General features: G+C 40.5%; 8 protein-coding genes and 1 long non-coding RNA gene across 10 annotated transcripts; 5 read left to right on the forward strand and 4 right to left on the reverse strand.

Moving 5' to 3' along the window:
* Positions 1–958: 958 nt before the first annotated feature.
* Positions 959–1487, forward strand: LOC133984565 (uncharacterized). Its single transcript, XR_009925420.1, has 4 exons — positions 959–992; positions 1187–1220; positions 1324–1349; positions 1433–1487. It is a non-coding gene; the product is annotated as an uncharacterized LOC133984565 (long non-coding RNA).
* A 2938-nt stretch (positions 1488–4425) lies between these two features.
* Positions 4426–13175, reverse strand: ppat (phosphoribosyl pyrophosphate amidotransferase). Its single transcript, XM_062424458.1, has 11 exons — positions 12573–13175; positions 7886–7952; positions 7417–7623; positions 7197–7309; positions 6966–7111; positions 6713–6785; positions 6478–6629; positions 6251–6378; positions 5930–6151; positions 5467–5587; positions 4426–5302 (listed from the first exon to the last, which is right to left on the reverse strand). Exons 1-11 carry the CDS (start codon positions 12698–12700, stop codon positions 5133–5135), a joined length of 1527 nt encoding a protein of 508 aa, XP_062280442.1. The 5' UTR covers positions 12701–13175; the 3' UTR covers positions 4426–5132.
* paics (phosphoribosylaminoimidazole carboxylase, phosphoribosylaminoimidazole succinocarboxamide synthetase) lies at positions 10255–17008 on the forward strand. Of its 2 annotated transcripts, XM_062424456.1 has the most exons (12): positions 10255–10400; positions 11424–11504; positions 11812–11972; positions 13412–13451; positions 13538–13735; positions 15029–15207; positions 15323–15502; positions 15618–15731; positions 15826–15909; positions 16150–16330; positions 16421–16579; positions 16677–17008. In XM_062424456.1, the coding sequence occupies exons 1-12, from the start codon at positions 10262–10264 to the stop codon at positions 16841–16843; spliced, it is 1683 nt and encodes a 560-aa protein (XP_062280440.1). In that variant the 5' UTR covers positions 10255–10261; the 3' UTR covers positions 16844–17008. The 2 variants fall into 2 exon arrangements, with proteins under 2 accessions (XP_062280440.1, XP_062280441.1); XM_062424457.1 differs by lacking the exons at positions 10255–10400; positions 11424–11504; positions 11812–11972 and adding an exon at positions 13253–13305 and having other exon boundaries at positions 16677–17007.
* Positions 17009–19003: 1995 nt separating this feature from the next.
* LOC133985125 (GTP-binding protein REM 2-like) lies at positions 19004–24092 on the reverse strand. The gene is made up of 5 exons (XM_062424693.1): positions 24036–24092; positions 22269–22578; positions 22058–22131; positions 20281–20458; positions 19004–19296 (listed from the first exon to the last, which is right to left on the reverse strand). The coding sequence occupies exons 1-5, from the start codon at positions 24090–24092 to the stop codon at positions 19004–19006; spliced, it is 912 nt and encodes a 303-aa protein (XP_062280677.1).
* A 651-nt stretch (positions 24093–24743) lies between these two features.
* Positions 24744–29882, reverse strand: nrl (neural retina leucine zipper). The gene is made up of 6 exons (XM_062424220.1): positions 29265–29882; positions 28848–29129; positions 27558–27773; positions 27164–27284; positions 25936–26046; positions 24744–24799 (listed from the first exon to the last, which is right to left on the reverse strand). Exons 1-6 carry the CDS (start codon positions 29880–29882, stop codon positions 24744–24746), a joined length of 1404 nt encoding a protein of 467 aa, XP_062280204.1.
* Positions 29883–44885: 15003 nt separating this feature from the next.
* Positions 44886–70026, reverse strand: LOC133984853 (capping protein, Arp2/3 and myosin-I linker protein 3-like). The gene is made up of 40 exons (XM_062424338.1): positions 69969–70026; positions 65995–66089; positions 63180–63230; positions 63022–63081; positions 62689–62810; positions 62468–62562; positions 62074–62144; positions 61878–61951; positions 61729–61804; positions 61551–61639; positions 61334–61428; positions 60521–60607; positions 59989–60098; positions 59801–59878; positions 59623–59699; positions 59035–59139; positions 58806–58875; positions 57685–57766; positions 57442–57538; positions 57096–57150; positions 56510–56682; positions 56234–56302; positions 55672–55765; positions 54430–54528; positions 54223–54342; positions 54021–54134; positions 53769–53944; positions 53534–53621; positions 53308–53427; positions 51263–51329; positions 50720–50907; positions 50345–50424; positions 48435–48608; positions 47662–47839; positions 46828–47572; positions 46591–46697; positions 46312–46438; positions 45557–45628; positions 45278–45385; positions 44886–45008 (listed from the first exon to the last, which is right to left on the reverse strand). The coding sequence occupies exons 1-40, from the start codon at positions 70024–70026 to the stop codon at positions 44968–44970; spliced, it is 4587 nt and encodes a 1528-aa protein (XP_062280322.1). The 3' UTR covers positions 44886–44967.
* An 85-nt stretch (positions 70027–70111) lies between these two features.
* LOC133984755 (GTPase IMAP family member 8-like) lies at positions 70112–84266 on the forward strand. The gene is made up of 11 exons (XM_062424221.1): positions 70112–70249; positions 72716–72754; positions 72893–73157; positions 74105–74383; positions 74569–74832; positions 74927–74968; positions 80003–80719; positions 81807–82502; positions 82945–83724; positions 83824–83970; positions 84091–84266. The coding sequence occupies exons 1-11, from the start codon at positions 70112–70114 to the stop codon at positions 84264–84266; spliced, it is 3543 nt and encodes a 1180-aa protein (XP_062280205.1).
* A 1834-nt stretch (positions 84267–86100) lies between these two features.
* On the forward strand, positions 86101–92849 carry rabggta (Rab geranylgeranyltransferase subunit alpha). The gene is made up of 17 exons (XM_062423977.1): positions 86101–86201; positions 86551–86590; positions 86758–86868; positions 87517–87641; positions 87751–87938; positions 88080–88337; positions 88813–88896; positions 89028–89110; positions 89219–89314; positions 90006–90111; positions 90203–90254; positions 90336–90424; positions 90582–90670; positions 90771–90887; positions 90991–91104; positions 91267–91354; positions 92120–92849. The coding sequence occupies exons 2-17, from the start codon at positions 86588–86590 to the stop codon at positions 92266–92268; spliced, it is 1752 nt and encodes a 583-aa protein (XP_062279961.1). The 5' UTR covers positions 86101–86201; positions 86551–86587; the 3' UTR covers positions 92269–92849.
* Positions 92850–99900: 7051 nt separating this feature from the next.
* LOC133984758 (protein-glutamine gamma-glutamyltransferase K-like) lies at positions 99901–108096 on the forward strand. Its single transcript, XM_062424224.1, has 13 exons — positions 99901–100189; positions 100298–100489; positions 104092–104343; positions 104903–105021; positions 105117–105224; positions 105556–105733; positions 105853–105991; positions 106090–106282; positions 106732–106885; positions 106973–107257; positions 107424–107584; positions 107688–107824; positions 107937–108096. Exons 1-13 carry the CDS (start codon positions 99901–99903, stop codon positions 108094–108096), a joined length of 2367 nt encoding a protein of 788 aa, XP_062280208.1.
* The last annotated feature ends 13061 nt before the right edge of the window (positions 108097–121157 follow it).

Genomic DNA, 121157 nt, shown 5'->3' on the forward strand with positions numbered 1-121157 from the left:
CAGACGGTCCCAACCGAATGTCAAGCCAATATCCAATAACGATCTAACTTTACCGCAGTAGCAGGAAAGTTAGCTGATTTGAATTTACTTCAAAGACTCGTAACAAATGGAGTTTGCTAAACTTGTGCAATTCCTTTCAACAGTATACAAAACTGTGCAATGAAAATGGGGCGGGATGGGATGTGGCCCTCGACGAGACTGACACGCAATGTAAGTTAACTACAAAGCTAATATAAATGTTTTAGTGTAAGACACTGCTGTTGTAACAAGGCAAGGCAAGGCAGCTTTGTTTATATAGCGCATTTCCTACCCAGGGGTAACTCAATGTGTTTTACATAAAAACAAACATTTAACAGTAAGAATTGGAAACACAAAACATGCAATTAAAAACAAAACCCCCCACTAATAATAAAATAAATAAAAACAAAGTACAGACAAATAGAAAGAGAGAAAAATAAAATAAAAATTAGACTAGAATAGAGCATTAAATATAAGTTTGCAGCATAACATAATGATTTGCTTTACAATATTAAATGGACATACAGTGAAAATGAAAGATTCAAATTTAAAGTGCTTTAAAAGAGCTCAATCATAAGCACAGGAGAAGAGAAGTGTTTTTAACCTGGATTTAAAAATGTTCACAGTTGGGGCTGATTTCAGTTTCGCTGGTAGATTGTTCCAGTTGTGTGCAGCATAACAACTAAAAGCTGCTTCACCATGTATGGTTTGAACTCTGGGCTCTACTATCTGACCTGAGTCAGTATATCTCAGAGAATCAAAATAAAACAATTCTATAAAAAGTCTATTTTTGTATACTCACTAAATTCACTTTACCTAAACAGTCCATGGTTTGCTTTCATATTTGCAGTGTTGTTGATGTCATGTAACCTGCTCTCATTGTGTATCTTTTCTGTCTCGACTCCTTACACGATGAAGCAATGGAGGACTACATGAATCAGTCAGAAATGAACATGAGCAACCTGGAATCAAAGGTTTGGGTCTCTTTGAATATAGCACACAGCTACATGTGACACAAAATACTATGACAGCTTTACCATCGGATTGTGTTCTACATACAAAATACTCCACCATGGTAGATATGTATCACCGCTGATGTTCTCGGTGTCTTTTAGACAAGTGAACGCATTAGTACAGTGATTATAATCATGCACTCATCTCTCTTCAGAGCATGACATGTCGGAGAGATGAATCATTAAGTGGTAGGTATCCATCATTTACAGCAAGATTAGCAATTTACAGAAATGAATGCATTAATTGTGATGCATATTTCATCGAATGACTTTGATATTTCTTCCACCACAGCACACAACGTGACAAAAGACTCTGAGGTGAGAGAATACTTTTAGTTTCAACCATGAGGTCATGAATATGTGGTATTTTTATTATATTCATGATGATTTATCTTCAACAGTTGGACTTCACGTATCAAGATTGTGAACCTAATGAGACTCGTCTTTCCACCGGACAAGTTTGTGTGGAGGATGATGGTAAGAACCATTTTTTACACGACTTGGAAAGATATTGAAATGTATAAAGTTTTATTTGTTGTCTGATTTTAAGAAACATTTATTTCCCCTGTTTGCGTCCCACAGAGATGTCGAGAAGTGACAGTACCAGGCTGACTCAGAGAACCGTGTCTGAGCTGGACTTCCAGCCCGAGGATCAAGATGAGGAACTGGAAATGTCCCTGAGCAGTCAAGGCAGCTCTCTGGTGGAGCTCTACCCCAGCATGATCGCTCAAATAGAGAGGGCCTGGCAACGGCAGCATGTCTCCCAGGCTGGCGGCTCGGTGCTCAGAAGGTACCGCAAGTGGCGACGGATGCCGAACAGAAGCAACTTAAACAACACCTTCGACATCACACTGAGGGGTGCCAAAAGCAAGCCCAAAAAAAAGAGCGGTGAGACCATTCTCGAGGAAACTTTCCACAGCCCTTCGAAAAGGCGATTCCCAGGAACGTCCCACAGAGCTGCTGAAACATCTCCTCCGTCTCCGCTGCATAAAGTAATCAGCCCGCAGGAGTGGCACACACAGCTGCAGTCTCCTGGGAGGGACAGAGGAACCCCGAGAAGAAAGCCGCCCAAGCCTGTCCTCGTTATGGACTTCTCTTACGCCTCTGAGACTTCGGAATCAAAAAAGAGCTCGCTGAAAAAGACCTCCAATGTTGCTCCGCTGTCCCCTCCTTCTTTCTCACAGTCCTCGTTTTACGCCGTCAGTCCACGACCTCACTGCGCCTCTGCGTCCTCAGAATCATCGCTTAGGTTTAAACGGCTTCCTCTCTCTGCACACTCAGTGCAGACTGCTGGCTGCTCCATATATGGAACCACCGGTGTTAAAGAGAGGTCTGACATCTATGGCTCCCCAGTCAGGCAGAGCCCCTTAAAAGCAAGGATGATGATGACCAGCGAAGGCCTCAGTAGATCACCTACAACTCATGCATTTTCCAGAAGCCCCAAATCAGATTCTGTAAGCTATTCCAGAGAGCCTATGAGGTCCAGATTAATCGCAAAGTTTCTGTCCTCCCCTTCAAAAAAGCCTGATATGCAACAAAGGATGATTCACCCTCAAGAGTCCAATCATTCCTTCCAGTCACAGCAGCACTCGCCTCCAGCTAATGCCTTTTCCAGAAGCCCCAAATCAGATTCTGTTAGCTATTCCAGAGAGCCTATGAGGTCCAGATCAATCGAAAAGTTTCTGTCCTCCCCTTCAAAAAAGCCTGATATGCAACAAAGGATGATTCACCCTCAAGAATCCCATCATTGTTTCCAGTCACAGCAGCACTCGCCTCGGACTCATGCCTTTTCCAGAAGCCCCAAATCAGATTCTGTTAGCTATTCCAGAGAGCCTATGAGGTCCAGATCAATCGAAAAGTTTCTGTCCTCCCCTTCAAAAAAGCCTGATATGCAACAAAGGATGATTCACCCTCAAGAATCCCATCATTGTTTCCAGTCACAGCAGCACTCGCCTCGGACTCATGCCTTTTCCAGAAGCCCCAAATCAGATTCTGTAAGCTACTCCAGAGAGCCTGTGAGGTCCAGATCAATGGCAATGTTTCTGTCCTCCCCTTCAAAAAAGCCTGATATGCAACAAAGGATGATTCACCCTCAAGAATCCCATCATTGTTTCCAGTCACAGCAGCACTCGCCTCGGACTCATGCCTTTTCCAGAAGCCCCAAATCAGATTCTGTAAGCTACTCCAGAGAGCCTGTGAGGTCCAGATCAATGGCAATGTTTCTCTCCTCCCCTTCAAAAAAGCCTGATCTGCAACAAAGGATGATTCACCCTCAAGAGTCCCATCATTCCTTCCAGTCACAGCAGCACTCGCCTATTTCAGTCACAGCAGCAGGTCGTCACAAGTTCCGCCGGCACTTGTCCTTTGGCTCCTCCCTGCCACAGAGCCCCAGCTCTTACTCCAAAAAAGAGCTCGACGACGACTTCGCTAAAGTCTACCACAAGTTTGTCTGCCAGAACAAATCTTCCCCCTTTCGCGGTGCCTCCTGTCGATTGTGCGCAAGAAGCTCTGAGGCCAGCAGAGGACACTCTTCCTCGGCTCTGGCAGCACTCGCTCTGTCACCCCACCGCTTCATTTTAAGGAAACGCCACAGGCAGTTACACTGTGACAGCCATCCCCAGTCCAAACGCTTCAGGGAGATGCACTGCACATACTCCCCAGGGTCCAAACGCCATGGCAAAGAGATGCTGACCCAGTTCACCCAGCAGCCCTCTGCGCTTGCAGCTGAATTTTCTGGCCTGGGTAAATATCCTTTTATAACAGACTATTATGCTGTAAAACACCTTCTTAATAACCTGGCCACTGTTCGTATAAGTTGTTGAATCCTATAATCGCTGATTCCCTTTTCTTCATTTAACAGGAGGTTCACTTGAGAGCAAATGGCAGCTGGCTACTTCCGCAGGTAATTATAATGTATATGTATTACTATTCACAGGATTCTGATTCTATCATTCCAGCAATCTTCTAATCACCCTTCTTTCCTCAATATGTGCAGAAAATGGTGGTGAACACAACAGGAAATACATCGATTATGGAAAAACCTTCTCCAAAAGGCCCCCCAATAACTACTACTGTGGAAAATAATTGTCATGTAACCAATATCAGGATTTCAGTCTGATTAATGGTGAAAAGTGGATAGTAAAGTCCACACAATAACCAAACGTGACACTGAAAGCATGAATTTATTACTCAGCTGGTAGAGTTTGATCTCAGGAAAGTAAATTACTCAACTATGAAGTTACTTACTCATTTAGTTGACTTCTAACGTACTAATACTATTGTTTTTTTAAGTGCTGTTGAAACATCTATTTGTTTCATGAATGCTAATATTTTATTCTCTTGTATGTTGACTAATTGTGGTTCATAATCATTACTGAAGTTAATACAGCTTCATGTCTGTTTTCTAATATCTGATAATTATTAAAGTACAGTTTTATGTGAAAATCCTGTTTCTGAAAAAAAGTCCACTTAGAGTACTTGTTCTTAGTGTATTCAACCTGTTTATTGTGTTTTTATTCTTTTCCATTATACACATTTCATGTTAAGGCAACAAAAAATCCAACAGTCAAAACCACTACAATAGAGCAAAGTGGTTAATTTTAGGAAAAAGCCAAAAAACTTAAATTGATTATAAAATAAAGACAATTTCTCTTTTGGTCTCGAGGCTTGTGCGCATGTTTTTTTCGTGGTGGACCATCTAATGCTTGTGTTTTGTCAAGTCTGGGAATGTGGAAACGTGCGGAACTGAAGATTTCAGAAAATGAATTTACATGATAACATTCACAATAAACAAAACAATTGTGTGGTCAGATGTGCTCTGTTGCACCTGGAGTCACACCAGGACACATTACATCACTACAACCACTGGAGGTCAGTAAACGCAACATTTTAAACTGGTTTAAGGATCTGAGCAGGACTGTGACCCTCTAGAGAGGCATAGCTGTAGTTGTGTATTTAATACATCTTTTAGTGTCCCAGATAGTATTGAGATGCCTGGCCACTTTTCCAGTCTACAGACAATTTTAGACTAACATGTATCAGCTGTGGGAGTTTGCAGTAAATCCAGTGCTGTTGCTGCTCTGTCATGACGTAGGCCAGCAGTTACCACTCCAGCTCCACTGGATATTTCCCAGTCAGACAGGCGGTGCAGTGACCCACTCTCCTGCTGGACTTGTTGGAGCCGATCGTGTCTTTCTCCTGGAGGGAGGCGATTCCCTCCTGGACAGCCGACACAAGCCCCTCCACAGTCAGATACTGAACACTGTCAGCACCTACAGTACATACAACAGTTGAGGTGTTAATTTATGTGCAGTGAATAGACGACAAAGTATAAATAAGATGCACTCCTTAATTTAATTTTGTCTTCATGTGTGGGTTTTGTCAAAGTAACAAAGTGACTGACATACTGTCAGTACGATGTACTATAAACTCTTACCGATGTATCCAGCAATGTCCTTAAACTCTGGCTTGTTGGCAATGAGCTCCTCTTTTGTAGGAATGTTGATGCCCATGTAGCAAGGAAACCTGATGGGTGGAGAGGCAACTCTTATATGGACCTGTGAAGAAAGAAATAATGTTACATTCAGTTTGGCACAAGCAACAAGTGCAGTGGCAAATTAAATCAAACTTCACTGGTCAATACAATATTTGTGACTATAAATACAGCAGACATTACATTAAATTCTTAATATTTTCTGGATTAAATGCGTTATTAGAAAACCTCACAGCTCTTCACTTTTGTTTTGAAAATAATAATATAAGCATGTTTTGCAGCACAAAAAAAAAAGACATTTTTTTCCTAGTTGTGTAATAAAAGATTTGTTGTAATCAGGCCACAGTATGAAAATACCAGTATGTCACAACCTAGATAATAACTGTTCAAGCTCTAGTCAACAAACCTCTGTTGCACCAGCTTCCTTCAGCAGTTTTATAATGGGGGAGATGGTGTTGCCTCGGACGATGGAGTCGTCAATTAGCACCACTCGTTTCCCTGCAAAGTTGTCTGTCAATGCCCCAAACTTCTTGGCAACTCCAAGCTGCCTTAAGCGGGTATTTGGTTGAATGAATGTTCTGCCGACGTAGCGGTTCTTACACAAAACCTCTATATACGGCAGCCCAGACTGTGAGAGGACGACATAAGGAGGAAAGCTTGTGAGGACAGAGGACATCAGGAGGTGGGTGTATTACAGCATTTCTTGTCAGAGTGAGTGCAGACGGACCTGCTGAGCGTAGCCCAGGGCAGCAGGGGTTGCAGACTCTGGCACAGTGCTGACCACGTCTGCATCTGTTGGAGCCTCGATGGCTAACTGCCGACCACAGCGCTGCCTGACGGTATAGACCATCTGCCCTGAAGTACAAAAAAAAAAGAGGAAATCACCAATTCGTCAAGACTTTCATTGTTAGTTATTAGTTAAATTAGTGTTTTATCAATAATTGATATTAATACCTTCAAAAATAGAGTCTGGTCTGGCAAAGTAAACATATTCAAATATGCAGAAGGCAGGAAGGTCTCCCTCAGGGCGAGGGACAACACTCAGAGACTTGACCCCATGTTTTGATATCTGGACTATCTCTCCTGGTAGGACCTCCCTGTAATACCTGAGAAACAAGCACGTGAAAAAAGTGTCGTAACCCATAGCACTTCCAGTAAATAACATGTTGCATCCGTGTTAAGAACTTACTTAGCACCAATGGACTGAAAGCTGCAGGACTCTGATGACACAACCCACCCCTCAGTGTCCTCCTCTCCAGCACCTGAACAAGGGGACAAAGAATGAAGTTAATCATCTGCAGTTTACACGTCTGACCTCTGAAGAAATCAATCATCCGGCCTGTGAGGCTGCTGTAAGGCCTCTTCTTTATCAGTAGCAGCAGGGTCTTTTAAGGACACACAAGTCTGATGTAAAGGTCACGTTAAGAACATGCTTCCAATACCTGGACTGTGCAGTTTAGAGATGGGAACAACACGGCCGATGCACAGGGGTCGATTTCCGTAAGGGTCGCGCACAGCGTAGACGACATCTTTGTACATCACCAACAGAGAGTACGATGTGGGGGTCTCAGTCATCAGATTTTTAATCCTACGGTTAAAAAAAAACAATAAATATTTAAATATTGTGTAAAAAATTATTAATATTATACAGAGAGTTACATCATTACACTGACCTGGCCACCCAGTCTGGTGCATCCATCTCCTCCATAGGTGGAGTAAACGCCAGCAGCTGAGTGATGAGCTCGCTGTCAGAGCTGGTGGACAGGCCTACACCATGCCGCATCACCTGCACAGCATATTTAGAATCATTATCTCAGAGAACAAGTTACTACACACATGAGCATGAATACTGACTTAATGAATAGACTTATCTGAGCAGAAGGTCACGCTCACCTTTTTGCGCAGAGCGAGAGCATTAACTAACTCTCCGTTATGTGCTACAGCAATCTTGCCATGAAGTGTATCCACCACAAAGGGCTGGCAGTTCTGCAGCTCTGAGATCCCAGTAGTTGAATAGCGTGTGTGACAAATACCAAGGTTACCATAGCGCAGCTTCAGAAGACCCTCGGGTGAGAAAGCAGTGCTCACTAATCCCATCCCCTAAAAAAGAAAAACGGTTAGATGTTTTCAGTTGCATAATCAGCACAAAAAGTGTAAACCAGGTCATAATCTGAGTGTTTATAACAAACCAGCAGAAAAACAACAACCATCATCATGTTAACTGTAATTGTGTCAATCTGTGTGTAATAGTGAGAAGCTTTTATTTATGGTGCATGTTGATGAAAAGCAGCTGTAGTTGAGTAGTTTGTTTTTGATATATTTCTATTCTTACAAAGGGCTTCTGCTCCTGATTTATTGTTACCTTGTGGGCTGCATATGTTGGTGGACTGGCTCCATTGCTTGTGACAATCCCGGCACTTTCCTGACCCCTGAATAGACACAATCACATGTTAACAGTCTATCAGTGTAAATGTATCAGTGGGATGTGATTTTTATAATATCTGATCTCTCTGTCTTCTTTTTTGCAAGACTAAACATGAATAAACTTTTTCAACTGTAAATGCTTGAGGCGAACTGAACTGGTTTGATAAGGACTAAATCAGGCAGGATTGGGGAGCTGAAGAAGAAGGAAAAAAAAAAAAGCCCACAAAGCGCCTGCTTCTTGGCTGTGGAGCTGCCATACACGGAGAGTCGTCTTGCTGCAGTTTCAGCCTATTTACCAAGCTGCTTCTCGGATTACAGTTGATCCCGCCCCCTCACCACACAGCTTAAGCCAGTGGTGGAGCTGCTTTTCTGCATGGAGGCGTTGCTTTCAGGCTTAACCGCCTGGTTGCCTAGGGAACCGGGCAGCAGAGACAGACGGGTTGGGGAAAAGAAAGCGTTTCCAGGTCAGCTCAAACATGGAGAGAGGAGCAGAGAGACAAAGAGGAGGTGATAGGGAGGTGGTGGAGGAAAAAGGCTCGGTGGAGAGGCAATGGGGGGAAGCAGAGGTGCTGGCTCTCATGTCTGTGTGGGACGAGGTGGGAGCTCAGCACGTAGCTGAGAGCAGAACCACATTTGAGTTGATCTCAGAGCGTCTGAGGAGGCTTAGTGTTGTGCGCAGCTGGTGGGAGTGTCAGGCCAAGTGCAGGAGCCTGGGACTTAAGAGCAGGAAGCCTGAAGCAGCAGGCACATCAGCAAACTACAGCCCGGGAGTGGATGGAAGGCCGGTGGAGGGCTGGGAGGAAGAGGTGGAAGATGTGGGTAATCAAAGAGGGATCTACCCTTCCTCAGTCACTATCTCAATTCAGGAAGGTAAATGTAGGTTCAACCCCAACTGTAGCGCTGATGATCACAATATGACAACGCTCAACACATTTTAGTATTTAGACAACTTTAAACAGATTAGAGGATAAACAAGCATGTCAGTTAAACTATTTTTTAGCCTAAAACTTATATAGAAAACCATTCATATTGTAAATGTCTAAAACTCTGATTAAAATTGATTGAATTTCCATCTTGTTTTTAAAAATCAAAAGAAAAACAAGACTGTGTGCTTGTGTGTACAGGAGTCAAGAGACAAATCCACCTGGCTCTTCCTTACACCTCGGGTGTGGCTGAGGAGGGGGGCCGCCACTGGACAGACGATGAGGTACGAGCGCTGTTGTGCGTCTGGGCTGACCGGCACGTTCGTGAGCGCTTGAAGTGCACGCTACGCAACAAGTCCATCTTTCAAGAGATGGCCCGTCAGATGCAGAGAACCTTTGGGGTGATACGCAATTGGAAACAATGTCGAACGAAATACAAGAATTTAAAATACGACTATAAGACCGCTAAGAGCGCTCACGCTGCGGGGGGCAGTGTGGCAGGAGGCCCCGGGAAGTACATGAAGTTCTTTGATGAAGTGGAAGCCATTCTGCTGGACCGCGGACTGGAAAACGGGACCGTGGAGATGCAGAGGAGGTTGTATGATGGAGAAATGGGACCAGGGAGGCTGCAAACGCCAGCGGGCCACACGGCACAGACATCTTCAGAAAGTGAGGTCGTCATAGAGATTGATGATGGTATGTATGCAGTCTGTGCGGCTCTTGTAGTTTTGCATTAAAAAGGTTACAGGATTAAACTGTTTTTCTACTATTTATTTTATTTTCAGATGACACCAGCGATGATTACGACATGGATGGCGACATGGAAGCAAAATGGAGAGGAACAGGTACGCAGAAACAAACATGAACAGTTTTCAAGTCTGTCATCTTCTCTTTTCTTACTCTGCTTTTTCTTCACTCCAGGTGCCCATCTAACACCCACAGATCCATCCTGCTCTGACCAGTTCCACGTGGTCACCGTGTCAGACACGGGTCGAAACTGGAGCGACCAGGAGGTGCGGGCGCTAATTCAAGTCTGGTCCGACGAGCGCGTGTGCAGGCAGCTGGAGAGCTCGACCAGAAAGAGAGACATCTTCGTCCAGATCTCCAACAGGTTAATGCAGCAAGGCATTGAACGTGACTGGAAACAGTGCCATACCAAGTACAAAAACCTCAAGTACCTTTACCGCTCCCTCCAAAGGGGAAAGGCCGATGAGGCCGACCCAAGACGCCTCATGAGGTTCTACGATGAGGTGGATGCCATTATGAAACACTCAACTAACGGCTCACCCGCAGCCCACCAAGCAGATTCAAGCAGACTTACGATGCTGGAGGACTGCGAGGAGAACGATCACGCAGATGTGTATCTGGCAAAAGCAAACACGGGGAAGGCGATGGCGGGTGCGATGGAGGAAAGAACGTGTAGCTCTGATTCTGTCTCGTCCATAAGCATCGATGTTACACCAGACAGCGAAGAATCGGCACTGAACACGGGCAATGGACACCGCCTGGATCAAGAGCACAGATTACTGAGTGAGCATCATAACATTTTGTTTATATCTAGTGTTTGATGAAAATAATTCACACGTAGACTTCTACTATTCATTTTAAAAAGTCCATTAATGAAGCCTACAGGGTCTTTCGTCTCATCTCAACTCACATGTACAAAATTAAAATGTCACATAACTTAAATTCAAATTACGATTTCCTAAATTTCAACTGAGTAAAACTTTTAAAGGGTTGGTTCACCCAAATTACAAAAAAAAATAAAAAATCTCACAGCTATTTTTGCAGAAAGTGGTTTAAATGTGGATCATCCTGAGCAATAACATTACAATTTTTTCTGAAAAGAAAATATATTTTTTAAATTCACCTTCACTGTAGTGGGGTGGAGGCAGACAAACCTATATTTCTAAATCTCAGCTTTAAAAAATGTGGTTGCCTAAGAGCCTCAAAGATTTACCAATTAAAATTGACAGAAAATTAATGTGCAACTATTTTGATAATCCATAATTTAAGTACTTTTTAAAGCCAACATGCCACATTCACTAATGCCAGCTTCTCCATTGTGAAGACGTGTGGTGTTTACCTTCCACAATATTAACTAAATATATTTGTGTTTTGCACGGTTAGTCAAACAAACAACTTTTTGCAATGTAAAACTGGAGTTTTGGAAATCTGTGATGGGCCTTTTTTTAAAAGTTAGGGTTTAGGGTATATATATTATTTATTATTAACCATTTTCTGACATTTTATGGACCAATCAATCGATCAAGGACGTAATCTGAAAAGTAATAAAGATAATTAGTTGTAGCCCTTATCTGCATGGCTGGATACTCATTGAGAAAACATATTTTTAAGATGATTTTTGTAATCTGAATGAATTGACTCTTTGTAGTTTTGAGGAATTTCAAGTTAGTGTTGTAATACTGTGTTTGAAGATTTTACAGGTCTGTCTGTCCCCGCTTCATTTAAATAGCATCTGAATTTTTTGAACATTTGAATGCTTTCTTTGTCTTTTCCTTTTAACCATTCAATGCTGTATGTTGTTTGCAGGCTCATCTAACACTACGGCAACAGAAAATGCAGATACTTCATCAGCAAACAGAGGAACCAAGAGGAAAGCCGTTGATCAAGGTCCGAAATGTCCGTCCTTCTGTAATTACTTTGTCTGTCACATGATGTCCACAATTGACTGAAGCCTTTGTCATTTATAATTCAGTGCACTCAAGTCTCATGATTTGCCATGACGCCTGGTAATGAAATTATAGATAAGGGTACGCTTATAACTGCTAACAAGAGGAAAAACTCATGATAAAACTACATTACGAGAAAGATCAGTAACTTTGCATGTCCTTTAAGATCCAAAATGTTTTAGGATTAATTTCACAAATCAGTATCCAAAGCGGTACAGGACTAAACCTGACTTTGCTCTTATTTTCAGACACCAGACACCAGACCCCAGCGAAAAAAAAAGTGGACACTGGCCATGACTTTACTGATAACATGAAATCCCAATGTAAAGAAGAGCAGGAACACATCCCGATAATAAAGATCAGTTCAGTCTGTTCAATGGCCTCGCCTAATCCATCTCCTGACAGACAGGTAATCTTAATCACATGTGACAAAATGTACAAAATGTTACACAACTGAGGAAAAACTTTAAGTTAGTCATATCTCAGAGAGGGGGGTGTGCAGTCAATGTAAAACTACATTTTACAGCCTAATTCTGCCTTACATAGGAGTATGTGTTTGAATATTTGAGTGTGAGTCCATTGCATGCTGACATCTATCATGGCTGACTTTTGGGTAAAACACAGCAGCATCTTTAGTGTATGGCAATTTATTTTCTCATGCTCATGTGACGCCTTTGTGGCTGGAATTCAACATGTGGACCTGAAGAAAAAAACAAAACACTGGTGCCTTGAGTCTCGCGTTGAACAACAAACCAATTTTGCCAAATTTAAACAGTCACGCAAACTATGTGAGACGTGCGTTTCTGTTTTCTCCCCCCCCCCCCCCCCCCCCAAAAAGAAAAACCCTTTTTCTTTTTCAGTATTTGTCAGGTGTCACTATCATGTAAATGTTACCACTAAACTTTTCTCCACAGCTCTTGAGACAAGCATGTGATAGTAACTTTTCCCCCAGCAATTACAACTCTCTTTAGGTAGGTTTAAAACGCACACACAACTTTGTGTTACCTACCTGTGCTGTAAAGCCACGAGTCCCAGAGTCAACACCTGAGCCACCTCCAGCTGAGTGGGCCACTCTCCTGCAGCCACGCAGCCGAAAACCCCGCACTCTTCCCCGATACCGGACTCCTCGAACTCCATCTCTTGGCTGTGTCTCTCTCCGGTTCTCCTGGACGGTGTCCTCGAGCGGTGAGCGCGTGCGTGTGCGCGTGACTGCTCGCGCTCCGATAGTGTTGACCGAGCACGTGCCACAAACTCCGACACAACGTGGCTGGTTAAAAAACTACATAAACTCAGCTGACATCGTTCAAGTCAGCGTGTAATTATGAGTTTTAATTTAAAAAAAGAAACTTAGTGACCGAGAAAAAAAGGGGCTTTAACCTAAAAGGCCACCATAGCTGTTATTACACAAATAAATCAAAAACAGATGGCATCAAACTTCCTGAATTTAGCAGAACAAGCGTGGTATTTTGGAGATGAGACAGAGATATAATCACTTTATCAGATGAATCGATTCGGTCTATCAGCCAATCATTTTTCTCTCGATGCAGCGTTTTTGTTAAGTCAATCTCCTCGTCAAAGAGAAAATGGGGGGGAAGTTAAGTTGATAAAACTTCAAAATGCTCCTCGCCATGCAAAATATTTAGTTGGAGCATCCTCTCACCCCTATCCCCACGTGGTCAGCAGTGCGCTGCCGTGATTGGTTATCTGAATCAGTGGAAGGATGCGATTGGTTATCAGAGCACGTAAGACACCGCCGACTTCCCTCTTCTTCTGCCTGCACGCCTCCTTCTGCCTCTTCACCCAACAACTTTCCGAAGTTGAGTGGTCTCGCTTTGTGTTGTCTTTCAGATCTGTAGGCTGTCAAAGAAAAACATGGCCTCCGCACCAGGTACAGTACAGCACATTCATGCACGTTTCAAAGCGTGTACGTCTCATGCGCATTGTTTTAAATCTGTTTCTTTTTGTATGTTTCAGAGTTAAAAGTCGGCCAGAAGCTGAATGAGGGAAAGACGAAGCAGATTTTCGAGCTTGCGGACCAGCCCGGACTTGTTCTGGTCCAGTCTAAAGACCAGATCACTGCTGGGAATGCCGTGAGGAAAGACCAGATGGAGGGAAAGGCTGCCATCGCCAATAGAACCACGAGCTGCATGTTCAAGCTGCTGCAGGAATCTGGTGAGGACTCAGTGAAGTTGTCACAGATCAAAAGACACGCTGTCAGGTAGTGTGCGTGTGGGCTGCAGCAGGTGTGTCATAACCAGGAGAAAGCTTTCACACATGCATATAAAGTTTGTTATATATTATGAGTGCATGAAAGCCAAAAATGTACAATGATTGTAGAATGAACTTATTTTAGCTTAGTTTTGATAACTCATCTCCACCCCCACCCTCAACACACACACCCCCTTTTTTTTTTTAATGAATGACTCCCTCAGGAATTTTTGTGGTTTCATCATCCGTACTTTTCACCCACGTGTGCAAGATAAAAAGTTCAGAGAGGTGACTGTTTTATTCAGGAGATTCACGATCTTTAGCTTATTTACCTTTTCTATTACAGCCAGTTGAGTGATTGTTGAAACTACAGTCATTTTCATTATCTTTTAATTGTATGTTTCATAAAAAAGTCAGGAAATGGAGAAAAAGAAATCACAATTCAATCCAACACTCAAGTTGATCTACTAAAGATTGCTTACTGTACAAAACCATAAGATGTTTAGTTAAAAATAATAGAAGTCTGAGATAACCAGCAAATATTCAAACATGTGAAACAGGAACCAGTACATTTTGTTCATTTATGCTTACAATTAACACAATTTTTATTTAGTTTTTTAAGAATTGATTTTATGGTAAACGCATGCCCTCACATATTGGTCTTTTTGTTCTGTAACCTTCTTCCTTTTTAAAAAATGTTTTTTTATGTGTTCTTCTGTTACATGCAAATGAAATGGCTTTTTTTTTAATGTATTCATTTGTTTATGTTTTAATATTTCCTGTCCTGGGACCACAGACACAGTCAATCAGATTCTAGTGCACTTTAAGTTTGCATGGCATGATCCTCTCAATTAACGACAAATGCTTTTCAACTAATCTCACGCGTGCACACAACTGACGATGCCCACATGCATAGTTTGACGTTGGGTCCAAAAAAAGCCCAGATTCCATAATAACTTTCCACCTTGCATTAATTTAAAGGTAATTGGGTAACTGTGACCCATATGCTGCTCATGAGCGTGGTGTCAGTCAGCCAGGATGTGGTAACTGCTGTCTTGTGACCTGAATCTTTGCTGCTTTATATTTGACCAGAACATGACCACTTACATCCCTGTCACTCGCCCTTCATATAAAGGTTGAGACAGATGTTTGTTATATTGCTCATATCTGATGACCCAGCTGTAATTTAAATGCATGCTGAGATATGACAAATCTGCTATATGACATGTCTCATTTAATATCTACGTTGTTTTCCAGGCATTAAGACTGCCTTTGTGAAGCAGCACTCGGACACAGCGTTCATTGCAGCCCACTGTGAGATGATTCCTATTGAGTGGGTTTGTCGGAGAGTGGCAACCGGATCCTTCCTCAAGAGGAACCCAGGAGTCAAAGAAGGCTACCGCTTCTCCCCCCTGAAGATGGAGATGTTCTTTAAAGTGAGTCTCAGGCCTATTCCGTAATGTGTTTTCAGTGCGAAGAGCTGTAATTCTGCTCAAAAGTGATCCAATATCAAATCTAAAATGATCTAATTAATCATCCTGTTTTTTTTAGGATGATGCCAACAACGATCCCCAGTGGTCGGAGGAGCAGCTTCTGGAGGCCAAGTTCTGTCTGGCTGGGCTAACTATCGGCAAGTGCGAGGTGGACATCATGAATCGCAGCACTGTGGCCATCTTTGAGATTCTGGAGAGGGCCTGGGCCACTCAGAACTGCACGCTGGTGGACATGAAGGTATGCGGTGCTGCCCCCTGCTGGTTAGGTCAGCACCCTGTTGTGACCACTTTTCTACAGAACGCTCACAGCTGACCGCACAACATGAATAGATTATCTTCCTTTTTTGTCATAGATTGAGTTTGGTGTGAATGTGAAGACTCACGAGATTGTCCTCGCCGACGTTATCGACAACGACTCTTGGAGGCTGTGGCCTGCCGGAGATCGAAGCCAGCAGAAAGATAAGCAGGTCAGGACTTTTTTTATTTTTATTTTGTCACAGTTTCATTTTGATACTTTTCAAAGCTGAAAATAACTCTTCCATTTTTATTTAATTTTACTAGGTGTACCGAGACCTTAAAGAAGTTACCCCTGAGGCGATGCAAATGGTGAAGAGGAACTTTGAGTGGGTCTCTGAGAGGGTCAAGGTACACTGAACCCTTTTCCCCAATCTTCTCTTTATCAGGACAGGCTTTTGTTTGCTTTTAATCACCTGAAACAGTTCAACATAAGCTAGTTATCTGAGGTTTGTTGCATTCCAGTTTTATCTTCTACAAACCTCATTTCTTAAACTCTTCTTTTTACATTCTAAACATACCTTTTTTTTTTTTTGAGGACAATAAACTGTTATTTGCATGGAGCTAATGAGCTTTGTCTTGTGTCTGTAGCTGCTGTTGGTGTCCCAGGCCAGCGGCAGGGTGGTCGTTCTGATGGGCTCCACCTCAGACATGGCTCACTGCGAAAAAATCAAGAAGGCTTGCACCTCCTACGGGATTCCCTGCATCCTGAGGGTCACCTCGGCACACAAAGGTCCAGATGAGACCCTCCGCATTAAAGCAGAATACGAAGGTGAGCTTTCATTTTAACATGAGCCTGGCTCCTCTACTTCTCCCTTTTCTGAGGAAGTGGATTTTATGTCATCTGTCTGCTGTTCCTCAGGTGACGGCGTACCCACTGTGTTTGTGGCTGTGGCTGGCAGAAGTAACGGCCTCGGCCCCGTCATGTCTGGAAACACGGCTTACCCCGTCATCAACTGCCCACCTCTCACTCCAGATTGGGGTGCACAAGATGTTTGGTCATCCCTTCGTATGCCAAGCGGTAACAAATCTTTTTCTTACTGTTTTTTAAATTGTTATTCGCATGCAAGTTTATTTATTGTGCTAAGCGAGCCTTTCTTTGTTTCCCACCCTTGTAGGTCTCGGCTGTTCCACGATCCTCTCCCCCGATGCTGCCGCTCAGTTTGCCGCACAGATCTTCGGGCTGACCGATCACCTGGTGTGGTGCAAGCTGAGGGCCTCCATGCTCAACACCTGGGTGTCTCTGAAGGTGGCTGACAAGAAGCTACAGGCCTGCAGCCTCTAAAAGTGGATCGAGGCCAGTCTGAACCGACCAGGCTCTTTTAGGGCTCCACTGTCTGTCCTGCCATATCTTTGTTTACAATGAAACCCCCACTAACTGACTTTCAACCTACATCCTTTCTAACACGCACAAATCATTCCATTAAAAAAATAAAATTTATTAAAAGCTTCTTAATGAAATGCTTCTGTGGTTGTTTAATCCCATTTTTACACAAGTTTTCAAAGTGATAGTTTCAGTTAAATGTCTTTTCTGCTATTTTGAGGAGTTTGCTGATGTCTTTAAAAGTATGAAAGGAACACTTTCAATAGTTTCCATCCTCTGTTTCTATATATTTGAGATCAAGCTGCTTTGTGTATACACTAATAAAACTAAGTCTTGTTTTATAACCTTCCCTAAAAAGAAACTAGGCTGTCCAGTATCAAAGGTCACATTTTCTGTATTGTATCTATTTCAAGGTTTTTAATTGACTCATTCTAGGACTTCACAATCCATATCTACACATTTTTAAGGCCTATTTTTCGTTAAAAAAAAAAAAAAAAATCAATACATTTCAATAGAATACATTGATTTATACAGTATTTCTCTAGCAGTATCATATTGTCAGTGTGGAGGAGGCGTTTGGTAAGAAGAGACGTTGGACTAAAAACCAAATTTGCAATTCTTTGGCTGTTCAAAAAGTTTGTGGGGGTTGGAGTAGTGCTGGGGGATTTTGGACCTTGTATTTGTAAAACTGATTTGGGCCATAGTCAGTACTCAGCCTTTGATTTTATCATGGTTAGTAGAATTTGAGTTGAGGTACTGCTGACAAGATTGGCTGAATACGACAAATGGTTCACCAAATTTAACATTTATTTTGGCATTTTTTCATGTGCATTCCCAGTGCGTCCCCAACTGCACAGATTTAGTATTACACACCACGATCATAGCTCCTTTTCACTGAAGTCTTTGCAGCAGCTTCTGCTCTATAACGACCACCATGTTCACACATTATTTTCTCAGTTGCGGGACCTCGACTCAGCCAGGAGAGGGAGCCTGCATCCCATGCTGACAATCCAAAATCCTCTAACCCTTTCAATCTGTTCCAGTAGTTTGCAGCCAACAGAATGAGTCAGAATCACATGCCACCATTTTATTTTTTACATCTATTATGGCACAGCTCTCCCTTTGATAACAAATGATGGGTATAACGACCTGTGATGTGCTAAATCTTTGTTCACGTGTGGGTGGAAGTGGGAGGATGGAAGTGCTGAGGGTACAGATGAGTGCAGAGAAGCTGATATCACACAAAAATCCTCTGCATTTAATTTGAAAGGAATTTTTATGCTTAAAAATGCATTTCACCCTGTGAATCTTTAAGTCGACATGCAGCATGAAGAGTAGAGGTATAGCCACAGAGCTGAGATAGTCATAATGTGTACATCTCAGTGATTGCACATCTCCATGACAACCGTAACATGGCAACAATTGCTCTATATACAATAATCTGCCTTTTTTTTTGCTGCATCTTTCTCTTATTACTTTGCTGCACTTTGAAGGTCCACTTTTATCTTTTTCATTCCCTTTTTCGCTGGCCTTTCAGTATTTTCCTGCCCACTGTCCCCATGGATACCAAAATATCTGAGAGTAAATGATCACAACATGATTCATCAGCAAAGTCTAACCCACTAATGAGATATGAATTTGAGTGGTCATGACATTATCCTGTGCTTGTACTGTTGTTGAACATCATTACTGCTTTCCTCTTTGTTAAAATAACCGAATATAACTACAGTACCAGTGTAATAACAGAATCTGAGGCAAACACGCAGTGACTTTCTCAAGACTAAAAAAAAAACAATTTATTTAGCTCTCAAAGCTATGAGGGTGGTAGTCACTACTACAGTTTATTTACATATGTTCTACAATAGTATTTTATATTCTTCTCTTCTTTGCTATTTGGTCTTGTGTACAAAATCTCTGTGTCATCCTATACATAAACATCAATACCTTATTGTTGTTTGCCCTGCTGGATGCACATGATCATCACTCTCAACATAGTCCTGCCATCACTCTGGCGCCTTCACATTCACACCTCCTCCTCCACTATTTGCAGTATAACTCCCTCTCTCTCACTTCCAGCTATCCCTGTTAACAATCTAATCATCCAGCTCCTCGCGGCACCAATCACAGCGCCCCCAGGTCATGGCATGAGCGGGACTTCTGCCTCATGAACTTGCCCACTTCTCGCTCTCGAGGGTACCGGGGCACCAGGTTGGACAGGAATCGTTTGGCACGGGAAGTGATGCTTTCACGTTGGCCTCCTCCGCTCATGTCATCTGCGCTGCTCCCCGGGGGCCACGGAGGTTGGCCCCTGGCTAACCGCACAGCGCACTCAAGGAGCTCTGGGGTGCGGTGATCCAGAGAAGCAGAGATCTCAAGATATAGACAGTTAAAGAGGGCAGCGCTGGACATGGCCTCTGAGGGGAAGAAATAGCAGCATTTAATAAAAGCAGGTTTAAAAAGTCCCCCTCCAATCAAATATAAGTTTTGCTTGTTGTTACTTAACTGTTATGTTTGAATGCAGAATTATGTTTGTACAAAGTTTGACACCAGAAGACTGTTTTCACATTCATCTGCTAAAGGAGGAAAGTTTCTCTGAGCTCATCTTAAAACTGATTTAAAGGCAAACATACATCTGAAGTAACAAGAAGCAAAATGCAATTTTAGAGTGGAGGGTGCCTTTAACTACATATGATTTTAATAAATAAGCAGAAAATGGAGACCTTATTTGTCAAAGTGGACAAAATACCAGCTACACCTTGCAGTACAATAGCCATACTTTAAACTTATAGAAAGTGCCAGACGTATTGATCTTTAAAGTTTGAAGTGCTACAACCGAAAAAAACAAAAGCTGTGCAGGGTTTTGTTTGCTATAGTCGGTGCAGAGGATGCTACATCAGTATGATCTCCAAATACACCACGACAAACTGTCAATATTCCACTTCAGTTTCACTTGAGTGAGCTTGGAGCCAAATATCGTGAACTGTAGACACTTGCAAACTACTCTAAGTTTGGAAGTATGCCATGTACTGTAAGTATAGGTAGTGTAGTAGTATGTTGGGTAGTTGCAGAACATGCATGCTGTAAAACTGCATGAATGTAGATAAGCAGTACACTCACAGTGAATGTGGATAAGCAGTACACTCACAGTGAATGCTTTCCTGCTTTAACTGTAATTGTGACTCCCCTCATACTCCCACAGTGCAATGAAGCCAAAACACTGACATTTATACGATCACACATTTCACCCTGCATTAGTGTTTACTGACAGAGATTAAGAGCAGAAAATGTCAACACCAACCGTGACGATAAAAGCCACACAGAGAGGAGGGAAACAATAAAATGGGCGAGGAAAAAGGGCAATACGTCAATGATGAGAATGGGGTTTTTTTTTATTGTACCTTGAGCGGTGACTTCACGGGAGCGAACTAGGTCACTCTTGTTGCCAACGAGGATGATAGGAGTTTGGGGTTGGGTCTCTCTCAGGAGAAGTCGGAGCTGTGCAGTGCGGTGGAAACTACGCCTGTCAGTCACTGAAAACACCAGAACACATACCTCACACTGCAGAGCCGACAGGTCCTAGGGGACAGACAGAGGCAGAGACACAGAATGTTACAGTACTGTGAGGTGGCGGAGGGAGGGAGGAATAAAATCACACATGGGTACTACAAGGTATCAAAAAGAGTGACAGTCAAGTCAAAACATTTATTTCACATCTACATTGCATGCTATCAAAATCTTCCTCCCAAAAACTGACTCTTAAGACTCAGCACAGACCTGTGTCTCTATTATTCTCATACAGTGAAGTGGTGCCTGGAGACACAGCACACACATGAGTGCTCCTCATAAAATCCCCCATGGTTCAGTGTGGAATTACTACTGTACAAGGCACCGGCTCCAATTCACCATAAATTCCAGGTGACACACAAATACTCATCCTCTTCAAGCAAGAGAGAGAAAAGAATAAATATGTATGAGTGAATTCCTCAAAGACAACCGACTGAACCTCAGCCTGTCTTTGTTAGAGCTGTCATGGTCCATTGACCTTTCATTTCATTTGTATTATATTTAAAACTGAACGCAGACCAAAAGCGACTTCTGCAACCTATTAACAAGGTAGCTTGCAACACTACAATTCTATAAGCAAATTCCCTCTAAGTCTAACATAACAGTGTCTCTCATTATACAAATAGTAACACATACAAACCCTCACATCAATAAAGACAGATTGTGTCACGACTTGGTGTTTCCACACTTCCACCGAAATCAGAAACATTAATGCAGTCATTTTGCACATCTGCTCTGTGGGCAGATCCCTTTCTCCCTCTCACTCTCTCTCTCTTTCTTTCTCTCTCTCACCCACATCCAAACATAGATGCATCTGAGCCGCACTCGAGGGAAAAAGAGGAAAAGACGTGCAAAACAACCTGATAATGAGCTTTCTTCAGTCAACTACATGCAGACACGTCATACTTATTCTTCCCCTTTTTTTTTGCAACAGCATTTCTCTCAGCTTGGCATCAGTTTTTATCATAGTGCCCTCAAATACAATAGACAATGCAACATGCTCCAGATACACAGTATGAATTCATTTACACCTCTACAATATGCTACATAAGCAGTTTACATCTGCTTATGTGCTCTCGTTCCTTTTATTTTCCTTTTTGTTCACTTTTATTGATTTTTTAAAATAACCTTTGAAACATTATTTTCTTTTAATCTGCTGTATAATTTGTGCCTGTATCTGCACTAAAGCATTCCTTGTTTTCAGATTAGTACATTGTCAGGAATACACACAAGTTCCCATAGGTATATGGATGCTGTGAGATTTCTTGACTGTGCACTCAGCTAGAAACCCAGATAATTCCCAGGCTCATCTCCTGATACAGTACACTATTCTCCTGTGCAGCACACAAAGTGTTTCATATGCAGAACACTAAGAAAATTCAGTTAAAAATCCAAACTGAAAACATGTTGAGCTTCTTTAAACAGTCTAAAGATTTGGCAGCCCTGTGGACCTCTGGCATGAATAGACAAGTACATGTTATACATATATTATATACCACACTGAAATCCAAATAAGCAGCTGAACTCATGCAGCCATAGAGAAGGCTCAGTGGTCTAATGAGGGAGCATGGAGCAAGGAGTGTGGGAACGGTGAAGTGTTGTTTGCCTCACCTGTCTCCAGTTGTCATAGATAATGATGGTGCTTTCCTCGTCATCCACAGTGACTGTGCGTACATAACCCTCCCCTAAGGACAGGGAGAGCAGCAGTTAGGTGTCAGATGGGAGATGGGAGCTGTGATTTATTTACCTGCTGCACAGCACCCATTACAGGTCCCCTCCCCACTCAATTACACTGCTCTGCACAAATTCTACAGCTGTGTACCATCAGAATCCACAGACGCAGTCCTGTCCATTTCCCCTGCGAGGGCGATGGCCAGAGAGGACTTCCCCACACCGTTCTGCCCCAGCAGGGCGATTTTCAAGGGCCCGTCAGGTCTGCCCTCATATGCCACCATCAGACTGTCATCCAAGGCTGGGCTGAAGCTGATTGGAGAAGCAGAAGGTCCCGCTGCACCCAATGTCCAATCGCCGTCATCGTGGACGGCTTCTTCACGCTTGAGCTGGTGCTTTATTGGCAGAGGAGTGCTACCTCTGCGAACAGTTGGGGTGCTGGGCAGAATCATACTGTCACACTGGAGGAGAGAGGACCATAGATGGAGCATATGTCTCCTGGTTACTTGACACCTAAAGCCACCCTCTATTCAGATATGGCATTACACAAGAGAAAATTCAAGTTTGATCTGCAATAATGAAGTTATTCATTAGTAGCACTTAAGTCACACCTTGTACTCTTGTCTCCCCTTTGTCTCAGTTCTCACATCCCTCCCTCCCAAACCTTTTCTAACATTCTATGTACTGGTTCCATACTGGTTCCCTCTGTATACCCACCACGAAATCGGTACAGCATCCCACGCCTCCATCCATCCAACTGGCACCCTGATTCTGACCTCATTCCTTCATCCCTTACGCTACACCCCCATCCCCTTCATCCCTTCATCCCCTTTAAACTCATATCTAAGTTGGCGTGGTCTTTGTTAGTGAATGGTGTCTTATGAATTTAAGAGGTACTCCAGTGTTTTATTATGTAGTTCAATGAAATTAGGGGAAAGAGCTAAATTAAAAAAACTTGAAGCAGCAGAGGCAGAGATATCTTCATCATGAGTCAAATTTTAAAATACTACAGTTCCCTTAAAGCAAGTCAGTTAAGTCTTTCATTCATTCTATGCCTGTCTCAAGCCAAAACTGAGATAAAAGCATCAGGTCAAACTGACCATTATGTGTAAAATTGAAGGAGTGCCCCATTAAATCTGTAATAACTAAGCACTTGGGGCAGTGGACACCAACATACATTATTATCACATTTTAGTTGATGCTGGAAACTCCTTAATTGCCTATTTATACTTCCAGTAGGCACAGAGCAACATTTATAATCATTTGGAGTCGAATTTGTGTCCACCTGATGAATGTAAATCCAGCATAATCTCTCTTTAAGCCCTGTTTTTGGTCTACACTAACTCCTGGGGGAAATTAACTCTGTTAAAATGTTAAATAGCAAAGATGCAGCCTTAAAAACAAAATAATTAGTTAAAAGAAGCTTAAAAATATCCTCTGTATAGCTAAAGGGAATTTGGGTGAGGTGGAAATTCTTGATATGAGCAACACATTTCACATTACACATCACAGTCGTCTGATACATAATTCAGCTACAAAAATATTCCTCCAATCAGTGAAATGCTGGTTTATTAATGAAAATGAAAAAACTGATTTATAATCTGCTAGTATTTTGTAATGCAGGACACCCCCTCCATGCACCACCACCTACCTAAAACACACACACACACACACACACACACACACACACACACACACACACACACACACACACACACACACACACACACACACACACACAGACACACACACACTAAGGAAAATAGGCACACACTGTTAACTCAATAATTCCCTCCATCCAACTGACAATTATATCAAACATCATCCCATCCCCACCACTCTGCCCCCTAAACCTGATTGGCTAATTGGACACGGGATACATTGGAACAGTTTTTATCCTGTGCACGCGCATCCTTACCTTGATGGTCGCTTTCTCCTCATTGTTGAGTCTGTCTTCGGGCACATCTGTCGGCATCTGCAAACTGATATATCAAGCGATTTGGTTGAGGATTCCCAAATTATACAGAACACCCCCCCTCCCCCTCCTCCCCCCACAAACACCACCCACCCGCTCACCCCGAGCTTTCCTCACCCACCTCTCCCCAACCAACTCACATCATGAACCCCAGCCCCGCGAGGACCTGTATGATCTCTCACCTGTCACGCGGCTCTCTGCAACGAAAGTAAGCACGTTCTCTCTCTTCCTTTCTCTCTGCCCTCCCTCGCGCACTCTTTACACCCTCTCCCCCTTCAATTTATGTCTCTCTCTCTCTCTCTCTCTCTCTCTCTCTCTCTCTCTCTCTCTCTCTCTCTCTCTCTCTCTCTCTCTCTCTCTCTCTCTCTCTCTCTCTCTACTATCACTATCACACGGGCCCAGGTCCAGTCCTGCAGTCAGCACCGTCATTCATCACCGCTCTCCAAACTATGACTCACTGACTTGACGCGTATAACTGCTGCTCTCCAGATTTGGATATTTCTGCAGAGGAGAGATATCAAACTAGTTCTACCCGAGAGGGACTGGCGCGATGTGTTTGCTGCAGGTGTCTGTGGCTCAGTAATGCAGAGTGGAGCAGCAGAGTGTGTGATGCAGGGAGGGAGGCAGGCAGCAGTGGAAAGTGGCTCAGTGTCACGAAGCGCTCATTGACCCCTGGAAGATGATGGAGGCGATGCTGAGGCCGGCCGCTGGGGGGCAGCACAACACAAGAGTTGCCTTCACTCATTAGTTGTGTGTGTGTGTGTGTGTGTGTGTGTGTGTGTGTGTGTGTGTGTGTGTGTGTGTGTGTGTGTGTGTGTGTGTGTGTGTGTGTGTGTGTGTGTTCTTCAGGGATTTACGTTTAAAAATATGTCATTTTGGTATCCTTTGGTTGAGGCTGGGCAACCTACCTACCTACACCCAGTCTGCCACTCTTTTCTCCTCCCTTGTATCCTGCTGAAAACACACATGACCTTTTCCTTGACTGACTCATTCAGATTTCATTGAATCAAGTCATTTCTAGTCCCTGATCCAAGTATTTGGGCATGTTTTCTGTCAGAATGTAAGGGTGGCCATGAGCGGTGCTGTGCGGTGGTGCGCCCCTCCCACACAAAGCCACAATAGACTCCGGCAGTGAGCAGCCAGGGCGCTATTATAGCCCTAATCCTGCTCCTATTATACAGGCCAGAGAGAGAGCGAGAGACACAGAGAGGGAGGTAGAGCTGAAGATGAGGTCATCCCAAACAGCGCACACCCAGGGTCACTGCCTCACTATAGAGGGACAGAGATAAAGAGAGGGATGGAGCAGGGCATGGGGCTGCAGGGCAAGCTGGAGAGAAAAGGCCTGCGGAAGACTGAAAGTGGGAGATGCTCAGTGGGGTGAATGGAAAGGAGGTGAGGTTAAAACCTGTGTGCAAGGTGTACAAAAACACACCACAGCATGCCAGGGGGTGGTAAAGTACTTTGTTTATTTCATATGCATATGAAACCACACTACAATAGGAGCAGGAAACCTTGATAATGGCCATCATTTTTGTAATAATGTTAATTCTAATTCACAATTGGATAAAATAATAAACTGTAGGAAAGTAAAAATACACGCTAATGAAATAAAACCAGTAAAGTAAAATTAGAATCAGTACATAAATAAACAATGAATAAATACTGAATAAATAAGTGAATAAATAAAAGAACAATTTTATTTAACCTACACCCAAACAAAATAAATAGCTCTAATGCATGAACCCTGGCAATGATTTCATGGTACAGTTAAGAAGATGTCTCCATTTTTTGCATTTTTATCCCTGCACCATTCATTTTCTGTTGCGTCCGTTGCCCACAGTACCCGAGTCCACAGTGACCAGCTCTGTGGTGCTGCATGTTGCATTAATATGGTGATTGTCCCTGTTACAGAGGTGTTCAATTTGTCCAAAAATAGCCTCTCTAGTCTGGAGAACTGGACACAACCACACAAATCATGCCACACTCTTTCTGCCTGCTGCGGTGGGTTTCTTTGTCTCTTTCACCATATGCAGTTGCTTCAGTTAAGCGCACCACCAGCTCCACTTCTTTGCATGTTATAAAAACTCATAGTTGAGAGCAAACAGCAAGTCTTTTCTGCCACTGTCCATGGCTGAAAGTTGCCATTTCCAGCTAGAAAAAGGTAGATTTCTTTGCTAAAACACAAGAGCAATTCCCCACTAATCATTTAGCACAATCACTGGAAGATTCCCATGAAAGGTATCCTTGTACATTCTTTAATCTATGATTATTCATTTTACAAAGAATTACAAGTCTTGGTGAGCTGAAACACTTTGGTAGGCAACTGTGAAATATTAGCTGGCAAATACAACTGCATGCCGTGGATACTTTCCAAGCCCATACCACTCCACATCCAGCACCACTGCACTACTCAGACCTCTGCAGCTTTAGCAGCTTATTATAAAAAAAACAAAACTACATTTGAGCCTCAACCACTCATTTGGAGAGTACATTGCAGCTAGATCAGCTATATAATATTGCATAGACAATATGCTCAGCAGTGTCAGGGACTATTGATAGTGTTATTGCAAAGATAAAGCATTTTTGTCCACTGTTGCACTGATATCACAAGCAAAAAGATCTGGAGGAGCTCTCTCAGCCAGTTTTTGTGCAACTATCATTCACAGTGAAGTAAAACTGAGTCCATGAAGCAGCCTAGAGCTGAGTCTAACTCTATGAATTAACAGTCAATTCCCCTTTAATCACCCAGGGGTGGATTTCACAGTTGTATCGTCCCAAAACTGCCCGCCAACGTCTCTCTTTCACTTTCACTGTGCACACACAAACACACACACACACATGCACACACACATGCACACACACACACACACACACACACACACACACACACACACACACACACACACGCACATACACATCCATGTTTTCTTCCTCAAGTCTTATTACTCATCATTGATTGCTCCATGTTGGCTGGTCTTGTTTCTCATTCTTCTGTTTTTTCCTTTCTCCCCCCCTTCCCGCTGTAGGTTCAACTCAGAGGAAGTAGTCAGGGGGCGGGGAAGGTGGGTTACTGGTGCGGGTCGGTGGGGCTTCGCCTGTGCTGTGGTTAGTGCTTAGGAGCTTCTCGTAGCGAGCCTTGTAGGCGTCTCTCTCCCTCAGCACCCGAGTCAGCTCGCACTGTAGCTGTTCCAACTGAGGAGGGAGAAGAAATTGTTGTTTTTTGTTTGCTGAGCAGTGCAGAGTTCAAGTAAACTACAGAGATTTTAGGTTTTTTGAGGGGGCTCTCAGGATGTCAGACACTGGAAGTTTTTTTTCCTTTAGGAGGTATTAAAGGGTCAGAATTTCTAAATCAAGGCTTGATATAAGGTTAAGGATTAAATCTGATAAAGGATAAGGCTCATATGTGCCTGAGATGACATATCAAGCTTGTCAGTGAGAGTCATGAACGCAGGGATGTGTGTGTACCTGTTGTGTGAGCACATGTTTCTCAGACTCCAGAGCGTGGCGGTGCTGTAAGCGCTTGTAACGGCAGGACTGGGCATAACCACGGTTCTTTAGCGTGCGGCGTTTCTGCTTCAAGCGCACCACCTCATCTTTGCTCACACCACGCAGGTGCCGGTTCAGCTCCCGCACTGACAGGCTCACCAGCTGCTCATCAGAGAAGCGTTCATTTACCCCGCACTGCTGGCAGATGGAGAAAACACACAGAGAATATGCTTTTTCTCAGTGTTAATTGGCATTAACATAACACTTGCTGGCAATGATTGGACTGTATACAGTGAGATGAGTGTGAAGTGAAATTGCAAGGGAGGGTTTGGAGCGGACTGAAAAATAGGACAGTGGTGTACATGTGAGGTGTCATACCATGTGTGTGTGTGTGTGTGTGTGTGTGAGCTTGCATGTCTATCAGGGGGCACATTTCGGCACCACATGTCCATAATCTGTCATGTAATCTGACTAAGTGTGGGTGACAGTTATCAGGATTACGCACAGCAATAATAGCAGATATTATCATAAGCTCACACTGTGCTCCACATACCGCACCCAGAGATCCATACAGACTTCCTGATAGACCAGAACACAAATTTCAAAGTTTGCCTACCATTTAAAATTCAATTCAGAATAGATGCCCTAGAGAGCATTCAATGCTGGGTTTCATTGGTACTTGGTGGAGCACATTTGGTTATTTAAAGCGTTATTGAATTGAATTATCACTGCAATTGATTTAAAGATAAAAGAAGTGGTTTGCACAAATGTTAAGTTTATCTTATCTTAGAATTCTGATTGAAGTATTTTGACATACAGAGGTGTCTAAAATTGAAAAAGACAGTAGCATCTGACAGACTCCTTCAATGAATCATGAATTAGTGAAAATATGAACATATATACGTATATAATAAATGTTTTAATCAAGGGGAATCAAGACTTTGTGCCCTCAAAGACAAAGATTTAACCCCACTTATTGTTTGCAACGTGGCAATCAATGCTTGAGGTGATACTTCAGATAGACAAAGACATTAATAACCATGTTCTAATGTGCTAATCCTAATCCTTCACTGCACGATCCCTCTCTCTCTCTCTCTCTCTCTCTCTCTCTCTCTCTCTCTCTCTCTCTCTCTCTCTCTCTCTCTCTCTCTCCATCCGCTCAACCCTCTAATGCTACACTGTTGCTATCTAATGCTACCTTATTTCCTTCACCTCTTAAAATTACCCACACCAGTCTCTCTCTTATACATAGGTGGTTGCCCTGTGTACCTGATTGACTTGTGGGTGGTGATGGTGATGATGGCTGCCATGCATGGAGTGGTGCAAGTGGTGCTGGTGATGGTGGTGGTGATGAAGGCGGCCCTGGGGGCTGAGTGGTTGCGGGTAGGGAGCTGAGGTGGGGGCGGCGTTGGGTAGCGAGGGAGGGGCGGATGAAAGGAAGACGAGCGGGCGATGGCACATGTCTGTCCCCTTGGTGCAGGAGATGTCACCTCCGCTGTCACTGCTGGAGTCTCCCAGGTTGCTGCTCGAACTCTGAGAAAGACCCGGAAACTGAAGATGATGATGATGATGATGTTGAGGCAGCAAAGAGGAAAAGAGAAAAAGTCAACTCAACATTCTTTAAAAGTCATGTTAGAGATATAAGACTCATAATCTTAATATCAGGTAGAAACACCACATTGTTACCTGTGAGCTGACAGCTGCAGCAGCCGAATTCAGCAAAGCCTCCACAGCATCCTCACAGCCCAGGAAGCCATTCACCGGCCCCCTCTCTCTGTCCCCTCTCTCTGGCACCCCTCCCAAGGCTCCCAGTAAAGTGGCAGGCCCTGTTGCTTCACCTCCAAACTGTTGCTGGAGCGCTGCCAGCCAGATCAGATCCTCCAGAGAGGCCGGGGTGGGACCCTGTGGCCCACCGTGGACCGGGCTGCCCTCCATGTTCCCCTGAGAGCCGGAGCTGATGCCAGAGGTGAAGCTGTTGGAGATGGAGAGGGGGAAGGAGATGGAGGAGGAGGACGAAGACAGGGAGGACGAGCCCGAGGGCGGCGGGTGGGCGTCGCTGAGCGTTGGCGAGGGTGGCAGCGAGTTGTAAGGGCTGGAGCTCAAACTAGAGTCCTGCGGGGGGTGGCTGGTGTACGGGGAGCTGGAGGGGTCCTGGGGGAGGCCAGATTTGGGATATGAACATTGAGCAGGGAGTGGAGGAGTGTCTGATTTCACCTCGAACTTGAGGAGATCAAAGTCGTTTAGGTACTCCATGGCCAGAGGGCTGGGAGGAAGAGAGGGCATGGGTAGGGAAGGAGAGGACATGGTGTCTGCTGCTGCTGCCGCCGGTGGAGCTTCAACAGGGCTTCTCTGTGTGTCAGGATTGTTGGACAGTCCACTCCTCTGCCTCAGTGCAGCTCATAGACAGCAGCAGGGGTGAAGTCAGGAAGTAGACTGGTGAGTTTCCTCTGTGAGAAACTGTACGTCCCTTTGTCCTTGTGTCTGTGTCCCTTGTCCTGAGGGAAAGATGGAATAGAAAAGAGAGGGTGTGAGATACAAAAAGAACAAAACTTTTTTTTCAGGAATACATCTATCAAAAAGTTTAGATGTCTATAAGATACCTTATCTATCAGTTATAAGCCATTAATATCAAGTTGTGTTAGAGAATCCTCCTCCACCATCACATTTATATAAAAACGCATCAGAAATCTCCACTTGTTGGTGTATTAAAGGACCAGTGTGTAAGAATTAGGGGATCCATTGTCAGATATATTGGTAGAAATGGAATATAATATTCATAAGTATTTCATTATTTTAATAAGTGTATAATCACCTGAAAATAACATTTTTGTTACCTTAGAATGGACCTTTATAGCTGCATAGGGAGCAGATCCTCTTACACTGGGCCCGCCATGTGGCACTGCCATGTTTCTACAGTAGCCCAGAATGGACAAACCAAACACTGGCTCTAGAGAGAGTCACTCTCTCAGAGTTTTTTGCGAGTTTCATGGCCACCATACACTTACATGCTTGGAAGGGGAAGGGGAGATGTATTCAGTTTTACTTTAAGATGCTATGAAATCTTGCACACTGGTTCTTTAAGTAGGGCTGCTGCTAACAATTACTTTTGATATTGATTCATCTGTTGATTACTTTCTTGATTAATTAATAAGTCGTTTGGTCTATAAAATGTCAAAAAAGGATGAAAAATGTCGTTTACTGTTTCCCAGAACAGAAAGTGATGTCTGTAAATATGTAGTTTTGTCCACAACTCAAAGCTATTTAGTTTACTATCTTATAAGAGTAAAGACCAAACGATATTCACATATGAGAGCTGGAATCTGAGCATTTGGAAGTCATTTTCTTTAAGAAAAAAAAAAGACTCAAAATGATTAATCAAAATAGCCAAATTAGTTGGCAATTAATTTGATAGTTGCCAAATAATCAATTAATCATGGCATCTCTAGTAATAAGAATTAATGAATTATAGAACCAGCTGAAAAGACAAAGCAAGTTTCATGTTGGATGATAATTTTTCCACAACCTGACAGTTGCTCTCATGAACAGCTTATAAATGATCTATAAAGCATTAGTAAAGAATGTATTACAATAGAATTTATTTACCATTAATAAAGCCATTAATTACAGTTTATGGACCCCATTAGAAAGTAGTACACATTCATTATTATAAATATTTGTTAAACAAGATAATAAGATGGTGTCACTGTATGGCCTATGATAAAAAAACAAAAAACAAAACTCATCATCCTCATCATCATCATCCTCATCCTCATCGTCATCATCCTCATCATCATCAATCAAAAGCAGTTTAAGATTTCCAGTCTGTAGATGCCATGCTTGGCACAATCCTCTTAATATGTCATTGTAAAGATGATCGTGCTATAAATGCCCAGACACAAAGGTCAATCTCACTCTATTGTATTTAGACTGTGAGGCTGTGTGGCAGGCCTGTTTGTGTGTTATAATAAGACATTAATCTGCACCACATCCTGCCTTCTCACCATCTTACACACACACACACACACACACACACACACACACACACACACACACACACACACACACACGCATACACGCGTATAGTACTATAAGCACTCACGTACAGTACACGTGCAGATTTACTTGCACATGTGTTTGTGCATGTATGGATAAATCAGGCCTCCTTGGGTCAACTAAACCTTCACAGCATACTTTATCGTTTGTTATTTTTTGCTGTGTTAACCATGCATGTGAATTTTCTGTCACATCATGGTATACAATTTACAAAATATGATCCTTACATTGTATATCTGAAAGGAGTTCCTAACTTTGAACAATGTAGTTCTTTATGTGGAAAAAAAAGTTTAGTTTATCTATATCATTTAAAAAAAGGATGGCCTCATTTTCAGTGCTGTTTTCATCTCTATGTAAAAATGATTGCAGATTCTTGCCCTAATGCAGTCACCCACAACAGATATAACGTAATATGTCTAGAGGGATCTGTCTACTGAAAACATTACTGACCAAAGCGCAAGGATTCAGAGTGCTTAATCATTTTTGACAGAAAGATCCACAGGTCTCCGAGACCAAATCCAATTATCAACAGGTTCATACTTTAATCCAGAGCCAGGGACTTTCTAAAAGAATCGAAACACACTTTTATACACCCGCAGGAGAGAAAAAAGTTGTTTTTTTAAAGGTATCAAAAAGTTACAAGTTCTTTTTTTTGTGTCTTGTCAAGACAGATCCAAGTTTAAAGCTTATACATACAGTAAAGTTATGATATGAAGTTGGAGTAACTTGTTCTGGTTTCATGAGAACTAACTGGCAATGTGATGAACCAAACAGTCAAAACAAGTCAAAACATTCACACACAGTCAAACAAACTGAAAAGACTGAAGATGTCCTTAGAATATAAAAGAAAAAGTTCAATATATTCAATAAGTTCATGTGGTAACTGCATCAAAGAAAGCTGTAGAGGAACAAAGCTATTTCCTCCAACAGCACTGATTATAGGCCTTCAAATATAATAGTTATTACTGTAAAAATGAACGTCTAATTAAAAGTCCACCTTTGACTGGTGCCTCTGCTGCGCAGCTCATTAGTTTTGCCCCCTGTGGTTCAAAATGGATTGTAAAAGAAAGCAAACATTGACAGGGCTCCATGGAGGCCTCAAACTGGCTCTGGACCAGAGTTACGGCAAAAAGCCAACCGAAAAGAGTGACACACACACACACACACACACACACACACACACACACACACACACACACACTCACACACACACACATGAAAGAAAAAAGTAGAATGAACACAAGCAGTGATAAAGGCCTGAGATGAGAGATGTGACAATCAGAGGGAGAAACAGTCAAAGTGAATGAGATGAACTTACCGTCGGTCATAGAGATGAAGGATGGTTTCGAGCTCTTTTCAACATCCCCCCCCCAACACACACACACAAAAATAATCGACTGACTGGTTGACTGACACGTTTGGAGAGAGACACAGAGGAAACAGAGAGTGTGTGTGTGCGCATGTGAGTGTGTATAGCACTCTGTCACTGAGTGCCACTGCCCCCTTTCTTTCTTTCCCCTCTGCTGCAAATCCCTGTTTGCAACAATCCCCTCCTCCCCCTCCACCCCCCATATCCCTCTCTCATGGTTCACAGGCATGTTGCCACTCTCTGGCAATGTCTCTCTCTCTCTCTCTCTCTCTCTCTCTCTCTCTCTCTCTCTCTCTCTCTCTCTCTCTCTCTCTCTCTCTCTCTCTTTCTCTCTCTGTCTCTCTCTCTCTCCCTCTCCCTCTCTCTCTCTCGCTCTCTCTCTTTCTCTCTTTCTCCCTCTCTCTCTCTCTATCTGTTTTTCTCACTCCACATGTCTGCATGTCTCTCTTTATTTCTGTTTCACTACACTTTTATGTTTGACTTCTTTGCATCTTTGTCTCTCTGTATCTGTCTGTTTCTCTTTCTCTTTCTCTTTCTCTCGACACACACCTATAAATGATCCTCTCTCTCCCTCTGATGCTGCACTTTTTCCTCATATAAAAGATAAAACTATCTCACACTTTTTCCATGCACAAACACACACGCACACAGGCTGTCGCACACATCAGGTGTTTCAGCCTTTGTCGAATGATATAAAACTGCGGGCCACGTTACATCTACACTCAAATACACAACAGCAAGTCATGATGACAACTCAGAGTCAGTCACAAATTAAAGTTTACTCACTCATCGCTGAGCAAAGTCTTGTTGTGTTGGCTCAAGTTGGGCTGTTGACTCAGCACTGCCTCACAGTGGACACTCACAGCAACTGATCAGGATGTGATGCAGAAAAGAGCAGCTCTGATTTAGGGCTTTATCACTCTGCAAAAAAGCAGTCGATTAAACACCACCTTTTAATCTCTTTAATCCCAAAATTGTATTCACATTCAAGTCAATAGTCAAGATATGTCAATAAATATACAAATATACTGGCTGTAATACGAGGAAATGTGTATAAAATGATACAAAACACATATGAATTCTTCCATTTGATGTAATTCCTCCAGAAAGAGTCTTGGATTTGAATATTTCACTGTAGTGAAAGAGCAATAATGATCTGGAACAAGCAGAAAATCAACATCAAATAAATCAAATACATTTTTGTGAGTTTAGGACCATGAAACAATGACAAGAATCTGAGGACTGTGCACCAATCCTTGAATGTAAGAAGTAGTCAGGAAGAAGTAGCTCTCTGCTTTAATACACTTGGTGTTGGGTTTACTGCTTTCAAATCATTTTTGGTAATTTTATTAAACATACATTTATTAAGACAGCCATGTTAGTACAATATCAGTGGAAAATAATAAAGGTCTTAAAACTAGATATGACACCACTCCTTACACGGCTTGAATTTGAAAATAATGCAATGCAGATAATAATTGTAGTTTCATATTCTCAAATAAAGTTGCACATTTAATTAATAAACCATTTAACACACAGTGTAACTATAACCTATGAAAATCTGTTGTTGACATGGCCTACCAGCTGCTCCTCTCCATATAAATTCCATGCTAATTTTCATTTTTTAATTTAAAGTCAATAACACAGAAGTCTGTGGTCTAGGATAAAGTTATAGGATAAAGTCAGTAACATTCAATGTTATTTTTAAATTCAATGTTGAAACAGTAATGTAAAACTGGTCTAAATAACTTGGCTTTTTGTATAAATTTCCAAACTCTAAAACTTTAGAGAGACACTGGATCAAAGATTCCACTAAGTGGTTTGTTTTGCTCTCACATATTAGCACCCCCTGGGTCTCCACACTGCTCTGCCTCTTGCAGTCAGGCTCAAAATCTGTCAATTAATTCTGTTTTTTCTGACCCATTTAAGTCCTCCGAGCGGAGAAATGCACAACAAGCATTTCTCAATGCTCCTTAAAAGCTAAACATGTTAATCCGGAGTCTCTCTGTGTCTTAATAGTGTCTCGTTAAGGAATCAGTGAGTTAATAGTGCCTTCGCAAATCTGATTTGGACAGTAAACCAAACCTTTAAGACAAGCAGACACGCTGACTCATGCAAATAGCAAAAGACTCACAAACAGGATTTTACTCTTTTTTTCTTAATTTGGGAAGAATTTCAACAGCTTATTCAGCAACATATGGAGGATGAGTAAAATCCGACAACTTGTCAAGAGGAAATGCCACTTTTTTAACCCTTAAAAGTTTTTACTCCCTTCTTTCAGTTTCTCTTCCTCTCTTTCTGTATTTTAACCTCTCTATCTCTCCATCATTTTTGTTTCCGGGGGAAGCTTAGCTGCTAAATCAACAGGGCCTCCCGTGAGGGTGAGGGACAAAGAGAGGGGGAGACACAGAGGAACTTACATCATACTTCATGCCAAACACACCACCACCCCTCCTAAGTCTGCAACCACACACATTTATCCTTCAGCATCTCAATGCACATCATATTCAGGTGGAGTGTTTTCCATTTGCAGCCCAAGACTGTTCACTGTTCCTTTGCATCCTAATTTCCTGAGGTGTATTTAAGTAATTAGCTCTTTAAAGGATCCAACACTGTGATTAGCATAATGGGTAGAGGTAGTGGCAGTATTATTAAGTGCTGTAGTAGATGTACATACAATCATTCACCCAAAGTCCCTTTGCAGATGTGTTTGCTAGACATTTTGGGAAATAAGCACATTTGCTCTCTTCCTGGCCAGACAAGCTGTTTCCAGTGTTTATGCTAAGCTGAGCTATTTGTCTCCTTGCCATAACTTTAAATTTAACAGAAAAATATCAGAGTGGTATTGATATTTTCATCCAACTCTCAGCAAGAAAGCAAAAAAATCTATTTTCCTAAGATGTCCAAGAAATAGCATTTAATAATCCACCTTTGCAGTCATTAACATCAAAATGTTTTAATAAATGTATTGTAAAGGTCATTAAGAGAGATTTCGAAGAGCAATGACCAAACCAGTATCTAACGTTTCAGGTATGTTTGCATGCTGTTCAATGTGCTTCAGTTGAGCAGCTAGAGAGCTATCTAACTGACATGAGCTGTGCACTTTTGTTAGTGGCTCATTCAACAAGCTAAGGTGCAGAACAAAATGTGTTCATATATGTAAATTAGATAAGGAGACTTCTGCAGGAAAGCTAATGTTGACTTGTGTTGTCTAGCAGGATGCTATCAGGCTCAGTGGGACCATCTGCTCTGCCTATGATTGAACGTTATTGCATTTAAATTGCTGCATCAAGATAACCAAAATAATTTAAAACTATGGGACACAGTCATGAAATCAAATAAATAAAAAATATAAATTTCTCCCTTGTGGTTTCTGATTTTTTTCTTAAAACATGACAAGAGCTTAACAGAGCACACATTACAGTATTACAGTATGCTGTAGTGAATGCTGTTGGTCTGAGAGATCTGTCAATTATTCAGGTTTTCAAAAGTAATTTTTTGAGCAACACAAACAAAATTCCATCAATAACCATATTGATGTGATGGCAGAAATCTTAGAGAGGGCAAAACCTGGACACATAAAACTGAAATTATCTGCACTGCTGGATACCAGGCAAGGTAAGACATATAACATGTTTTGGTGTTTTGGGTGAACTTATCCTTTAAGCTTGAGTGATCTTTCATCAGTGCCTAAAACCCCATAATTGGGAAGGTGACCCCTCTGTCACCCTTATAACCCAGGTTCATATCCTTTAGCTTTTATCCTCTAAGGGACTCTAAAGGCCAAGTGGGGTCATGACCCAGAAGCTTCTACGGTGGGAGAATCTCATGCTGAACTACACTAAGCTGAGGTGAGAGGTTTTTTTAAGGAAAAAGTAAGAATTATTAGGATGTACATGTAGAAGAAAAAATAAGAATATTGACAGACAGGATAGAGGGAATAAAAGAGTGACAGAGTTGACAACAGGCCTATACTGTTTGGACAGATGGTGTGAGGTGGAGGCCTGTAGGGTCCCACTAACTCGGCCTTATCCCACAGATACATGTCCTAATCCCAGCTAACTCTGCTACAAGCAACAGGCTTACACGTCTCACCTCACAAGGGGCCCCCGCCCTCCCTCGCTCTGAGGATCTGTCTCCTTCACTCTCTACACACACACACACACACACACACACACACACACACACACACACACACACACACACACACACACACACACACACACACACACACGCTATTAACAGCATGGTGAGAAAATATATGTGGTCGCCCCATATAATTAGACCTAAACAAATTTGATTTAACTCGTCAACAAACAAACATAAATGACAGCTAATGCCAGCTATAAAGGCTTGAGTAATAAGGGTTAGAAAAAATAATGCAAGTGTTTCAAGACAGAGGATGTTAAAGGGTCAGTTCCCCCCAAATGACAAAAAAACACATTTCTCCTTTTCCTCATGTGGCATCTACTCATGCAGATAGTTTTGTTTGTCAAGGTTTAAATATAACCACCTCCTGGATGTCTCAATCCCAACATGATAGAGGTGAAATGGCATTTGTGGCGTTCAAAACACTGGAAAATGACTCTTCTTAAGATACATTCAATATGTCTTTCCAGAGTCAATATCTCAGTGCTGCGAATAAACCACAGGGAACACTGTCATCTGATTTTATTGACATTATTAGAAAGAACACACAGAACACAGATTAACCTTTAGCTTTGAGGTAAAATACAATTGCAAGCACAGTGGCAAAGATGAGTCATGCTAGGTTATGTACCACTTAGCATTTGTCAACCTCTGTATGCTGTGTGTAGAATATATACAAATATGCTCTATGCACGGTATATATACTGTATATGTTTAGCATTTATTGTATTTCAAGACTGTTTAACATGATGTGTAACTTTTTCCTGTGGTTTAAACATATGTTTTTTTTAAGCTTTTTTAGTTGTCTCATGTTTCTATAAACACTCACATGTCAAAGTTCTGGTAGAAAACCTCAATCATCACTTTATGGCAATGTTGTAAACTGTCTAATAAAGACAAAAATGCCCAAAGATACCTCTTTCATATGTTATAGTTAAAGGATTAATCTGAGGAACACGCTTATTTGCTTTCTCGCTGAGAGTTAGATGATAAGATTGACACTACTCTCTATGTGCATTAAATACAAAGTTAAGAAAGGTTAGCTTAGCATGAAGCTGGAGCTAGCCAGGCTCTGTCCAGGAAAAAAAGGTCAAATGTAAAAAATGTGTTGTGAGCTTTAAAAGTGCTCATAAACTGATTTTTTTTCTATACTGCTGGACAAATTTAGGCCACTTGTTTTTGTCAGTTTAGCTAGCGGTTTCTTGGCAAGCATCATGATTTAAGGACAAGACAGCATAGACATATTCACCACAATGTTGAACTATTCCTTTAAAACCATTTGCATATGTATTCACATTGTTCTAGTCAACATTCAAGTCAAATTCTTCAATGTGTTTTCCCTCCTCTGATTTAAAACATTACAGTAATATCAGCAGGACGCCTCTCGCGGCTGTGTTTTTTTCCCCTTTGATTGAATTCTAGTTATTCAGCCATAATTTAGACAGAAAACAAACGGAGCAAGCTGTGAAATGTTCATTAGGATCAAACATATTCAGACACCTACTGTTTTATACTTTTCATTTCCGGTAAAAACCAGTTTAGACAAATATCTTAGATTCACTCTGCCTGGAGGAACATTGTTTATCATTTAAAATCTTCGCTCCCCCTTCTCTTGGCCGCCTCTAATCTAAGTGTTTTTGTAACCAGCATCTAATCCATCACTTCAACTGTTAAGATTTAAATTGCCCATATTTAAGATTTGACTTTGAGCTTGTGTGGCTACGAGATTACACAATTCATACCTCTTAAGATAATTACTGTCTTTTATTGATTTTTATTCCAGACCACATAACTTATGTCTCCTGTGATGTGTGCATGCTTGTTTGTGTTTGTGTGTGTTTACCCGTGTTGTCCACATGTGGGGTCTTGTTGTGAGTGGACTTATCAGGCTAGTCATGGGATTAGCGCTGATTCTCTCCCTGAAACTAGTGTCAGATTAACGGATACCCATGCCTTCATAAACCGTCTGTAATGTAGACATAAGCTGTGAGTACCCCCGCTATTACCTCACCCACCCCGGCCTCAGCTGTCTATCCCCAACTCATGTCACATCAATGGACACACTTATCACGATCAGATCACTTCCAGTTATACAGTTTGCACATGAAATGGACCATAAAGGCTTGGAGAAATGACACACATCATTATTGAAGTACTCATTAGTGTTCATGCACATAGTGATTGACTTATGTGCCATTATACTGATTAAAAATTCACTTATAGCATTTTTAAGAAACATGCATCCGAATAAACGCTTAATATGACAACACATCATCACCACTCATCTCTGTGTATAATTCATGTGCAGCAACAACTGTAATGTTGAATCTGTTGCTGAGAGGTTCTAAATCTAGACAGACAGTTTAAAAGTATCCACGAGCGCAGCCTCACATCAACACTGACACATACAAACAAACAAAAAGCATCAGACGACCTTAATCTGAATAGACAAAGAAGAAAAAAAGCACACAGATGAACAGAGGTGGAAAATCAGGGGGTGGCAGTAGACAGAAAGACAAACTGTAGACAGAGGCGGAGGTTGGGGAGGATGAGGAGGAAGAGAGGGATGAACGGATTAAGGTGGTCGATACTTTGGCTCCTCTCCCAGACTGAGAGATGACACTAAATCTGTTAATTCTCCCCCACCCCCCTCACCCCCCCCAACCCTCTTTACTCACATACTGTAGCTACAGTACATGAAGTTGCTCTTATTCTTCTTCTGTTCTTCGTCCTCTTGCAGGATTATGATGATTTACTGTAATTCTTACTGCAGCAAAGGCCTTCAGTGCAAATATGGTGTTTTGAGTTTGTCACATTGATTGAAATTTAACAATTAAATATTCATAGAATGTTTTCAGAAATTTTCAGCAACATGTACATTTGGGAGAAAAAAATACCTGTAAATATATAGTTTTTAAAAAAGAATCTGTATATTTGTAATTGAGCACTTATGGAAGTATTTATTTTACACTTTACATAAATCCAATGTTATGATTTATCCATTTAAGAAAAACTTTATTGTAATTTATTAATTGAGATTTTTTGTTTATGTATGTAAATGTTAAGTCAAGTCATTGTATTTGTAGCACATTTAAAAATAACAGATGTTGACCATGAGACTGAGAGTTACAGTCAAATAATAAAACACATAATTATGAGGATCAATAGAAAATGTGTGAAATAAATAATACAACATTGCACAGAGAAAAGTATGTCACCGCTCATGTCTTCATGATCAATATTAAAAGGTGAAGGGAAAGAACATGAGTGGGAGGATCTAATAAGGAGAGGTGAACTATTCCACAGCTTAGGGACAACAATGGAAAATACCCAGTCACCTCTGGTTTTTAAAAGGGAGTGAAGAATGAAGAGCAACATGACTCACATTTCTCTGATTCCAGCTGTGATGACTCACTCATTCAAAACTTTCTAAATATCACAAAATAACACATCCAGTATCATCATATTTGACCCCATAAGAAATTCTCATGAATATATTCAGATGTAGAATTAAAGAAGTTATGCTTTCTTCTGACTGTAATTACCATAAAAAAGTAATCTGCTTGGCTGTTCACAGTTGCTTTACAGGTCAGTGTACATGTTAATTAGCTGCCACACACCTGTGAATGATGCTGTACCAAACAGGCTGCCAGACCATAAGGTGACTCCAAAGGAAACGGCCTCTGTCACCCATTTGGGAGACGGTTCCCATGACGACCTAACCGAACAGCTCACTTATGACCTTTTGTAGACATGGCTGTAATTACATTAAATTACACTGCATCTTATCAGTGTCTGCTTTCATGAGTCATTTCCCATACAACTGCTGTGGCAGAAGTCTCATCCAGCTGGCCTGCTGTGAGAATCCACATGCCGAACAGACTTCCACATGCCTGTTGATGCTCCGACAGCATGGAGGAATATATCAAACAACTTAATTCATGGAAAAGTAGTAATGACAGGAACTTGTAATAGATGCATCTAGAAGTGAGCACTTTTCAAGCTGAATTCTGCAATTTTAAAACATGAGCTAAACCCAGCCTCACGAGTCATGAAGGCTTCTCATCACACACAGTGAACCCTCTTTAACCCTGGAGGAAGAGGAGAAGACTGTGAGAGCGCATTCATACACATTATTTGCCTGCACCCTTTTTTTCTTTTTTTTCCTTCTTATTTTCGCGCATCTTTCTCCTCTACCCACACATGTTCTCTCTCTGGCTCCTCTCTTCCCTCGGCCTTTATGTGATCATGTTGCTTGGTAACAGCAAAAGAATGATGAGAAGAGTAGGATGTGTTCGGGAGCCTCCTGTGTGATGAGATGTGTCTTCAAATCAGCTGTAAAGAACACTGCCATATAGCCTTGATGAAAGCAGAATGACACTCTCTGTCATGTGTTTCGGTTCAGATTTCAGGTGTGAGATTGCAGCTGAATGTTGAAGGAAATACTTCTGTGAGTTATTTGAGTTTGTAAACTTTTAGATCAATGTGATTCGGGAACAGAAAATTATGTTTTTGTTGAAAACGTTTGGGGGAAAAATCCAGGCAGACAGTCTTTAATTGCTGTGCAGCCAACAAACACTGGTTACACTGTAGCACAGCTTGATCTGAATGTGAATCAGTGTGAATGTGAACATGTTTGATAAATATTTTAAAAAAGAAACACAAATATAGAAAAATCTAAGGCAAATCTTCTTATCTAAACAGATTAAAAGGTTCAAACTTGGGCGACCTCACAGCAAAGCCTGCAGCTGCTTCTTTTGACAATTCTTCAGTGTGCACATTAATTTTAGGGAGTATTATTAAACTTGATGACCCACCATTGACAATTCCACATTACATTCGAGGCGGAGCGGGAGTAAAAGTTCAAACCGACCCTAGATTATATTTCAGTGTGCTGCTATGAAGTCATTGTTGCAGAGACTGCCACTACGCTGCCTCTATTCTCACCATAAATCTACATTTGAGATGTTAAATAGCTTCAGGAGAGACTTGCTCATTCCTCACACAGAGCCACTGGGCTGTCTGTTTGAGAGTGGATATAGGACAGGATATTAAATTATATTTTTATCTGCAAAGCTGCTGTGATTAATTCACAGGGATATAGAGACTGACTGATTGCATAGATCAATTTAAGTGTCTATACATACAGTATCTCCCTCATCTTTGTCTCCAAACTGCTAACATCAGGAGCATGCTGTGGTAGAAGTGCTTTCACAATAGTGCAAAATCCACATGTGTAACATTTACACAACACTGAAATTAGTCGCAGTCATCTGAAAAATCTCCTTAGTGTTTCCCCAGTAGCTGTTTGCTCGTTAAAAATGACTGTTATGGGGGAAAACTGCCTCTTTAATCTCCACTTCAGCTAACTGCAAAAATGCCCACACTCTATGGCATTCTTCTAACTTGTATCTGACTCATTACAGCATCTTCAGAAGAAAGGTCACAGAGCAGTTGCTAATGACAACCTGCAAGGCTGCTGCTGTGTGTGTTCCTCTGAGCGGCCGCTTCATTTGTTGGGATCAGTCGCCCCCTGCTGTTTCATATTCTTTGACTTCTGAATGTGTGAGGTTGCCATGCCAACCGAAGGGGGGCATTTCTGAAGTCAGGAAGTAAATTTAGTATCCACCTGTGATCAAGAAAATCAAACAAGTCACTTGATTGCTTGTTGCTGTTACATTATAAAGCTTTAGTTATTAGCTGCTCATTTAAATGATTGCACTTTTTTTTTTAATGATGATAGTGATTGTAGGTAATTGTTTTACCAATTATCAATAATTATATGCTAGTCATGCAGTTTGCAGTTTTCAAGCACTAGGTGTATTAATGTTGAGTCATCTGCAGGGACAGATTTTTTTCTCACAAGATACTTGTAGGAGCTGTGCAGACAAGCCTGAAATAAAACATACTGTATCTTTTATGGAGAACTTGTTAGCAAACAGCTGCCTACTTACACATCCATAACAACATTATCATTCATTTGGAGTCATGTTTGTGTCCACTTAATAAACATAACTAAGGGAAATATCTAACAACAGCAGGTTTGGTGCCAGTCAGGTGAGTTTTAGAGCTTTTTCATTGTACAGCTGCCTACTGTGGCCAAAAACTATGCTTTAATAGTGGTGAGAGGGAACCAGGTTGTGGTCCATAAAATGATAATAATGAGCTGAAAGTTGATATAAAGCTCCATAGAGCGAAAGGTACCTGTAGAGTCAGATAATAGACTTGTTTTACAAAAGGACAGGTGGAATTAACATCTGTAATAATTAATAACTGTCTGTTTTAAAACAACACCCTTGCTGTAATCATTCCTCTTGCCCATACTGACCATTAGAAGATCCTTTATAATGCACCTACAATGGAAGTGATGGAGGACAATATCCACAGTACTTCTGTGCAAAAATGTATTTAAGAGTTTATATGTTTATCTGTACTGTTTAGTACAATTTTTAGATACTTCTATTGTACTTTAGTATTTCCCTTTGATGCTACTTTATACTTTCACTCCACTACATTTATTTGACAGCTTTAGTTTTCAGATGAAGATTTGACACAATGGATAATATAACAAGCTTTTAAAATACAACACACTGTTAAAGAAGAAACCAGTGGTTTCCAACCTTTTTGGCTTTTGACGTCTTACAAAAAGCAGTGTGTAGTCAGGGTCACATTTCACATTTCATTTAGTCTTGTGGGAACCACAAGACTAAACTAGAAAACTAGTAAGTACATAGTAAGTATGAACAAGAGGAATAATTAAAGCTATGAAAACCTCTTTCATTGTTCATAAGGGGAGATATTCTTATCCAAACCAAACAATCTAACTCTTCATGCCCAAATGTAACCATGTAGCAGGCCTGTAGACAAGACAGAAAAGACATTTTTGAATTTCTCATCTTGCCAACCGTAATTTGTCACTGACCCTTCTGTGAGCCAGTTCCACCTCTCTGGTATTGTGCATGCTCACCCACTGACATGACTTATTATGAAAATGGATGAATGGAGCCATCATTAATATTATTTACACCTGTTAATTTCCTGCTTTGAAGAATCAAAATGTCCACTGTGAAAACTCTTTTCTCTGAGGTGTTGTCACCACAGCAACGTATCGATAAATACACAATAGAAAAATAATTAGCTATGGCTGCACAAGTGTGGTAAGAAACACATCCTATTTGAATAATAATATGTAAGAATCGAGCCACAACAACAGCAATTGTTTTTCCTTTAGTGTTTTTATTCATACAGTGAGGGTGCTCATACATAATATTTATTTTTTTCTATAAAATATATTACCTTTCAGTTCCTGAAAGCAAAACTAGATATAAATCATCAAGTTTCATTTGATAAGAAGCAACTCATTTTCAAGTGTCAACCAAGGCAATCAACTGTATCAGCAGTCAAAAATGCATTGCAGATTTAGAAATCACATTCTAACAAAGACGCTTTTCTTCTGTCTAGCAAAGCCACAATGCTCAAGCGCCTGGGCCCCCGTCCACTGACACAAAAGATGATGACCATTTGGGTTTTCTAAAGTAGCAAATACTGTTAAAATACTGTAGCCACAAATAGAGATTTCACATGAGAAGAAAGCAAAGACAGAAACACAGTTGGGGTGAAGACGGAGGAACAAATGAAGGAGGTGAGTGATTCAACAGAAGCGAGTGACTGATGTCTGTCATGTTACGCTGTTAAGACTTTCTCTCTTCTGGCTCTCCCCTCCTCGTATGTTTTTCTTTGTTTCCTCACTGGATGAAATGCTCCACAGTTGTCATGACAACGCTTTGGCCGGACACCAGCAGGTGAATTTCTCGGGCATCACAACAGCTCGCTGTGACCAGACGCTGAGTTGATGCTGTCTGTAAAGTAGAACCGGAAAGATATTAACTGTTTAACGGGTGACATTTCACTACATCCAGTAATAGACAGTAATGCATCCACTGTTATAGTACGTCTCTACTTGACATGGCCTTTTTATAGATAGCTATTTAATAATCAATTTCCACAAAAGTACAGTAGCATAAAGTGTTTGATTGCCACTTGACTTACACCTGCTACACACACACACACGCACACACACACACGCACACACACACACAGTCACATAAATAAAAACAGAGACATGTACCAGACAAGTCCAGTGACTTATTTCTGTTTTGGGGTAGTCTAGGTTTTTTCACGGGGGGTTTGCGATTTGGGGGCTTCTCAACGTTATTAGGGCTTTCCCTGTCAGTGCCTGAGTTCAGTGAGGACAGGAAACACAAATACACAGTTAGATACAGATACTTTACACACAGATTGACATATATATATATATGTATGTATACACACAAAACATACATTTATACTGCAACAGCTTGTTGGGTAAACAATAACAGTATACATGTGCATGAGAGACTAATTATACCTGTGTCACAAGACATCGCCTTTCTGTTCCTCTGTGGTTTCACAGGCGCCTGAGGTCTCAATCCTTCATCACCTGAATAACACGTATGAATGACTAATGAGGAAAATGCTATGTATATATTAAATCAGACACACAAATGAGACCACAACCAAGAGGTGCTTAGCTTAGCATAAAGACTGAAAGCAGGGGGAAGTAGTTAGCCGGGCTATGTCAAAAGATACAAACTTTTGCCTACCAACACCTCTAAAGCTCACTAATTAACAAATTATTATTTATTTAATCCGTACAAAAAACTAAATGTAAAAACATTTTGTGGTTTTACAAGGAGTTATGTGCCAGATTTTCTTGGCCATGAGCCATGGTCACTGCTCCTGTCCAAGAAATAGACCAGAACACATAGAAACTCCCCAGAAAACCACAACATATTAGCTGTATTTCCCCTGCCTCCAGGTGTCATGCTAAGCTAAGCTAAGCTAAGCGGCTGCTGGCAGTCATTTCATATTTGCTGTGCAGACATGACGTATCAATATTCTCATCAAACTGAATACATACTTTCTTTGAAGTGTAAAAACTGTTGCTCTAAAGTCTGCAGGCTGAGCTGTTTCACTAACAGTTACCACTTCCTTTTTAACCAAGCGTTGAAAAACAATGTGACTTAACTAACCAATTAAAGGATGTTATTATTTCTTTTTTGATATATCCTGCATCAACATGTGTTGCTTTTGGTGTTTTATTTGTATTTTCAGTGCAGGTACCTTGACTTGCAGCTCTGTCTGGCAGTCCGTACACATGCCTGCTGACAGGAGGCGGCACAGGTGGAGGAGGCAAGTTCCTCTCATTAGCTGATTCTTTTGGAAAAGCCACATACGAGGACGTCTTTGGCTGTTTGTCGGATCAGAAGAGGGAACATGAACACAGACACAGAGAACACAGAGAACACAGAGAGATGGATTATATGGATTTATACAAAAAGATCGATAGCTTGCTGTAACAAATGAGACAAATCGAAGCAGACATGGATAGAAGTTGCACACCTTCTCAGGAATCGGAGGAGGGTGACCCTCCGAACCTCTTCTTTTCTCTCTCTCTCTCTTTTCCATTTTTCCAAGATCCCTCTCTGTGTCTCTTTCCTCCTCTGTACCTGTGGATTTAAGAGAAGTGACTGTCACCTACAGAATGTTTGTGGTTTGTTTACCTACTGAGACAAAGATTGCACTAAAAACCTCCTGTTTTGAACATGTAGCACATTAACAGGGATGACAGTGTAGTACCCGGTAGAGCTTCGGAGCTCTCCAGCCAGTGTTTCTGCCTCAGTTTGGACAGGTTAGGTTTACTGCTTTGCGGAGGGGGGTCGGGTTTAGATGCACAGGGAGCAGCTCGACTGGCAGAGGCACCTCCTCCTGCGCCGCCTTTCCATCCTTCTGTGAGGAGTCCTCCAGCATCCAGACATGCCTGTCTCTCTCCCGGCGAGTCCTGCTGACTCAGATGCCAGTCTGCAGCTGCTGCCTCCGTGCTTTTCAGAGGATCTGTTTCCTGTTTTGGCGAAGGCGTCCTGTCTGATGGGTACGGAGGCAACGGCCTTTGAGCCAAATGGAGCGCCTGAACTTGTCTATCCGACTTTCTGCTTGAATGTCTGCTCTCAGTCCACTGATCCGCCTGTCTGTCCGTCGGCCTGTTCTCCGACCACGACCTGTCTATCTGTCTGCCACCCATCCACTGTCTTTCTATCTTTCTGTCAATCTGCCGCTGGGTATGTCTGTCAACAGTCCACTGTTTGTCCACGTGTCTCTCTGGATGTCTGCTCTCGGTCCGGTGCCTGTCGCTTGTTCTCGTCTCGCCAAAAGTTCTTTCTTGTAGCCTGTCATCTAACCGCTGCCTCTCTACATGTTGATCACTCTGCCTCCCTTCCAACCACTGCTTGTCTTCATGCAGCACATCTGTTGTTCTCTGTTTGTCGTCCGCCCAGTACCTGTTTGCCTCTTCCGACTGTTCAAGTAAAGCATCTGCTTCAGATTTCTGTCAAACAAAACAAGAAGATGCAAAAGAAGTGATTGTACCCGATGTAAACTTCAAGCACAATGATTACCTGCAGCAGCTGACTGTACCTCTCTGGGGGAGTAAAAGGGATGTTTGCTTCCTCCCATGCCTGGATGAGGAATGCCTGGCACTGGCGGCGGACTTAAAACAAGAGTATTCTTCCCCTCAGCCCCCTCGCCAGGAGATCCAGCTCTGGCAGCAGACCTTGGGGGCTGAAGGAGGGTGTATACATTCTCTGTGGCTGTCCTGAAGTTGAAAGATGATGAAAGTGTTAGTCTGCATACAACATTTGCAACAAAGTCTGCTGATATTTTTCCAAATACAGAATAAAAACTATGCTGTCGCTGTTTTAAATGTAAAAACATTAAAAAAGTTTAATCAGAAAGTATCACTTTTCCTGCAAAAATCAGGGTCCTCGCTGTCCTAATCTGTATTTGACATGCAACGTGTTCATGTATAATCACTTGGCTGACTAGTGGATCCAGAATCAGAGCCACCGGCTGTCATCTACATCTGTGTACACACGTTACATCAGCCTGCCCGCACTCTGGCTGCTATCAGCCATTCCTCGTACCAACAAAGAAATGTGGGAGATTTAGAGTGATATTTGTCAGAGTATTTGTTGAGTTCAGGGCTGCTGACAGAACCGAGACGAGATAACCAGCAGAAAACATGAAGATGATGAAGAAGAGAATGTGGGAGGAAAATGAATGAGTCCTTTGTGATGTGTCATATCATTATCTGGCACATCACATGGACATTTGCTGTATGTTCAAGGCCGTATCTTTCTGAAGAATAATAGGGTCTCTGAGTGTGAGTGTGTGTGTGTAAATAGACGAACCCTGTTGGTGCTGTGGCAACAGTGTGACATCCATCTCCGTAAACCTCTGCTTCAGACTCTGTCGCCTGATTGGACAGAGTTTGGTTGCGTTTTTTCCGGAAACCGAAGATGGCAAGCATGTTTCTCCTCTTCTTCCTCCTCAGTGAATGCGCTTTGTGCAGAGAGGCGAGCTGACTGAAAGAGGTGACACAAGTTGCATTAAGACATTAGGTTCAGTCGTCTGAGTCATCTCTGTTGCAATGCCACTGAATTCATCTCAGCCATCCATGCTGTGTGTGTCTACTCTGCTTCTGGTACATCCGCAATTTGAGCGTTGCTAGGCTACAACTCTCAGTACACAATGATGTATCTCAAGTGCATTTTTTTTTACATTATAAATGTAATCATATTAAGGGCAAAGACTTAACCTGCTGATCTGCAGTGTGGAGTGTGGAAGGGAACATTATTGTAATAAGCTGTAGCCACTGTTCCTGAATTCAGTCAAACTAAAGGCTCACCATAATGCCGCTTCTGCATGTTTTACCTCATATTTTTACATTTTGTTTGCTTTACATGACTGCTGCAGGACCAGTTTCCATGGAAGACTGGCTGCACACTGACAAAAATCACTGGCTGCTAATGGCTTTCACCACAGCCACATCCAATAAAGAAAACAACCAACCTGCTTCAACTGCAACACAAGTCACAAATCTCAGACTCTTTTGATCAGCAACATGCACTAACCAAGTGAACGAACAACCCAAAATGCTCCAAACCAGCCAGCTCCAGCTCCACTAATCATCAAAGAATGACAACATTTATGTTTCAATAAAGCAAAAATGATGGACCGCAGAAGCAGCTACAACTGCCTGTGAGTGTACAGCAGGAAATGCTGAACAAGCCGTGAGATTACTTCAAAGACAGACAGCACACTGGTCAGTGCAACACAACCTTAAATCATAATAGCAGCCATTCCTTTTATTCAGCTTTACCTTTAAATCTATGGACCTAGATATCAATCTGAATATAATACTGAAGAATAGACACACAGAGAGTGAGTGAACAGTCAATATCTGCGAGATCATTTAATCATTCTTGTCAAATTAAGTATTATCTAGAGGTTTTAGCTCTATTATGTTTTCACTAAAGCCACAATTTTCACTTGCTTTTACTGCAATACTGTGATTTGTCTATTCATGTCATGTCTTTTGTTGTGCGCTTGTCTTTGCTTGCCACTGAGAAAGTTTTGTCCTTTTGTTATACACTCACAGAGTCATCATTTTATCAATTGATGAAACATTCTCCTATTGAAATAATATATTCTCATACTCTGTAATTGCTCTAATGCTAATGTTGGTTAAGATTTGTTTTTATTCCACTGTTGACTGAAGCACAATATACATTAATTCATTTCAGTATGCTGTGAAAATCAACACTGCATCATCTTTACTCTTTTGTCACAAGTAGCGAAAATTATTTACTCCTTGCTGGTGCGTTCTAGGATGCAGAAAAGCATTTTATTCACAAGCTACAGTGTGTTATTAGAAATTAAAACCCAGAACACACAAGGCATACATAAACATGGTTTCTTCCTCTTGGGTTGGTTGCTGTCTCTTGGATGTCCTTGAAGAAGGAGGGTTGTCAAAGCAGTGTCTGCTCACAGCTGCATTACCATGCAACAATAACTTGCAAGGTGACGAAATTCTCACTGTGATGGATTACCTATCTCAAACAAGTCTGAAGTCTCTGTAAGTTGATTTTCAAAGCAGAGAGAAATACATGGAAAATGATCACTGCTTGGAAAGTAGGACCTCAATTTAAAAATGCAAAGTACGGGAATGATCTACAAAGAGAAGTACATAGCACATACCGTTTTAACTGAAAACAAGAATTTTAGAGGCACAAGTGTAAACAGTAAAGAGAAGTCTTACCTATCAGGAAGAACTCTTTTAGTATAGAAATCTGGGAGTCCATCATCAAGGGGGCTTATTCCTCCATTTTCACTGCAATGCTGCACACACACAGACACACCAACAGTTTTTTTTAGAAAGGGTCAGTTTACTTGCAGTGGGTTTAATTTGTAAATGCTCTGTATGCAATAAAACAAATGGATTACACTGGCTTCAGCGAGATGATATAATCCAATTTCAGCCATCCACTTTGTATAGATTACCTCTGACAAAGACAGCAGTCACTGCCAGCAGGCATGAACATTAGGAGATGGGAATATCGTGCATAGATAGATAGACAGATAGAGAGATTCATGTACTGTGTGTTGAAGGGTGCCTGCATTGAACCGTACTTACTGTCTCAGCAGGGATATGCCCTCCTTTGTGCCTCCGTGGAGGTCTGGGCCGAACTCTTGTCACATGATGGAGAGGCAAACCCTGCGTAGGCAGCTCTGATAGGCCCTCCCAGGATGCAGAGCGGGATAGTGGTGAGGAGTACGATGGCACAGAGGGAGGCGGAGAGGAGCTGGAGTCATCACACAGGCCTGACAGTGAAGAGCGATGAAAGGATTATACAGGATATGAGGGCAAGAAACCGAGAAACAAAGAAGGCACAGCCAAGGAGACAAAACAGAGGGAATTACAAGGTGCCATCATTTCTGCTTTAAAGTCGTGTAACGTCACATTTAAAACAACTGATGACCGCTCTGAGATATACTGACTCAGATTTGGCTCAGGCCAGATTAAAAAAATCCATTAACATACTTCTCAGATGGAGTGACGGGAAAAGGAAAAAAGACTCAACAGAAAACACACTAATGGAGCACTGAAAGAGATAGGATGGGGTAAGAGCTAGACGGGAAAGAGTGGAGAGACGAGGATAAGAGGATATACACTCACTCAGTCTGGTGGAGACAGGTCGTATTCGTCTTGTTCTTGAGCTGTGCTTCTTAATGGCTATTGTGTCCTGGCAGGAAAGAAATAATATTAAAAAAAACAATATTGAGATGCTGAGACATGGTATTAGAGTAAGACACACGCCAGGAACAAATAATCATCAGCAAAAATGATACCGGCACTCCCTCAGGCTAACAAGTGCTTTTGTCAGTTTTGTCTAATCAAGTCATTTTAAAAGCCTTTTAAGGTTGAAGTGCTGCACAAATTTCAAGCAAAAATGTACAAACCAAATGTGACAAACTGAAAATAGAAATGAACAGGCATATACTGAGATATAGAAGGCAGATTAATAACAGTGTAAACCATAACTTCAGATCATGGAGAAGCAGAAAAAAAGAGAACTGGATCTAACTACGTGTTCTCAGACAGTCTCATACTGTTATTATAGACATTATAGACATTATATAACAGTCTGTTAAAAAAAAGAAGGCAGTATGTAGGATTCATGGCATCTAGCAGAGACTGCAGATTGCAACCCCCTAAGTATACTGTCCTTGTGAATAATTTGAGTCAGAGGACACGTGTAAAGTGAGAAAAGATTGGGACCTAAGATGGATCCTTGAGGGACTCCACAGAATATACTAGTTAAAGAGGATGAGAAATGACCAGTTATTTAAAAGCTGTTGTCAATAACAGCTACATTTTTAAGCCCATGATCTATAAAGAGTATAATAGCAGTTACCACCATGCACAGCTAAGAGTAGGTCATTTAAAACCATCACAAGGGCAGATTCAACGCAGTGTAATTCCCTGAATGTTGTTTGAAAGAGGGTGATACAACACTTATGGAAGAACCAATGTGATACTGAAGCCTTTACCATGTCCAATATCTGCCTAAGGAAACATTGGAGGACATACAGAGTAAGTTGTTGGTTTCATGGGAGGTTTCATTAGAGAGAAATATATCAAAAAATAAATTACATTAGAAGTATTACCCAGTGGTATGGAAAGCTGTGCTAGCAAATGCTCAGATATTTTCTCATTTGCAAACAAAAATGTTTTAAATTCCTCACAGGTTTCAGAGGAGGCAAGGCTAGAGCTGTATGAGGTGGTAATGACTGAAGTGATCGTGCTGAAAAGAGCCCTGGGCTTATAGCAGATACTCGAGATAATGTCGTAGTTTATTCCTTCAGGTCAACCTGCTTTCTTGTTAATATTGAGCCCTGAACTTTTCATTCATCAACAGAGATTTGCAATTTATTATTATTTTTTTTTTATGTTTGCTTAGCTTTCCTTCATTCCAGCTCTGGTTGGTTAATTCAGCCAAGTTGAGTTTAAAGTTTAGCTTTCTAATTTTTAGAGGGACCATTTGATGAAAGGGAATATTTGAATATATATTACAAACCATATATATAATAAGCTTCTCTTCAGGCAAGAAGAAGAGACTGTATATTGGTGTAATAAGCAAACCAGGAAACAGCTGACAACTGAGAACTAATTTGAAGTGGAGGAGTTTGTTTATAAAACCATTAAACTTCATGTAAATCTCCACTATAAGGCCAGTGGGTCCCATGTGTAAGGATAAATTGATTTGTACGAGTTTAATGTCAGTCAGCCTTGCGATGCAATATTGTGCTTCAATCAAGCTGATCACCTTCTAAAAGGCCAGAGTTCAACTGAATTGACGATACATCATCAATCCAGGTTGTTAAAACTGCTTCGGTGAAGTGTTGAGGTTAGGGCATTTCAAAGTTTGACCTTTAACTGTAGTGTTCCTGTCAAGACCGTCAGTGCAACATTTCAAAAACATGCCAAAACCCAGATGAAAAATCCATCATCCTTTCAAATTTTGCCTAAACTGAACCAGTGGTGTTTGGATAGCAGTTGTGCTGAAGGCCCTCATATGTCCTTTTATCACAACTTAAAACATCTTAAAAATGTTACAGAAACAGATTAATCACACACACAAAAAAAAGGTTGATATAACCCTATGAGAGAACATAACAGAAAAATAGGATATCAACACATGTCTACATATCCATACTTACTATGCTGGTGCCGAGCTCCTCATCTGTAATGTCCAGAGAGTCTCTGTGTCTGTTAAACCTCCAGCCTGTTCCGTCCTCACCTGATCCCTCCCAGCGTTTTAGATGAGACACCTGTCGGGTCTGAGACGGACAGCGTTTTTTAAGTCCCTTTAACACACATTCATTCACTTTAACTGCATCTCTTTCACACTGATTAGAACTTTTACAACAAGAGCTTTGTATTTACAAGGGTCTTATGGGTGGCGTAGAGCTCCTGCAGGATTTGATCCACGATGGAGTTGGTGAGATAAGAAACCACTGACAGCTTCACTTCTCTGCAGAAGATTGGGTTAGAGGAAAAAGAGAGACAGACAGGTAGAGCTTTGGTAAAAAAAAAAAAAAAAAGTGAGAGCAAATCAATAGCATACTAATCAAATTCAGACTTATTAATGTAACCCTCCGCTGCTACATCTCGCTCTTACTCTAAGGCTCGGTGAATGTCCTGCGCTGCTCTTTCCATCAGGGCAGTGCGGATGGCAGAGCGAGGGATGGACACACGCTCCGAGACAGACGAAAGCGTTGGACTCAGTCGCTCTGCCGCAGACGAAGATAAAGGACAGAGCTCACGACAGAGAGACACCATTGAGTCGACGATCACCTGCAAAGGACGCCACTGTTCAGTAATTTCACCATTTGTTACAGATCACATTGTTAAAAGAGGCTATTTGATCTACCTGAAGCTCCTTGTCTGCAGCTTTGGCGAGTTCACCAGCAAGCGAATCCAGCCTCTGCCTCACTGGCCCATCAACAGACAGCACATGTGCCAACTCGCACAGTGAAGGGTAGAGCTTGGAGCATCGGAGAGAAGAAATGTATTCAGATTGCTGTGTGGCAGTAATGCAGACAGTGCGCTCTAATACATTTTACATCACTCACAGCGCGGGAGTTCCTGGCCTCTTTAAGCACTTGCTTAGCGGCTTGGATCTCCTCCATCTCTCCGACACCTCGTAGAATACACACCTGCTGCTGGACACGCACACAGAGGCGCTCCATCACCTTGGAAACAGACAGACGGGGGAGTGTTACGGGTACAAAGACACATAAAGTACTCGTACATAGAGGTAAGTGCACAAATAAACACACCTGTTCAGCAGTGCTCGTGACCAGGCCTTGATGCAGCCTCAGCGCCTGTCTCTGAGAGAAGCGCTGGGTCTGATTGTTCCTCACCAGAGAACGCTGGATCTGCACACCAGAGACGCAGCAAAGAGTTATTCTCTGTCATGAATATAATGATGAGCACAGAAATATGAGAAGACAGACAGAAAAGAAGGTGATGATGTAACAGACATGTTGTTGCAGAGGAAACAAAGTGAAAGGATGCAGAGAAGAGGCTGCTGAATCATTTATCTATATTTGGGTCATTTCAGAAAGTGAAAGAATCACAAAGTGCCAAAACTCTGTGTGAAACCATATTGATTTTTTTAAGCAGTTGGATTTTAATGCTAAAAATGACTCTTTGATGCCATAGTGCCTCAGATCTGTTCTGTCTTTCTCTTTTTGGATGCAGCTTCTCCATCTACCACTTTTAAGGACTAGGTTTACATTTTCAGGCACAGGCATGGCTCTATAAATAAATTATAGACATTCATGATCACGAGAGAATGAGAGAAGGACTTTTGTAATCCCTTGACTCTTCCTCTAATGCTACCATTAGATTGACACTTTGAGTTTTTGGTGAAATATCTTGACACCTACTTGGATTGTTCTGCAGAGGGTGACGGCTACTGTCACCTTGAGGTTCATATATGTGATTAAAACTGAAATATCTTGACAACAGTTGAGAGACTACCATGAAAGTTCATGCCTTACAAAGGATGATTTTAATAATGTTGATGTTCAGTGTTAAGTAGCAAATGTTACTATGGTAAGACACTAAGCTGTGTTAGCATTGAGCTCAAAGCACTACTCTGCTTAAGTACACTTTTTCAAGATTATTTTAAAGCCTCTGAAAATTTAGTTCAACAATAAATGTTCAATTCTAAATGAATCAATCAAAATAAAGTTTAGGAAAATAAACTTCCTTAGAGTTAATTAAGTGATGTTTAAACAGATATCTTCCTAACATGATTTTAACATAACAAAATCCACAGTCCTTCTTATGTTCAGAAAATGTTTAATCTATCCTTTAAGCCTAAATCTCTGCTCACTTCTGATCCAAATCACTTGATGCAATGATGATTCAAAATAATGAAAGACAACATGATAACAATGTGTTGTTGCCAACTGGTGATATTTCTACAACCCTATCATATTTTGTTGAATGTGTTTAATTTAAGTTTTTATTTCTGTCAATGACTGTAAGAATGGTTGGTCATTGATGTCAACCTTGGTCAGTGCCTGCTCTGTCCTCTCTGGGGCGCTGCGGTACGCCTGGCTGATGTCACTTAGGGGCAGAGGCATGTACTGCAAGGTGAAATTACTGAGGAAGGAAAGATCAGAAGAGGAAGGAAGAACACGAAAAGGGTTGAGTTATTGGAAGAGAAAGAAGCAGACTACAAAGAGAAAATAAAGTAGGTTAGAGATTCGAGGGTTAGTTAAGGTTAATATTCCCAACTGGACTCAGCTCATCCTAAAATATCCTTCCTATGCCATGCGGCAAATGAGTAATACTTTGATCTTTGCAACCATGTCATACTTAGCCTAAAGGTAAGTCTGGACCATTTAAGATAGCAAAGTGGAAAACAACGATTTGCTTGGCTCATATTGCAAATTTCATCGTCTTTAAATGTTCTAAAATAGAAAGCAATTCTATCACGGTTTCTCATAATCCATACTGTTCTTGAAGCAGGTATATAAGGTATCCCCTTATTTACTGACTGGTACACAGGAGCTGGTCCTGTATGAGCTGAATGTGCAATACCTGCATACGATGTTTTAAAGCTCTTACTGTTCAAGTGCTCGGGCCACATCGAGAAATCCTGCTGCGGAGGTATTGTTGCGATCCCATGTCACACTCCTGCAGGGCACAGTTACGAGTTGCATTGACTACAAATATATTGTACTCCAGAAAGCACAGACATCCACTCCCACTAAATCATCCCTTCTTTCCTCTTACTCCATTTATTTCTCCCTCATGCCCCATGGTGACACATAGAGACTTTCAGCTCATGAATTCACCACACACACACATACACACAGGATGTACATGTACTGGCAGCTTCACCTTAGCGTGGTGTTGATCTGCAGGGCTTTGCTCAGCATCTTGGCTCCGATGTCGTCCATGTTGTTCCCGCTCAGATCCACTTTTCGCAGGCAGGTGTTGCTGCCCAGAGCGTTGACCAGCACGGTGCCCCGAGAGCGTAGGCGTGAGTCAGACAGGGACAGAGACTGCAGGGCCTGGTGAAGTAGAGGGGGAAACAAACAACAAAGGAATAAATGAGGTAGGGGAAAAAACCCAGATAAAATCGAGTAAGGGCAAAGAACAGAGGATTGTAGAGGACAAAGTGCCGTGGTGAAATATACTGCCTAGTGATGTAAGTGCTCACCAACATGGCTTTATATGATGTATGTATGAATTATTTACAATATGTGTGTGTCGTGATATGGACACTGTGCCCACAAGGGTAACAGAGAAACAGTAATTATTCATGATACATTGACACGTCTACAGTGAATCATAATGCAAGAATGATGTGTTTCCTTTTTTATTTTACATCACTTCTTTTTGGATTTGAATTATTTGTTATTGAATAAAAAAACCAATGCCAGATAATTATGTTTTTATGCCTTTTTTATGTGTTACCACTCACACATTCCTCCTCCTGTATGAGCTGAACCAGCTTCTGCAGGACTTCATCCAGAACCCTGCAGACACAAACCGCAGAGACAGAGACGAGACTGGGTGAGCTGGCACAAGTCATTTCCTGCCTCTAGCAAGCTGTCTGCCTGAGGAGCGGCAGCCGCTTATGAAAATGGAAGTAAAATCACAGATATATTTATTCAAGCTGGCACATGCTGCACACACACAAACACACACACACACACACACACACACACACACACACACACACACACACACACACACACACACACATGCTCGCTTTTGCACTCACACAAATAACTGCAGTAAAGCGTGACAGAGAGCACCGGCAGCACCTGTTTTTGATGTTGAAGTTCTTGCCGAGATGAAGGTGTTTGAGGGAGGGGTGTCTGGAGAGAGCTGGCAGGACTGTGAGTAAGTCTGCGTCGAGACCTGTCAACACACACGGGCACACACACACACACACACACACACACAGTTCAACATGGCTTGATCCATTAGCAGCTCACTCTAAACTCGGGTGCCCGAGGATGAAAAGTCAAGGTAACAGAGGGATGTGTTGCAGCGTGCCACCGTACCATTGTCCGAGATATCCAGAGTGCCGATAGAGGAGACTCTGGGGAAGAGTTCCTGGATTACAGCAGCCCCGGCAGACCTTAGCTGAGGCGAGAGACACAGCCAGACAGAGAGTGAGAGAGAGTGGGAGACAGAGGGGAAAATCAACATGTCCGCAGACATGACTTGCAGTCATTTTAAGTCCACTCTTTGGGGAATTGTTCCATTTTTCTACTGTGATGGCAAATGTATGAATGCTTTTTTTATGTTCCTGCAAGCAATCTGAAGGATTGTTGAGTGGTGAGCTTCACCTTCCTTGTGATCAGCAGCAGCTCTGCTCAGTGGTACGAAAAACACCTTCTGCTATGTGTTTTTTTTTTTTGCTTACCAAATTAAACATAGATATCGTAATAATCTGGAAGAGCTGTTCCAGCTGTTAGAGAGTAGCTATGGATGCATATAAATAGAAACTGGATTGGAGGTTTGATCTAACTGAATCACTTGGTGGTAAAATTATCAACTTCGCAAATGTGTAAATCAGGTAAACAAGGGATGGGCCAGACAACTTTTAAGGCAAAAATTCCTTTACTTTTAATAGGTGATGCTTCTGATCCCACGGGCATCCATCCATCCATCAGTAATGGAACTTAATTAAATACATTTACTCAAGTAGTGTCCCAAGGTACAATTTAGAGGTACTTGCGCTCTACTGGAGTTTCCATTTATGCCATAGTACCTTTACTTCAATGTGTTACACAGCAAAATTTTGTATTTTCTTTGACAGCAACAGTTACTAGTTACTGCAAAGTTTAATATCTTACATACAAAACAGATGATCATCAATCCAATACAAATACTTTGATTGCCTTTTTCTGATATTACTCCAGTACTTTTACTTAAATAACCTTCTAAAGATCACTAATTAACATGTAATATTTTGTTTGTTTAATCCCTTAATAAGACAGATTCTAAAAACAAACTTCATTTTTATGTGGGAAAATGTGCCAGCATATTTCTTTTTACTTCTTTTAACTGCATTTGGAAACATGAACAATGCATCCAATAATTTCCTCCACTCTGGATCAGAAGAGAAAAAACTAACTATCCATTTAACTTTAACTTGATGACATAGATGAACTCTTACCTCACAGCCACTGATGTCCAGATGAAGGTCATTGATATGAGGATTGGAGGTTAACCCTGTTAGGACAGCCCTGCAGAGGCAGAAAGAGGAGAAGCAGGTGACAGAGAAAGGATGAGGAGAGGAAACAATAAAGCCTCAGCTGAGCATATCCATGAGCATTAACGTTGCCTTCATTACAGCAGAGTTTTGGAAAAAAGGTAGCAGATTTGGAGTGGGGCTAAGGCGTTACCTGAGAACATCAGGGGGCAGCTTCATAGAGGCCATGCTGACATGAGTGAGGCTGAAGGCTGAGCTGAAGAATTGACGGAACAACGGCAGCGTGTCCTTCACTTTTCTATTGGATTTTTTAAAAAAAATTAAAAATTAGATGAAAGACAGGAGAAGTGAGGACATAAAAGGGAAAGTGGGATGGGATGAAACTGGCCACACTGTTGACATGCTGGGTAAATATGAGTAAATATGCAGTGCTGGGTGCAGAGCACTGACACAGAATTAGAAATAGAGTGAATATTGCTTTGGTGTAAGAGTCAGGTCAAATGATAGATAGCTCTGGTTAAATATTCATGAGTCTTATCTATGCAGACAGCACTGAGAGTTCTCATTTTAAACGGGAGAGGACACACCCACAGAGAGGAAACACAATGTTCCAGTGATTCCCACAAAGCTCATTTCTGATTTCCCATTAAGCAAGAGATAATGATAATGACAGACAGAAAAAGAGAGAGGGCAGGAAGCATTTAAGGTTAAGAGAATATCTTTCCAGATTTAGATTCGCAGCTGCCTTCGTTGTTTAGGTAATCTTAAAGATATGACTAACCTGTGGGAGAAGGAGTTTTTGGAAAGATTCAGAAAGGACAGATCAGCGCAACACCCCCTCAGAAGAGCCCCAAATAGCTGCATGACACACAAGGGTGGAAAGAGTTAATCTGGGCTGTGAGTGTTGCATAGACACTTAAAATTGCACATATGATTATGCCAAGACATTGAAAACTTACTGAGTCCACAGAGCAATCAGTGCCTGATAGATCCAAGTGAACCAGGCAGTTGGGCTGAGACAAGAAGAGATATAAGTTCTGCAAAATGGAAAAGTGAGGAGAAGAGAGACATCATATTAAAATTGGCAAAGTGCTGTTTAAATGGAACAGCATGTTTTGTTGTTTCCAGATGGGTTGTGCTTTCTGACCGAGGCATCTTCCCCCGAGAGGACGCCTGGGTTCTTGCTCAGGTCCAGGTGCAGGAGGGAGTTGGAGTACTCATCACTGGAACACAGAGCCTGAGAGAGAGACACTACTCCTGAGAGAGAGGGGGGGGGCAGACAGACAGATAAAAGGAACGAGAGAGAAAGAGGGAAATATTACAAGACGGAGAACACACTCAAAACACTTTGTGTCCTTACATTATTCATGCACATCTGGGGCAGGTATCAGTTGATGCGATGTTAGGCAGTGCGCGGTATCTGCCTGGTTCAATGTAATATTTAAATTCTCCGCTTTGTACATGGTAAGATGAGACAGTAACAGGAGGCATGCTGTCTGCAGGGCAGCACCAGACATCCTGAGTCAATATGGAGTTGTAGCAGGACGAAAACATGAGACAAAGCTCCTTGGAGAAGAATCATCTTGATTTTTGTATGTTTTATATTCCCTACCCGACAATCTGTGTGTGTGTGTGTGTGCGCGTGTGCGTATGCATGTGTGTTGGGGGGGTATCCGAACCTTTGGAGGTGAGTGAGGTCTTGGAGAGGTTGAGGAGGCGAAGTCCCTTGCTAAGGCGACACACCTGTTGGATTAAGTTTGACACACCTACAGCAGGAGTACAAGAGAAAATATAAAAAATGAAGTTTGTTTCTCAGGACCCTGCAGAAAAGAAAAGTAAAAGTAGCTGATATGTTGCTCTCTCATCTATTATTGGATTAAAGAAGTGAAATGGTTTCCTAGGTTACGTAAGAACACGATATTTTTAGCTATTCTGAAACAACAAAAAGTTTTTTGTAAAGCCACCAATGAGCATTAAAGTGGGACAATGTCTCAGCCAAAAAAAATTATACTCATCTGATCCACCATGTTTTAAAACATTCTCAAACAAGATGTGTTTTACCATTAAAATAAAAGTGTTTTGGGTGTTTGGAGGCATTTCTTTGACTATTTTGATCATTTAATACATTTTGTAATCGGGGAGGCAAAATCCCAATGCCCAACATCTTTGATTTTTTTTCTTTCTTTGAAATGTGTATGCTCTATTTCCGCCCCTCAATTAGTTTTTTTTTCTTGTCTTTGTCTTTATCTTTAAAGTAGAAAAACCGAAGACTACATTTTTTCGAAATTTCTGCCTACCCTATTTATTACTTGCAATTTATTATGTTTTATTCAGTAGACCCTATTCAGGTAAGATTTATATTGAGGTAAGTAAAATCATGATTGTCTGACATCTGTCTTTAGATAATTTACCACATGATGTACGCATTTCTTGACCTGGACCTCAGATCAACCAAATTACACAACAAAAGAGAAGTTGATTTTCCATTGTACCTTGGTTGTCCAGTGAGTTATGGGCCAAGTTGAGTGAGTGGATGACAGACGCAGGATTCTCTGAAAGAGCAGCTGACATCTTCTGCGGGAAGTCTCTGCAACAGCAGTTATGTACAGACAAACATAATGTGTGTTGTAAACACAGAAGCGCTACAGCGATTAAGCATTGCACTTTCATTAAATTGAGGGACTCACAAGAGACAGAATTGTAACTCACGATTTTAACCCAGCATTCTCCAGAGTGATCTCCTCAAGGCTGGAGGATTTGCTGACTGTATGCAGGACCTGCTCCGTGACCTCTGACCCCTGACACAAACAAGAAACACTTCAACCTTTCTTCCATGCTTAAATCCTCATTCATTGACTTAAAAGCAACACATAAACGTAACACTTACAATGCGCAAGTCTTTGCAGTACAGTTTAGTGAACCATGTGTTGTATGCCATTGATGCGACAATCACCGCTAAATCCCTGGAAAAAATAAAGATTAGGTACGAGATAGACTAAAATATTTAGGAGGTAATCTTTCTTTTCCCTCCCTCACCTGCTCTCAAGGTGGCTGAAGTCCAGCAGGTTAAACTCTCGGTTGTCCTGTGAGTGATAGATGGTGTCCACATCCTAAGAGCAACAATACCCATGAGCCTGTCTGATGCAGTATATGACCCCCCCTTTATTTTGTGCACAGTGTGTAACACTCAAAAGCACTCACAGTGACACAGGCACAGCCCCACAGCTCTTACCCACTGCACTTCCTCCTTGCAGCTGATGCCATTATAGTCGCACAGAGCGGCGTAGGTCTCGGAGAAGCCTCCTGAGAGAGGCGGACGGGAGGAAAGAAACGGGAGAAAACAAACAAACAAAAAAAAGAATCTTAGATAATGTGAACAGCTGCTCCCTTCAGTGATGAGGGGAGAAAAGGTTGGAAAATGCACACAGAAACATTTGTCCAAATTATCAATCTTTTATTTGTACGACAGAGCAATTTATAAGAACATCTGGGAGAGCATTTGTGAAGAGTGCAAATCAACTTCCTCGTGAGTGTGCCAGGTGTTGTGCATGTATGACTATGTGTGTGTGCCTGCACATGCTTGTGTGTGTGCAAATTCCCATATTTGATGAAAATGTCTCCTTTACCACAGGCCCTCTGGGTTTCCACTGAAGTCTCTGAGCTGGGTGAATACTTCCTGCTGCCCTCAGAAAGGTCGCTGTCTGAATGACAGATGGAGGGGCTGCCAAGATAAAAAGAAACACACATACTGTAAGGAATCTTTTATCTTTAGATCACTGAGTAAATAAAGGTCAGTCTTCTTTAAACTTTCTGATTATCTGGTGCCGCACAGATAGGTGAAACTTACGCAAAAATGGAGTTGTTGAATATTCGAGACAGTGCGAAATTAATATGGCTGACCACATGATTGAGGTGTTCCCGGGCCTCAAACCTCAGGGTGAAGCTGGACTTGTCAGTGTCGATAATGACCTGAACAGTAAATGGAACTGTAAGCGATTTACAACAGAAGCGAGAAACTTCATAAAAGAGTGTTGACAGCCGCTGTGGCTGTTTTGATAAATGCTTTAAATGCTTTTTGTCATTCCTTGAAGGCCAAAGTGATGTAAGACTAAGTTATACAACTGCTCATACAATCAATCAGATGTAACATGCAGGGCTCAATGTTAGTGTTAATATTCACCTGGTGTTCAGGATGAGAATTCAAAGCTCGAATCTCCAAGAAGTTGAATGTGGTTTCAACCTGTTGTCACATGTACAGTCGATAAAGATAAGGTTTCAGTTGGCATTGAGGAATCAAAAGCTTAATACTGTGACTTGAGAGAGAGCAGTAAGAAGTACCTTAGCGGGAACCTTTGCTGGAAGGAAATAAAGGCGCCATGTTGTGAGGACCTAAAGAAAGAAGATAAAGCAAATTGAATCAAGATTGCAGAAAAGTTCACCGCACAGTCACACTCTCCATAAAGGAGAAAATAGTCTCGGGAGTTTCTATGGTAATGATGAGAGGGAAATCAGGAGTCTTTTCCATATTCATGTATTGATCCAACTAAAAGCCCTCTATGTTGTCTAAACGTTGTCTGACATTAATAGATTAACAAACTGCCAAACAGACTGAAAAATGACAGCATGTTGCAACCTTTTAATCACATTCTCACAAATACAAGATGTTATTTCATTAGCATTACATTACTTCTGCTGTGGGAAAACATCAAAGTGGGTCATATATCTAATTTGTGACACACACAGCGGTGCTATGGGCTCAACTGGCAATCATTTCTGGTCGTTCAGCATCACTCCGGATCTTCAATATAAGAACTTAAAAAGGAAGAACCACACATTTTCTCTGCCATTAAAAGTCACAGGATTTGTTCCAGAGACAGAAATGCTGGTCATGCTGGGTCAGGATGCCAAATTAGCATTTTTCATACAGTACCTCAACTAATTTGGTGTCTGCAGTCTAAAATGCAAAGTCATTTTTAGAGCAATCCAGTGTTGATGTGAGTTTGGATGTGACTGGCAAATTTGAAAGCGAAGAGTTTACTTGTGCCTGGATGAGCACATACAGCACTTCTGCACCTTTACCCACTTATTCTCGGCATGGAAACATTTGTGTCATGCAGCTGTTGGAATGATTCTGATTCTTTCCCCGATTCTTGTTCATGAGCAGCAATTTCTTTTTGCAAACACACCTTAAAAATTCTTTCTCCATCAGGACAAACTGAGAGCAGAGACTCATTAGCATTTCACTGCTCTCCACCAGCCCCTCAGTACTGCCCTCTGCTCTTTTCCTTCTCCTCTTCTGCTCCGTCGCTCCCAATCATTTACTTCGTTCTCTCTGATGGCCTGGCTAAAACACTCCCTCAGGACAAAACCCCCCCCCCAGTGTGTCAGAAAGCAGTAATTAAATTACAGCGCGCCCACTCCTGGTGCGTTTTTTTTTGGAGTGAGGAGCTTGACACAGCCGTGTCAGAACAACACACTGATGGCCATATACACCCACACAGCAAGTGAGGTGTCTGAAAAATGAAGTCACTCAAACTGTGCATGTGAGATGTAGTGAAAGGGAGAGAGAGAGAGAGAATAGAAGAGGGTGAGAGGAGGATCTGCGTTTCACTTCAAAGACCGTCTGAAGGACTTGATTAAAAACAGCAGATTTTATCACATTACGGTGATGAGTTGGGGTTACGGATGATAGTTAAGATAGAGCGTATGAGTAAATAGGAGTAAATCATGCTGATGCAGCAGGAGAAGGAGCGAGACACTTATCAAAGTATTCCACATCAAAGAGGACATACGCACATCATGCTTATAATGGCGTAAAATTATGCAGGAGTGCTGCAACAGGACGGATACTATAATCTCCTCTTGTTTGACAGTTTGGTTGAAGCCTATGTAAGAAATCACCAAGATAAATTCATGTATCCTTCTCTGTGAAGCTGCAGTGTCAAAGCACAACCATCTATCATGGCCTCGAGCGAGCTTTGACTCATCTCAACTACAATGGACATCCAACCAAATTTTTCTTTAGAATACGAACAAAAAACCCATTTGAGCTCCGCTCTGTCCAAAGCGCTAACCGAGTGCAATTGATCCAACTCCAATCTGCTTTTCGGTCTTCCAGGCGGACCCAGCAGGAGCGAGAACTCTAGCTTTCCAGTTCAGCTTTTAAGAGGAGACAGTAAATGAGACATGGATTGGAGAGAGATTATTGAAATGACATTTCTGGCAGACATATCACAGTGTCTGAATATCAAAGGCCTTACATGCAGAAACTCTCTTAACTGTCCATCCTTGCCACACGATTGAATCATTAAAGCATCCATCGGCCAGTGATGAAAGATCATTGGCTCAGCAGGGGATTACAGGAGGGGCAACAGGAATCACTGGTCTTTTAAACAGTATAAAAACTATACCGACTTCGCGGCAGTTGGAGTGGGTGAGTTTTACACAGCATGCTATTTCTTACACAGACATATGATTTAGTTGCAGCACTTACAGGAGCACTCAATCAATATAACCTGCCCTGTATTTGTATGTTATGATGAGCTGCTACATGCCTTAGGTGTCTACTTGGCTGAATATTCCTACTGTATTTTAAAAAATATGGTCATCCTAATAGGGTCCGGTCTAAGTTCTGGTCCATAGTATAAGAGCTGATTGCCCCACATTGTGTCCAGATAGCTGACAGAGCTTCAATCACTCAAATAGAGATTCCATATCTCTGTCCCATATTCTCTGATGAAAGCACCCCAGAATCAAAGGCTGTGAGCTGCTCAGTCCAACACACAGACACAGAGGAATTCACAGCCGCTCCCACAGATACTGTCTATCCAATATTCATCCTGCCAAGCCCCCCAACAGCAGAGGGGCAGCAGTGGTAATGGACTTAGTGAGTGACCACACAATCGAGACATTCGCCCTCACTGTTAAATCATGAAGCGCTTCAGGCCTGCTGTCCAGGCTCCAGCTCTCCTGGATATCATGGCGGTTGCAGAGATCCATTAACAATGCAGTGGAAGTTAACATCAAAGACACCGTACATACATGATGCATGCATCGGTTTGTCTATGTAGCACGATTGAGAAGGTCCTCTGCATTAGTGATCAGTTAAAGCAGAGCCCAGCACTCAGTGAGCAGACTGAAAGCAGCAACTTACCAGTACTCTGTCCTCTGTTTTGCCATTTTTGGTGTCAAGCTTAATACCACGAACAAACTTGATAGATGATTTATCTATAATCTTTCTGATGCTGTCTGTGGATGAAAACAAACAAACATAGATGTGTAATGTTAGTCTAATATGCACAAACGAGGCACTTAAAGGAACATAAGTGTTTTAACATGTTTTATTCCATTAATTTAAAAAAACACATTGTTGAAAAGTCTTAAAAGCATATTGTAATGTTTTAAATTTCGGACTTAGTTTTTCCTACTTTGCAGGCAGCTGCTGGTTTTACTCATTTCAGGGCAGAATAAGAAAATCAACTTGCAGAGACTAGACTAGACTGGAAGCTGGAGATAGGGAATTCATCACAGAGGAAATAATGTCAGCATTTATTTTTGTTATATTCCGTCATGCTATCATCTGGCGGTAATGCGAATGAACATGAAGTCTACATTGATTTAAAAAGTATACTTGCACTTTTCTTTTCTTTTTTTTTAGACACTTTTTTGCCTTTATTGGATGGTGAAGTGGCAGACAGGAAATAAGAAGAGAGAGATGGGTATGACATGCAACAAAGGTCTCTGGCTGGAATCAAACAAGGGGTGTTGTACTTATGTGACATGCACAGTAACCGTTAGGCTATAAGGGTGCTACAACTGGTTTTCATACAGTATTCATATATATCTGCATGATATTTGACTCACAATTATTATGGTTGGCACACATTTATAACTCAAATAATGCAAAGTAATTGTGATAAAAAGGCTGTTGATCTTTTAAGTTGAGATCACACACAAATCAAACCTCATTGACCTTTAGGTGGACAGGCCTGAATCCACATCTTCATTTCATAACTGATGGATACGTCATGTTTGTCATTTGAACAGACCTATCTTGGCATTTCAGATGATATAATAATCCAATGAACTCAGAGTCTGCAGATATCCTGATGATTATAAATAAGTTACAAACCTCTTAAATGCAAAATGATACAATCTGCCTGAAACAGCAGAGCAAAAAGATTGAGAGGGTTTTAGGACGTGCTCTGAAACATAATTGACTTTGGTAAGATGTTGGGATGAAAGATTGGATTTCATGGATTAATCCCTGATCAAATAGGAAATATAAGGATACTCCTCATCTGTTTTGCTCATTACAAGGACACTTTATCTCGTGGTATCATCACAGGGTGCACAATATTCTCCAGTGTCATTTCTTCCTCACAGGAAAAACGTGACAGATCTGTGCATCAGCGTTTGTGATTCACTGAGAACTGTTCTTGTCAAACAGAATCACTGTCAGTGCCCTGACCCCTGACTTGTATACATCACATAACCTGCCTCTCGTGCCAGAGGAAGCGTCTTACTCACAGGGTGGGAACTCACTGCACGAACACACAATCACAGAGACATACAGTAGCTGGCAGGAATTACATGATTCAGCCTCTCCATTACCGTAGCTGCACAGCACCCCAACCGACGAGTTTATGAGCAAATCGATACTAAGCTGGGACGGTGGGGTTTGGCACTGGATGTGATACGGTCACACTAGACAGAAAAACAACTTTATTTTTATGTAGCAGTGTTTGTCCTTATTTTAAACCGCTACACAAGTCTGAGGTCAAGTGGGTTTAAGGACAGGCTAACAGTTTTTCAAGTCTGTCCTAAAACAAGTCAGGTGCCCAAACGAACATAAAGAAACAGGAGTTTCTTGCTGTAATTCCTCCTGGTTATACTCGCCATCAACAGATCCCTTTACAATGCACTTGTACAATGTAAGTGATGGGAACAAAAATCCACAGTCATCATTTTGAGAAGAAATGTATCTAAAAGTTTACGAGGCTTCAGCCGTCTAAGTTAATCAAATAGAGTGGATGTCTTCCAGTAAAAAATTCCCTCTTTGAGTCTTAACAGAGTGTTTTTTCTGTTCAGCTGCAGTGGAAGGACTGTGACAAAAAGAGGGAATTTGTACTATAAAGACAGAAACTTTGTAAGATATTGACTTAATTTGGTTAATTTGTGTTGCTAAAGCTTCAGATAAACATTTAAATACATTTTGCCCCTGATCACTTACATTGAAAGCACATTATGAATGGTCTTCTAATGGTCAATGTTTAGAGGAGAAATGATTTAAACAAGAAAAACACGGGGCAGTGTTATTTTGGCCACCTTACTGTTGTTTCAGGACAGACTTGAAACAAATGTACCTTTAATGTACTTGTACTTTACTTAGACATTTTCTATTTTATGTATTTCTATTTTATGCTCCTTTATAGTTCGACTCCACCAATTTTCAGAGAGAAATATTGCACTTTTTACTGCAGCACATTTATCTTCTTCAGCTTTTACAGCAGACCAATATTTAACATGAAAAACACATAATCAGTTAGGTGTGGTGAATTATTACAGATTAAATTACCTGACAGTATATAAATTAGTTCCAAGTAGCATCACCATAACCCGCTACAACATTAAAATGTGATTTACAAATCAATGCATATGTGATAATAATAAAATAATATCATGACACTAATAAGGTCCATCCAGCTACAAAAAGGACTTTCACTTTTAAAACTTTAAGTACATTTTACTGATAATATTGTAACTCTTTAAATGAGATTTTGAATGAGGAACCTTTACTTGCAATGAAGTATTTTTTTATACTGTAGCATTTTAGTAGTAGTAGAAGTATTTGGATCATTTTACTTATGTAAATGATCCAAATACTTCTAATACTACAACTGTTCAAGTGTACATTGCAGTAAAAAATTTCCTTTAAAAATATAACTTTTAACTTATTCATAGTGGTGCTTGTTACCTGAAGGATCACCCCTGTATAAGCGAATACAGTATGAGAGCCACAGATGGAAACACTGAACTGGAAATAATCTTAGTGCATCCGAGAGGAGAAGTGTGAACTGAACTCTCATTCAGACGACCTTGTGCAGGCCTGTAGGCCACCAGGGCCCCGGTGGCCCCGGTGCTCTGCTTGTCAATCAGTCAGTGCAGGCAGGGCAGGAAGAGGCAGTGCAGCGCCCAGCAGGTGACTGAATCAAGAGGCAGGGATTCCACTGGATTAATCATCACAGTGCGCCTAATAGAGGCATTAGGAGTAATTAACACAGCAGCAGAGTCCCTGCTACCCTGAGCATGTGTAGAGTGGGTGTCTGTGTGGATATGTGTGTGTGTATGTGTGCGTCTGTGCGCGTGCGTTGCGGGCGCGAGCGTCGGTGATATTCAATTCGGAGCTGTGCTGTGACTTTGACATGTGTAAGCTGTTGCTGTTTGAGGGAGAGAGAAAAAAAAAGAACAAATATTTGTGCATTCTCTTGTGCCTGGGTTTGTTTCGCTCGTGCATTTTTGTTGGCAAGATACGGTGAACATCTGCCTTTATCAGTCCGCTTCTCTTCACTTTCGCACGCACGCGCACAGTCGCCACAACCCACTGGCTGATATGGCTGCAGAAATAAAAGAAAGATAAAACAGTCAAGGGTTCCTATCTAGAGATGAAAAACATACACTAAAATTGGTGTGTTGGACAAAAACGTGCAGGGAACACAAAACGCTAACATATCCACGAGTCCACATCATTATCTTCACAACGCCCCTTTTTCCTCTCTGGCCTACGGGGGGGGGGGGGGGGGGGGGGGGGGGGGGGTTATTACCTGATCCTCCCCGAGGGGCATATTTAAAGCAAGGGATGTTTCTCCCATACCGTAAATAATTAATCTGCACATTAACTAATTCACATGCACTGAGAAGGGAAAAGAGCGCCCGGGACAGCTTTAGGACAACATGTAAAGGTGTAGCTCATAACAACCATCCAATGCGTCTGTTCGGTCGCAGCCTTCCGCCAGACGCACGGAGAAAAGGCATCCCGAGCATGAGCGCACACACGCCGGGGACGACCGCAGCTCCAGCCCGCAGCAAGACAGGGAGCAAAATAACCAAGCAGCTGTTTTTACCCACCTGTGATATCCTTGCTCACACTCACGAAACCATATGCAGTGATCTCCTTAGTAGCCATGTCTGTTCCTCTGTCCAACAGCCAGCCCCCTCCTCCTCTCCTTCACCTCCTCCCCAATGGCTCTCTCTCTCTCTCTCTTTCAGAAATGGACAAAAACGGTGGTCTCTCTCGCAGGCATTCCAGCAGAGCATCCGACAACCCGACGCGCTTCCTGGAAGAAACCCTATGGATGCTGGGAGGCTGGATGTGGGGAGCGACGGGAGGTGGAGGGAGGGACACAGAGGTGGAGGGAGGATGAGGAGGCGGAGCTCACTGAGGGATAATGAGGCATCTGTGGTTACCTGTGAAATCACAGAGCACATGCAAGTTTAAAGGATAGGGTCACAATTTTTCAGGTTTGAAAGATCCCCTTTAAATGCAGTCCACGGTGTGGCCAAACAGTCATTTAGTGCAAAAATGCATTTAAAAGTTCCTTCGAAGCTTATGTGAGGCTTCGGCATTCTGAGTTAGTCATATCAAGTAGATATCTGCCACAGTGTTTCCCTGTTGAGCTACAGTTGAAGTATAGTAACAAAAAGAGAGACTTACGCACTAAAAAGACTATCACTGAAAGGTGTCTGCCTTATTTGAAACATTTCAATGGCTGAAGGGTCATATTAGCTTCAGATAAACGTTTAAATACATTTTTGCACAGAAGGAGGGCTGTGGATTTTGGTCCCCATCACTTTAACTGTAAGTGCATCATGAAGGGATCTTCTGATGGCCAGTGTGGACAAGAGGAATGATTACAGCAAGAGAAACCTATTTTAATGTTCAGTTGGGCCCCTTACTATTGCTTTCAGATAGAGTTAATTTAAATTAAATAACATACATAAATACATTCTAGTTTGGCTGTAAAAGAGATGACTGATACATCCCAGATAATGACGGGAAACATTTGCTTTCTAGCAGTAATCCTAGGACTTGCAGTGTTGATTGTCCTACAGAAAAAAGTGATAAAAAATAAATTACATTTTATTTACCAAATATGTATTCTATTTGCAACTGATTGGATTAAATTGAATAAAACAAACTGCTCCACAAAAAGAAAATAAGCCTCAACGTCAGCGAGTATTGGATATGGGAAGGGAAAGTAGGATATAAATAGAGCAAGCAAGGACTGAAAAAAGACAAACCAACAGCCTGAGCAAGTAGAAATGTATAAATAAAAATGTGAGAATGCAGGACTGGATTTCAGCATTGGCAAGATACAAAACAGCGGCAGCATTGCTATTCGGGACAGAACGAACAGGGGGGAAATTGAGTTTTTTTTAAAAGACGAACAAAATGTTCACATCTCACAGAAAAGTTTTATTTAGAAATGCAAATAAAGTCTTAACTTTAGTTTTTGGGATCTTCACCTCTCTGCCTGTGCTTTGCTGTCTGATGGCTCCGCCTGTTAACTGATGACAGAGGAAGGAAATGTCTCCACCAAGATGACCATCTCTGTGTGGGGTTTTCACTGTCTGATATCCTGCTGAAACTCCTCAGACTAGATACTATTACTCTCTGTCTCATAGCCTTAAAAAAATAGAAATGCTGTGGAAAACAAATTTGAATTGACAATATACTTAATTTTAAGTCCTGGATATCTTAAAATCACTATTATTGTCACTCTCTCTTTTTTTGTAAACTGTGCAGTGGGTCTGCATGTTATGTAATTTTGGGCATTTAATCCTCGACAAAATGAACATCCTCCTTATCTCTTCACTGCTGGGTGAGTATCACAGATAAAACCTGATTGACTGACACACACCTGCCTCGATTTGTTTTCTATTAAATGATTGCATTCAGACAGGCCTCTATCAGAGTACATCAAATTCTGTGTGTTGTAATTTTTTTTAAAGTTCTTTACTGGTGGACAAAACAGAGTCTAAGTGTGTGCATTCAGCTGTCAGAGTGCTGCTGACTTAGACCTAAAGCTGTACCGTCTTATTTGATGCAGATATCAGTATGGTACAGTATGCAGGGTCATAAATTGTACTGGGCTGTTCGCCTGCAGCTGGGAGTCTCAGACAGTGCTAAATTAAAATGATCTGCACCAGCCGGAATCTTAACAGGGCGAATGGAAATGATTTGGAGTCGGCTGCCAAATAGTTTCATTGGCTATTCCATCCATGAGTTATGTTAAAAACTGCATGTTACACTACTGTGCTTGTGTATGTACAGTATTGGTTGTCTGACAGGAAAATGCAGCAAATGTGTGTACATTCCTCTGTTCCCATGGGGATGATAACCATCTAAACAGTCTCATTAGAAGTTCTCCTCTGTCACACTGTGTGGCAGTACTATGACTGTGTGTTATGTAAAGAATGAGGCTTGGATGGCTCGTCTGTTTTCATAGCAACATCTCAGCAGAACAATGGCTTGTGTTTATGTGTTATAGAAACAAATTGGTAAAGTTGGATGTATTAAATCTGCCTGCACAAATTCATGTTATATATATATATTGTCTTGGTTATGTAATCCAAAATCTCCAAAATCAGCAGTGGACCATGACATACTATTTGGCATGCTGCCATTTGGGAACAAACCATCTGAGCTGCCTGTGGCGTTCATCTTCATACACTTTACTCCTGAATGGCAGAGCAGATTGTTGGTTTAACCCACAATGCCACAATTATGACAGGAACAATCTGTGTTATGGCGAGGACATGAGAGGACATGTGTTTTCAATGTGTTTGTGTAAAATCATTTCTCACTGTTTCAGGTGGGGCAGCATTTGTTCTCCAAGTTGCTACATCTAAAGGTAACACACACACACACACACACACACACACACACATACACACACTCCTCCAGCATATTTAGCGACAAGCATGAAAAAAAAAGGAGTGTCTCTCTTCCTGCAGATGTTTTGAAGGTCAGTGTGTTTGTGTGGCCAAAGGGGTCAACCATCTATCTCGGCGAGTGGGTGTTGCTGCGGTGTGCCGTGGAGTCAAACTCCAGTAATGTGTTGAGGTATAGCTGGTTAAGGCCTAAAACACAGGCTGCTCAGACCCCGAACCCCAGGCACCTGGTCTCTGGTGACAGCTACTCCATCACTGTGGTAACGAGGGAGGATGCGGACAGCTACCAGTGCCAAGTGGAGAGTCGGAGCAGCAACACCACAACAAAGGTCCTCAGCGAACCGGTCACGCTCAGTGTGTCAGGTGAGAGGCAGCAGCAGCTACATCCTCTGCAGCGCAGCATCCGGTTTCTCCTACATGCAAATGACAACGCACGACGGTGGAAAGGTTACTTTGTTTAGTCCAAGATAAGTGAAAAGTTACGGAGCAACACATATACAGCCACAGTTACATTGGTTTGACCTCAAAATTCATATTCATAACAACCACGGACTTATTCTTGGTCACTGGTTAACAGTAACCCTCACTCAGAAGTGTGTAAATTCATCTATCCATGTGATTACACTGAGCATTTACACATTTCAAATAGTGATTTTAAGATGTAAATTTTGTTTTTAGCAACTGTAAGATTATATTACTAGTAGTAATAATAGTAATACTACATCACTTATTCATTACACTTATTGGTGTAATTTATTATTCATTGTTGCAGTTAATTAGCCTGGTTGCTGTAATTCGCATGGTACACTGCACAATATTTGCTGGTTAAGTACTGAGTCTAATATAAACTAACCATATCACACACGTCTTTCTTTAACTTGCTGTTGTACAGCACACAAAAAAACTAAAATCTCTTCTGGGTCAATCCAATAACTACTGTAAAAAATGATTTCATTCAGCTCAAGCAGCATTGCACAGTACCTTATGTCTCAGTATACAGTGTACAATCTGCTTTTTCAAGCAGTGCTGTTGAGTACAAGGTGTTCTTCATCTCTCACCACTGTACGTTGCTGGGATAAAGACAGTTATAGTGATAATATGAACATAAACTGTTGTGATTATACACACATTTGTGAATACCTGTGACCTATTAGTATGCAGCCAGACAGAGTATCCAGTGCATTTACAGTTATCAGATGCAAGGATAAAAGTTCAAGATGAAACGTGTCAATTGATGCATCTCTGATTGTCTTCTTTTTAAATTCTTATCATGTTCTCACTGTGTCTCTCCATCCATCTCTCACCTCCAGAGCTACCCCCTCCCTCACTAACTTTGACCCCCAACACCCGACAGATGTTCAGAGGGGAGCATTTCACCGTGCGGTGCCCCCAGACTAACTCCTCAGGCTGGATACTCAAGTACTTACCTCAGGGCCGTAGAGCGAAGACCAAAGACTTCCCCCCTGACATGTGTTCGCCACGCTGGGGGCCTGATGGGTGTATCTTCACTGCTTCCAATAGAAGCACTGGACTGTACTGGTGTGTGGGTGCTGAGGGCCGCAGCAACGCAGTCAACATCATAGTAAGCTGTGAGTTTTGTGTAATCATGGCGTTAAAGAAACCGGAGAAACTAGGAGAAAAAATACCCCCCAAAAAAAGAAGCAAACTATGGTCTAAACAGAGAGTGAGGACTGTATTTGAAACAAACATCAGAACAGAGGAGTATGTGTGAAGCTGTTTGTCTGCTAATCATGTCTACTGTCTTGTCTCACAGATGGAGCCATCATCTTGAAGACTCCTGCCTTCCCTGTGCCAGAGGGTGGTAATGTGGTCTTATCCTGTCAGTACTTGAAAGAAAACAAAAGTAACACAACGTTTTTCAAAAACGGTGAAGAAATTGGCACTTTAAGTTCAAAAGGAGTAACAGAGATGACTATTGAGAATGTGACAAAAGCAGACGAGGGTTTCTATAAATGTGTCGCCAAGGACAGAAAGATGGAGAGCCCTGAGAGCTGGTTATCAGTCGCACCTGAACAAGGTCTGCTTGCTGGCCCTTTAATGATAATAATGATCATTATCTTTAGCATCAGCGAAAGTGGATCACTTCAAGATGTACTTGTTATGTCTTTTAGGTAACTCGACATCAACATATGGGACAGCACCATCCATTCAAGGTAAACTTGTGATTTTATGTGAATACATTAATTCACTTGTTTTGTATGGAATACTCAATGATTTCAAGTAAAAAGAATGCCTGCATGCTTTTTATTAGAAAGTGGCACCAAGAAATGTAACCCATTAAACACTGTTTGGTGATTTGGGGCTACATTTGCTAGGAATATTTTTTCAGATGCTGATATGTTGTGACATTTAACAGTATACAGAGAATTGTACCAAATAGATTTTTTTTAATGTGTGATACAAGACACTGCAGTCACTGACTATATTTCATTTCACTGTTATGTCTAAAAAAAACACCTTTATTTTTATCTAAACATAGCTTGATTTTAATACGCGGGCCTTTTCACCACAAAGCACTAAAATCACTTGATTCAGTAACTGATTACTGAAATTCCTCTCGTTCCTGTTGAGAAAAATCAGAAATAGAAGTTTAAAGTTGATGAATACTGTTTCTTATATTTCTATGGTACAGTGCTGACATTGTTTAGGCCAAAAGTCTTGCCTAAACAAAAACAAAAAACAAGAATATGATTGTGCTTAATCTCTCTGTATACCTCTTCAACGCTTTGAATGAGCTGTTACTGTTACTGCCTAAATTTGACACATGTAAACAAAAATGCCTTTTTTCCCCATCAGGCTCCTGGAAATGGATCATAGTTTCATGTGTGATTGTGCTTCTGTTTCTCACTCTTCTAGCAGTTTGGCTAGTTTGTCACTACAGGTCAGTTACAGTTTCTATATAATCTTCAGCCCACTTCTCACTTATTAATGTATGCATGTCTGTGAATATCCTGGCATGAATCACAAGCCAAACAGACTGTCGAGCAAATGGTTCACTGATGATTGTATTTGTGTGAAGGTACCAGATGTTTTGCACCCGTAGTTGTTGGCCACTTTCCAAAGAGGATATCCCAGCAGTAGCGCTTCCTGCCATCAAGCAGGATGTGACAGAAGTTCAGTGGGACGTGTCCTGGATGGAGATGTCCAATCTGCTGGATAAGCATTTATATCCTGGTTTGACGGAGTGAATACTGCTCACTGCTCACCAGAAAACTCTGCTGTAATTTCTATATCATTTGTTGTTCAAAGAACATGTTATACTCCTCCCCTCAACCTGAACATCAACCTGTAGGCTGTTTTTCTACCTTCCTCGGTTAATATCGTCACTCTCCAATCTTTGCTGTGCTGAACTTAGAGGGCGTCTTTATGGGGAAAGACAAGTTCAGGAGCTAGAATTTCTGTGCACATTCTGAGCGTTGATAGTCATCTATTTCACTTGAGTTGGCTGACTAAAAGACTGGTTTATAGTTTCACAATTCACTGGATGCTAATTAAGGATCTGTATTTAAATGATGCCATTTCTTACAGGGACCCAGACTCATTATGCATCTGTCAGGATAATTATGATTGCATGATACACTGTCTGACTCATCTTTGAATATACTGTATTGTTTTAACTTTAATGAAGTGTCTTACTGTAAAATAAATGCATATGCATACAAAATGCAGCATATATTTTGTTTCCATTAAAGGTGCAGTGTGTAGAATTTAGTGGCATTTAGCAGTAAATACCCACCTCACCCTCCATTTCCAAGCATTTAGGAAAACTTACAGTGGATGTGAAACTCACGTTCCTCTCTAGAGCTGGTTTGGTTTGTCTTTTCTGGGCTACTGTAGAAACAGGCAGGCTCCGTGGAAGAAGACCCACTCTCTATGTAGATATAAAAGGCTTATTCTAAATGTAACAAAAACACAACAATTATTATTTTCAAGCGATTATACACAAATTAAAACATACTTACAAATATTATATTCCATTTCTGCCAAGTCTGTTCTGCTAGATGCCACTAAATTCAACACACTGGTCCTTTAAGTTCATTTCCAAGTGCTTCCATGTAGTTTTTCCTCATTTCATTGCCTTTAAGCCTAAAAAGGAATATGATGAGAGTGAATTATTTTCTCCCTTTTTTCATTATGAGCAGCAAATTTAAGATAAAACAAATCTACCAATTTCTGATCAGGTTTCAATCTTGGCTGTGTCAGTGTGTTCACTTCTTTATCTATGAGGACTTCACTGGAGGGACTCTTATAATGAGTAGTATAAGTCAGTGTGCAGAGACAAGTATGAGCAAAGAAGAACTAACACATTATGATCTAGTGCCATCTAAATTTTACATGCAGTCTCAGTCAGTCTGCCAAAATGATGCCCTTTCCCTTTCAGGTTTAAGGAGAATTCTTGTTTTCCCAAAGATTTGGCACAGAGAGGTGAAAGGGCTTTGATCAGGAAAGAGTTTTTATGTTATGATTTATTTTTAGATGTTCATTAATTATCACCACAGTAACAACTATTTTTCCTGAGGTCCACACACAAGACAAGACATAACATCACAAACCTCACAATATGGACAATCCACAATGGAGAACAAAATGAAATAAAAATGAGAGAAAAAATAACAGCGAATGGTTAAAGCAAATAATAGCGTTAGTAAGCTATATAACTGCACAATACCACTAGTGAAGCATTACTTCAGTTAGCAGCACAAATATAATAAACCTTCACGTACAGAATATCATATATAATCTAGACTGATTTCTTTCTGAATAATTCTTAATTCCTCTTAAAAGTAGTTTGTAGCTGTAGTTGTTAGTTTGTTTCAGTTTTCCCTGTAATTACATTACCAGTTTTTTTTTTAAAACATTGGTTTTAGGTAAAGGTAATGTGAAGTGTCCAGTGAAGGTATCTCTGGTGTCATAATAATATCTATCAATGGTGTGTAGTACGTGGGTTGACTGAAAATCTGCTGCCCTCTGCAATAACGTCACTGAAGAGACCCAGACAGAGTTCAGTTTTTATAACAAAATGAACTTAAGGAAACTGAGTAGTGTTAACATGGAAGGTGGAGCTCTGCTCTAAGAAATAGAGGAGCAAAGGTTACTTCTGCTGTACTTTTCATCTTAGAACTGTGTTCATTAATGCAATTATGATTTGTATCCGCCCTGAATAAACTAAAGCAAGGTTTTAAAATAATGATTTCCTCTGCACAGTTTAGTTATTAATTGTAGCTGATGGTTTACTTCATCAAACAGTTCACGTTTAATAAAGTTCTCAGTTAAAACATTGTGGGTAAACCAGTTAGACCACTGTTTTAAAATGCCTTAGGCACACCTTTATGTGGCTCACTTTGTTATCTCACTGCATACAGTCGATACTGTTCAGATGAGACAGACGAGAAAAATATTCCCAAGCTCCTGTTTCTTAAAAATATTTTACCTATTGACAGAATTCATCCACACTGACCTCTGTTGAGCCCTTGGGAGGTTCGTTCAGTTGGTACCAACCGGGGACTGGGGAAAAATGGAAAACAATCTTGGTGAGTTAATCAAACAGTAAAATTGAATATAAATTGGTTGCTGTATACTTAAAAGTGCTTTATTAGTGTTTTATTAAAAAAAGATGGAAGCTATATTGAATACATTTTGACTTTTCTAACATACACGGTCACCCATAAAGTTGGAATAAAATATTTTTTACCCCTTTCCATGAAATGATTGTGAAAATGTGATTTATTCTTGATAGATGTATATATTCTCAAAATTGTATTGATCAATCTCAATGCACCTGGAAAAGGTGATTACTGATGTGTATAAATAGAAAATAAAAAGAGGAATGTGTCTGACAACAAAATTATTCCAACTTTATGAGCGACCGTGTATATTCTTTATAATGTTCAGATTACAAATTGCTCTGCGCAACATGCAGATTCGCTTTGAGATAAAATCAGCTTGTTGCAGCAAATAGTGAGCGATATGTAGATATTTACTTTACCTTAATCATTTCTTATGCAACTCTCATGCACATCAGTCAAATAATGACAATAATTACATTTAGCAGTTTTTAAATATACTCTGAAAACAACAACAGCTGAAAGAATGTAACCTGGAGATACTGTAACTAAATGAAACAAGTTAGACCTGTTTTTTTGTTTGCCAGACGTGTGGGACATTTGATTCTCATCAGGTTAGCAAAATAATCATCTTCCTTACTGGCATAACTACACCCCGATGGTTTCCTGTAACCACCGATGATAAAAATAGAAACACCTCTACATTTCTTTGCAAGCCAATACAAAAGTCTCACGTAAATGCTGCTGTTGACACTGCAGATTATACTCTATAGTAACTTCTGAAGCTGTAGTTTGTGGTGTAGATGAGTTTCAAATGCTTCTTTTGGCTTTTCTGTATATTTAAGTGGACAAAATATTCTGAATTCCTATGAACTCTTTTGATTATAATGTTCTGATCAATATAAAATTTAACATAATACTATATGATATAATGTCACCACGAAGTACATCCTCTAAACATAGATCCACTGAATCACACTTACACAACAAGAAAAGGAGAAAGAAGTATTTGGTTGTGTTATACCACATTACAACATACAAGTCCATTTTCTTTAGTCACCATTTGTATTGTTTGGATTGTATTTTTTTAATCACAAATCACCCAGGACATGTGACAGTGGGAGGTGATGTGTTATTCTCAGCTGATTCTCATTTATCTCTGTAGCTTATTTTACTTTTTTCCTTTTAATAATTTGTTTTGGTTCAGGGTCAGTCTAAAAATGTTACACAGTTTTCGGTTTTGTTTCATATTACTGTTATTCTTCACACCCCGTCTCTCATATGAAAGGCATTAATAAAGATAAAAATAACTCTGTCACACAATCCCCGAGGGACAGCGCAAGTTTGCCAGAGCATCCCTCTTCTGTCAGTCATCTAAAGCAACTGAGGCATCTGGTGTGATAACCTTGTCACTCTGGTTCTGTTGAATGTCTCACTTGAACTGACAGATTACATTGGCCTCCTCAAGTTTAAAAAATGTGCTGACCTCCTTTTATTTAAGTTTCTATGATCATTGCAAAATGCATCAAGCCAAAAATGAAATGCTGTTTCACAAAATTATACAAAACAACATTTTGTCCTCATTTCCGCACATTTGGTCCAAATGTGAACTTTGTCTTTCAGGGGAGAAAAAGGGCAACGCTCTGGCAGAGCGCAGGCTACTCCTGATTGGTGGGAGATGGGCTGGCAAAAGCTCCACTGGCAATACTATACTCACAAAGGAAAGGTTTGAGTGTGGACGAACACGAACAGCTCAGTGTGAAGTGAGACATATGGTAGTCGAGGGCAGGAAGCTTATAGTGGTCGATGCTCCGGGATGGAATAGCTCCCTCTCCCTCACAGAGATCCCAGAGGGGGAAAAACAAAGATTTAAACTCAATCCCTCAAAGTGTCCACCTGGACCAAATGCTTTCCTCCTTATTATTCCCATTGACTCTGCTTTCTCTGTGGAGGAGAGGAAGATAGTGGAGGAGCACATGAAGCTGCTGGGGGAGCGTGTTTGGAGATACACCATGGTGCTGTTCACCTGTGGGGATTTCCTCGGGGAGAAGATGATAGAGCAGCACATCGAGAGCGAGGGAGACGCACTCAAGTGGTTGATCAAAAGGTGCAACAACCGATACCACGTGATCAACAACAAGAAGACTAACGCACCTCAGGTCACACAGTTACTGGAGAAGATAGATGAGATGGTGTGGCACAACAACGGCGGTTACTACGAGTTAGATGAACAGACTTTGAATATCATTCAAAAGAAGCAGCGAGAGGTGGCTGAAAGGGCAGAAGAGAGATGGAAGAAGGCCATGGAACAAAGACAGCAAATGAAAGCACTCATTCCAGGTAAATGTGACAGTGGATGCACCTGTCATATATGTTCCGACATTGTTTTTTACAGCTTAAAGAAATGATTTGACAATTCAGGAAATATCCATATTTGGTTTCTTGCTGAAAGTTAGATGAGATCAATACTTTTATGGATCAACCAAGGAGACATAATGGATGATATTTGGGAAGAGCCTGGCCCACTACTTCCCCATGTTTCAAGTAGTGAGGGTAATCATATCATCTGACTCTGAGCAAGAAAGCAAATACGGACATTTCCGAAATCAATATCAAATTATTCATTTAAACATTTCATACTGTCTACTGAGGACCTGGGAATATCTTATAGATAGCTAGTAAGGATTAAGGTACAAACAACTGGAAAATATGGAAATAATAGATTAATAAAAGAGTTTGCAAATGAAGAACAAAAAGAAGAAATCTATGAAAATCAAATCAGTTTCCAAAAGTAACTGATATTTTATAGGATGGTAAAAATGTGTATCGCTACCAATAAATGGGACCTATTATGCTCGTTTACAACTCTGTATTCTTATTCTGGCACTCCGCTAAAATAGGTTTACATGATTCACAGTTCAGTGGCCCTTTGTGCAGCCCCTCAGTTCAGCCTCTGCTTCTAACAGGCAGTCTTAGCTCCCGTCTCTTTAAGGCCTTCCTCCCAATGAGCCCACTCAGTTCTGATTGGCCACCTTTCCAGAAGCCTGCAGAGACAAACTTATCAGAGATGTGTTAAATAACCACTAATGCTTCCAATTCAAATTAAAATCTTAGTTATAAACGGGCAATTAAGAAGGACTCCAATTTACTTTTCAATATGCTAATTTGATTATTATTCATCACAATTTAAATGTCTTATTGTAACTACACTTTACTGTTAACTGTAACATATACAAGCCCTTGTAAAAAAATAAATAAAAAAAAAGAATTATTCAAATGAAATGCCCAAATAATTAAAATAATTTCCCTTTAAAATCTACGCTAATATATTAGTAAGGCTCCCTGTATTCATTAGTTGTTTGGTAGTTTGAATAAATTGTTGTAAGGTCTATGACTAATAAAGCTTTGTCTTGTTTGATAACAGAAGAAATGAAACCCATCCAAAAACTCCAGGTGATTCTCTTGGGAAGTCGAAGTGTTGGGAAAACCTCCGTGGGGAACACCATCTTAGGAATCAAAGAACAAGAGGATGGAAAAAGAACGGCACACTCGGTGGCCCGGCGGGGTTTTGTGGGTAAAACTGAAATAAGTCTTGTTGACACACCAGGTTGGTGGAAAGGCTTCCCAATGTCTGACACTCCAGAAATGATCAAAGAGGAAGTGATGCGCAGCATGTTCCTGTGCCCCCCTGGGCCCCATGTTTTCCTGCTGGTGATAGATGCAGATGCATCCTTCAACGGAAAACATTTAGATGCAGTGACAACACACGTGGATCTTCTCGGAGAAGGAGTGTGGAGACACACCATTATAGTTTTCACCAGAGGAGACTGGCTGGGAGCACACTCCATAGAGGAGTACATCGAGGGCGAAGGAAAGGCCTTGCAGTCTCTGGTGGAACAATGTGGTAACAGATATCATGTCATTGATAACAAAAATACAGATGATGGCACTCAGATCACAGAGCTGCTGGAGAAAATCACCGGGACCACAGCTGAAAATGATTGGCAGCATTTTGTTCCAGATGAGCAGATCATTTTGACCATTGAGGAGAAATGCACACGAGTGGAAAAAGGAGCAAGACTGAGGGAAAGTCAAGTCAAGGCCAAAAGAAAAAGCCTTAGAGGTATGGTCCAGAGTCATCTAGGATTAGTATCTCAAGTAAATTAGCCCGCCACTGTCAGAGCTGTGTCCACACTACAAGATACCACAGAAATACAGAAATACATACAACACAATACAATAGCCCTACAATAAGTACCAATCCGGTGAAGCACTATCAGAGGTGATTGATGACACCCATTTATCACCATTTCCAAGACCATAGTGACAAGGGTTAATAAGAAATTACTAATTACTGTTAATTACTGTTAATATTTTCTAATACATTGTTGTTTATTCTTAAAATTCCAATATTCATATCAGATCGGCCTCAAATATTCACTATTTATAACTGGAATCTTTTTGTAAAAATTAAAATTAACCTACTGGGCTTGAATAACAGTTTGAAATTGATTGTTTATTATTTTGTGTCTTTCACCCTACAATGACGGCTGTTTTCTTCTCAGGTTCCAGAAATAAGTTACAAGAGCTGAAAATTGTGATACTTGGTCAAAAGGCAGTTGGAAAGAGTGCCACAGGAAATAACCTCCTGTGCAAAGAAGTGTTCCCTACCTGTGAGAACGAGCAATGTCAGGTGGATGAGGCAGATGTTGCTGGCAGAAAAGTCACAGTGATCGACACCCTGGGCTGGTGGAAGAAGCTCTCTCGCTGCACTGAAAAGACAGACAAAGAAATTGTCAGAGGTTTCACGTTGAGTCCATCAGGGGTTCATGCTGTTCTGCTGGTTGTTCCCTTGGACCTGACTTTCAGAGAAGTTCAGCAGGCTGCCCTGGAGGAACACATGGACCTCTTTGATGCCAGTGTCTGGAAACACACCATGGTTGTGTTCACATACGGAGACAAACTGGCAGATAGATCCATAGAAGAGCACATTGAGAGGGAGCACAGTGCTCTCCGGTGGTTGGTAGACAAATGTGAAAACAGATACCATGTCATGAATAACATGAAGAAAAAGGATGTGAGTCAGGTTACCGAGCTGTTTGAGAAGATCGAGGAAATGGTGTCAGGGAACAGCGGCCAGCTCTTCTGCCCTGACATGAAGGACATCCACTTGAGAATTGAGGAGAAGTCCAAGAGGCGGGATCTCAAGAATGTACTGAAGCAACGACTGGAGCAGGAGTACAGGAGAAGAGAGCTGGAGCTGATGATGGGTTTCAGGGAAAAACTCCATGAGCTGCAAGCTGATGTCCGTGGAACACAAGCAACAAGTGCTTCAAAGTCACTGAGTGAGTATTAGGTTGTGATGGTGACAACACATTTATTGTTGTTTTCACTGTATAAATATTCTATTGTTTTAATCTTTTGTCCTAATGATCCTTTGCTAGTTGGTGCCAAAATCAAAGCTAAGGCAGTTGGTCAAAGGAAGGAGGAAATCATTGATGCAAAATTGACTCAGGAAATTGAAAAGCTGGATAAGGACATTATGAAATCCACAGACCTTCTTCGAAACAGCAAGGGATTCTTGATCCCCAGCAGTAGGTATTTTATTTTATTATATTCTCAAGCATTCACAATAGTACAAAGCATAACGTCACTTTGTGTTTTTTTTTTATTTACAGTGAGTGGAGACAGTCCAGCACCATCAGTCGCAGAGTCTTCATCATACAAGAAAAAATCAACTAGTAACTTTGATAAAGTTCTGAACTGGCTGTCCACGCTTAAGATTGGCACAAATGTAGACAACCAGCTGACCCTCAACTTCTCCCAGTCGTCAGGATACAGATCTGTGATACCACATGAAGAGCTTTACACTGATATTGCTGAATAAATAATCTCTAGAGAAGTATATAATAAAAATGCATTGTAGCGATGCAGAATTTGCATTCAGGGTAGGCCTAAATTATACATAATGGAAGAATCAGTACTATGAAATCATAATGAGGGGGCAGTGAGGTTGCAGAAAAAGGCTGAGTCAGTTTGATCTCTGGACCTGGAAGATAAATCTTGGTGTGGAAGTGAAACAATATTGATCATGAACATTTGTACAATGTATTGGGATCTAATACTGTTTTTGTTAAGCTTATATTGTGTATTCATCAACTGTGTCAGGCAAGTCCTTCAATACTTATAATGTAGAAAAACATGTTTATAATGGAGGGTTTATAATTTATAATGTTTTAACGTTGTCTGTGTTTTGATGTGATTGCTTTATTTCATTTGCCAGAGAAGGTAATTCTGGGTGAAGAGAGGACAATCTGGAAGCAGCTCTCTTGATTTGTATTCATGTGAGGGTACAGTGTTTCCAAACTGAGATGATAAAAATGTATCACAAAATTCGTTTTATTTCTCTTTTTAAAAAGAAGGATTAAATCTTTGCAATTTAACCTTTGGACATTTTCCACAAGGAACAAACTCCCACTCACTAAATTAGCAAAACACACATGAGGTGTGGAGCTTGACTCAGTGATGTGCATTTTGAAATTAAAATATCAGTTGAGTCACGTGACCTGATCTTATTAGATGGGGTCAGGCCCTGCTTCTATTTCTATTACTGTTATAGCAAAAACAAATAATGTATTTATTACTTTTCTCTTGATTAATTCAAATAAAATGACTTCTATGTACAGTTTGGAGCTTGGATATTGCATTTGCCCATTTTGTGTTGAGTTGAAATGTATTTTTCTATACTTATTTTTTATATGGCAAATCAATTAATGCCCAGTTGTCCCTCTTTTTGTTACTATACATCCACCACAACTCAACAAGGAAACACTGTCTGATGCTAAAATGGCTGTAAATGTGGCAGATATGACTAACTCAGACTGCTGAAGCCTCATATAAGCTTCATATTTAACTTTAAATGCATTTTTGCACAAACATGCCTGTTTAGGCCCATGGTGGATTTTGGCCTCCATCACTTACCTTCATCCATCAACTATAATTTTTTCAATAAAAAGGACATTTGTACGATGCCCCTAAAAGCTCTTTTGGATATCAGATATATTTATCTTACAAATAAATACATGAATAATCTGTTTCCAAGCACAGTGTCAGTGACCTCTCTATCTACTTTCTCTCTATTCTGCTGGCTTAGGGAAGAAACTTTCCATACTTGTGTCATTATGAACACAGATGTGCTGTAAAGATTTGATCCTGTTTTCCTGCAATTTTTTGAAAGAGGAAAGATAAGAAAAGAAAAAATAAATATTCTTTCAACTTGTTTTTACTTGTATGCACTATCATCACCAATGGTAAAACAATGTGCTGTTTTGAAACTACCTCCAAAATGATCATTATAATTACTTACTTTTTTCACATTACATTGGCTTATGGGCTTCCATAGAAAACACATAAATGCATAGCTTAAACTATTTGAGAAAACTTGCTCTGTGTATTAGAAAATATTTAGCTAGTTAGTTAACAGCTACATTTCACTCTTACCGAGGCTCCTTAGCGGATGTGTGTCTCTGTAATGTAATTTACAGCCTTTCTGTGCTTTTCGTGGACTTCAAACAGTATTTAACACCTCCACTATGAACCAGTATTAAAAATAGATGTTGATATAACACCAAACTTGAATAGTTCTGCTGTTTTCTATTTCCTCCACTAGAGGGCCACAAGCGGCAACAATCCGCCGCTCTGTGTGACGTCACTTTCACAAGCCGGAAGTAAGACCAATTGTAGTCGTTAGAAATCCTGATAGTGACATGACAAATCAAACAGTATACTGAATAAACATAAAACAAGCCAACTAACCGCACAGGTATGTATTTCAGAGGATAAGTAATGCAGTGTTAGTGCTTCTCTGCAATGTAAATGTATGTTGTATCGCCGCTGACTGTTGTGTGCTGGTTTGAATGGACTGAATGAGCTCAGTGTTGTTTACTGACAACGGAGCTAATTAGCTAGCTAAAATCAAACTCTGTTGTGTTTGTGTTCGTTGTTTTAACTTTAATAAAGCCTGAATACTTAAACACTGGTGATCAGCTACCGTCAGCGCTAATAATGCGGACTTGTCATAACTTTTTGTGCGAGGCTGTCAGCTCTCTGTGTCATAAACACGTTATTCAGGCCTAACACTGAATAACACCTTTTATGTGCCTTACATGCAGATTTATCTTGGGAAAGTCTCCTTCACAATCATAAAACATGGTAAGGGATTCATTATTTATTCCTTTTCTATTTGAATTTAGCCTACTTCACTGCATTCATACAGTATACATATTGTGTATGGAGTAATTAATTATTTACAATAATCTACTAACAGCAAAGTGAGGTGTACCTACCGTACTAACCCCTCTTTTTTCGTTGTTTGACAGCATGGTAGAGTGAAGATTAAAACCACAGCCCAGCAGGAGGAGGAGAAAAGAAAGGAGCGAGAGAAGAAACTGAAGATATATGTAGCTGCACGGGATGCCTGTTTTTCTAAGGTCCTTTAGACAACACAACACAATTAACAATACACTTCAAAGGATATGGCTGATAATGTCCTGTGTTTTTCTTAAATCCCATAGAAACAGTTGTAGTGTATCCCCATAACAAGTGATGTCTATGTATCCAAAGCCTAATGTAGCTTCTTCCTCTGCCAACTAGTTCAAAAACACATCACTGTGACACAGGGTAGCATGTTTCTTCATGACCATGAACATGGGCACTGTAATTAATTTAGATTCAATCCCACATACACCATACTGATGGTGCAAATACTCACTAGCACTACCAAATCTTCTGCTGAAAATAGTCCCCAATAAATACATCATTTCCTCCTGTTTGCCCTGCTATTGTAGTAATTAAATCCACGTACCATTGACCTCTTTTGAAAGATTTATTTCTTCAGCAAAAACAAATGGACTCTAGGCTGAAAATATTACGAGACAGACTAGAATAATGTAGAATAACACCAGCTTCATCCTTTAAATGGTAGTCTCTAAGATATATGACATTTAAAGTACAGTATTAGATGTTTAACAAACTCAGTTTCAGATTTGTTAGGTACTTAATTTCATTCATGTCCTTCTTGTGTGCCTGTCTGCTGCTCTTTGCATTTGCGTCATACTCTGCTTTGTCCTGTATGACAGAGGAAGCAAGGTATTTGGGATGATGAGGCCCTCCAGTTGACCCAGCAGCTGCTGTCATCCAATCCTGACTTCGCAACCCTCTGGAACTACAGAAGAGAGATTCTCATGCACCTAGAGACCGTGAAGTTAGATAATTACCACTTATTTTGTCGTGCAGATTCACAGTACAACACTTTTTGAATATCTGAGATATGACACAGTAATAACAGTTTTGTTTCTCGATATCCGCTTCAGAGAAGAGGATGAAGTGCAAAAGATTTACGAGGCTGAGCTGTCATTTCTGGAGTCTTGCCTGAAGGTGAACCCAAAGTCCTACGGCAGCTGGCACCATCGAGGTTGGGTCTCGGCCCGCTTGCCTCGACCGGACTGGGCCCGAGAACTGAGCCTGTGTGATCGCTGCCTCAGCCTGGATGACCGCAACTGTGAGTAATGGAGTAGAAAATGAAGGATGTTAAGTATTAAAAAGTGTAGTGGATTTGGAGAAATCTGCATTTTTTTAGATTTGGAATGCCAACCCACTATTTCCCTCCATGTCTCATACTGTATTCTCTTATCTTGACCAGTTCACTGCTGGGATTATCGCCGGATGGTTGTGAAGATGTCTGGCGTGCCTGTGGATCAGGAGTTGGGTTTTACCGATTGTCTTATTGGCTCCAACTTCTCCAACTACTCCAGCTGGCATTACCGCAGCACCCTGCTGCCACTGCTCCACCCCGAGTCCCCTGAACCTCCCTCACCTTGCCACAAGCCTCCCCAGTCCTCCCCTCCACCTTCTCCGCAAACCCACTCCCATCGCGTCTGTGAGGAGCAGCTACTCAAAGGTAAACTTAACAACTCAGCCAGGTTGAATGGGCAGGTTATCTAGTCAGTAATACACAAAAGCAACAGACAGGGGGCAGTCTGATTCTGAAGTAAGCTATAGACAGATTTTCACTACTCATCATTTGACTGGGATGGGACAGGAAAAGAAGTCATATCATCATATCATATCATTATATAAAAAAGGTCCGTTTTGATATATTAATAAGATGCAGCTCTAATATGAATAACTGCTGTTTTCTTTATTTTCTAAAATAATACTAGTCATTCAGTTGTTTTGTTTTTTTAATTCGTTTTTTAATTCTCTCCTTGTCTGCTCTGGTTTTTGGTTGGTTGCAGCTAGAGGCTGACATTTAGAGAATTATTCAGAAATCCTGTGGGTCACAGGATTTCTGAATAATTCTCTACTGTAAACTGTACTGTTCTGCAAGTGATGTCTTTTGTGTAATTTGATCACATTTGAACTTTTTCTACCAGAATATGAGCTTGTACAGAATGCTTTCTTCACCGACCCCAACGACCAGAGTGCTTGGTTCTACTATCGCTGGTTGCTTGGCAGAGGTGTGTATGTCTGTAGTGGTGTCTGTATGTTCAAATATCTATGGAAGTACATCCATATTTTATGAATATGCAAATCATCATTTATTACATTTTGAGTTTGCTCAAACTTAACTTCTTTCTCTTTTTTACAGCGGAACGTGAAGAGATGATAAGCTGTGTGTACGTCAGTCGGGATGAGGAGAGAGTTGCTGTTGCCTTCTCTAGGCCTGTCAATGTGAGTGTCTTCACTTATCCTTATGAGAAAAAGCTGTTTCTTCATCTTATACCCTTGTAGTGCACCGTGTTGACTCGACAACCTTCCTTCTTGTGCGGCTTCTGTCAGGCGCAGACGGTCGGGCTGCTGCTGGTGCTCGACGGTCAGCCCCAGAGAGTGGAGTGGAGGAGCGTCCATCCTCGCTTTAAACACAGCCCTGTCTGGGTATCCTTTTCTTTCATGATATGAAATTTCCACCAACAGTATTGTCGACTGTCGCTGTGTGCTGCCGATTGAACACAATACTGGTTTAACATTATGTTCTCATCATTCGTCACATTCCACATGCTGATAAGATGTCAAGGTATGTGATTGAAGAGAAAGAGAGCGTCTTTCACCTTCATAGTTTGATCAGTTTACTTGAATGGAATGCGATTGTATCATTTTTTTTAGAGATGTCAAGGCAGAGTGACACAAAGTACCTGCCAGGGAACCAGACGAATCTGCAAGCTCATGTTTTGTTGAGAACAAGCTAAATATGTTTTTGAGTGATTTAATTCCAAAGATTGTTTATATTTTATAGTAGTAGATTTTTGGAATTCTCTAAATAATCCCACTCAAGGTCCACTAACTAGCTTTTTCTCTAGCTTTCAACTTGCTAAAGGCTAGTTTATCTAAAGGACTGTTTTTCATAGATTTACTTTTGTTAGTTATGCCTGTCCATAGCTCTTAAAGTTTTCTGTATTGAAACTGGAAGCGAGCCATGAACTTAATATGCACACTCATGCCGTGTACGTGGGTGGGTTTGTAGTTCTTTTAAAGATGGCCAATTTGTTTTGGGTTTGAACTCTTCCCCCTCACTTGTGGAATAAATCCTCCTTATTTTTCTTCTTTGTTAACCTTAACGCTGGCTCAGATCTGTGACCTTCCTCCTGGAACGACAAGCGACATTTCAAATGAGCACAATCTGACTGTGCACTGGACTGAAAAACACATTCATAGAGACTGTGCTCTGTATACAGGTGACACATGTCATGTTTCTTTACAAGCCTTGTTCTCTTGAGGGCTGAATTACACATCTTTATCAACTGTTGTTTTTTCTCACTTCCACAGGTCGAAGCGAGAGTTGGTGTCGTGACTCTGCCACTGATCAAGAACTTTTCAGGTACAGTTTTGGCGGCATGGCACGTTGTTTTTTGGGGGGCTTCTTTATAGACTAAATACGGATTGTGCTCTTTTTCTGTAGGAGTGAACTCTCAGTAGAGAAGACCTCGGTGTTACAGTCCGAGCTACAGTCATGTAACCAGCTACAAGAACTGGAGCCACTTAATAAGTGTAGGTTCTTTCAAAGTTATTACAACCACACATCCTTGAGTTTCACAGAGCTTAATTGTAGACCTCTTGCATATAAACACCTCAGAGTGAGTATTGCTGTTGTTGCTGCTGCTGATCCCTTCACACAGTCACTGAACTCTCCTCATTGTCTCGGCAGGGTGCTTGTTGACCATTATCCTCCTGATGAGGGCACTAGACCCCCTGGGATATGAAAAGGAGACACTCGCTCATTTCCAAACACTCAAAGTCAGCACCAACTGTTTACAATCTATGGCAATGATTAGAAAATGTATTTGCATACAATAAAGGTGCAGGTCTTTGATTGAACACTCATTTTCTCCCTCAGGAAGTGGATTCCATGCGCTCCGCCTATTACAGTGACCTGTGCAGCAAGTTTATGATTGAAAACACTATTCTGAAAATGGAGTATGCTGAAGTGCGCGTCTTCAGTATTTCTGACAAGGTTGGCTCAGAATAACGACACAAAATCCTATTTGGTTTCATGGAATCCTGTCTATCATGTAGGGATGTTCTGAAAAGTCATTTCTGTACTTCTTTTCTAACAGAACCTGACCACTTTATGCCACCTGGACCAGCTGTTATTGGTTACCCACATCAATTTGTCCTCTAATAAGCTGCAGCGGCTTCCCCCTCAGTTTGCCATGTTGCAGTGCCTGGAGGTGATAAAGTTGAAATTCAATTCCAATTATCTGTCCTATCTGGACAGTGGTTCTCTTTAGTTTTTGTGTGTACCTCAGTTGGTTGATTAAAGCAGGACTGATATAAAATGATTTCCTTTTTCTGCAGTATGTGTGATTAAAATGACTTATTTCTGCTTACAGGTCTTGGAGGCTGATAACAACTCCATAGAAAACCTGGAAGGAGTGTATCACCTTCCTAAACTGGAAGAGGTCCTCTTGAAGAATAATAGTATCCTTAAAGCAAAGATTTATATTCATGAGTTTGTTTGTCAGAGAACATCCTTTTTTGGATCAGTGTTAATCCTCTCGCACCACTGTCCTAGGGTTCAATTTTTTATAAAGTATCTACCCTCCTCTCACAGAGTTAGTGACTCAAGAAATGTGTGAATCAGCTCTTAGTGCGCAGGGCTCAATGCAGCAAAACAACCCAGTGTAAAGAGTGTGCTAGCAGCTTACGATGTGTGAAGAGTGTGATGTAAAAGACACACAAAGGTTGTGTTTACGGAGTTTGGAAATTGCAGCAGTAACAAGCCTCTTCAGCTCCACGCATGAATAATTTGTGTTTGTTTTTAGCGACAGAGTAAATAAAATCAGCGCCACAATTTCACAGCGCAAACAGCATCATTAAAAAGGGAAGAGACACTTAACCACACATCATCACTGCAGACTCCTTCCCCTTCACACTTCACTTCCCCTGATACACTTGTGAGGAATTAATGAGGTCTGCAGGTTACTACACTGAAAATATAGTCAAGGGGCTTTTCTATAATGAATGCAGAATTCCAATTGCAGTGAATGCATGTCTGTAGTTTGGCCTCAGTTTTATATTTAGAAAAATGAATTAAAATCCCAATGTCATATTTAACATTTGGATCTTACTTTTGCACCAGTGTTGGGAGCACTGAATATGTGCATCACGCCTCCTTTCTATTCATTTCTGCTAATGTTACTCACCACAGGACACACAGGCTTTTTCATTAACCCAAACGCACAGAAATATCTACACTGGCAGATCTGCAGCCGCTGGCCACCTGCCCCAAGCTGAAACGCCTTGATCTCCGTGGCAACCCCGTCACTCAGACCGCCAATATCGAGTCGGAATTAGCCGAGCTGTTCCCCTCAGTCACAGACCTCCTGCTCTGATCAGACGGAGGGGCGGAAATCTCTGTCACCATCGTCCCGTCATTCGGTTGTCCGTCACACTCTTGGGCGTGTTTGTTTGTGAAAGAGCAAGTGGGTGTTTCTCCAAGTGTCTTGTGACTCTGTTTGTTCCACTTGTTTTGGCAGAATGTCAATCACACCGACCCCCGAGGGTCTGAATGCATGATGCTTCAAAGCATATGTCAGAGACCTCTCTAACACCGTCAATGAAAAATACAGATTTATGTCTGTGTGTGTGTGTATGAGTGCGTAATAACCAATGTTGCATTTCTTCTCTGTGTGCGTACGGATGTTTAATAATACAACACACCCAAATGCATGCTAAAACCCTGATAATGGATTAAACTGACTGTATATGGATTGGTGTGCAGTAACGCTGGCTTATTGCTTCTATAAGCTTTAAAACGGTTGAATTTGAAGAAAAGCTTCTAACTGATGATTAGAGCATATTGCATAGTACTCATATACATTTTTTTTAAAAGGTTGTGTAAAACATTTAATATATGACACAATACTGTTGCACAGTAAGTCACAGATCCAGTAATAAAACAGCACACATTGTGTCACTGCCTTCCAAAGAGCGTCTTGTGTGTTTTTTCTATGGTCAGACGATAATTAATATTACCTGTAAGGGCTTTCCAGAATGTACCTTATGTCCTAATCCATTTGTGATTTGTTTTCAGAGGTGTGCCAGGGCCATTAGCAGTGTGTCACCTCATTCGGCCTTTAGTTACACCACTGTCTTTGTTCATGTGTTTGATCTTTTCTCATGTGAATACATTTTTGACAGTTGAAGATTGTTTTACTCTGATGTCATGGCATTTTCAGTGGTTTTCTGGGTGTGTTCAACCAAATCAATCAAACTAAATGAATTTGCAAAATGCCACACCTTTCAGGTCAAAATATAGGGCAAACATTTAATTAAAACATCATCCTCAGTTTACCAAGATCATTTAATTTTAAAACTCTGATTTGCTGTATTTATAAAAACAGGCTGTGCCTTTGAGACTTTACTGAGGCATATTAATGCTTCAAGCTACATACTTACATCATATGCTCACAAAGCATTCATTAAGACGCTGATGTTTTGCATGTACAAAGTGATATATGTGCATGCTGACATTTGCTAATTAGAGCTAGACACAAAGTAGTGATACAGGTAATTGGTCATAAAACAAAGTACTGGTTGTGGCTCGGGAGGTAATCATAGGGTTGGTGGTTGGATCCTCAGCTCTGTCCCTTTGCATTTGAACAGGTGAACGAGAGGTAAATTGCTATATAAATGCAACCATTTTATTGGACAGACTTACTGTTTCTACCAAATTTCATAATAATCCATCCAAGCTGTTAAGATGTTTCAGTCAAAACCACAAATGTGAACCTAAATTCTACTTAGTTGTAGATTGAATTAACAATAATTAATTTATTTTAAATTGGTCTAAAACAACAGGTTTTCTATTGGAACAAACACATTGTTTAAAACCAAAGTTTGATCTTACTATAAGTAACATATTAATAAAGCAGGCCAAACTTTGAGGAATTATCATAGAATATAAATGATCATGGGACAAACACATACACAGAGCAGAAACTAAAATGGGAAACAGTTTGTAACCAAGCAATGTACAAAATATCTGGCATAACAAACTATCACCTGGATTATTGCCTTCCAAAAAAACATCTTGTGTGGTTTTTCTATAGTCAAAGAAAAACTGATATTAGATAGTTTAGGCTTTCCTGAATGTCCACTATTGCCCAACTCATTCATGATTTTGTTTTAGAGGTGTGCCAGGGCCACACACAATTAATCAGAGCAATGCAAGAATGGAAGTCACTCCCACATCATTTTAAACTAAAATAATATATATATGTAGAAGAAACTTTGGTTGTAAATTAAAATAAAGTATGGGGTGACAGGGATATATGGGCATTAAATGATACAGCTATGTTAGATGGTGATTGATTCAATCAGAACCTATTTTCTTTGTGTTTGTGTTGTGTTTGTTAGTGTATTGTGATGAGTAGTGTGAATATGTATGTGTGTATTGTTACCTTGTAAACTGTTTAGACCAGAGGAAGAATAGCTGCTACTGTGCATTGTAGTTTCTGCAAAGCACGGATACACTGAATCTCTATGTTTCAATCGATTTAATATGTAGCATATCAACATTTCTACAATACATATTTCAACATGTAAAGTGACGTAGTTCACATAACTTGGAGATGAGCTGACTCTCCTTTTAGGAGGAGGAGGGGTGGGGTGCGTGGTGATGTAATTAGTTAGATGGAAAGTTGGAAAAGTATCAAAGCAGCAGAGAGCACTGTTCCATCAAAAAGATGGAACAGTGCTGGGAAAGATGTTGGGATATTATTATTTTTTTTTTATTCTTTCATTTTAACCCCAAACATAATCTCTCCCTAACCCTAACCAGGTAGTTTTTGTGCCTAAACTTAACCAGACCATCACCACAGCATTGTCACATCATAAAACATATTATACATTATTCTACTGATAATGGCCAACATATGACACATACATTCAACATATCCATGGTTTATGAAACATACAATACCAATGTTTTATTCTGACGACAGGGTTGGATTCATACTCTGGGCACAATGAATATCTGGACCAAAATTCATGGAGATCCATTTAATAGTTATTAAGAGGATTTGGTGACCCATAGTTTTCCTGTTGTGTAATACAATTTGGCTTTTTTTGTTTAGGCTTGACCTTTAACACAGTTAGGAAATTCAGTGAAAACCAACCCAACCAGTCTGTGTGGATAACTAGGATGATTCAATCACCCAGCTCATATAAAAAATATCAAATATTTTAAACAAAGTAAATACAGGTGACACCCACTCCCTTCTAGAGAATCAGACCTTTCTAATAGCAAGGTGTGGACATCCCACACAGAGGGTGAGCCACCTGTCACTGAATTCCAGCACATGCTGTCACTGAGCCTGGGCCACTGGGCCCGTTCGATGCAAAACATTTTGACATGCCACAGTAAGAAAAGCAAAGGTGTGAACGATGAAATTAATGATGGCTTTCACAATCTCAACCCGCTGCTTGACTTTCAGAGTCCTGCTGTTTCATTGTCAAACTGTCGTGACTTACTGGGACACTTGCTGCTACTGTGCAAAAGGTCTATTATTTTTTTCTCCATAGGCATTTACTTTCACTCTTTTTCACGCTGGCACTGTATATTATATTTTTTAAACTCTCTCTACTTGTCAAAAGAAAATAAAAGAAGAAGAGAAAGTAACTTAGACCAGATGTACTGACCCCATTGCCTTGCGAAAGAGTAACTTTGTGATCTGTTCTTTTATAAATAAAAAGGAGTCTGATGTAATCTGAAGTTTAGTGAATAATGAATAAATAATTATTATGGCTTCAGTATCAAGCCTGTTTTACTGTTTTCTCCACATCCTTTTATACTCATTAGGAACCTAACCCTAAAAGTAATCCTGTTTTAAGACTGTGAAATTTAAATGGCACCTTTGCTCCCTAAGAAAATATCTGGCCCGACTAGTGTCTGTGCAGCAGGAAGGCGTGCCTCTACTGTCTTAGCTCAACTATTTAAAGGAGGTCTGAACATGTAGCCTGTCTGTGTAAAACACAAAGACACATCGAACAGAAGATTTCTTCCTGCAGTCTGCATTTTCAAATTTCTTCTGCCATTGAACTGAGTAAGTGTGAATTAGCTGTTTGACATGCAGCTCTGTCTTTGAATAACCTGATAGCTAAACTATTGATTTGATTAATATTATTAAATATATGTAGATATGGTCACATTCATTTGCATTCACACTTTTCTCCCAATCACAGCACTTTTGAAAGTATTGTGGAAAGTGGAGAGAAAGTTCTGCTACCTTACTGTCATGTCAGGATTATATTAATAACAGTCTGGGAGTTTCATTTCTTGCATGAATTCTGTTACAAAAGATTTCTAATGTTGATCTGTTTCCAGAATAGATTCACTCACAGCTGCATGGGACAACTACACAGTATATTTCTTGTTTTCAACCCCATTAAAGTGGAGTGAAAGAGATTCCTGATGAGCCTTTCTTTAGATAAATATGTAATATTTTATATCATATGACTCATTGCAACATTAGTTCATGTCTAATTAACAAATCAATGTAATAATGTAATATAGTGAAACTAATGGGAAAAGGGGCAAAACATGTGCATCGTTCTCTTTCTAACATTAACCAGTGAAGGCCCCTTTGTTTCTCTCTTCGCGGCTTAAAATGAGAGGCCCAGAGGCAAACGGGTCATGAGTGTAGCTGAGGGATGTTTACTGGATCACCACCCTCCTGAAGGAAAATATCCAACAGTGATGAATAGCGTTGTATCTGCTGCTGACGTCATGATGATTTGAGACATTTTGAGACATTTGTTAACAAAATGATACCTGTGTGTGCGACAGATTCAGTTGTATATATACGTGGATTCAAACAACATGTTGGACACCCAGACATGAGCGGCAGGAGCCAGAGAAAGTTTGCTCCAAATAGTTGGGATGTAACACAGCAGATGATCAAGTGATGAGAATCCCCTCTCATAGTAGGTTCAGCTGCAGGCATCTTGTCATACACACAGTGTCACACAGTCTCACTGTGTTAGTTTCAGTGAAGAGCAAACATTTATGTTTTATTCATTGGATGCAGCAGGAAAAAGTTTTGTTGATCTGCGTTGGTGGGTCTCTTCTTGGTTTGAGATACTTTGTGGGCAGGCCTGGTTCTAGATAACGCAAGGCTCTAGGCTAGACTTTCCTTAGGAGACCTCATTACTTTGTTTGGAGCCAAGAACTATGTAATAAAACTATAAACTAAAAATATACTTTAACTAAATATAACAGTTTATTGTTTTAAAGGGACGACATGATAACCCATTGATATTGTATTACCACAATGTGCCACGAACATTCCTGCTATAAAGCAGGCATAATCCTTGCATGACATTAATACACAAAATGTTCATTTGTAGTCAACATGCCTTCTTTCAGTAGGATTTGATGTAAAATAATTGGCTTATATTCACATATGAATTGCTAAAGAATATCTGTATCAATTCCTTCATTTGCAATGAATGCTTCCATGACCTGAATCCTGACTTCTGCTCTCCGTCTTCATTTTCTTCATTTTTCTTTTGGCAGTGCTGGACGAAAAATATTTGTGTTTTTGTTTGGTGCCAACATGTATACTTTTGTTTTTTAACCATCATATTGTACTTTAGCAGCATACTGATTGATTGGACAGTTGCTGCAAATCCATCCACCTGCATGATTAACATGGGGTCAGTGATATGTTGATTGGCTTGGCATGATCTATCCATTGAGGAGGGGTTTTCCTGCACTGTCACAGTCATTGACTGGCTTCATGTCCCCCAGCAATTTTATTTTATTTTTTAAAAATGGGGCTTTATGCAATGACCTATTCAGTAAACAGGGCGTGCTGGTGCTGTTTGCGGGCAGAGTGTAATCCCAACCATATGGAGTTTCATTCCATGCAATCCTTCTCCTCAGCAGTCCTAATCGTTTTGGCAGCAACAGGTGTTATGTTGGATTTAATTTTCACTTTTACTGACAGTGTGTGAGGCGGCACCCAGTAGTGTGGTGTTAATTTGTAGATACAAATATCTACTAATATATTAGTGTCAAGACTAAAATAAATCTATGTTTAGTTTTAAGATATTAGCAGCATGGCTCTGTGGGTGGCAGTGTCGGTTAGCTGATCATCCACTTTGGTCCACACAAAATGTTTTCAATAACTGTTGGGACATATTACCATGAAACTGTACAGACGATCACTCAGAGTAGGAGTGGATTTAGTCATTTGGGGGCCCTGGGCAAAATCTGGTAATAGCAGACTTAAAACCTTTTTCTTAAGTAAAACTGTTAACACCACACAGTAAACACATTGCAAAAGTAACAGTCCTGCATTACAATTTTTAATTTGCTGAGTAAAAGACAGGGATTTATTACCATAATGTACTTAAATTTACTCACTTACTTTTAATTTATATAATGCTGAATAGTTTAATCAACATGTTTAATATATATTTTATAATCAGAATCTGCAACCAGCATTGTTTATGTGTCAGGTAAATGTAGTAGTACATTTATACAGTAGCATTTTTTAAAGTGCTTTGGGATCCTTTTGTTATTGCAGTGTACAATTAGCTGGGATAGTAACATAATTCAATATAAATCTATAGCTGTTTGGGGCCCTTTCACTGCCTACCTTGCCAATGGTAAAACCAGCCCGGATATATGCGCAGTTTAGCTGCGAAGTTATTAAAACAATCTCAACTGTGTTACTTTACTGTTCACTTTCCTGTAAGAGAAGAAACTATTTGAAGCTGTTACAGTATCTTATGCACATATGTAATAGTTATGTTTATCAGGGTGTTATGGATTTGTTTATTCTAATTGTTTTGTCAAACTGGCTTTATCCTTGTCTGTCATTGGCAATGTGACGCACAATCATCAACATCAGCTCAACTTCATTAGCATATGAAAAAGGATCGAGGTAATTGTCAGTCTTGTTTGTTGCTTCATCTGAACCTGTTTGGTCACTGTGTAACAGTCACTGTCTCTGATGCATGTTAAAATGTGTGGGAAACGTTTTCACTGGTTACAGCATTTCTTGAGAGGTGGCGCAACTGCTAGACAGATGCGGGTTAAAGAGTGAGATGTAAGAGAATAGAGGTAGAGAAAATGAAAGAGAATTAGCATGGATTTGAACTATTTTGGCTGGTTAACATTTTCTAATGTATGACGTTTTTATTTGATTACCGGACACTTCAGCTTAGAAATGTGACTTAAATCTTTGTCAATTAGAGGTGACAAAGTCTGTTTTTATGAGCTTTTAAACAAGAAAATGTATGTTTCATGTGCTCATCACAGAGAAAACTCCTGGATGCTTAAAATGACTCATGAATCAAATTGTAATTCAGCATCACCGAATCAGCTCCAGATGCGCCATAGAGTCAGAGCAGCCTTCCTTCAGGCTATGAAGTGTGACGGAAGGGATATAAATCTAAAATGAGCCATTCAGGATTGTTGCATGATTTAATCTCTGTTCAGCAGCAATATTAGCAGATTGAATAAATAATTCTAACAATGTTTTTTTTTTTAAATGCAAGAAAAATATTGTCAGACATCATTAACTCCTCTTTGTAGTTAGGTTGCATAATTATTTTGATGATGCAACCCACTACAAAGAGTCATTTCTATGTTACTCATGGTGTAGCACATGGGAATCTCTTTTTTAAGGGTGGATCTTAAGAAGGGTCCCTGAAAAAGAGCAAATGTATTGTTGCAGTTTCAAAGCTTTCAGTATTATCAGGAGCAGCCAAACAACAGCTAATAAGTTAAACTAATTAAAACACGTTGTTGTGTAGCAGCAATCAGTGATGTGGATGTCAGCTCATGTCAGGATGGTGTTAATAAGAGGGATTAAAAGGGATGCTAAACTCAGGAAAAGCCTTTTCTTACATTCAAAGGCTTTGGAGCAGCACATGTAAAAATGACAAGTGTCTTCTAAATAACCTTCGTTCATCATAGATTTCTTGAATGTTTTTTGTTTTGTTTTTTCAGGATGCCTGTAGAGACGCGCTCAACCAGCAACAGATTTGCAGTAGGTCGTTTTCCAACTGTCACTTTTGGTTTTGAGGAGGACACAAAGGAGGAAAAGGAAGAACCAGAAGAGGACAACCCTGAGAAAGAAAATGCATGTCGTCGGTGGCTGCGCAAGGTCTGCCCGTGCTGCTGCCCCAAGCCAAATGACGATGACATCACAGACACTCTGGTTACAGGGGTTGATGATGTGGACAAGGATGAGGGGACGGACGGCGAGAAGCCTGGGACTGGTGATACAGAGCTAGATGGTATAATTGGCACATTAGAGTGCTCGTAATTGTATTATATGTTGTATCACACAAAATTAACACCAGCTATAATATAGATTTAATTCTCTCATATCTTTGTTTTCACAGAACTCCTCCTCAAGGTGCGATCAATAGACCTCTTGAAAAGCAAATCAGGGCAGAACCGCTTGGAGCATCACACGAATCTGTACCAGAGCGATGATTTTATTATCCGCAGAGGGCAGACTTTCCTGATGTGGATTACTCTGTCTCGACCTTTTAACCCCAACACTGACAAACTTCACCTCGAACTTAAAACAGGTCAGTGGTGTCCTTGACAGAAACTGTACAGTGTTTATTAATCAGCAAAACACAGAATCTGAACACCAGAGTTCATCTTTATAAGCCAAATGTTTCATGTTAAACTTTCAGATCCTCAGAATAATCCTGTAAAGAAACATTCACAACAGCTAAACAGACTCAACTTGCTTATGAATACTAATTCAATTTTTATGCATTTTCCAACATGAATTTCCTCTAATCCTAAAAGGCCAGGTGTGAAACTGGATTACTATAATCCTGCCTGGCCAAATCACACTTACTCACTTACTAAGGACGCATACTTCCCTGACTCTCTAAGAAACGTTGTGCAGAGCTTCACATGGCAATTAAGGAGTTTCCTTTTCGCTGCACAGTCAGAGGAAGGTGATGGGTTGAAGGCTGTGGGAGGAAATAAGGTGTACTAGCAAGAAGTTTTGATTTTACTGGCAGCTCACGTGTGTGGACTATTTGTGAATATATACTTCTTTTTTTGCATTTATATGTAAGAGAAGATTTATAGATAGATCAGGAGGGACATAGAGAGAGAAAGGGAGAGAGAGGGAGATTTTTGGTTTCTATTGCTATGGTAACAGAACCGGTTTCTATGCTCCAGGGTGTTTTCCAGATGCCATGTCCTCAGTCCTGCTCTAACTAAAAATCCCATCTACTGACAATTCACCATCAATGCTGTCACTACCAACTGTCTGAGCCTGAGCCCACCACCCGCGTACCGGTTTTCATGTGTGCCTGAGCTCCCGCTCTCATTGTGTTTGAACGCTGTAAGGCGGAGAGGACAAAGACCAATATAGATACAGCTGCATGGGATAACAAGTGAAGCTTAAAGAGAATAATTACAATGTCTCTTTTACAGAGACGCTATGCAGCCTTATTAGGAATGACGGTTTTACCCATATGTTAACATTTAGGAGATGTACATGGTGTAATGAATGGTTGCTATTTTGCAAATAGGCTGGCTAAAATAACCCTTTTTTGGTTTTATGGGGGAGGAAAAAAAGTAGAATTGACTCTCACAAATAATACCAGATTTTATATTGTTCCAACCTATTAAGTCAGCACTGTAATGTAATTACAAAAAATTAAAAAATAACAACACCAATCATGAATAATCCTCCGATAATTTGAATAAAAAAGCCATCACTAATCAGTATAGCAGCTGCAGATAATGCCAGTTTTTAGGCTTCTGAAAATCATGCCACCACTCTCAAATGGAAGATATTTCATTTCAATGCAAACTGTTTAACAAGCAAGTTCTGCTCATAGTTCACTTTTCAACCACACATAGGATAGTATGTACTCAGATGAAACGCTGTATTCTGAGATGTGAGAAGCTAATTACAGCCCAATCTAAAACAACACTGTTGTTTTTAACGATCGAGTGAAAGTCAGAGTCAGTTGAATACTTTGGCTTTGTGGTTTGCAGCGCCTTTCAAAGTCCTGCTAATGGCTCAGATAGGCTGCAATTTTCACCACACCTCACAGAATGAAAGTGTAGGGCAGACTGAACTGCACACTGACAATTTGGCTATTCTTAGAGTCTTACTTGTTGCACGGCCGAAGAAGTAAAGTTTTTCCTGAGGATGTAGTAGATGAAAGGCTTTTATGTCATTAGAAGCAAATTGGTTTATCCCCCTGGGTGCATGAATGTATTCAGCTAATTTCATGGCAACCTGCGTCTTAGATTATGAGGTTGTGTGCAAAGCTGAAATTTGGGTTTTAGGGTTCTGTAAAAGAAAAGTTGAGTGTCCAAAATATTATAGTCCAACTGGAATTGTATGTTTTTTGTCTGCACAGCACACACACCTGCTCTGTGAATCACATATGAATCAGAAACCAAAAGGGAAGATGATGTGGCTCCCTATTTTTGCATGAATTCATCAAATTGCAAATGAAGCCACCAAATCTCATTTCAAATAATATTTATTCAGTAACGTCACTGCAGTATCATAGGCAGATGGTCACAATGTCTCTGAATAACAACCCACATCAGCATTCATGCTAAAATCTCCTTCTTACCAAATTTACAAACATGAACACACGTCTTATTTTGCACCATAATCTTGTTGAACGAGCCATCAAACAAACATTCACACCGCTAATGTCAGTTAGTGTGAGAGGTATCTAATTAGCTTCTCAGCTGCAGCACATTCAAAATGTTCACATAACAGCAAATGTTTGTCTTTCTGTTTAGATGCAGGTGTGGTCTTAACCTTCAATAACACTGCTAAGAAAACACTGTCTGCCTGTGGCTTGTAAGCTACACTTAAAGTTTGTTTCTTTTGGCTTGTTCACTTGCCAGTCCCAACAGCAGCTGTCAGTCAGTAAAAACAATGTGTAAATATGTTTTTTTTGTTTTATGGGTGGTTATGGACTAGGTCGGACATTTATTGGCCAGTAGCAGTACTTTCCAGAGGTGAGAGTGTCTCAATTTTCTCATCTACCAGTGACACAGCCTGGTGTTCTTGGTGGCTTCATCCTCTGTCAACAGTAAATTCCATAGACCTTGTCAAAGTGTTGATAGAGGGGAAATGTAGACCTGACAGTGACACCAGACACCGCTCAGCAGAGTGGCTCAGCAGATAGCCCAGTGAGGCTCCATTTGGCTCAGTCTCTGCAGTCCATGCTAATGATTTTGTCACTCAGGCTAGTGGTGTTAAGCACTGTCTTCACTGTCAGTCTGTGACTAATGCTGTTGTTCTAGTGCGGACCCTGCTGTTTCTTGTAATGCAGTAGCGCGTATGTTTCAGTTCACAATGGTTGTTTCTTTCATTTTCAGGTTTCTATTGTCACACACAATCAGTAGAGCCTCTGCTGCCCACAAGTGAATCTGATAAAGATGAACATCTGGTGGTGAAATTGCAGCAGAGCGACTCAGTTCTGTTAAGGCATTTGTAAACACAGTAAACAAAGGCAAGGTCACACCCACTGAGGATGGGGGGTAAAACCAGGGAGGGCTGTAAAATTCCATATTCACGTCTGGAGGAAAGCTCAGTGCTGTGCCTGCCAAGTAGAGCATTTCATACAAGCTGTATGCAATGGTGGAAATAGTGAGTTTCTTTGTCACTGAATAGACCGTTTTGTTAGTTCTCTTTAAAGATTTTGATGGTCCCTCTTTAGACCTTGTATGCAGAAGCTCCAAAGTTACTTAAATTGTCAATATTATTCATGACAGGCAGTGTATTGACACTGAAGCTGAGCGGCAAACTGTTACATAAGCAAAGAGTACTTTTACAGTGCAGATACATCCAGATCAAATGCTGTCATGACGTGTGTGTGTGTGTGTGTGTGTGTGTGTGTGTGTGTGTGTGTGTGTGTGTGTGTGTGTGTGTGTGTGTGTGTGTGTGTGTGTGTGTGTGTGTGTGTGTGTGTGTGTGTGTGTGTGTGTGTCAGGACAGTACATGATGGATTCTTTCTATTGAGTTTCTGTTTATTCAAACTTACCCCACAAGGATGGAATGCAGGTGCGGCTTAAATTGAACGTGGAGGTGAAATGTGGTTAAAGGAAACACAGTAATTGAACTGTGTACTTTTGTTTGGGCATGGTATGACATGTGTGTGATATGCGTCTTCCTTCACCTTTTCAGGACCGCTGCCAGCTGTATCAAAAGGAACCCATGTTATCATCCCTTTGGTGGAAGACTTGGAGGAAGATGGCTGGGAGGCTGCTATAGTGGAGCAGAACGACAAAAGGATAAAGCTGTCAGTCTATTCTCCACCTACGGCAGTCATTGGCCGATACAAACTCACAGTGGATACCAGTTGCCCGAACGGTCAAGCCACTTCCACACATGACCCTGCTAATGACGTCTACATGCTGTTCAACCCCTGGTGTGAAGGTAAACACGGGATAAAACACAGGGATAAATTGTGATGTCATCAGCTGCGCAATTTAAGAATTCAAGATACATAAAAGGTTGATATGTCTGATTGATTAACTACAAAATGAGACTCTGGATATTTTCTTTTTCTTTTTTGCGATTGAGTGCATTCAACTCTGGTTATTTTTAAGGCCATGCAATGTTGTTAAAAAACACTGACCTTCATTTCTGTAAAAAAAAAATAGTGTCTAATGTCTAAAAAATGAAAATAATAACATTTTGATATGATATTTGCTCACATCACAGACAGATTGTAAAACAGGCCTGATAACGTCTTTAAAAAAACATTAACAAATTAATATTTTCTGCAGGACTTGTTTTGTCATGTTGTTTCAACCGTGCTGCTTTAGTACAGCGAAACTAGAGATATACTGAAGAAAAAATTGTAGAAAGAAATAAGATAAAGATGAAGTTTATGTCAATATCAAAGCCTCTGTTGTAAAATACAGTTCACCCACCCAGGTTGATTTCAAATTATTTCCAATTTTAAAGTTGTTTTTTGTTCACTCTCTGCCAGATGATGCAGTGTTCATGGATGATGAAGACGAGAGGAAGGAGTATGTCCTGAACGATGTTGGGCGTATTTACTATGGCACTGAAAATCAAATTGGAGAGAGGACATGGGACTATGGACAGGTGAGAGTGTTGTATGAACTTCCCACATCAGAGTTTGTGGAGCAGCAGAAACTGACCGGCTCCCTCTGCCTTTGTCTTGTCTGTCTTGGTTTCAGTTTGATGATGGGATTCTAGCTGCTTGCCTCTTTGTCCTGGAAAAGAGCAAGACTCATCCATCTGGTTGGGGAGACCCGATTAACATTGTGAGAGTCATCTCAGCCATGGTGAGACTACACAAACTGTTCATAATGAACATTAGGAGTGTAGCAGTTTACTTACACCTGATTGACATACCTTCATATTTCTCATCAAAATGTGCCTAACTAGATAGATAGATAGATAGATAGATAGATAGATAGATAGATAGATAGATAGATAGATAGATAGATAGATAGATAGATAGATAGATAGATAGATAGATAGATAGATAGATAGATAGATAGATAGATAGATAGATAGATAGATAGATAGATAGATAGATAGATAGATAGATAGATAGATAGATAGATAGATAGATAGATTAAAATGTTTTTCTTTTTTGCTGCGTTGATCCAGGTGAACTCACTTGATGACCTTGGTGTTCTGGTGGGAAACTGGTCAGGAGACTATTCAATGGGAACGTCACCAACATTTTGGAGTGGAAGTGTTGAAATCCTGAAGGAATACCATAAAAACAATGGCACCCCTGTAAAGTATGGCCAGTGCTGGATTTTTGCTGGCGTAGTCACTACAGGTTAGCTGATTGTGTTTTTTCCTTTCTTGTATATGTAACGTGTGCTTGTATAGGTGTGTGGAGAGTAAATGTCTCACAAATATTGACCACAGATGCCTACTCTCTCATCTTCTTTGCAGTTTTACGGTGTTTGGGCATTCCCACTCGAACTGTGACCAACTTCAACTCAGCCCATGACACTGATGTCTCCTTGACGACAGATATATATCTGGATGAGAACCTGGACCCTATAGCTCATCTCAATGCGGACTCTATCTGGTGTGTACTGTTGCTGCTTCACATAATACAGTTTTACTCAGCATGACATTCATCAGTCTCTAATTTATTAAGCCTGACCGTCAACTGTTTTCCTCAAGGAACTTCCATGTGTGGAATGACTGCTGGATGACTCGTCCAGACTTACCTCCAGGCATGGGAGGCTGGCAAGCTGTCGACGCCACGCCTCAGGAGACCAGCATAGGCTCCTTCCGCTGTGGCCCTGCTTCTCTTGCTGCTGTCCGCAATGGTCAGGTGTACCTCAAACACGACTGTCCATTCGTGTTTGCAGAGGTTTGTCAAACATGTCATTTACCTTCAAAGAGCACTGCAGCAATGCAGTGTTACAATTCCATGAAGCTGCACGACAAATATTATCAATCAATCAATTTTTATTTGTATAGCATCAAATCACAACAAAGTCATCTCAAGGCACTTTACACATAGAGCAGGTTCTAAACCGTACTCTTCAGTTTTTCATTTTAAAGAGACCCAACATTCCCCCATGAGCAAGCACTTATTACAAATATTATAATATATTGCAATATATATTACAAATGCAACAATCAAACTTGCTAAAATACAGTTGTGACCCACTGGACGGACCAACTGAGCCTCTACTTGTTGTTTTGTGTTAACAGATTATGCACGCACAGTGCACTAATAATGAGCCATATGGCACAAGTCAAAGATGTGTGACGTTCATTTTTTAACTCCCTCTCTATCCTTCTGTGCATCTTCAGGTTAATAGTGACAAAATCTACTGGCAGAGGAACCTAGATGGGACCTTCAAACAAATCTTCAGTGAGAAAAAGGCTGTGGGCCATTCCATCAGCACCAAGGCTGTCGGCTCTGATGAGCGCTTTGATATCACACACCTTTACAAACACCCTGAAGGTATCATCAAACTAAGTGCAGACAATAAGGGAGATCACAAGCATTCAGGGTATATTAAATTAGCCTGACATTTCTTCTGATTTTCAGGCTCAGAACAGGAACGCATTGCTGTGGAGACAGCTAGTCGCTATGGCTCCAAGTCAGAAGCCTATTCCTCACCCACAGCAGAGGATGTCTCTGTAAAAGTGACCATGGATGGTGAAGGTCCTAAAATGGGAAGTGATGCAGAGCTGACCATCACATTGCGAAACAGCAGCTCAGAGAATCGTAAAGTCGTCTTGCACAGCCAAGCAACGGTCATGTACTACACCGGTGTACACAAGGCGACTGTCATTAAGGACAAGGCAGATATTGATTTGCTGCCCAATGAGGGTGAGTGGAACTTTTATAGTGGGTTTTCAGGGAGATGATGTATGTGTTGGGACCCAGGGTAGTTTTTAGCCATGCTTCACTTAATGGATGACAATAGCAGTATGTTGGGTGGTCAAAAGGTCCACATCTTTCATCCAGACTTAATATACTTACATCCTCTCTACAGTTCATGTTTTGGAGTGGAGCCTGAAGTATAAAGACTACAAAGACGAACTGGTGGACCAGGCCGCCCTGATGCTGACACTGTCAGGCAGGGTCAAAGAAACACAGCAGGTCCTGGCAACTCAGTTCAGTTTCCGACTGCGGACCCCAGACCTCATCATAAAAGTAAGACAAACATGTCACGGGGAAAATACTACTGGTAAGAAGATTAAAATATAATTTCAGGTTCTAACCCTTTTTTTTCTTTCTTTGTTTTTCTCTCACACAGCCCATTGGGAAGGCTGTGGTAGGGAAGAAGATGGCAGTAGAGATTTCATTTACAAACCCACTACCACAGGTCCTGAAAGCAGTGAAGTTTCATGTGGAAGGACTGGGCCTTCTACCTGCCCGAAAGATTAATTATGGGTGAGGAGAAAGATATACTTTATATCATGGTCAGTTGTTGTTTTTTTTTAAAACTACCTTTTCTATCTTTCTCTTTTGTGATTGCCATTGTCATTTCCTGTTCTACCCTCAGGGATATTGGCAGCCGCGCCACTGTGTCTCTGACTGAGCACTTCGTCCCCACCCTGCCTGGGCCGAGGAAATTACTGGCTTCGTTGGACTGCAAGCAGCTCACACAGGTGCATGGTGTGACCGACATCATTGTAAAGGAAAACAGCAACGGCGCTTTATAGTGACTCAAGACCAGAGGAACTTTGACTCTCAATATTGACAGTCATTTCCTCCATATAGGCACAGACTGTATTTTTAGCTTTTTCCTTATAATTTATATATCTACAAAGTTATGACACTACAGTGCAGCTTTATTTTGCATGAGATTTCAAAATGACTAATCACCACTAAACTTCTACTAAACTAAACATCAACTAAACATCAAGGAAGAATGTGGGATTTGTATTGTTTCACCTCAGAATAGACAGAAGCTTTTACATGTCATGAAAACCAGTACTAGCTTGCATTAGATTCCTTTACAGTTGAATTTGTGACAAAGCTCTACCATATACAGGTTTGTAAAGTGCTATGATTCCTGTTCCTGAGTCCCTCAGTAATAGCAGATGTTGGACAGCGTAGCAGCTTTAATGCAAGATTTGTGCTTTTGTGAAGTATGATTTGTATTTATAAATATATATTACATATTTATTTTGTTTATAGTGCCACATGCTGACAGTAAAAAATATTTTATTTAAATGTGCTGTATATTAAACATGCTGTAAATGTATGTTATATTAAACATGCTGTAAATGCTCTGTATCAATAAAATACAACTAATACAAGATGTAGCCTGGAGTCTTATTGATATCATTTTGCACCTCTACAGTGTGTCTCTGATGTTGTTGCCCTGTCAGTTAAAAGAGTAGCAATAAAACAATGAAAAAATACTGTGGAGTGTGGAGATAAGAGCCTCCAGCGGTTAAAATGTCCTGTAAAAAATTAATGTGCAGTGAAAGTCTCGGGACAAGAGAAAAGACATTATTTACAGGATATCAAGCAGAGTGAGTCACCAGAGCAAGAGGACAGAAACGGTGAGCAGAGTGGGTGAAAGTACTATGGGGCTGAAGAACTACCAATATGGAAATTACCATATCTGCCTCAGGGTAACTGAAATGTTGTGAATATTAAAGTTTGTTGGTGAACTCAATGTATCTGAGCAGTAGTCGTGTCGGCAATTTGTTTGGATTGTTTATTTTACAGTGAGCTGATGGACAGACCTGTGACCTGACTTACACTAACACTAAATGCAAGTGTAACATAACTTTAATGCTACATTCTTATTTTGGTGAAGTCCAGCCTATACTCACCTTGCATACACTTTCTTGACAACCAGTTCTCATGTAGAAGCTTTTGTTTGTGGGATTTTCAAACTGGTCTTGACTGGTATGATAGGGTGCCTCTCAATTCCCTTAAATGCATCCACGTTTCCCTCACGTGCATCCTTGCGTCTTTAGTGAGTGGGACTAAATACACAAAGAAAAGATGCAAGGAGAGAGGAAACATGTTTTTAGAAAAATGAGCGAGTAGGTCTATCTGCAGACTCACAGTATCTATACAACACATGCACTTGGTTAGGTTTAGGCATGAGAAATGTGATGATTAGGGTAAGGGGTCAGGAGGCTGTGTTGGGTAGTAAAGTGGGTGTGTGATGTAGGCCTGCACACCTGCAGATAGGCCCTTCTCCAAATCAGACGTCCTTTCTTTGAAGTGTAAGTGAGGCAATGTCTGTTTCTGATGACAGCGGCAGCTGATCACAGCTGGATCAGCTGTCAGTCAGCTCTAACATTGTGAAGACTTTTGATGGAGTATGTGTCTACACACATGCATTGTGCTAATACTTACAAAGGTGCACAGTTATCACTGACACACCGCTGTGTTTTCTCCCTGCAGACTGTTACCTGTTTAACAAACACCTACACATGAATACAAATCTGCATTTTGTATTTTAACTGTCTACTGTGTCCTGCTCAGAGGTACAGGAACCATTTCTACTGGCAGAATGCATTTACATTATTTATTAATTACTTAGGTGTGTATTTATTGATATTCTGATTGTGGATTTATTATTTAATCAACCCAGGTTATGATTAAGATGCCTTACAAACAATGGAAATCATTTATCAGACCAAATGTTTCAGGGAAAGTGGGAATTGTGTAACTTATAACAAACTTGATGCTCTGGGATTTTCAACCTGCATTACCAAAACTGCAGTGATGCTGTAATGTATTAGATCTGTCTGATCAAGTGGAACATCCAATCAATAATTTATATTCAATTAAAGCGCATGTCAGCCAGTAAAAGACTTCAGGAAAGCCTCTTTCATGCATAATCACTCATGGCTCTTCAGAGCAGAAATAAGAGCTCTGGGATGGCCTTCATGTTGGCGGACTAGAACAACATCTAGGTCAAATGAGGACAGAGGAGCAAATAACTATCTAATAAGTGAATTTAGATGCACCTGTAGTCATATTAAGTTCGCTCCTTAGATGCTGTGTTAAGTAATGGGAGTGATTCTGTATGCTTGTCGACAGTTGCTGCCAGCTGGACAGGTTTTGTTTTGGCTGTTGCTGTCTTTTAAATCCCCTCCCGTGATTTGCGTGTTGATATCGCAGAAGATGAGCTCATGCTGTCAAGATAATGTCGTGTTTTTTTTAATGGATGACCTTTTCATTTTAAAAACATGACTGGCAAAAGGAATCTCATGCTGCATTCATGACGTGGTAACCAAGAAAATTCAAACACAGATTTTGCTATTTCTCACCCACCTCACAACAACAACCCAAAAAAGAGGTGCATTTGACAGCTTCTGGGGCTTACATGACATTAATTAATGTACAAGTACAGTGCCTGGGCAGAAGGGATACAATTCGTTTTCATCATACTTAGGGTGAATCCTAATTCTCTTGTTTCCTCACTCATCGATCCTTGCTTGACCCAGAAATCGTTCCATCGGGCCATCTCAAACAAGCCAGGAACAGCATCAGACTTCAAATCAATTTTACACAGTGGCCAAACTGTGTTTTCACAACTTCTTTGTCTGTCATATGATGCATACTGGTCCAAAAAGAGTTTACACTGTGAAAGAGATGTCTGTAAATCTGTTTTTTGTTTAGTATCACAACAAAATGACTAATTTCACTATCAGAATATCCAATAAGATTTACAAGGTCTAGAAGAGCCACACGACACACACATTTTAAAAATGATTATGTGTCCTGGAAGATCTGAGTAATTTTTCTACCCAAAAGCTGAAATTTTGCACTTTGTGCATCACCGAGCAACTTTCATAGGATTGAACAAAGCCCCACCTCCAACGCTTTATCCAGTTCTCTTTATGAATCCATGTTCTCAACGCTCTTCCTTCTGCTCTGAGGAGTGAGGATCGAGGAGCAAGGAGTCATGAGCGAGGATACACAAGAGCAGCCTTCACAAAAATATTTTACTGGCCAACACATGTCCTTTTTTGATATCAGGTAGTGATTGGACGATGCAGCTGATGGGCTTGATCTGAGGTCATTAGGAATGTGTTTGCTGAAGTAATAAATCAAGTGAGAAATTTTCATTTTTTCATAATCCTAACCCTTCTTGGAGCCAGTGGAGTTGCCACCTGTTGGCCATTAGAGATAATGCAGATTTAAGTCACTTTTAGATTGGCTTCACTTTTCAGATCAGTTTGGTGGAGACATATTACAGATTCAACTCTAGTGTATCACTCCTTATATTTTATTTGTTTTCTGATTAACCATACAGTTAAAAAACAACAACAACAAACGAATTATAAACAACTTTCTTCATTTATTTTCTTTTCATGGTCTGTTATTTCCTTACAGTTAATATGGATACAATTAAAGTAGTCTGTCTGTTAGCCTCATTTCCATTGTTCAGATCATATTCTGGGTTATCAAATAGTGAATTCACAATCAGAATACCAATAAATACAGACACAGATAATGAATAAAATAATAATAATAATAAACCAGGATCTGTGTTAATTATGATCGACAAAAGAACCATAAACATTGTATTTATTCATTTATTTTACTTGTCACGATCTGTTATTTCCCCCATTAACTTTTACTATGGATAAAATTATATTCACAAGAAGAACAGTCTGTCTGTCAGCAAAAAACATGTTTTCAAACATTTATATATGACACTATAATTTATGGTAACTCAGGTTGAAAATTCCTGAACATCAGGTTTGTTATGTGTGACATAATTTCTACTTCTCTCAAAACATTTGGCCAAATAAATCATTTCCCTTTGTTTGTAAGGCATCCTAACCACAACTTGGTTTATTAAAAAATAATTCACAATTAGAGTATTTAGAAATACATCTGCAAATAACTGATAAATAATATAAATGCATTCTGCCAGTAGAAATGGTTCCTGTGCTTCTGAGCAGGACACAGTACACAGTATAAATACAGAGTGAAGGTTTTTATTCATGTGCAGGTGTTTTTCAAACTGGTAATAGAGAAAACATAGCTGCTCTGTCAGTGATAACTGTGCACCTTTAATAGTATTAGCACAGTGCGCGTGTGTGCAGACACAAAATCCATCAAAAGTTGCTACAGCTGTTAAAGCTGACTGACAGCTGATCCACCAGCACATGAGGGAAACCTGAATGCAGTTTAAGGGTATTGGGATGTACAGTACCCTTAGATACACTAACTTAAAGGAACAGTCCAACATTATGGAAAATACAAAACAAATGATGATAGGATGCAGAGAATGAGGCATTCTCCATAATGGAATGGAAATTTCAACAGTTACATGCTGCCATGGACATGTGATTTTGACCCATTATATTTTGTAATGATATTACCTTTTGATGACATAAATCCAGATCAATGACAGTGTCTTCATCATTCTCCCAGTCTCTGCAGACATTACTTTCTTCTGACAAGGACAGAGGCTATGGCAAATTCTAACTGTAGAAGTGGCAATGTGCTATGCATACTGACACTATTGGTATTTCTGACTAATGTTTGAGTGGTGTTAAAATTAATTTTCATATTCTGCAGTGGGAAACCTACCAACTCCGCTCTTTTCATTTCTCATCATAAAGTCCAACAGTGAAGGTAAAAGCCCAATTAATCATGCCACCCAAACACTCTTTATAGGTATTAACACCATCTACACCACTTTTTTAGGTATGCTGGTATGTGTAGTGTTTGCAATGAGGTGTTAACATGGAGCACAAAGAGTAGATTTCAAACATTGTAATAAAAAAGAAGTTTACATTCACATGGTGGAAAAGCACAGGCGTAATCACGAAGATTAATGATGATTGTTATCTAGGGTACAGTAACGCCTGAAAATGGAATACAGTCGTTTGTGTTGTAAATGAGGAGCAACACAAACCAAAACCAACACAAACAATCATAAAGTTGAATTGACAATTCTCAGATACCCTTTTTGGGTTGTTCAGTGCATCCTAACAGCACACATTCTGTAATGTAAAATGTATAAAGTTTCTAGTGGCCTTTTTTATGTAGTAACAGTATGAATAAACTAAAAATGCAGAAATTTCCATATGTGTGAGGGCTTAGGGCTGCACAGCATATGGTGAAATTCACTGGAGCTGGATAACAGCTGTGATATTAGAGACTTAAAGGATCTTCTTGAGAATAGAAAGTGGGGGTTGAGTCTGCTGGAAAAACCTTATTACTATAGAGAGAGATACCACTTGCTTTCTTGATCTATTATATTTTTCAGGCCCTGCTGTCACGAATCCTGACTGGCTCTGTTAATATAGCTCACCAGTATTTCACTTCTGATGGGCAGGCAGAATGTGGGCGACACAAAAAAAAGAGGCAAGAAACTAGAACAGATGTTTCACAGATAAAAGCTAATGTGCTGCATATTATTAAACTAAAAGCCCTTAGAGAATGAAAGGCCTCAACAAGGCTGCAAAATGTCTCTAAATTTGTCATTTCAATCAAGAGAATGTCAAGATGTTTTTAATGTGCATCTGGATCTGTGTCAATTATGCTTTATATGAAAATAGACACTGATGCTGGTTTTAACCTAAACCTGGCTTTGTACACGGATGAATAGATGTCTACTTAAGGTCGTTATAGTTGTGCAGTGCATTCAAGAATTATGTCGTTGTATCCCAAAGAGTCCATGCCCACGTGAATTTGACAAGCAGACAGAAAAATTTAAAAAAAGAACAAAAATATTTAGATACCAAATTTGGTGAAGATCAGATGGAACTGCTGGAAAGACAATTCAAAAGAGCTACAAATCTGTGCAGCAAATACGTAAATATTTACCTTGCAAGACACCTACAAGATCATGAGATCATGCAAGAATCCATCCATCTTCAAGTTATGCATTTGTGTCCAAACCACTGGTGTTTCTGACCAATCAGTGTCACAAATCCAGCTTCCTTGCAAGAGAAAGTGACAGAAGGTGACAGACAGATGGTTCATCCAATCACCTGCCAAGTTTTTTTTGAAAGTTACTTTCTTTTCCAAACAGTTTCCATGGACAACCTTCCAACTTCTCAGATGGTTCTGTTTAACAAACTATCTGTCACATCAGGTTACATAGACATGTGGTCGATGATCTTTATGGGTCAGAAGTTACTAAAAATGGGCTTAATTAATGACCACATGGTGGCATTGTCCACTCCAACAGCTATTTAGCGCTTGGTCTCTGTGCTAATCTTCCAGGGAATGTCATTGAAATCTACTGGGTAGTTTTCGAGGCAGACACCTCTCCTGAAGCTAATTAAGCTCTTGTGTCTGACGCCTAGCTGTACTATGTGTGTTGATGGAGTGTGTGCTGATTAATGTGAGTGGGTTCCCCCGTGGAGACGTGCACATGCATTTGAGTTTATTGTTTGACATAATTAATTCCAGCTTTGAATAGTTGTTTCTGTAATTGGAAGCGACATCATTTTCCATTTGTTACATAATAAAAATCACTCACAATAGCTGACTCCTTTAATACTGAGCTGGAGAGATGGCGCAGAGGTGAAGCCTGTGTGTAAATGATCTGCTGGTGATTATGTCACTTTAGAAAAGAGTCTCGCAACCTCTTCTTGACAAGTTTTATTGGTGAGAAAAGCGTCACGAGTCTTGAAATTACATATCAGGTGAATGACACAGTTTTATATTTTCTTAACAAGAAGACAATAATTTAGACGGAGCCATACATATGTTTTATAGAAAAGGTTTTCAAATCAGTTTTTTTCCCCCTATTAAATATACTAAGCAAATATCTAGGGCTTATTGTAATTATTTCCATAATAGATTCATCTGAGGGTCATTTTTGATTAAATAATTTGACTAATTTGGGGGGGTTGATGGATAGGATTAAGGTAAGTTTCCAGAAAATGAATATAAGTAATGTCCTCAAAAGTGACCATGGTCATGATTTGTGTGTGTGCATGTGTAGATCTCCTGAGACAAGATGGCAGAGACTGCAGGAGGATATGAAAAGACTGATTGCTTGCACTTTGATCAGCTTTGATTTTATCAAGGCCGCCAAGCAAATCATCTTGTCTGATGTTTCTGCTGAGTAATAAACCAATTTAGTGATGACACAGCCACTTGTCTTTGTATAACAGTAGCACTTTGTTCAGCAAATTCACTATAAAATAGGAGGCCTTTTGATTGATTATAAGCACAGACAGCAGTAACCTTTTGAATCTCTGTGCTGCCTAGGAATATCACTCACTGTTTGCCGAATTACAAGTTATGGTGGAGATGGATGGAGCTACAAAGCATTTGCAGGAACAGTGTGTCACAGTTAAAGAAAAGTCGGGTGTCCCTCCACGTGGCAACTTATCCGACACAGATAGAGTCACTGAAAAAGTTTGTAGATCTGCTGGCTTGTAATACACATCACAGAGAGCGAAAGGATTTCTGATTTTGTTCAGTTATTCCTGAAACCTTGAAATAAATATTTACCAAATCATACGAAGAGAAAAGATATCTTTCTCTCGCCTTGGATTCCTCTGATTTGATCTGACAGTGAAATGACAATAAACTGTGTGTAAGCTGATTATTTAAGGATTTATGAACAAGGCCTCCTCAATAATTACATAATATTTTCAATCTTTTTTATAATAGCCTCATATGTATTTGTGCTATGCTGCATGTTTTTGGTGTCAAAGCACCTACAGATGGATATTCCGAGTGAGACTGTGTAGTTCATACACCATGTAGTCATATCATGGAGTATCATGTAGTTTATATCATATAATTGGGAATGGCAGACTGAGATACAGATCTTCAAAGCCAGAATGGGAAAAATGTGTTTCTCTGTGAACTGGACAATGTTGACATTATCACAATCCCAATCTTCTGAAAATAGGAAAAGGTCAAACAGATAATAGATTCCCAAGCCTGGACAATAACACTGATTTAATACACTGTCAAGCAAACATAAATTATGGGAAATAAGAGACATATAATCATTTTAAATTCTTAGTCTGACGTTGTTTGTGCCAGAATGTGTGGGAGAAACACCCATCAATACTGCAATATGCTCTCTACTGATAAAATGTTTGCCCACATAGCCGAGCAGAACATTTAAGTCTCACCAGGCTGGCCCCTTGAGGGATTTTGGTTTTCTTCTTCATGCCATTGTAGTTGTTTTTTGACATCTTACTCATTTAAAGACTACCTGCTTTGGGACTCCTACAATCAAGCTTGCGGCAGGTGTTCAGGGGAAGCATCCGCATGCTCAGCTGGTTCCTTCATCTCAATCACAACACATAACTCCAGGCAGAGATTTACTGGATCACTGCAGGCCCTGCTGTGTGTTAAACGTGCTATGCTTCATGCTTAGATTTAAGAGATGTGTAACACTCCTGTGGGTGTTGTACTAGACTTGACACCTTTCTGTTTTTTAAAACTGTTTACACTGAGAGAGCACAGGATGTTTTTTGTGTCGAGGCCGTCAGTAGCTGTCAGCAGCCAAACCACTGTTGGTCATGTTAAACATTATTAAATTCTACCAGACATGAAGTTCCTGCAGATTATGTGTGAAATGTCTGGATTCAGTGAGCACATGTGTGAAAGTACAGGTAATTGTGTGCCCAGAGGATAAAGGATTTATGTGGGCTGATGTAAATGCTGCTGCAATGTTAAGCAACATGCACAAAATATATGTCTGTCAGTATTTCACAGAGGACAGGAGAAGAGCTGGAACTCCCTATGTGTCCATTATATATACCTGAGTCTTTCTGAATCTATGGACCACAAAGCCAAACATGACTTTGTTCCAAAACATCTAGCCTGTATTGTCAGTTCCTGGCTGATGTGGAGAGACTGCAGCCTCATAATGTCAAAGACAAGGTCTGTTTTTAGTGGCAAACACTCACAAAACAGTCAATAAGTTCAAGTCCCCAGTTTGTAATGATTCACAACAACCAAAGAGGAGCACTTCAGGCTGGGAGTCTCTCTGCTGACTGAAACACAACAAACATGTCCTTTATTTTGTTTGTTTAAAGACATTTTCCCAATTCTAATCATGTGTTCCTGTGTTTATTCTATATGCCAAATATGTGCCATAAAATCATTTTTGAGTACTTTTTTAATATCAAGTCTGTCTGTTCTCTTCCTGGAGAATATTTTTCATATGTTTGATGACTCATCTGGAACTCGGGGGGGCATAAAAAAATGTGTCACTATGAAATGAGAAATGATCCTTCTCCCTTTATTGCTTCAGTTATAAAATGTTTTCATAATCTGACGAGAACAGACACAGAACAACATGAGCATTAACGTTAGAGATGTGTTTCCAGCCACTTGTTGAATGTTTTAAATATTCCTCTTCAATATTCCCTTTTTCTTTTTTCTTTTTTTAAACTCTGCTCTGATTTTGGACAACTCCTGAAGAAAATATCTTTCTCTTTGGTTACTAAAGGCTCCGCCAGCTAAATTCTAACAGTGCCATGCCATTGGGTCGACGGCTCATTATTCTGAAACCCTAATAGTATGAAAAACTTCCTATTGGACCCAAAGCCCATTTGTCCAATGGCCCATTATCCTGAAAACAAAATCCCACTGCTCTGAAGGCCCATGACATGCAAACTCTAACCCCAACTGGGGATAACATGCCGTCGGTCTAATGGGCACTCAGTCTAACGGGACATTTGTTGAACTATTGGGGTATCAGAATAATGGGCAGTCTGCTCGCTAACTGTGCCTGTCTACTGTTTGGTGCTGGGCAGGGAGCTTCATAGGGTTTATAGGGGCATAAAAACAGTAAGTAATACATTTCAGTGGGTTTATCACTATAAACTAATTCTTTCACATATAACTAATCATGCGATCTGTTGTTAATATAAAAATCTTAATCATAGGCCTTTTAAAATAGTAAATTAAAGCCAAATAAATTAAATAAATTGCTCCTTTTAGTTAGATCTAAATGGCTGTATTCATGTAGAAACTGTCATAAGCTGACTTAGTTGCTAATTTAGAAACACATGGAAGACCGATAAGGTAATAATTCAACAAAACAAAAAGACACCGTGCTGTGCAAAATGAAATGTGTGTTATTTACGTTCAGGTGAGCATGAAATCTGAATATGAAACCTGACAATCAGAAGACTGCAGAGGTCCTGATGCGTGTGAGAATGACATGCTCCACAGTCAGAGCAGAGCATCCTCAACCTGTGTATGACTTCTCAGGACAGATGGCAGGTAGGGGGGCAATTGTGCGTGTCATCCCCCTAGATGGCATTTGTGTATTCATGCTAGGCAAATTGCTTTTCTGTATACTGATCTGGAGGAGCAATGTTGTTTTTGTTGTTCTTCTTTTTCAGGATGCTCACCTCAGCGTGCTGAATTAACATAAAAAACAAGGTCAAAAGTAATCAGGCTTCAAATGGAACATTTTTTATCATGACACCATTAGTGAGTGACAAGTGACACCTGAGTGGTTAATCGAGGGCACGAAAAACATCACGCTGCTCCTGAAGTTTCCTGAGTGCTTTCTTCATTTCTGTACAGGAAGACTTTGAAGACGCTCTGTGTGACGCTTTTATTACTATTATTTAGTTGGATGCTTTTTGTTTTGTTTATAGATAATAGGTATACATGTTCAATTTATGATAGATATTCACAACACACAACATAATTATTCCAACACTGGTTGTGATATTTAACTGTAATGCTTGTCATAGTTTAGTCGGCCTTTGACTTTAATCAGTTGTCATAATAATAGTAATCTCTGTATTGCCTTACAGAGTCAAATTACACCACAGCATGATTTAAAAAAGGGAGGACAAAGGTTAGCAACAACAGCATGATGGATGAACACTAAATAACTGCTATAGGTCTATTTGAAAAGTACAATTTAAGATAATTAAATCAATTCATGTCCGGTATTTTAATATCACTAATCTTTTCTGGTCACTCTGAAACTGCACATAGATTAAAAATGATAAAATAACAGATAGGACAATCAGCGTTGCTTGTAATAATGTTAAACTACAAACTGCAAGTATTGAAGGACCACCTCTGTGTATTTAGTGACGCTCAGCAGCAGACGTGCAGTACAGCTCAGACTGTGATGAAGTGGAACAAAAGGCTGACAGTTTCTAAACACGATCTGCACCTTTAAAAAAATAATCAGGTGGTCAGATCAAGATTTCAACTCTCCCGATTTTTGATTGAATTTAAAAAAAACTGCATGAAGCAAATCAGCAGCACAAAACATCATACTGTGTGCCACAGCTCTCCTCTACACAATGTTATCTTTGGTCTTGAATGGGAAAACTGGGAGGAAATGCATTATTAATGCCATAGAAATCACACACGATATTATGGTGTCAGGCTATGTTTGTCAAATCCACTGCCTGGCAACCTGACCATACTAATTTTATTATTTATGTATCTGAGGCCCTGGACAGTTAGGTTTAAATTTGAGGGTGGGATCTTTGTGAAACAGAGAACAGAGAGCATTATGAGCATTACATTAAAGGATTGCCTGTTGAACCTTATCCACTGTAAATTGTCTTCTGAGTGGAAAAATGACTTTCAATGAAGTGCAAAATCCCAGGCGTTGAAAACTCTGATAGAAATGACAGAGGTGGAAAGACTCATCGTTGGGATCTAGTTATGATGTTTCTGGAGATGGTATTGGCTTGGTGAATTGAGGTACCACTTTATAACTTTTAGAAAATCTTTTTGTAAGTTCTTAATGCAGCAGCCAGGAGACATTTTAAATTGTTTGGTTCGGGGTTTTTTTGCATCAAACTGTGTAATCTGGATGCTGCTGAAAGGGAACATGGCATTTTGTGAATAAATGCATGTAATTTCTTTTTTTTAAATCCAGGTATTTGTTATCTCTGATCAACCTTTAATCACTTTGTCTTGTATCTTTCAAGGCTTCACACCCTTGCCGGTAGTTGGAACAAAATACAAGCAATACTGATTAATTAAAAAGATTTCTTGTCAGGTACATTTAGTAATCATCTATTCTGCCAAAAGGTGGCCCACTGAAAGCTTTAATTTGCATCAATTCTTCTCTTGATAATTTTTTATCCTGCCAAAGACAGGCAATATGAAAAGAAATGAATAACCAGAAAAGGTCATCTGAATGGAAATATAAAAACAATATATCAAGCAGTTTAAGGGGCGACATTCAATCAACATAAACTAGCGTAACTTTAAGTTAGAAAATGTCTATGCAATAGTTCACAGTCGTTTATCAGTATCAGTATCATGAAATTTGTATTGTTGTTTGAGTGAAATATCACTGAAATATCTTATTCCTAGATGTTGCACACCTCTGTTGTAGCCCAAATAATGAATTCAAAACACATCAATAATCACACCAAGTTTCAGGTTGTGATGCTTAGCACAACAAACAGAGTGGTGTCTGCCGTGCACAGAACTACTCTCCAGAAGATGAAAACCTGATTGCTGTTATTAATGTCAGTTTCTACACAAATGAACCTGACTATAATCTTCTGGGTGATGGAGCATGTCACCCAGTGCAGTGATGTGGTTCATTAACATGTGTTTTTACACGTTTTTTGGACAAAGGACATCTGCAGCACAGAGGGATAAAATATTTCAGGCTTTGGATACAAACACAATACTTGTAAGTAGATCAATTTGGCTCTGCACATGAGATGATTTAGTTTGTTACCATTTCGATGTTATCATGTAGCTAAAAGCAGGACTGTGCCTGAGAACAGCCTCACAAGGGCTGCTACCATGGCTGTAAACTGTTAGTATTGTTTTAAAATAATGAACACTTTATTCAATA

The sequence above is a fragment of the Scomber scombrus genome, chromosome 8, assembly GCF_963691925.1.
Source record: "Scomber scombrus chromosome 8, fScoSco1.1, whole genome shotgun sequence".
Taxonomy (NCBI): Eukaryota; Metazoa; Chordata; class Actinopteri; order Scombriformes; family Scombridae; genus Scomber; species Scomber scombrus.

Excerpts from the sequence above, each read along its gene's own strand:
- LOC133984853 (XM_062424338.1), bottom strand. The coding sequence starts at position 70,026 with ATGGCTACTAAGGAGATCACTGCATATGGTTTCGTGAGTGTGAGCAAG. Across the intron at positions 53,945-54,020 it reads CTGCAGACAAGGAGCTTCAG|GTGATCGTCGACTCAATGGT; the intron begins GTAGATCAAATA and ends CGTCCTTTGCAG. Across the intron at positions 45,386-45,556 it reads GGCGATGTCTTGTGACACAG|GCACTGACAGGGAAAGCCCT; the intron begins GTATAATTAGTC and ends CACTGAACTCAG.
- LOC133984758 (XM_062424224.1), top strand. The coding sequence starts at position 99,901 with ATGCCTGTAGAGACGCGCTCAACCAGCAACAGATTTGCAGTAGGTCGT. Across the intron at positions 107,258-107,423 it reads TGATTTGCTGCCCAATGAGG|TTCATGTTTTGGAGTGGAGC; the intron begins GTGAGTGGAACT and ends TCCTCTCTACAG. Across the intron at positions 107,585-107,687 it reads CCCCAGACCTCATCATAAAA|CCCATTGGGAAGGCTGTGGT; the intron begins GTAAGACAAACA and ends TCTCTCACACAG.
- LOC133984755 (XM_062424221.1), top strand. The coding sequence starts at position 70,112 with ATGGACAAAAACGGTGGTCTCTCTCGCAGGCATTCCAGCAGAGCATCC. Across the intron at positions 74,384-74,568 it reads AGTCAACATCATAGTAAGCT|ATGGAGCCATCATCTTGAAG; the intron begins GTGAGTTTTGTG and ends CTTGTCTCACAG. Across the intron at positions 82,503-82,944 it reads CAAAAGAAAAAGCCTTAGAG|GTTCCAGAAATAAGTTACAA; the intron begins GTATGGTCCAGA and ends TTTTCTTCTCAG.
- LOC133985125 (XM_062424693.1), bottom strand. The coding sequence starts at position 24,092 with ATGCCGACAGATGTGCCCGAAGACAGACTCAACAATGAGGAGAAAGCG. Across the intron at positions 22,132-22,268 it reads TGCGTCTGTGGATTCTGATG|GGGAGGGTTATGTACGCACA; the intron begins GTACACAGCTGT and ends CCCTGTCCTTAG. Across the intron at positions 19,297-20,280 it reads CCGTGAAGTCACCGCTCAAG|AGGCCATGTCCAGCGCTGCC; the intron begins GTACAATAAAAA and ends TCTTCCCCTCAG.
- nrl (XM_062424220.1), bottom strand. The coding sequence starts at position 29,882 with ATGTCCTCTCCTTCCCTACCCATGCCCTCTCTTCCTCCCAGCCCTCTG. Across the intron at positions 26,047-27,163 it reads AGCCCCACCGACCCGCACCA|TTCTCCAGACTAGAGAGGCT; the intron begins GTAACCCACCTT and ends GGTTGTGTCCAG. Across the intron at positions 24,800-25,935 it reads GCTGGTCACTGTGGACTCGG|CGGCCGGCCTCAGCATCGCC; the intron begins GTACTGTGGGCA and ends GCTGCCCCCCAG.
- ppat (XM_062424458.1), bottom strand. The coding sequence starts at position 12,700 with ATGGAGTTCGAGGAGTCCGGTATCGGGGAAGAGTGCGGGGTTTTCGGC. Across the intron at positions 7,112-7,196 it reads GCACCAGACTGGGTGGCCAG|GATTAAAAATCTGATGACTG; the intron begins GTCAGTGTAATG and ends TTTTAACCGTAG. Across the intron at positions 6,786-6,965 it reads CTCTAAACTGCACAGTCCAG|GTGCTGGAGAGGAGGACACT; the intron begins GTATTGGAAGCA and ends CCCCTTGTTCAG.
- paics (XM_062424456.1), top strand. The coding sequence starts at position 10,262 with ATGGCGGGTGCGATGGAGGAAAGAACGTGTAGCTCTGATTCTGTCTCG. Across the intron at positions 10,401-11,423 it reads TCAAGAGCACAGATTACTGA|GCTCATCTAACACTACGGCA; the intron begins GTGAGCATCATA and ends TGTTGTTTGCAG. Across the intron at positions 11,505-11,811 it reads GAGGAAAGCCGTTGATCAAG|ACACCAGACACCAGACCCCA; the intron begins GTCCGAAATGTC and ends TCTTATTTTCAG.
- rabggta (XM_062423977.1), top strand. Across the intron at positions 87,939-88,079 it reads CAGCCTGGATGACCGCAACT|TTCACTGCTGGGATTATCGC; the intron begins GTGAGTAATGGA and ends TATCTTGACCAG. Across the intron at positions 91,355-92,119 it reads GGTCCTCTTGAAGAATAATA|AAATATCTACACTGGCAGAT; the intron begins GTATCCTTAAAG and ends CCAAACGCACAG.